We start from the raw sequence: 144179 nt of genomic DNA, 5'->3' as shown, positions 1-144179 counted from the left end.
TTTTTAGGTCACTGCCTCAGTCATCATCAGTAATGCAGAAATACAAGCAAAAGTAGAACATATTCTATAGTTAGTCATAATGTATTCATGGATAGGTATGTACACATGCATATATCACACACACAGGAAATAGACAACAATACAAGGTTCTAGTTGATGAAGTGTTGAACAAATGACATACGTGATAGGGGCTATTGTTATACTGAGAAGATGGGGAGTAATCAAAGGGAGTTTTAAAGGTTATTGCATCATACTATAGAAAGATAATTCAGACATGAGATATTATTACATATTTCTGTTATAAAGAAAGCATATACTGTATGGTAAACTTACATTTAAAAGTCTATTCCCAAAAACCAGTGTGCCATGGCTGATGCCAGAAATGAGCTAGATTGTTTAGGAGTAATTTATGTCAGGCAACAGATGCATTCCTGAAAAGTCAGGTTAAAGTGCTATTTGCTGAATTAAAATGATTTCCATAACATCTGCAATGTTAGAATAATAACTCCAGAGCTGTTCTGTTAATCAGATACGAACTTAAGAAAAAAGTCCATCTATTTTCATCTTTAGAAAAGAATGAAAATAAAGAACCACATAAACTTGCCCATTTCGTCTTCATCTTCATTGCTGAAGATTATGAAGGAACTGTCCCTGATCTTTAGCTAAAACCAACCGCCCAACTTGTTCAGTAGATAGTTTCCTCTCTCAAACCAGGCAATTTTCCTCACAATTTTCCTCTTTCTCCTACATTGTCACATTTTTTGCTCCAGTGGGTTTTTCCCATCAGCACTCAAATATGTGACTATTTCTCTCATCTCAGAAGAAACAAAACAAACAAAAAACCCATCTCTAGAGACCACTTCCCTATTGCTATCACCCCAATTCTCTCTTTTTCTTTTTAATAGAAACAAATTGGGATTTTACCATACATGTTCTCTGCAATTTTCCTCCACCCATTCTCTGCTACATTCTCTCCATCAGGCTTTTGCTGACACCACTAGAACTTCCATGATCACTTCATAGGTTGACCTGAATGTTGCAAATGGTCAATTCTCTTTCGTCTTCTGACTGGAACTACAAACGGCATTAGACCCACTGGTCCCCAGGATCTTCCTTGGTATACTCCGTGACTTGACTTCCAAGATCCGCATGTTCCTGGTTTTCCTCCTTCCTCACTAGCCAGTCCTTGGACTCTTGCTGGTTTTTCTTGAGGTACCCATTCAAAACAGTACTCCCACGCTTAGTGTTTGGACCATCCTCTTCTATCTATCCACTTTGCCTGTGTCATCTCATTCAGTTTGATAACTTTAAATACCATCTACTCACTGGTATTTGCTGACTTAAGCCTTCCGCTATAACTTCAGACCCTGAGCTTCAGACTCTCTGTCTATTTAGCTTTCTGCTCAGATGCCTGCTCCTACATACCTCAAACCAAACAAGTGAAAGGCTGAGCTTCTAATATTTCCCTTTAAACCTGTTTTTCCCACAGTCTTAGCATCTAAGCCAATGGAACTGGTTTCCTTCTAGTTGCTCGTCTTTGATTCCTCTCCTTGTCTCTTATCCTACATTTTATCTGTGAGAAAATCCTATAGCCCTACTTTCACCATTTATCCTGGATGTAACTCGTTGTCATCAGTTCTACTATGATGCTCCAAGTCACCATGATCGCTTCTCTATCCAAGAAGCAACAGCTTCCTAAGTGATGTTCTTTATTCCTCTTCCCCTTTCTCCGACTATCTTTAGTACAGCAGCCAAAGGAATCCACTTTGAACAGCTCAAGTCATGTTGCCTCTCTCTTCAGACTCCAAAATCTGGCCAGTCTCGTTGGCTTACACCTGTAATCCTAGTGCTTTGGGAGGTTGAGGCAGGAGGGCCACTTGAGGCCAGGAGTTTGAGACCAGCTTGGGCAACATAGTAAGACTCCACTCACACTCCCAGTCACTTGGGAGGCTGAGACAGAAGGAGCGCTTGAACCTATGAGTTCAGCGTTTTAGTGAAGTATGATCATGCTACTGCACTCCAGCCTGGGCAACAGAGTCTTCTGTTCATTCAAAGTAAAACAGTTTTCACTGAGATAGGGTTTTGCTCTGCCCCCCATGCTGGAGTACAGTGATGTGATCCTAGCTCACTGCAGCCTCTCCCCTGGGCTCAAAGATCCTCCCACCTCAGTATCTGGAGCAGCTAGGACTACAAGTGCATGCTACCACACCTGTAATTTTTTTTTTTTTTTTTTTTTTTTGAGACAGGGTCTCACTGTGTTGCCGGGCTGGAGTACAGTGGCGTGATCTCGGTTCAACGATTCTCCTGCCTCAGTCTCCCGAGTAGCTGGGATAACAGGCACGCGCCACCACGCCCAGCTAATTTTTGTATTTTTAGCAGAGATGGGGTTTGACCATGTTGGCCAGGATGGTCTTGATCTCCTGACCTTGTGATCCACACACCTTGGCCTCCCAAAGTGCTGGGATTACACTCATAGGCCACCGTGCCTGGCCGAAAATTTTGAAATTATTTTGTAGAGTCAAGATCTTGCTATGTTGTGCAGGATGGTCTTGAACTCTTGGCCTCAAGCAAGAAGTTTCTTTTCAGTCAAAGTAAAAGGCAATCCTTTGAAAGGCCCTGTAGGTCCTGGGCCTCCTCCCCTTTCCTTCTCTGACTGCATCTCCTGCTGTGCTCCCTCCATCTCAGCCACACCAGTTTCTTCCTGTTTCTTCAACACATGAATCAGACTCTCCCATCAGAGCCTTTGCACCTGTTTCCCCTGCATCTGGTGTTCCCCCTCCATCTGGAATGTTCTTCCTCCAGATATCAAAGCGGTTCACTCCCTCACATTCCTGTCTGTACTCAACTGTCGCATCTTCAGTGAGGCCTTCTTTGGCCGTTCTCACTAAATTGCAAATTTCAGTCCAAGGTTTTTTTTTTTTTTTTAGTCCCTTTTATACTTATCTTTTTCATGATAGGAAAACTTACTTAATAGCAGGGAACAGTGGCTTGACCTAGCAGAATCGCATGTGATTGGCATAATATTAGCCTTTGGAAATGGCAGATAGCAAGAGAGACAGATTTTTGGTCACAGTCCTTTAAGAAATCTTAAGTCATAGACTACTAGGAATCGTGGCCTAGTTATGTCGCATAGATGTAAGCTAAACTCTTCTCAGCTCCCTTCTTCAAATGAAGCCAAAAGGAACAGGGAGAATATGGTGGACAGGTGGTTGGATGAATGGATGGAGCTTCAACTCTCAAAGGCATATACATTTGAGATACATTAATTCTAGTCTTTACTCTGAAATGAGAATGTGGGATTGAGGCTGAAACTTCAACAGAATTCATGGTCTTCTGAGTTCTTGAGGGTCTCTGCTCTCCTCCCCTAACTCTAAAACATGCTATTGAAAACTTCACAACTCATGAAGGATTTTTAAAATGTCTTTATTTTTCTTTAAAGTACCTATTACTCAACAGTATTCTCTGTAAAGGCAGAGATTTTAGGCTTCTTGTTTCTAACACTAAATCATTTATTCATTTACATTTTTAAAAAAATCCTTCAATGAGCTGAAATCCTTCAATGGATTCCCAAGACAAATAAGACATAATCCCTATCTGCAAAAACTTTGTCTACTCTGAAAGATAAACAAACACAGAGAAACACAATCTCAATCCCCACACTTTTGTTAGTTTTAGGTCTTTACCACACATACATTTTTGAAAATATAGATTATTATTATTTTTTTTTTTGAGACAGGGCCTTGCTCTGTTACCCAGGCTGGCATGCAATGATGCAATCTTGGCTCACTGCAACCTCCGCCTCCTGGGTTCAAGCGATTTTGCTGCCTCAGTCTCCCTAGTAGCTGGAATTACAGGTGTGTACCATGATTCCTGGCTAATTTTTGTATTTTTCTTTTTAGTAGAGATGGGGCTTTGCCATGTTGGCCAGGCTGGTCTCAAACTTCGGACCCCAAGTGATCTGCCCACCTCAGCCTCCCAAAGTGCTGGGATTACAGGTGAACCTCTGTACCTGGCCTGATTAATATGTTTTATGAATAAAATGACATATGATTTTTATTTGAATCTTTTTGGGAGAAATTCTTTTGTAAAGTATAATCAGGGCCAGATGCAGTGGCTCACGCCTGTAATCCCATCACTTTGAGAGGTTGAAGCAAGAAGATTGCTTGAGGCCAGGAGTTTGAGACCAGCCTGGGCAACATAGCAAGATCTTGTCTCTGGAAAAAATAAATAAATAAATAAATAAAAATAAAAATTAGCCAGGTGTGGTGGCATGCACCTATAGTCATAGCTGCTCTGTAGGCTGGGGTGGGAGGCCCTTTAAGTCCAAGAGAAAGGCTATAGTGAGCTACGATCACACCACTGTACTCCAGCGTGGGGGACAGAGCAAGACCCTATCTCAAACAAATAAATACATGCATAAGTAAATGAATAAAATATAATCATTCTCTAGTTCAGTCATAGACTACTATACCTGGATGAGCCCTTAGATCTTGTCTCATCTAGTTATCTTACAGAGCTGAAGAATTTAAAGCCCAGATATCATGTCTTAATAGCAATAATGATATCTATTATTTATTGGCTGTTGGTTGTCTAGCAGATGCTGTGCTAAGCACTTTGCATGCATTATTGCATGTAATATTTACAACTTCATGGTTTGGGTACTATTATTATCCCACTTTCCTAGACGAAGAAAACTGAGGCGCGTGGATTTCTTTGCTCAAGTCACCCATTGATGTAAGTGATGGAGCTCTGTCTTACTTATAAAGCCCAGGCTCTCAGGGAAGGGACATGCTGCACTTACCCATAGTGTTCCATAAGTAAGTGACAGATTGGGATCTCAAATCCATTTTCTGATTCCCAGTCCAGTGCTTTTTTTTTTTTTTTTTTTTTTTTTAACCATAACAAAATACTATTTTTGTTTCCAAAGTGTTTTCAATGGTGGTGGTGTTTTTGGTCTATTGACATGCCTGCATGATGACAGCTACTCTGGTAGTTCCCCTGTGGCCATCCTTTCTCATTCATTTTTCAATGATTTAGGAATAACAGGAAAAATTGTGATGGAGTCACATCTTTATAACAATGTCAATACCCTCTTTCGTTTATGTGCCATAAAACTAACATTCTGCAGGCGAGCAAGACATCTTAAAATGGTTCAATTACACCAGAGCAGTGAAGTAGTTCTACCACGATGTATATTACACACAACTGTTTACACATAAACACATACTGTAATCAAAGAACAGCTTACCATAGGCAGAGAGAATGATCATAAAACTTTTTCCTTTCCTTGCATCACTCGAAAAATCATTTACTCTTCTTAATGACAGAACAATCTGTGTATTTTTGCAATCGCAGTAAGTAGCTGTAGAAAGCATTGTGATAACATCAATAGAAGCACAGTATGGTAATGTAAAATTAATGAGCGAGATGGCAATCTTTTTTTTTAGGCAAATCATGCTTTGTGATACAGCACGCCCTCTCAATTAGTCTGTTTTCAGAGGCCAGAGAATGTGGGTATTGTGGCAAAGTGCACATTTTGAAGATGTGGGAGTCACTAAGGAAGATGGTTGCAATTGACAGACAATGTACAATGGCTGCACATGGGATAAAAAAAAGAGCCACATGCTGACAAAATATACATTCACTCTTTTTGCATTTATTTGTTGGTTCTCTCATAATGATCAACAACATGGTTGAAACTTAACTGACTTGTATTTAACAAAATAAATTACATATCAATGATAACTGTCATGAATGCCCCCTAAGTGTTGCTCTTTTCCAAAGTGGTGTATATTCAATGACTAGTAAGGCCAGCAAAATGCATAAAATCTAGACTGGCTTCCCATAGTAATTATCACTTTCATCAACAAGGCTGAGATTCAGATTTTCCTGCCTTGTGTAGGGGTGCAAATCTCCTAATAAATACTGAACTGGAGTCTTAAGGAGAAGGGGTATAGAGTGCTTCAGACCCACTGCTCCACTGCAGTTGAATTGCAGGACATCAAAGGAGATTGGGAAGAATCTTTGCAAAGCAAACTTTTGAGAAACTGTGTGATATGCTTTGTCTGTGTCCCTACCCAAAATTCATCTTGAATTGTAGCTCCCATAATTCCCACGTGTCATGGGAGGGACCTGGTGGGAGGTAATTGAATCATGGGGGTGGGTCTTTCCCATGCTCTTCTCGTGATTGATAGTAAATAACCCTCACCAGATCTGATGGTTTTATAAAGGGGAGTTCCCTTGCACATGTTCCCTTGCTTGCACCATGTAAGTCATCTCTTTGTTCTTCCTTCATCTTCTGCCATGATTGTGAGGCCTCCCCAGCCATATGGAACTGTGAGTCCATTAAACCTCTTTTCTTTATAAATTACCCAGTCTTGGGTATGTCTTTATTAGCAGCATGAGAACAGACTAATACACGGTACAAGTTGTGTTGCCTTAAAATAATTTAGGAGGTATGATCTAATCGGAGCACGTAAAGAAGGTGATGTGAGATTCCGTTCAGGTTTGGTTCAAAGAAAACACTGTTCTGTAGGGGAGTCTTAACGGCCACTTAATTTTCTTCTCTATACTATGGTTTCTTCTAATGCATTTGTGGACCAACAGAGAACGATGTTGAACATTGTTGGCAAATGTTGTCAATAGCTGTAGGATGTTTATTTTTTGAAAAATAGTTTTATATACCAATTGTAGGAAATGGAAACAAAAGTGTGTATGTATAAATACAATTAACAATTATTTGGAATCTTACTGCCCAGAGGAAAGCACTCCTGCTATTTTGGTATATAAATCTCCTCCCAGTTTCACAAGGCATTTAAATTCATCACAATGAAGGGTTTCTTTCTTTCTTTTACATATTCAGTCCTTGCTAGCACTGATGAAAATGCTGACCCAAACAAGTGACACGTTACAGAACAAAAAGAGGTGTTTGGTAAGGCAGAGGAAAATAAAGTAGTGACTCCTTTAGTATAGTAGAGTTATGCTAAAAGATAATCATCTTTTAGCAGATCCACTTTGTAACAGAAGTCTTTTTTTTTCTTGTAAATGTCTCACCCCACGACTTGATTAGGAAAGAGAAAACCCAAGTGGAAAACGGAATCTGGGGAATAGTGAAGAGGTGAGTGATCTAGGGAGTAATGGGGCATATGAGAGAAGAGGAGGAGGCCTGGCTTGTGTTCATATTCTTTGCCTCTAGGAATTCTCCACAAAAACTTGGAGGTGGTGATTCTCTGGCATTCTTTGATCTCTACTATGTGCCTGAAAAACGAATAATCAGGCTTTTCTTTTAATGGGCTAGACCTTCAGTTTATCCAAATATTAAGGGCTTAGCAAAGAGTAAGTATGTATTGTTTACAAAGTTAATTTATTCATCAAAAGGCACTTATCTAGTGCTTACTCTGTGTGAGTCACTGTGTTCATCACCAGCACACAGACAAGATCTCTGCACAGGTAGAAGTTGCTGTCAAGTGGTTTGATATACAGGGAGAGGAGGAAGAGATAACAAAGGCAACAGGAGGCATCACAGGCTAATTGAGATCATGCTGTATACACAGTCATGAACTGATTTTTTTTCTTAATTTAACATGATATCATGAAAATCTTCTATCGTTTCAACAAGCTCTTCATAAGCACTACTTCAGATGACTGCATCAAAATGCTTTATTTTAGGGATGTTTCATAATTTACACAACCATAACCAAAATGTCAGGCCATACGGTTGCTTCCAATTGTTTTTAGATTGCTTTGTTATGATAATGAATTCATTAATAATATTTCTGTTGCCTTCTTTGGCCACATTTTGAATCATTTTGGATCTAGAAGTTGGATTATTGGGCCAAAGGAAATAAATCTTTTTTTTTTTTAAAGTTTCTGATACTCGTTGCCAGATTTCTTTCCTGGAAGGATTTGCTTCCATCTTTTACATATTCAGTCTTTGGGAGCACTGAATGGATTGGACCACTGAATTGATTGGACTTGGTATATTGAACCAAAGTACGTTCTTTGCAGCAGTATTCAGAGTGACTAACGCCACAGTCATTGTTTCTTCCCAGTCTCAAGCGCAGCCAGGGTTCTCCATGCAAAGTCAGCATCGGCCCCTAACATCCCCACTGTCAGTGATCTTTCAGCTAACTCATACACAATGTCTCTTCTCTGGGGCACAAGGACATCTTTCCACCAATCTTAGCCCTTCTCTAAATCTGAGTAAGCAGGGGTCATTCTGGTGACCTGCCAGGTCAAAGAAGATCCGCTTCATTGGTGAATTGATGTCTTCATAGAAAACTGCCAGCACTTTCTGGTTCAAAAAATAAAGCAGTGAAAAATGTACCCCCCCTTTTTTTTCTGGGAATACTGCTCCTTATAATATTTAAAAATTCTAAATAATTAAAATGCAACACATTCAACGTTACAATTACATTAAGCATTATTTAATCTTGGGTGATTTAGAAGGTACATATTAAAACATCCTCTTGTTCTCTCAGGCCTTAGATGTGTCAGTCACTCTACCTGTAACAGCCTTCCTTTCATTTGAAAAAAATCCTATTTGCTTTCCGAGACCCAGCTCTGTGCTCTCTCCAGGGGAACCAATCTCTACCTCTTCTCCCTTCTCCCCTCTCCCTCTCTCCCTGTTTCCTTATTTATGGGACCTTAACCAAAGCTCCTCAGTCCAACTTCACTTCCAGTGTTCAGATCCTCTTTACCTCACCTTGCCAAGGGAATATTTAGCCCAAGCTTAGATAAAACTCATGGTGAAAAGAGGCAATACAGATGATTGGAAATGCAGGATTTCATGTCGGTAGAGAGTTGGAGACAGGGGTTTGGAGCCGAGGTGATGAGTTGACATTGTGACAAGTAGCTATGATAAATAGCTGATGTAGTGAGAAAGAAGGAATGAGGAGAGAACCACAATCGCCTTTGGAGGGCAGAGGAAAGGAAAAGGAACCTCAAAGAAGAAAGAGACTAAGAGAGGAAAAGATTAATCACTGTTCAGGAAGTCAAGAAAAGAGTTGCAAAAGAAGTCAAATAATGGCAATTGTTGCAGAGAATGAGCAGAAAGAACAAGATTAGGAAATTCTTCTGGATCAGATCTGCATAGTGTGACTTATTTATCCCGTTAGAAGTCATTTCTTAGAATATCACACATAACCGTGTACACACTCAAAGGTCAGATCAAATTCTAAAGCCAGATATAAATGGAGTATTCTTTTCTGTGTGTTTGAAACTTGTGCATGTACCAGGCTTGATAACAATATGACTTTTCATCAAATACAAATATTTGAATATTAAAATCAGGGAACCTTGAGAGATAAAAGTCTATTATCTCTAGTAAGAGCAATATTGACATGATGAGTATCCTTCTTTTTTTTTTCCTTTTTTGAGACAGAATCTCATTCTTATGCCCAGGCTGGAGTGCAGTGGCATGATCTCAGCTCACTGCAACCTCTGCCTCCTGGGTTCAAGTGATTCTTGTGCCTCAGCCTCCCAAGTAGCTGAGATTAAAGGCGTGGGCCACCACACCCAGCTAATTTTTGTAATTTTAGTAGAGACCGGGTTTTGCCATATTGCCCAGGCTAGTCTCAAACTCCTGATCTCAAGAAATTCTCCTGCCTCGGCCTCCCAAAGTGGTGGGATTACAGGCATGAGCCATCATGCCCAGCCAAGGCAATGAGTATTCTCAGTCCGCTTTTATACAAATGCTTCACCACATATTTTCACATTGTTTTAGTGGACTCCATAGTGTAGTGGTTTGACGTATGAATGTGCTTTTGGGAGAGTGGGTCCAAGTCTGTCACAGGTCATCAATGTAAGGTTATTGATGATTTCATTTTAATCCATCCTGGACATCTCTCCATATCGCAGAATCATTGACCATGAAATTTGGCAGAAGTGACAATTTTGTTCACTGCAGGGCTGGCACTAACAGGATACAGGATATTACAGATCAGAAGGAAAGGATTTTATTGCTGCTCCCTAGGAAAGCTCTGTGTTACCCGAAGTTATTTCCTGCAACCTCACCTATAAATCTGATCATCGTGATTAAATCACTTATTTTGTTTTATATGGATAAAAACATCGCTGACACAAGAGGCCTAAGGTAACCAGAAGGTGTAATTTGAGGGATACGGAAAAGCATCCCTTAGAGGAAAAAAGAAGGCTCACTTCATTGGTCTCCCTATAAAGCCTTAAAAGTCACACATTATTCACATTTTGGGGTCGAGTTAAGGCGTTGACTCATGACCATGTTAATCTGATCAGTTAACGCTGGTGAAAGCCTTCCCTTTGTCAACCTAAAATAATCAAAAGGCCCAGGATCCACTTAAAAGGGTATATTCATGCTCAAAATGTGAGGGCAGCTGTCCCAGACACATGGACATTAAAGAATGGACTAGTGCTACTCATGTGGGGAAAATGAAGATTGTTTATATAGACAAAAATTGAGGTGCTGACAGAATTACAACGTTTTCCATACAAAGGCTAACATATAGATACAGGATGTGATTGGCTACAATTGATTACACTCTAAGGGAGTTGCTTAACCTTCTGTTATAGAGAGGTACCAGTCACAAGGGTCTCTATCGCCAACATCATTGAGGCTAGGTTTGAATGAGGAACAGAGAGCCTGGTTCATCTGTAACAAGTTTGTTCAAGCCCAGGACGACTTTCAGTGCAGCCCAAAACAAATTTGTAAACTTTCTTAAAACATTGCGAGATTTTATTTTGCTTTTTTTTTTTCCAGCTCATCAACTATTGTTAGTATTAGTGTATTTTATGTGTGGCCCAAGACAATTCTTCTTCTTCCAATGTGGTCCAGGGAAGCCAAAAGATTGGACACCCCTGCTGTATAACATCTCACTCAACACAAAGGTCAGGAAGCCACAGTCATACCCCAAAGAAGAAAAACAACTATATTATGTGACTCAGTTTCCAGGGCTTAACTTTTCCCCTTGGCATAATAAATCTAGAAAGTCCTAAAGTTTTACTCTCTTTTTACTTTCTTTTTACTCTTTCCATGAAAGGGACAGAAGATAGGAACATTTTGATGGGAGGAAAGTTTGGGAAAGGCCCAGGGTTTGGCTGGGAAAGCTGTGAGCGATCAGGCAAAGGGTGTGGTGCAATTGGAGGGAGCAGGCACCAGGTTAGAGGAGCACAGTGATGCTGTTTGAAGAACATCCTTATCGCCTCATTGGTTTTCCTCTTTCACTGTATGTAATAGGCTTGTCCCATGGCAAAGAAGAATTGCTAAGAATAACCTTTTCCTTGGGCACAGAAAAAAAATACCACATTCCCTTTTATATATGGGAGCTAAGAAAGTTGATCTCATGGAGGTAGGGAGTGGAATGAAAGATACCAGAGGCTGGGAAGGGGATGTAGGGAGGGGGATGATGGCAGGTAGGTTAATGGTTACAAATGTACAGTTAGATAAAGGAATAAGTTTGTCTTTTTTGAAAAATAGAGATAGGATCTCACTCTGTCACCCAGACTGGAGTGCAGTGACATGATCAGAGCTCACTCACTGCAGCATCAGACTCCTGGGCTCAAACGATCCTCCCATCCTGGCCTCTGGAATAGCTGAGACTACAGGTGCTCACCACCAAACTCAGCTAATTTTTAAAATTTTTGTAGAGATGGGATCTTGCTGTGTTGCCCAGACTGGTCTCAAACTCCTGGCCTCAAGTGATCCTCTTGCCTTGGTATCCCAAAGTGCTGGGATTATAGGCATGAGCCACCCTTCTGGGCCTAAGGAATAAGTTCTACTATTCAATTACAGAGTAGAGTGATCATAGTTAACAATAATACATTGTATATTTCAAAACAGCTAGAAGAGAGGACATGAAATATTTCCAACACAGAGAAATGATAGATACTCAAGGTGATGAATGTTCCAAATGCCCCCACTTCATCATTCACAGTCCATGCATGCAACAAAATATCACATCTACCCGTAAGCACCTACAGATATTTGTATCAATAAAATTTTAGAAAAATTAAAAATGGATAAACTTTCCTGCATTTACAGACAATGGGGCAAGCTTTGACAGAAGCCTGGCCAAATATTCAAATATTCAAATACAACCTCTCTCACTGGAAAATTGTAAAATTTGGGAACGTTCATTGCTAACATTCTTTGAGTTTCTTTCATTTGTTAAATTGGCATATCTTCCTCAGAATGTTGTTCTAGGGTTCAAATGCAATCCTAGGTATTAAATACGACCATCTGTGTAATGACTGACACTGATCAATGCTCTTTTTCTTTCCTTTTCACCCCAAGCTGCCTCTCCTAGTAACAAAGAAGAGAACACATGGAGGTTGAGGGAAAATACCAATGATGTCACTTTTCTCTGTCCTGCTCCTGCTGAACATCCTCTCCTTGGCTGTTTTGTTTGTGTGCTTCTGGAGGGTCCAGCCCCATTCGGGAGGGGCTCCCTCTGCCAGAGGCATGGCATATGACACCTGTGCAGGTTTCCAGGACACAAGACCTGTGCTTCAAAGAGTCTGGGCTTGGTTGAATCCTCTCCTATTGTCACCTAAATACACCTAAATATTCTTAGTAAGTTTTGAAATAGGGGCCTGGCATTTTCATTTTGGTTTGGATTAAAAAATTATGTAACTGGTCCAGACCAGAGGGCATTCATTCAGTGGCATATTCCTGTTCTATATACAAGTGCAGGCATGTTTTCCCCCTGCTTTTCAAAGAGATGAACCACTCGAAGGTGATGGCTAGGCCAGCTGCCTGCTGTGGGGAGGATGAGGGGGTAAAATGGAAGAGACTCTTGGGAAATCCTTTTTCTGGTGTGAAAGAATAAAAAAACAATGAAAGAAACATCCTTTCACTAAGGTTTACTTGGTCAATGAAAGCATTGTGGGAAGTCGGCATGACTATTTAACTATATTCCTCCTCTACTTTACATTACATGTTTGGAGCCTTAAAATATACATATTCACATATCCTGAAACACAAACCAAATAATACAGCTGCCAAAGGATTTGGATATTTTAGGACACATTTGTTTCTCTTACATTTTGTTGATGTCTAAACACAGACCTTTGAAGTGAAAATTCCCTCGCCTAACTTAATTTATTCACATCTTTACATTGACTATCTGGTTGGTTTTTATGACGACTTATGCTGAAGCTTTGTTTCCAACCTCCAAAAGCAAAGATCAAGACCCCTGTCGAGGATTTTCACTGAAGAGAAAAGATGTGGGTGATTTTAATCAACTTGGTGATTTATTTTGTTTTACCAGGAAATTGCTTCCTGACAGGAATTTGCAAAGAATAGAAATCACTGTGCTTGCCACGTTGGCGACATCTAATGTGAGTCCATGATTTGAGTCAACATGGAAGCCAATGTTCAGTGAGGAAGGCCAGCGTCAAAACTAACCCTCGTGAATCAATTTGACACAGCTGATGTGTTCGTGTAGTGACCTTGAAAGCAATCGTGTTCTGAAATATAAGGAAATGCTTTGTCAGAGACTCTTCATCTTCTGTTTGGAGAAGTTTTCAAAGACCTTGAATAGCAAGAAAATGGCATCAAGATAACTGTAAACACAGGAGCCTCTGCGGATACACAGCTCTCCTTGTGTCTCAGTGACACTGTCAGTCAAAGACCCACAGGGGTTGGTGCTGCAGGAAGAGATGGAAATGGGACTTGGCACTGTTTAACCTCCGCCCCTACCACCACCATGGCTTATCACCTATACAGAGGAGTTCAGCATTGAAGAAAAGAAAAAGAAGCAGATGAAAAGATTTGATTTTGATATTCTCCTAGATTTCTGACGAGACTCGGGTTGAAATGCCAAATTACCATGTGAAAACCCAGTGGCAGGGTACTGTCTTCTAATTTAAAGCAAAACAAGAAAAAGTGCCACCCTTTACCACGGTTCAGAAAACCTTGGAAAATGGTATCATAAACCAAAGAAGTTTGGATAAGCATCTAAAATTTTAATTAAATGAATAAGCAGACATGAAAGGATGGTACAAAGGATAAACTGCCATTTAATTGCCTGGTGTTATTATTATTAATTAAAATCAATTAAACTTCCATGTGAGGCTTGTGTCCTTTTCTGAGAAATATGCAAATCGTTCTTAGATATAGTACTTAATTGGAAGATAGAAGTAGTTTTTATCAGGGAAGGAAGATAAACCGGGATTGACTGGGAACCAGGGAAACAGGATTACTGTGAAATGCAGAAAAACGTGATGATGGCTAAAGTCAATTCCCTGAAAACTAAAACAAACCCAAAAGCAAAAAACAAAATTTCATTTCTAATTTAAAAGGGGGAAAAGTTTTGCATTGGAATGCTGACAAACCAACAGGAGGCTATCAACTGGTTTGGAAAATGGAAGGCAAAGTTAGTACCATGTTGCTAGGCAACAGATTTCTAAGCCCTGTTCTCCTCATTTCTTAAAGGACTGGTGCAATGTTTTGGTTTTGCAAATACTATCTGTTTATTGACTTATTCATTGTGAATTAGAATGACTGGTCTCAGAATAAGACTGGCTAAGCCAGAAAAAGCACAGATGCAGTCAATTAGAATATGATTAGGAAGTCAAAAGTTGGGCACGTCATAAGGCATTTACTCTGCGGGATGAAATGATGGTTCCCCAGTGCTACTCAGACAAAAGGGGACTGGGTGTGACCAAGATGATTCCTAACTAGAGAGCTTCAGTTCTTTTTTTTTTTTTTTTTTTTTTTTTTTTGAGATGGAGTCTCGCTCTGTCGCCCAGGCTGGAGTGCAGTGGCCGGATCTCAGCTCACTGCAAGCTCCGCCTCCCGGGTTTACGCCATTCTCCTGCCTCAGCCTCCCGAGTAGCTGGGACTACAGGCGCGCGCCATCTCGCCCGGCTAGTTTTTTGTATTTTTTTAGTAGAGACGGGGTTTCACCGTGTTAGCCAGGATGGTCTCGATCTCCTGACCTCGTGATCCGCCCGTCTCAGCCTCCCAAAGTGCTGGGATTACAGGCTTGAGCCACCACGCCCGGCCGAGAGCTTCAGTTCTAATGGAATTATAGATGATCAACAAAAATTTACTGTGAAAAGAAAAATGAATGACCCGAGATGAAAGGCAGAGAGGCTGACAGGGAAGAAAGGAAAGAGTTGTTCTTTGGAAGAGGATCTGGGATGTGCGCTCCAGGGTCATGGCCCACAGGAGGCTGTCCTTGTAGGTCGGCACTTCACAAACACGCAAGATTGGTCAGTGCCAGTTCTCAGGTGCTGCCTTCAAACCCCACGACAAAGGGGGCTGCGAGGGGTCAGATAAGATGTGGCCTGATGGTTTAGCAAACAGGTCTGACGGAACGAGATGGAATCTGTGGCCTTTGAGATGAAAGCTCCTCTGGGTCTCTCTCATAACAGAGCTGCTTCATCAACTTTCCTAATGTGGAATCAGACTCACAGCTAGAGGGAGGGAAAGAAAACACTTTGGGAGCTTGAGAAAAAGGGGAGGATTTGATTAATGTATAGCTAGGGAGTGAACCAGTTCTCAGGGAAAAGAATCTTTGATCAATGGTATGGAGAAGCAGCTTTCAAATCTCCCAGACTCCAGCCACTTTAAAAGGAACAAAAAGAAGCAAATTCAGAGCACAGCTGTTGTTATTTAAAAACAAAATCAAGAAGAAAGAAGAGAAGGGGAAAAAAAATCACAGCGAAATATCATCTCAAATGGATTTCCTGGAATAGCAACAAATGAATAATGTGCATCAAAATTCACCTCAAAACTGGAGGAGTGCTGTGGAGGCCACTGTGCTGGAATATATTCAGGTCTTCTGAGAGAGAATTTGTGCATATTTACTATTGGCCATCTTTTCCTATAGCAGTGCCGGTGTCTGTGCTAAAAAAAAAAAAAAAAAAAAAAAAAAAAAAGCAACTTGACCTATCAAACATTAAGAAGAAAACTAGATCTTATCGGGGCCTACTGTGTGCAAGACACTCTCACTTGGGTTATCTGATTCAACAGTAATTATTTTTTCTGGGAAATCAAGCTGTATGAAGTTGCTGAGTGAAAAGTAGGGCTTTTCTGTTCTTCCATTAGCAACTGATGGGCAGACGCGTTAGAGAGCGGTGAACAATCATTTCATCTCACAGGCTCGAAGGGCACGTTTATCCCGATAACCTGTGGAAATCAAATGTCAGCTTTCATGTCAGCTCTTTCTTGAAACACGTTTTCCCTCTTTACTTATTTATTTTTTTCAGTTTAACAGCCAGGCATTAATTTAAACATGTTTGACTGTTTGACTTTTCTCTTCCAATCCTCTCTATGAAGTAGTGCGCATATTGGCAGAATTGTTTTTTTTTTTTTTTGACTATTGGTGGTTTCACTTCAGATGAGGTGGAGAGTTCAGGAATCCAGGTTCCTGTCACTCCTCTCACTGTGTGAGCCATCCATGGCTAGCTGCTAAAATGTCTGTGGTGGCTGCTTTTCTCTAACTTTTTACTACCGCTTGCTGTGTGTCTGGTTGAATTACCATCGCTACTCTCAAAACTGAGAGAGAGTATCGCTCTGTTGCCTGGGCTGGAGTGCAGTGGCACAATCTCAACTCACTGCAACCTCCGCCTCCTGGGTTCAAGGTATTCTCCTGCCTCCGCCTCCCAAGTAGCTGGGATTACAGGGGCCCACCACCATTTCCAGCTAACTTTTTGTATATTTTCAGTAGAGATGGGATTTAACTATGTTGGCCAGGCTGGTCTCAAACTCCTGACCTTGTGATCTGCCTGCCTCGGCCTCCCAAAATGCTGGGATTATAGGCGTGAGCCACTGCACCCAGCCCTCAAAACTTTTAATGTGCTTCAAAGTTCTCCAGCAAAATTGCATAATATTTGGCAGGTCATTCAGAAAAAAGAACGCTGTCTATATTGCTACATACCTGTCTAGTGAAATAAATCCGAATCTTAATCAGGAGAGCTGTCACATTGGAGAGCTGTCTGTGATAAGAACTTAGCCATCACCAATTCTCTATCACCACTTGCGTTTCTAGACGTCTGATCTGTAGGCTATGTTAGGCTAAGTGCAAATACTAGGGAGAATGTAGTTGTAGTAACTAGTCCAATCACAGCCGCTAGTCACAGCCAGCCACAGAGTGTGACGGCAGAGGTGTGGTGATAGCACTCTACTCAATTAGAACTTCCACGACCCTCTCCTTGAAGCAGGTTCCCCAGTCTGAGTCCAGGAGAGTCCCTGTGTTCATAGAACCTCTTTGGTGCAGAATTTGTAGACAGAGTCCAGATTTCACATTAAGTACCCTGTGCTACACCAGATCTCAGTTCTGTTGACTTTTAGATGTGATCTCTGGTCCATGCCGGTCAGCGTCTCCCTAAGGACTTTCATATGGTTTTCTTCTCTGTTTCCTGGGGCCTGGCTTGTCAGTGCACTGCTGAGAGGGCATCAATCATTGACAGCTCCCAGTCTTTTATCACCAGTGAGGATCTTTGACTGTGTGAAGGGGCTGTGGTTCATAACCAAATGTATTGATCAGAGCCTGCTGGAGTCTGGGCTTATTGTGTATGCCGAAATGGAGTTTACCATTAAGTGTGGAGCTAAATAGTTCATTTTCTTCTGTGGGATAGAATAAAATTGCTCAAAGAAGCACTTGGGATTGAAGATCACAATAGCTGAAAAGCTAAGGAAGAAAAAAAATTAGGTTTTTCAGAATTGATTACAATATTTCTAAAGATATTCTTTATCTTTTGACAAAATCAAACTTTCCATTTGGACTTGGCAGTGTTAGCTTTTAGTGCAACCTATTTTTATGGTTCTTTCTGATTAATGGAAAGGAGTCATTTTCTTTTTCTTCACTGTAATAAAAATCAAGCTGTCTTACGGTCCCCCTTTGAAACAGAAATTAAGGGATGATTTGAACAGAATATTAATACTGCTCTTTTCAACTCTGGGGTTTTACCTTGTCTTAATAAACCAAATTTTAAACTGATCTTCTCTCTAGAACACAATCTTCATTTTGTGTCTATGTGAGTGTTTATGACAGAACTCGATCACAATCTTTCCTACGTCCCTTCCTAAGTACAGAGAGCAGAGAGAAGAAAGGCCGCAGCTCATTATTTTGTGCAGTGTGTGTGCTTGAACGGGCCAGACAGAATGTGAGATGAGATGAATCTGAGCATCTCAATCATTTTATAGTAGCTATTGTCACAGTTTAGAATTCCTGGGGCATAATTTTTAATTCAAGAATACAGAATAGATTTCTCTCTCTAACAAATGATTTCTCAGGTTCCAATAAGGCTTTTTAGAATCAAACCATGATCTAAGAACACAAGGTAGTATCCTTTACTATACATTGATTTAATGTAATCCCATCCTACAGGAAATCTTAACACTTCTGCCAATCATGATGTCTTCCAACAGCTCTGAGGCCCCTCTGAATCCTTAGAGGGCATCAGAACTATTTTAATGGCTAGAGCTTAAAATCTGATCATTCTGATCATTCTAGGATTTTTCTACCACCATATTTGCACCAGTGTATTCCACTAAAATGTTATTTCTCAATCTTTTTTTCATTATTAATCCCCCACCCCATTGGTACCTTTTAAAATTACTTTTTTACCCCAACTGTTCCCCTTTCCACGAAATTTTAATACCACAGACACACTGTGTATCTGTTTGTGTGATGTGGTCCTCCATGTAGCCACAAATCATAATAGCCAAGATTTTTTTTTTTTGCCTCCCAGGAACCATTTTTCATTCCCCTGGGGTGATAGTGCACCCCAACTTTAAATGCATGCACTAAAATATGCATATGAAACACTCTACTACCAAGTAAATATTACATTTTATTTCCTTAATACACTACATGTGACTGAAGCCTTTTGAAATAATTGGCTACTGATTGCAATGTACTTTTTTAAAAAACACTTATTTCTATAGGTCTTTGGGGAACAAACCATATTTGGTTACTGAGTAAGTTCTTTAGTTCAATGAGTTGTGAGATTTTGGTGCACCCATCACCAGAGTAGTATACACCGAACCTAATTTGTAGTCTTTTATTTGTCACCCCACTCCCACCCTTTCCCCCATGTCCCCAAAGTCCATTATATCATTCTTAAGCCTTTGTGTCCTCATAGTTCAACTCCCACTTATTAGTGAGAACATACGATATTTGGTTTTCCATTCCTGAGTTACTTCACTTAGAATAATAGTGTCCAGTTCCAACCAGGTTGCTGTGAATGCCATTAATTTGTTCCTTTTTATGGCTGAGTGGTCCACTGTGTGTGTGTGTGTGTGTGTGTGTGTGTGTGTATCTCACAGTTTCTTTATCCACTTGTTGATTGATGGGCATTTGGGCTGGTTCCATATTTTTGCAATTGTGAATTGTGCTGCTATAAACATGCGTGTGCAAGTATCTTTTCCATATAATGACTTCTTTTCCTCTGGGTAGATACCCAGTAGTACGATTGCCAGATAAAGTGGTTGTTCTACTTTTAGTTCTTTAAGGAACCTCTACACTGTTTTCCAGAGTGGTTGTACTAGTTTACATTCCCACCAGCAGTGTAAAAGTGTTCCCTTTTCAGCATATCCACAGCAACATCGATTTTTTAAAAATTTTTTGATGATGACCATTTTTGCAAGAGTAAGGGGGTATCTCATTGTGGTTTACAAATGGCCAACAAACATGAAAAAATGCTCAACATCACTAATGATCAGGGAAATGCAAATCAAAACCACAATGTGATTGCAATATACTTTCAATGTTTTGCATGAAAATAAGTTGCAATTAAGGTTCACATGTTGTATGTGCATCTCCTGCTGGTAATGTCAACCCTGCAGCTGCTGGGCTGATGAGGGAGTGAGGATATAGTTGGACCCAAGCTGGACATCAGTTCTTGGCCTACAGTGAATCATCAGAATTTAACTGTATCCACTGTGGAAGTGAAAGTGACTTCAGCTAAGTGTAATGTGCACACTGTACTCTATTTTGTAGGGTTTTCACCATGGCTTCAAGGTAAAAAGATTTTTCTCCTTCTCTACCCTCCACCTAAACTTTTCAGCTTGATCCCGACACCTTCAACTATAAAGATGCAGTTTCTCTTTTTCCACTTCACTTCTGCAACATTGAGTTTTGGTATCAAAGAGGGCAAATAAAAAAAAAAGGAATAAAAAAGGTGATAGAGAAAGTGAGGAAAAAGAGAAGAAAAAATAGGAGGAGACACTAGGAAAGGCATCATGAAGTGTCTGATGAGAGGTGGGTGGATGGGAAGAGGAAGAAGAGTTTCACTGTGGTCTGGGGATTGTTCTATGATTCACAACATCTTTCCCCAAAACCTTTGCTGATCAACATCCTCCTTTTACAATGGGGGACAGAGATAATGAAGAAGGTGTTACAGGAAAGGCACCCAAATTCAGACCCCAAGAGAGGGTTCTTGGATCTCATGCAAGAAAGAATTCAGGGTGAGTCCATACAGTAAGTGAAAGCAAGTTTATTAAGAAAGTAAAAGAATAAAAGAATGGCTACCCCATAGACAGAGCAGCCCTGAGGGCTGCTGGTTGCCCATTTTTATGGTTACTTCTTGATGATATGCTAAACAAGGGGTGTATTATTCATGCCTCCCCTTTTTAAACCATTTGGGTAACTTCCTGATGTTGCCATGGCATCTATAAACTGTCATCGCACTGATGGGAGTGTAGCAGTGAGGATGACCAGAGGTCACTCTCGTGACCATCTTGGTTTTGGTGGGTTTTGGCTGGCTTCTTTACTGCGGCCTATTTTATCAGCAAGGTCTTTGTGACCTCTATCTTGTTCTGACCTCCTATCTCATCCTGTGACTTAGAATGCCTTAACCATCTGGGGATGCAGCCCAGTGGGTCTCAGCCTCATTTTACCCAGCCCCTACTCCAGATGGAGTTGCTCTGGTTCACACGCCTCTGACAAAGGTACTTAGAGGAAGCTTCGGTGACTTGCTCATGTTTACATAGCTACTAACCAACGGAACCAGGATTCAAACCCAGGAATCCAGGGAGCCTGTGTTCATCACCATGTGCCTCTGCCTTTACACCAAGAACCTAACAAAGCCCCAACCTCTCCAAATTCCCCAGTACTGAGTGCTATTGCCTGAAGCAGTGTTTATCAAATTGTTCCTTAGCACGGCTCTTGAATACAGTTTCAAAGAATACCCCAAGGATTTCATTTAAAATGCAGATTCCCATGCTCAATGCTAGAGAGAAGTAGATACAGAGCCTGGAAACCTGTCATTTTAATGAGCACTCCCAGTGGTCTTCAGTGTCTTCAGGTGGCCTTTGTACCCACTTCTCAGTTCCACTTCACTCAGAGCTGCTCCATTTTGTGTGTTGCATTGTTAGGTTTCTGCCCAAGATTCCCTTTAAGGAGAAGCCTATTCAGCCTCCATGAGTCAGAAATCCACTGGTCTGGCTGGGCACGGTGGCTCATGCCTGTAACCCCAGCACTTTGGGAGGCCGAAGCGGGTGAATCACTTGAGGTCAGGAGTCTGAGACCAGCCTGACCAACACGGTGAAACTCTGTCTTTACTGAAAATATAGAAAATTAGCACATGCCTGTGCTAATGGTGGCACACGCCTGTAATCCCAGCAACTTGGGAGTCTGAGGCAGGAGAGTCGCTTGAACCTAGGAGGCAGAGGTGTAGTGAGCTGAGATCGTGCCACTGCACTCCAGCCTGGGCAACAACAGTGAAACTCTGTCAGAAAGAAAGAAAGGACAAAAGGAAGAAAGAAGGAAAGAAAGAAGAAAAGAAAGAAAGAAAGAAAGAAAAAAGAAAGAAAGAAAGAAAAAATCAATCCACTGGTCTTACTCTTTCCACACCTGGGAGTCACCATGCTCTTTTTGGGAACACTACGGCAAATCACCTTTCATTAAAAAATTGCCAACAGTCTTAAGTACAGAAACATGAGCATAATGTATATATCTTACTTGTATTATTTTATTTGTATCCTACCTTATTAAGCTAATTACTGAAATTCATGCAATACAATAATATTTAAAAAGTGAAGAATGCACTATAAAAGAAAAAATTAGGCTGGAAAACTAAGTTAAAGGTGGGCTATATTTACACAGAACACATGCAATTCCATATGCTTGCTAGACCTGAGTAAATTGGCCTGTGAACTTTCTAGCAGGTGAAAAGAGGGAGAGTGATCAGTGTTCTGATTCTTTTCGATAAGCCATTTTCCCAGGAGGACAACCATTCCTGTGATCACGACCCGAGAGAAATCGTCCACCCTGAAACACATCGTATAATGCTCTGGTGGCATCTTCACAGTAAACCCAATCATGAGGTTCATTTGCTGCTTCATATACCTCCCTTTGTGCGATTTGATGGTACTATGGCAAAGCCAATTCAGCAACTGTAACTTGGTGAAGGGCCAAAATGAGAAAGTCCAGGTGCTCAGTTCTCCAAAAGTCATGTTATGGTTTGAATGTTTGTCCCCTCCCAAACTCATGTTGAAATTTAGTCCCCAGTATGGCAGTAGAGAGGTGGAGACTTTAACAGGTGATTGGGTCATGAAGGTTCTGATTAATTGATTAATGGATTAATGGGTTAATAGATTCATGGGTTTTCAAGGGAGGGGAACTGGTGGCTTCATAAGAAGAAGGAAGAGGAACCTGAGCCAACACCCTCACCTGTGCTGCCTGGAGACTCTGCCGAGAGTCTGCATCAGCAAGAAGGCCCCCACCAGACTCAGCCCCTTAACACCAGACTTCTCAATCTTCATAACTATAAGAAATAAATTCCTTTTTAAAATAAGTTACCAGTTTCAGATATTCTCTTATAAGCAACAGAAAACTGAGACACCAAGGATGCATTTTAAAGCATCTAGAATTTAGGACAGGGGTTGGCAAACTATGGCCTGTGAGTTAAATACCATTTTTTAAAAAAATAAGTGGTGTAAAAAAAGAATATTTCATAATGTATGAGAATTATATAAAATTCAAATTTCTGTTGTCTGTAAGTAAAGTTTTGTTGGCATACATCACATTCTTTTATTTTAATGTCTACGCCTGCATTTTTGCTACAACAGCAGAGTTGAACAGGTGAGGCAGAAACCACGTGGCCCACAAAGGCTAAAGTTTTTACTATCTGGTCTTTACAGATAAAATTTACTCCTGCTTTAGATGACTGAGAAGGGGATAAACTACATATTGTTCAGCCTTGTTTTTCTCAACTGACCTTCACTTACTACTGAGAGGCAATGAGTTAAAAGCCACAGTCCCTGAACAGTGTTTAGAATACGCATGTGCTATTTTTCCTCTCTTGAGGTAGACACATATTTTTAAAGAGTCAGCTGAGCTGTGTGCGAGACACCCCTCCTCTTCTAAAAATTGCAAAGCTTAATGGGAGCATGCTATATATTTATGATATAAAACCACAGCCATGAACACACATATACATGAGAAAAGAAACAGGCTGTTGAACCAGCGGGATCCTCAGTTATCTGATCATTTGCTATTTGTTCTTCTATTTTGTCATCTTCCAGTGGTATTCTAACAGACACGTGGGAGCAAACACCAAGGGTGTAAGAAAAATATATGTTGGAAAACCAGCTTGACGGTCATTAACTCAATATTCTTCCTAGGACTTGTTTGTGTCTGACATCCTTGGATTTTATTTGCAGGATATTTTGACACGGCTTATGGAGCACTATTGTTTTATGGGAACAGTTTGAGAATAACAAGTTTAAAACAGAAATGGACTCTAACTCCTTTATTGCAAGACAGGGCTCTGATATTTTATGGGGACAGGAGAATCTACTCAATTACTAACCAACAACTTTATAATCTTATCACAATAATGAATTTTACACAATCTAGTTGCCTGCAGATATCTGTTCCTAAAAGCATAAAATGTAAACATCACTAACAAGCCTGTTTTGGTTTCATTAAAGTAAGCATATACCAGTCACCTGAGCAATATGGACTGGTGTGACAATAAAATTCTTAGGAAGTTCTCTTTTTAATATAGTAGATTAGAAAACTTGGGTAGGGTATTTGCTCCCTAATAATGCTTCAAAGGTATAGAGAAAGCTGTCCTGGATTCAGCCGTCAATCTGTGCTTAGAAATGTCACCAATAATTTGTAGCCTGGAAGTGCTTGACTTGTGGACCCCTGGTGCTAATTGGATCCACTGATTTCTGTAAAATCCCTGCCTGTCATCAGCTCAGTAGTAGGTATGGTATTGAAACTCTAATGAACCCAGGACTAACTTTAAATAGCCACTGATTTTTTAAAAAATGTTATTACCGGGCCACAAGGTTGGATTTTTAGGGAGGGAACCTTATTCTTTTATAGCCTCTATATAATCTTTGATTAGGATCTAAGCTGTTTAAGAAGGAGGTCAAGTTTTATCCTGGAGGACACCCTATTCTTGTAGAAAAGGTTGTTGAAATTTCGGAACTCCATCAGGTAGAGCTTGCTTAGAAACTGCAGAGAAAATGAATCCTGAATTCTTGTTAGCTAGGCACTGACTTGCTTCACAGCAGCAATAGGAAAATTCATTTCAGGAATGAGGAATCCATTTCAGGAGTCCAATGAAGTGGATTGACCTGAGTGGGTGACCTGAAACCGCATTGCTGCCTGCATAGTTTAACTTTGGTCGCTATTTTCTTTGGTGCTGCAGTTTTGGAGCAGAAATCGCTTGCAAATCTGTTTTACATCACAATGGGAGGTCTTCTCCTCTAAAAGAAGTGACTATCCTGGGTGACAGGGTACTGTCCTCTGGGGGAAACAGGAATACATTTGGAGGGGCTCCAGTAAGCATCGTTGTTCTTTGGTACCTACCAGTGTCCTCTTCTCAGCAGGACACTCCCAGGAGCTGTTTGCCATGAAGGGGACCAGGCTGCTCCAACTGCAGTCTGTCACCCCCTCCAGTCGGACTGGAGAGGCCTGTGGAAGCAGCTGGGGTCTTGGTTGGAATATGCTCCTCATGCTAGCTAGGTCAGAACATTTCTGTTACATTCTTCTGTTTAGCTTGATGGATGGAATACAAAATGCCCCCTTCCCCACACCTGCCTCTTCACACACCTGAAAATCCCACGAGGAGCCCTACATTATGAAATGTGTGCTTACTGCAAAGTGGCGTTTGCTTTCACGGCAATGAAAACCTTGGGTGTCCACGTGGAAAACGCACTGTATCCCACTACACTGTTTGCCAAAATTAGCAATTTATGATGCTATTCCCGTAAACTGATGTCCAACTGCTATCAACTGGAGTAATTTCACCGATGTGATTCCTGTTCTTGGAGTCCTAGGGCCGTAGCTGCTGCGGCTTCCACCCACGCACCAAAATAGACTAGGGAGGAAGGATGTGTTAAGTCATGCGGCCGGGCCCAGTCATCTGACCCTGGCGGGTGTTCCCTCTGGAATGGCTTTCTGATGCCCCAACTCGTCGGATTTGAATGATGCCAGCACAGGACTGTGGCTTCTTCCTGTGAGAGTTGATAAAATAGTCTCTTCCTGGTTTCAGCATTTTTTTTACCCCCATTTCTTGATTTATTCAATCCTTCCTGAGAATGGCCAAGCCAGCCCTCTGCTTATGGGACCCTAACTTCTGCTTTCCATATTTTCCAAGATTATTCATCAGCTAGATGTGGGGCATCTTAAATCTCTCTTAAGTCATCCTTTTGGTAAGCTCTGCTTAGGATTCCTTTGTGAAGTCAGTTGTCCTTCGTCTTCCTTATTTTGTTGCTACATATTCATAAATTCTCTTTACTTTTTCTCTGCCTCGTCATTCTTTTAATTTTTAGTTTATTATAAGTACACAGTAGGTGTATCTATTTATGGGGTACATGAGATATTTTGATACAGGCACCCAATGCATAATAATCACATCGGGGTAAATGGGCTATCCATCACCTCAAGCATTTATCATTTCTCTGTGTTACAAACATTCCACTTATACTCTTTTACTTGTTTTAAAGTGTACAATAAATTATTGTTGGCTTCAGTCATCCTGTTTGTGCTATAAAATACTGGACCTTATTCATTCTCTCAACTATATTTTAGTACCTATTAACTATCCCCACTCCCCTTGCACCCCTTATCTTTCTCAGCCTCTGGTAATCATCATTCTATTCTCTATCTCCATGAGTTCAATTGTTTTAATGTTTAGATTTCATGAGTGAGTGAGAACATGTGAAGTTAGTGCTTCTGTGCCTTTAGCCTTTTCATTCTTCATGCTATGGGTATGTCAACATGAGAGAGAGGGAAATGGGAAGAAAGAGGAGGTGCGGACTATGGGGAGCCCCTCACTAGGGCACTAGGAGCAAATGTTTGGTCTCAGGGCTGACTTGGAGTCAGAGGATGCCAAAATAGAGAAGAGACTGTCTAGAGATGTTGGTTTTCCAAGACTTGAGATGAGAACTATGAAACCAAAAGGCAGGCACTGGAAATCCTGCCACCTGCCATTTTTTTAGATCCCACTGCTGGCCTGAATTTTTAGCTTGAACCAGTTTCCTTTCAGGCAACTCATTTTTTTTTCTCTATTCTCACCATGGCTGCATTTCTCTCCCATAACCACAGACCATCAGATTAGGGCTGGAGGGTACCCCAGAGACCATCTCCTGCAACCCTCTAAAATTAGATGGGAAGAATCTGGTCCCAGAGGGGTGATGACTTCTTCAAGGTCACACAGCAGGCTGGTGGAGAAGCTGAGACTAGACGCCCATCTACTGGATTCCAGGCCAAAGCTGTCTTGTCTAATGGGTAGCTGGTTCAATCTGTGGAATTCGGGAAAAGGTAACTTCTGCTGTAGCAGCTGCCTCCACGTGTGCTCCGAGAGTAATGGTGTGCATCAATTTGCCAGAGAAAAATGGCAAGGGATAGAATTCACAGCACTGAGAGAAGAAATGTCAGATAAACCTTCAATTAGACTTACTCTTCTGTAGGAAAACTGAAATTAACATAGCACATAACACCAAATTAAGTGATTTGACTTGGAAGCTACAGTCATCTACGTCTTTTGGGTTTTCTCCCTTCATAAATTAAGGTGCTTTTCTTTCTTTTTTTAAATAATAAAGAGTAAAATTTTGAGACAGGTTTTCTAGGCATTATTTCATCATTCAAAGTTTTTTAAAATCTATAATCCCTGAACCAGGCAATAAATAATTTGTAATTATAATTTGGAATTTGCAATAAAGTATTTTAAGCAGATCCTATGGCAGGCAATGGGTATGACTAGTAATAAGGTGATAGCCTCTGGTTGTAAATTCCTGTGCTTCTGTTACTGTTTACAATCTGCCCTTGAGCTGTCCTGTGGTATGTTATTGACTCATTTTTTTTTTTTCATTGACATGTGCATGTGTGAATAGAGTGCTAAAAAAATTTGGTGTTCTGGGCTGGGTGCAATGGTTCATGCCTGTAATCCCAGCACTCTGGGAAGCCAAGATGGGCGGATCACCTGAGGTCAGGAGTTCAAGGCCAGCCTGGGCAACATGGTGAAACCCCATCTCTACTAAAAAATACAAAAATTAGCCGGGTGTGGTGGTGGTACCTGTAATCCCAACTACTAAGGGGGCTGAGGCAGGAGAATTGCTTGAACACAGGAGGTGGAGGCTGCAGTGAGCTGAGATTGCACCACTGTACTCCAGCCTGGGTGACAGAGCAAGACTCCATCTAAAAAAATTTAGTGTTCCGGATATGGAGACTCCTCTCAAACATAAATGAGCTTTTCTCATGATTAATGATGTAATTTACCAATTATTAACCCTAAAGTGCTATCCACTAATGTCAGTGAGTCCAAATAAAGGTGGGGAAAGGCACGTATCTTCTATTTTGGTCCTGAGCACTTGAAACTAAGAACTGAATCTGTTTCTCATGTCGTACAATGTAAAAAGAAAGAATGGAAAGCAACTAAAAATGTCCCCAAAGATCTATATGGCTTTATATTCCAGCTTTACTTGCTGTGACATTAAAATACAACTTCTAAAGTGATTGTAAGGCTGAGTGTGATGGCTCACATCTGTAATCCCAACACTTTAGGAGACTGAGGTGGGAGGATGGCTTGAGGCTAGGAGTTCAAGACCAGCCTGGGCAATATAGCAACACTCCATCTCTGAAAATAAATAAATAAATAAATAAATAAATAAACAAATAGCTGGACATGATGCTGCACACCTGTAGTCTCAGCTACTGGGGGGTGATGGTGAGGGGCAGGGCTGAGGTGGGAGGATCACTTGAGCCCAGGAGTTTGAGACTGCAGTAAGCTACTATCACACCACTGCACTCTTGCCTGGGCAACACAGTGAAACCCTGTCTCTAAAATACAATACAATACAATACAATAAAAATAAAAATAAAAATAAAAAAGTGATTGTATATTGTCAGTGTCCTCTGCCTAGGAAATCAGAAATCTAGAAAGCAGATTGGAGCAAGCATCCACACAAGAAGTGTCCCACAATTATAGTGGAATGATGACCAAGGGATAGGACAGCATGGTGAGTTCACCTGAGAGGGGGAAGTTCTTTCTAGATACTTCACATGATTGGAACTGAATTGATATGTGTGTGTCATTTTTTACCTTTGTGTGTCTCAATGCTTAACAGGTGTGTGCATACTCAAGTAAGCTTTGTTTTAGTTGCACTCTTCCTTGAGAAGCCAAATCTTTAGTTTGAACAATATCCTTGTGAAGCAGGACATTTTCCCTGACCCCTTCTTGGGCAGGAACTGCAGTGTAGGTGCTGTATAGCTAGCCAGCCACTTTGGCACCTTCAGGGGCAAACTTCATTCCCTCGAACCCACTGTGCTCAACCCTCCTAGGAGGGAGCACACAAGTGAGTGGGTGCAGGAGCCAGGGCAAGTGCTTTTGGGTAATGGCAGAAATGGACTTCATACCAGCCCTGCAACAGCATCTAAGGGGGTTCCCACAATACCTGAAGTCCCAGAGGGCATGTATTACAGAGCTCTTTTAGCTCTTCCATCCGCAGATGGTTTAAGTATTAACAGCTCGGTGTGACAGCCTTTTGCACCCGCACCTGTGGTACCTGAGCTGTTGTTCAGTGTCCAGGAAAAATCAAGTCACATGAATCAATTGAAGGGTGGTGAATGTGGAGGCTTTTTTTGCTGATAATAGTGGCTCTCAGTGGGAAGAAGAGCTGGAAAGGGGATGGAGCGGGAAGGTATTCTACCCCCGGAGCTACACCGTCAAGCTGTCCTTCTGAAGTCAAGCCGTTTCTCCTGGACTGTAGTCTCTGACATCCAGCTGCTTCTCCTCTTCGCTTTTCTGCTGCCAGAGCTTTGGGTTTTTATGGACACAGGATGCAGGGTGGGGTGGGCCATGGGTGGTTTTGAAAAAGGCAACATTGGAGTAGGAAAACAGGAATGTATGTTCTCACTTTAAGTCATGGTTCCAGGCTTGAGGCTTGGGCCCTCACTGGAGACCTGCCCTCTTTGCCTAGAATTTCCCAGCCTCCTGTCCCTATCACTTATTGCTGAGTGTAGCCTCTCGAAACACTTCGAGGTATATGGGCAGCATTTGTCATCCCCTCTACCCCACATACCTGTATATCCCCCTAAAAAAATGTAGGAGTACTGAATTTTATAAAACCAAGACATTTGTAATGACAAGTCTGTAGATTGGGCATGGAGAGAAGGGACCTTGGCCCTTGAAGGACTCCGTGGATAGACGCCCAGCACTTCAGGACATCACCCTTCCCCCATCCTGACACATCTGACCCTATCCCACTCTTCGTTGGTGCCCCCGAGCTCCTGTTACAATGCCCCACTTTACCTTCCCAGTGTCAAGCACCAAGCTGTTCCTTTCCTATTTTAACACCAATCCCATTTTCTGATAACAATTCTAATTCCCATCCTAGGTGATTCTATGGACAATCCTTCGAGGAACGCCATCTGTCTCACAGTGGTAGAAACACCCTTATCTGTGAACTGTCCTGATGAGAAGCCCAGTCTCAGGCAGGCCCCACTTACAGGTAGACCTGAACAGCTGAGTCATGCTCTGGTCTCCACACATCCTTACTGTGAGATATCTAGGTACTCAATTACTTTTTTGAATTTAGACTCTAACAACATTCATTAAAAAAAATGTGTTTGTGGGTACATAGTAGATGTATATGTTTTTGGAGTACATGAGATGTTTTGATACAGGCATGCAATGTGAGATAGTCACGTTATGGGTGTCCCTCCCCTCAAGCATTTATCCTTTGTGTTAAAAACAATCCAATTATACTTTCAGTTATTTTAAAATGTATAATTAAATTATGGTTGACTATAGCCAATATCAAATACTAGGTTTTAGTTATTTTTTTCTAACTAATTTTTTGGTACTCATTAACTATCCCCACCTCCGCTTCACCACTGTGCCCCTCCCCCACTACGCGTCCTAACCTCTAGTAACCATTTTTCTACTGTCTATCTCCATGAGTTCAATTGTTTTAACTTAGATCCCAGAGATAAGTGAGAACATGCAATGTCTGTCTCTCTGTGCCTGGCTTATTTCACTAGACATAATGATCTCCAGTTTCATCCATGTTGCTGCAGATGACAGGGTCTCAGGCTGAATAGTACTCCATCGTGTATATGTACCACGTGTTCTTTATCCATTCTGTATTAGTCCATTTTCATGCTGCCGATAAAGACATACCTGAGACTGGGTAATTTATAAAGAAAAAGAGGTTTAATGGACTCGCAGTTTCACATGGCTGGGGAGGCCTCACAGTCATGGCAGAAGCAAGTACATGGTGGCAGGCAAGAGAGAATGAGAGCCAAGTAAAAGGGGTTTCCCCTTATAAAACCACCAGTTCTCATGAGACTTATTCTCTACCACGAGCACAGTATGGGGGAAACCTCCCCCATGATTCAATTATCTCCCACCAGGTCCCTCCCACAACGCATGGGAATTATGGGAGTTACAATTCAAGCTAAGATTTAGGGGGAGACACAGCCAAACCATATCACATTCATCTGTTTATGGACACATAGGTTGCTTCCAAATTTTGGATATTGTAGACAGTGCTGCAACAAACATGGGAGTGCAGCTATCTCTTTGATAGACTGATTTCTCGTCTTCTGGGTATATACCCAGAAGTGGGATTGCTGGATCACATGGTAGCTCTATTTTTAGTTTTTTGAGGAACCTAACAATGTTCATTCTTAACTGAGGGGAAGATGAGGCAGAACCTTCCCTGCTCTTTTCCTACCTGCTCTTGGCTCTCACCTCTTCATTCCAAGAATCTCTACCCATTTTACTTCCCCAGAGCTCTCGACATGACAATGTGGCTTGCATTCTTGTGTGGCAAACCCAGGGATATTTCCAGGACTATCTTGGCTACCCAAGAAAGGAGACGTTATTTAGAGTATGAAATGTGTTTAAATTGATAGGGCCATAAACATATGCTTGCGAGGCTTGATTAGTAATTTGGTATTTGAGAAGTTTCCTAACAATGAATGGACTCTAAAGTCAATCAGATCTGCATTAAAAATCCAGTTTTGCCATGTGAGTGACTTTAGTTTTAACTTTTCTGTATCTCATTTACAACATCCACAAAATGCTGATACTAATAAATAGTACCTACCTCATGGAGTTGTAAAGATTAAATGGATGTTTCATGTAAAGCTCTAGCACAGTGCTGGGAATAGTAAGAGCTTGATGCAGCCTCAGTCTCTAATGTAGCTTGTCATTGAGGAGAGGAGGATGCTAGGTACATAAAGAAATGCATAACAAAATTCCAAAATACTAAGATTAATTTAATTGAAGCTATCCTCACAGGGTTAATGAGAATTCTGGATGGAAATATAGTTAGAATTAAGCATAAATCAGGTTGCACTTCCTTTTAACACGAAGTCGTGCAGCACTGGATACATTCACATCCCCATTGTTTGTTTTTTTGTTTGTTTTTTCTGTTATGTTTTGAGACGGAGTTTTACTCTTGTTGCCCAGGCTGGAATGCAATAGCACGATGTCAGATCACTGCAATCTCTGCCTCCCAGGTTCGAGTGATTCTCCTGCCTCAGCCTCCTGAGTAGCTGGGATTACAGGTGTGTGCCACCATACCTGGCTAATTTTTTTGTATTTTTAGTAGAAAAAGGGCTTCACCATGTTGGCCAGGCTGGTCTCGAACTCCTGATGTCAAGTGATCCACCTGCCTCAGCCTCCCAAAGTGCTGGGATTACAGGCATGAGTCACTGTACCCAACCCCCATTGTTCTTATAGATAGGATTTCTGGCCTTAGAATCACAAGGCGTTTGTTTAAGAATTGGTTATGATGTTTTTCAGATCCTGAATTCCAGTGGAACAGCTGACACCAACCAGTTTGAAGATTCTCCCCAGAGAAAGCAAATCAACATAAGAGTACAGCTTGTTTATCTCCCTGTCCCATGACTTCACCCTGCACTCTTTGGTCAATCAATAATGTCCACACTTTGGCTCACTCCAAAACCCTTAAAAACCTTAGCCCCAAACTCTGTGAGTAGAACAGATTGGAGGTTTTTTCCCATCTCCTTATTTGGTGACACTACGATTAAATCTCTTTCTCTGCTGCAACCCAGTGTCTCTGTGTATTGACTTGCCATATGTTTTGGGCAACAAACCTATTACAGTTATAAAATTATTTTCTTTCTTTTTTTTTTTTTTTTGAGACGGAGTCTCACTGTATCACCCAGGCTGGAGTGCAGTGGCGCGATCTCGGCTCACTGCAAGCTCCGCTTCCCGGGTTCACGCCATTCTCCTGCCTCAATCTCCGAGTAGCTGGGACTACAGGCGCCCGCCACCTCGCCCGGCTAGTTTTTTGTATTTTTAGTAGAGATGGGTTTTCACCGTGTTAGCCAGGATGGTCTCAATCTCCTGACCCCGTGATCCACCCACCTCGGCCTCCCAAAGTGCTGGGATTATAGGCTTGAGCCACCGCGCCCGGCCATAAAATTATTTTCATGTTCCCCTTCCCCGGATGTGAAATATGTGCCTTCTATCAGAAAGACGGTCAGTCATACTTCTGTGAATCTTGCAGGGTGTATGCAGGGTGCAAGGCCCAGGTGGCTCTTTATCTAGGCCAGTTCTCAGGGTTGTGTTTGAAGCCAGCAATCTTTAGACCTCAGGTCACATCTCTCACCACACAATGAACAGGCTTGCCTATTGTGTAAAAGGAGTGGGTTCTCCAAGCATAGTGTTCCTCAGCTGTGAGGAACCTCCTCTCCTCAATCCCACTGTGTGCACAGTCTCCACTTGGGCCCACATTGCTTCATACCCATAGGAATTAAGTGTGGGTGTGGTAATGAACAGACACACTGTGCTGTGAGTAACAAAGTCCTTTGTCTCTGACCCAGGAATCTTGTGTTTTCTATCAGCATCCTTTATGCTAATGTCTCAAGAGAGATTCAGAGCAAGACATGATACTGTCTCCTAGCTCCGTTGCACCAGATGCCCCAAAACGTGAAGCTATGTTTACTGAGAATGAAAGCCTGCAAACCTGAATGGCCTGGGAAACATTTTCATGTAACATGAAATGGACTAGACTAATGATTAATGACTGAATGGGATTCTAGAATGTGCCAGTGTCTGTTGACTTTTATGATCCTTTTGCTGTAAGGGATCCTGTTCTAAGACCAGAGGTCAACTGTGTTATTGGGATTTATAATAAGAAATAATACATTTGGTCTTAATCCCTGTTTCCTCCCACATAGCTCCTAAAACACTTGGCCTCTCCAAGGTGACAAGTGCTGTTTTGTATGCTAATAAGATGACTGATGGCTGGGGGATCCCGGGTAGCCTCAGGATAGGCAGCTGGTTGCCTGGAAACCAACCTTGTGATGAGAGGGCTGGAGTATTCAGTTCCCTCCCCTGTATCTCTGGGAATAGAAAGAGGCTGAAGGCTGAGTTGATCACCAATGGCCAATGACTTAATCCATCATGCCTATGTAATAAAGCCTCCATAATACCCCAAAGGACTGGGCTGGGAGAGTTTCCAGGTTGCTGAACACAAGGAGGTGATGGAAGGGCATTGCACCATAGAGCACATGGAAGCACTGGATGCCTTCTCCTATAACTTGTCCTATGCATCTCTTCATTTAGCTCTTCATTTGCCTCCTTTTTAGTATCCTTTCTAATAAATCAGCAATAGTGAAAGAAAAAAAAAAGGCATAGAATCAACAAATGATTAAGTCACTAAGGCCCCACTCTGAATTTTGGTGACCTGATCCACAGATTCATATTACCCAAGGGCTGACACAGTTTTGAGAGAATATTTCTAACACTCCATGTCGCAGACAAACCAGTTCCTCATTGAATGCTAGGAAGCAATACAAATACTTGATGTCCAGTGCAAAAAATCTTGTGAACAGAAATAATAATAACCACAGCTGGAGGAAATAGTTCAGTTCAACAATCAGTCTAATATCTAGTTATTAAATAGATGGTGATATGGGCAGGAGGCAGGGAGATACTGGGTAGAAGAGGGAAGGGTCCCTGGCAGAGCCTCACCCTCAAGCCTGGACCAGTGGCCCAAAGCAAGAACATGCATTCCTGTTTTCCTGCTCGAATGTTGTCTTTTCCAAAATGATCCTGGCCCACCCCACTCCCCATCCTGTACCCATGGAAATCCCAGGCTCCACTGGAAGCAGAGCAGCAGAGAAGGAGAGAAGAGAAGCAGCAGCTTAACATCATTGAGAAGTGGCTTGACTTCAGAGGGACAGCTTGACGGCGGAACCTCGGAGAGAGTTCAACTGGGGACAGCCAGACTCCAGGGGAAGACCACCTTCCCACTCCATTCCCTTTCCAGCTCTCCATCCCACTAAGAGCCACTTTCATCAGCAATAAAATCTCCTGAATTTACCATCTTCATCTCATTTGTGTGACCCGATTCTTCCTGGACCCCGAACAAGAGCTCGGGATACAGAGGGTTGTCACACTGAGCTACTAAACACTTAAGCTGTCCACGGATGGCAAAGCTAAAAGAGCACACTGTAACATACACCCTCTGGGGGTCCAGGGGTCAAGGGTATCCCCCAGATACTGCTGCAGGGCCGCACAGAGTTCTGCTCTTGCAGGCACCCAGAGGCACTCATCCTGGCCCCTGCACCCAGGCACCTGCGTGGTCCCCTTCCCGTGAGGGGTTGAGAGCTGCGGGATAAGTAAACAAGCCACCCACTTCACAAGTCCCACAAAGCGGTCAGGGTAAATGCCCTGTTTCAGTAGGAAGTTTGTGTGAAGGTGGAAGACGTTGAAGTCTGGTATGCCTTGTTAGGCTCAAGCTTCAAAGTCAAGAGGTATAAAACATTTAATCAATTGTGACCTTGATGATAAACCATCCTTGACTCATCTTCTGTCTTACAGCCTATGGAGGCATTCAATAAATGACTACAAGGTGGATGAAAAAATTGTTCAAGATAGGGTCAAATGCCAGAGATGCAGTCAAATGGAGAGATAAGTGATAGGAACCAGTTTTTATTAGGTCAATGGAGGTGTGACTTAGGGTCTGCTGTAGATAGAGGAGCTGTCCTGGTTGGGGGAGTGAGACAGGAAGACAGGAAAGGAGTTTGTGCCTCTACAGGAAATGAGCTCCTTTTATCCTCTGATGTATCCCGTCTTTTTATTGTCTTTTGGTTTTCCTTTTCTTCTCTCTTTTTGTCTCTCCCATAAAAATTGCTGTCTGTATTTGGCATCGGTTCAGTTCTTTAAAATGCGACCACCTGTGAGTGTGAGAGAGCATATGCTTTTAATCTTCTCATAAGTTGTATGTAGAGTCAGTACAGTTCTGCAAGAGTGGAATCTGCCCAAGGAAACATCGAACAACTTGTGGAATATGATTAAACTTTGATGAACCCAATCATTCACCTAAAAAGTGACTTTTCTCACAGACAATTCATAACCAGGCTAATTTGATATTTGAAGTATATCCTCAACCTGGTGATTTGCTTCTTTAACTGAAGGCTACTGTCTTCATGAGTGCCCTTTAACCTACCAGCTTATTGTTGTTAAAACAATTTTTCTTTTTTTTTTTTTTTTTTGAGACAGGGTCTTGCTTTGTTGCTCAGGCTGGAGTGCAGTGGCACTGTCACGGCTCACTGCAGCCTTGACCTCCTGGGCTCAAGTGATTCTCCTGCCTTAGCTTCCTGAGTAGCTGGTACCACAGGTACCCTGGGTAATTTTTAAATTCTTTGTACAGATATAATTCTCACTATGTTGCCCAGGCTGGTCTCAAACCCCTGGCTTTGAGCTATTTCCCCAACTTCAGCCACCCAAAGGGCTGGGATGTTAAAACATTTTTAAGCCAGAAAGGGAAAACAAAGCATGAGTTCTTTGTGTCTAATAAAAAAAGAAATTCTGCCTGTATACATGAAGAGTTTGAACCAGGACCATTAAAAAGTACTTCTTAGGATAGAAAATGAAGTGTTAACAAAGTTGCTGACATTTATAGATGCAAAACAGTGGCTATAATTTTAGATTTTATATCTTCAAACACAATTTACGAAGAGATATTCACTATGACCTAGATGTTCTTTCCCTGGGCTACAAAGCATTGCAGGGAGGCTCAGGTGGTGACTACCTATGATCTATGTTATTGTATGCACTTGTTTATGCTCTATGTTCTTCTATAAACTTGCAAGGAATGTACAATGAAGGTCATTCTTGATAGATATTTACAATTCATTATATTAAAGTTTGCCAAAATATTTTTGTTCCAGAATGTTAAAAGGAAGTGTTTTTAGATGCAAATCCCCATAAACATGCTCCTTTGTTCATGTACAATTTCATTTTAAAAGGTTTCTTTTCCCATTTTCCTGATTCTTCCTCCCCCGTTGGCCAGACCAACCTGTTTATTTATAAAAGCCTAATAAGTGCTGGGTAACTGCAGCTTCTGAACAACCAAAGAGAAAGAGGAGGGACTGCTAGGAACTAAGTGACTTTTCAGGCTTGTGTTCTGTTCAGGAAAGCTGTCATTATTTTTCTCTTAGAATGTGAAATAATGTGCCAAGCAAGGAAAGCATCCTAATGCCTTTATTTCTATATTTCTGACTTCTTTCTGATGATCATTAGTTTTATCAGAAGCTTCTAATTTCCTTTAAATATGGAATTTTAACAAGGTTTGGTACATTCTTAAGTACCTCTATTCTGTCTTCTAGTCAAATATTTTTTCTTGAAGCGATGTCAAAATTTATAATGGAGTTTGATATAATTTTAATATTTGATGAATTTTTAATTTTTAATCTTTGAATAGATTATATATTACATAGTAAAATATTCAAAGGAAATAAAGGATATATATGAAAAGTAAACCTTTCCCCCATCCTTTACCCCTTGGTTTTCCATTTCTAATTCTCCTTTCCAGAGATGCCCATGATTATGAATTTTTTTTTTTTGACACGGGGTGTCAGCGTGTCACCCAGGCTGGAGTGCAGTGGCATGATCATAGATCATTGCAGCCTTCAGCTCCCAGGCTCAAGCGATCCTCCTGCCTTAGCCTCCTGAATAGCTGGGACTACTGGTGCGTGCTACCATGCCTGGGTTTTTTTTTTTCTTTTTTTTCTTTTTAGACAGGGTCTTGCTACGTTGCCCAGGCTGGCCTCAAACTCCTGGCCTCTAGTGATTCTCCCACCTTGGCCTCCCAAAGTGTTGAGATGATAGGCATGAGTCACTGCAACCATCCGATTATGCATTTATTTTATACCCTTTCAGAGAAAAACATATACATATAGCATCTACACTCGTCCTTCATCTTTTACATAAATAGTAAAATAATAAACAATGTTCTGTGTTTTGTTTTCTTCCTATATCTACACATCTCAGAAAATATTCCACATCAGTATATGTAGAAGTGATGTTTTCTTATTTTCATAGCTGTACCTTATTCAATTGTATGGGGATATCAAAATTTATTCAACCAGTTCCCTATTGATAAATATTTAAGTCATTTTCAATATTTTACTCTGATCCTCCATTCTGTGATGACTATCTCTGTCCATATGTTTTTGTGCACACATGTAAGACTTTCTGTAGGATAAAATATTAGACTCAATTTCTGGGTTCAAGGAAATATACATTTCCGTTTTAATAGGTATTGCCAAATTGTCCTCCAAAGACGTTCCCCCGATTAACACTCTCAACAACATACTTTGGAAATATAGATTTATTTTTAAAATGTGCACTATCTTTAAAGAGAGGCAAACCTGCTCCATATTTGCCACTATGCCTTGCAATCAGTGACTAAATGAATCTACCAGACTCCAAATATAAATAAGAGCGCATTAGAGTTACTAGTGAAATTAGTTAGTGTAATGCACCTTCTCACCTTCCGTGGCTGATTAAATGTATACTTGATGCCCATGCCTCAACTTGCAATCTTGAGAGTGTTTAGTAGCCGTGCACAGAGCATCTGACAGCTATGCTTATTGACAGGAGAGAGCCTTCTGTGTGTTTTAGACAAATAAAGGTCAATGTCATAAACCTGATGCTCTTTTGTTAGACAAATATTTAATCTGTGATCTTATATCTCAAAATTCAGCACAGGATTAAACATGACGGTGAGTTCAGCAGGTGTCTGCCATTCCTGCTTAACACTGTCTACACTTTTGATGTTGGCTCATAATCAGATCATTTAGACTCAGCCTGAAACAATTTCGTCTGCTTTTAACATGTCAATAGAAAATAAAAATGGTTTCAACTGCTGTATTTAGAATTAGGAATTTCAAAGTTATTATTATGATTACTAATGGAATAAATATTTTATAATAACTTTCTTGCACATAGTTATTTTTCATATTTAAAAATTCTCAGTTTATGCCATGAGGCTTTTATTTTCTCTTTGATTGTGTTATGTCCAAGCTCACCATCTTCTCTGAATGCTGAAGTAAATTCTTTATTTTTTTATTTTTATTTTTTGAGATGGAGTCTTGCTCTGTTGCCCAGGCTGGAGTGCAGTGGCATGATCTAGGCTCACTGCAACCTCTGCCTCCCTGGGTCAAGCTATTCTTCTGGCTCAGCCTCTTGAGTAGCAGGATTACAGGTGGCCACCACCATACCCAGCTAATTTTTGTATTTTTCAGTAGAGATGGGATTTCACCATGTTGGCCAGGCTGGTCTGAAACTCCTGACCTCAAGTGATCCACCTGCCCCAGCCTCCCAAAGTGCTGGGATTACAGGCGTGAGCCACCATGCTCAGCCCCAAAAGTGAATTCTTATACCTTGCTTTGTTAATCTGGCTGAATGCTTTGACTTCTCTGAATATACTTCAGGGGTCCCCAGCCCTCAGCCATGGATTGGTAGCTGTCCGTGGCCTGTTAGGAACTGGGTAGCACAACAGGAGGTGAGTAGCCTGTGAGGAAGTGAAACTCCATCTGTAGTTACAGCCACTCCCTGTCACTAGTATTACCATCTGAGCTCCACCTCCTGTCAGACCAGCAGAGGCATTAGATTCTCATCAGAGTGCAAACCTTATTGTGAACTGTGCATGCGAGGGAGCTAGGTTCCCTGCTCCTTATGAGAATCTAACGCCTGAGGATCTGTCATTGTCTTCCATCACCCCCAGACGGGACAGTCTAGTTGCAGGGAAACAAGCTCAAGGCTTCCACTGGTTCTACATTATGATGAGTTGTATAATTGATTCATGATATATTACAATATAATAATAACAGAAATAAAGTGCACAATAAATGTAATAAGCTTGAATCGTCCTGATACCAACACCCCACCCCAATCCACGGCAAAACCATCTTCTAGTAAAGCAGTCCCTGATGCCAAAAAGGCTGAAGACCACTGATATAGTTCAGCCATCTACATTAGCAGTAGTGTCTTCTTGATAAGATGTGACAGCTTGTGACATAAGAGCCTGACGGTGCAAATCAAGAATTTTTAAATGCGTAAAGATGGTGACTCATAGGATATTCATTATGAAACATTTACTCCAGTAATAAAAATCTTGAACATTCCTAATTCTAAGTCAGATGTTGAGGCCATTTTAATTTTTTATTGACATATCAAAAGCAGTCAGTAGTGTTCAGTGAAACATTCACGTTTCTAAGTGTCAAATAAAATAAATACCTCTAACAAAAGAGAGCAGCAATGATCCCTAACTACCATAAAAAAGCGTGATCACAGCTTTTTTCTTTTTCTATTCTTTACAGCCTATGTTTTTTCTTACTATTTCATCTTCAAGATTACCTTTTAATAAGTCTCTGTCACTTCATAAACACTTGACCCATCAAAATCAAGGTGGACATATCCCAACTTGATCTCATCTCACCGCACAGCAGCTTCCCTTTCAGAGTTTGCTATGTCAGGGAGTAATGTCACCATGCACCCAGCAAAACATTTTTTCTCCCTCCCTTGCCCCTTCTCCTGCACAATCCACTGGTCACTAACTACTATTGATCCTACCTCCCAAATACCTATTAAATGTATCCACTTCTCTCCATCTCTACTGCTCCTTCCTCCTCTTACTGGGATGCAAATGCAAAGCCCAACTGGATCCTCCATGTTTACACCTGTCCTTCCAGGTCACTTTTCTATAAAAGGGATATAAGAGTCAAATTTCCATTTCAGGCCAAAAGAAATTAACAGGTACTAGATACATCCTCTCACCTGTAAAACTGAAAGACTAGAAAAAAATATATAAAACAAGAGTTCTCTTCTGCCAAAAGGCTCCTGGAACTGATAAACAACATCAGTAAAGTTTCAGGATACAAAAATCAATGCAGAAGAATCAGTAGCATTTCTCTACACCAATAGGATTCAAGCTGAGAGCCAAATCAAGAATGCAATCCCATTTACAATAGCTACCAAAAAATCTCCCACAAGAACCTAGGAACACATCTAGCCACAGAGGTGAAAGATCTCTACAACTACAAACCACAGAGGTGAAAGATCTCTGCAACTACAAACCACTGCTGAAAGAATCATAGATGGCACAAACAAACGGGAAAACATTCTATGCTCAAGGATTGGAAGAAACAATATCATTAAAATGATCATACTGCCCAAAGCAACATACAGATTTAATACTATTCCTATCAAACTACCAATGTCATTTTTTGCAGAACTAGAAAAAATGCATTCCTAAATTCATATGGAATCAAAAAGATTCCTAATGGTCAAAGCAATTCTAACCAAAAAGAACAGTTGGAGGCATCACATTCCCTGACTTCATATTATACTATAAGGCTACAGTAACTAAAACAGCATGGTACTAGTACAAAAACAGACACATAGACCAATGGAACAGAATAGAGAACCCAGAAATAAAAATCACACACCTACACCCATCTGATCTTTGACAAAGTCATCAAAAATAAGCAATGGGAAAAGGACTTCCTATTCAATATATGGTGCTGGGATAGCTGACTGGCCATGTGCAGAAGAATGAAATTGGACCTCTAACTTTCACTATATACAAAAATTAATTTAAGATGGATTAAAGATTTAAATGTAAGACTTCAAACTATACAAATCCTAAAAGAAACCTAGGAAACATCATTCCAGACATTGGCCTTGGGAAAGAGTTTATGACTATGTCCTCAAAAGCAATTGCAACAAAAACAAAAACTGTCAAGTGGGACATAATTAAACTAAAGGGCTTTTGCACAGCAAAAGAAACTATCAATGGGGTAAACAGATAACCTACAGAAGGGGGGAATATATTCACAAACTAGGTATCTGACAAAGGTCTAATATTCATAATCTTTGAGAAACTTAAACAATGAGGTTTGCTATGTCAGGGAGTAGTGTCAGCATGATCCGGCAGCACATGTCAACCCCTCTTTCCCCCTCCTCTGCCCCTCCTCCTGCACAATCCTTCAGTCACCAATTGCTGTTGATCCTACCTCCCAAATATCTCTAAAATCTATCCAGTTCTGTCCATCTCTATTGCTCCTTCTTAGTCTTACCTGGATGAAAATGCATTAATTACAAAAGGGAGTATTTGTCTTTTGCTTGTTCAATTGTTTAAGTTTCTTAAAGATTCTGGATATTAGACCTCTGTCGGCTGCAGAGTTTGTGAATTTTTTCTCCCATTCTGTAGGTTATCTCTTTACTCTGTTAATAGTTTCTCAATGATAGACTAGATAAAGAAATTGTGGTGATACAGATACACCATGGAATACTATGAAGCCATAAAAAGGAATGAGATCATATCATTTGCAGGGACATGGATGGAGCTGGAAGCCATTATCCTCAGCAAACTAATGCAGGAACAGAAAACCAAACACCACATGTTCTCACTTATAAGTGGGAGCTGAACAATGAGAACACATGGACACAGGGAGGGGAACAACACACACTAGGGCCTTTTGGTGGGTCAGGGAAAGGAGAGCATTATAAAAAATAGCGAATGCATGCTGGGCTTAATACCTAGGCGATAGGTTGAAAGGTGCAGCAAACCACCATGGCACATGTTTACCTATGTAACAAAACTGCACATCCTGCACACGGACCTAGAACTTAAAATAAAAATAAAATTAAATAAAACAAAAAACAACAACAACATACAGGTAAAAGACATGAACAGACACTTCTCAAAAGAAGACATGCAAGCAGCCAACACACGTATGAAAAAATGCTCACCACCAGTAATTGTCAGAGAAATGATCATCAAAACCACAATGAGATATCATCTCACACTAGTCAGGATGACTATAAGTCAAAACAATGGACGCTGGTGAGAAAAGGGAATGCTTATACACCACTGACGGGAATGTAAATTAGTTCAGCAACTGTGGAAAGCAGTTTGAAGATTCCTCAAAGAACTTAAAACAGAAGGCCTGGTGTGGTGGTTCAAGCCTGTAATCCCAGCACTTTGAGAGGCTGAGGTGGGCAGATCATCATGAGGTCAGGAGTTTGAGACCAGCCTGGCCAACATGGTGGAAACCCTGTCTCTACTAAAAACACAAAAAATTAACCGAGTGTGGTGGTGTGTGCCTGTAATCCCAGCTACTCGAGAGGCTGAGGCAGGAGACTTGCTTGAACCCAGGAGGCAGAGGTTGCTGTGAGCGGATCACACCTTTGCACTCCAGGCTAGGTGATAGAGCAAGACCCTGTCTCAAAAAAAAAAAAAAAAAAAAAAAAAAAAAGAACTTAAAACAGAACTACTGGTTTACCCAGCAATCCCATTACTGGGTATGTATCTAAAATAAAATAAAATAAATCTTTCTATCAAAAAGAAAACTGGACTCACATATTCATTATAGCACTATTCATAATAGCAAAGACATGGCACCAATCTACGTGCTCATCAATGGTAGATTGGATAAAGAAAATGTGGAATATGTACACCAGGAAATGCTATGCAGCCATGAAAAGGAATAGAAAGGAATGAAATCATGTTTTTGTTTTCTTTTTTGAGACAGAGTTTCACTCGAGAGTGCAGTTTGTGATCTCTGCTCACTGTAACCACTGCCTCCTGGGTTCAAGCAAATCTCCTGCCTCAGCCTCCTGAGTAGCTGGGATTACAGGCACCCGCCACCACACCCGGCTAACTTTTGTATTTTTAGTAGAGACAGGATTTCACTGTGTTGGCAAGGCTGGTTTTGAACTCCTGACCTCAAGTGATCTGTTCTCCTAGGCCTCCCAAAGTGCTAGGATTACAGGTGTCAATCACTGAGCCCAGCCTGAAATCATGTTCTTTGCAGCAACATGGATGCAGCTGGAGATTATTATCCTAAGCAAAGTAACACAGAAACAGAAAACCACATGTTCTCACTTATAAGTGTGAGCTAAACATTGAGTACTCGTGGACATAAAGATGGCAGCAATAGACACTGGGAACTACCAGAGGGGAGGGGGCAAGGGTTGAAAATGACCTATTGGGTGTATTTTCAGTACCTGGGTGATGAGACCATTTGTATTCCAAATCTCAGCATCATGCAATGTACGCATGAACCTGCACATGTACTCACTGAATCTAAAATAAATGGGAAAAAAAGTTCACAAGATATTGGATATCAGGCCACTGGGTCATGAAGAGCAAGGATAACTGAGACAAGGAAACAAACCAAGTGAGTCCTATGATTGACTATCATGTGGACAGTTTCCAGGCCATGATGCAGGGAGAAGAAGCCGCATGGAGTCTAGGAGTCTCTTTGAATTAAGGAAAGGGGAGCAGGGAGATCAAAGTAGTTAGATTTCATATGGTGAAATACCTGAAAGGAGAGAGCTGCAAAGAGAGAAAACTCGGGAAATCTGCTAGGTGCCCTCTGCAAGTATTTGGCTGAATACTGGCTAATGAATGTCAGTGAGGAGACTACTCATGCTTTAGAATTAACCACTCAAAGGAATTAGTGGGAAATAAACCCAAAGCTCAATCAGGATCTACAATAATGCCCATTTTCTCAGCAGTCAGAGTGGGAAACCTCACAATTTATGGTTTATCAAGTAGGATACTCAGAAGGGTTTTGCCTCAGTAGGGAAGAAAATTTTCCCTGAATTTAATGCTCCACTGGTCCTGTCTAACAATGCTTAAGAGCAAGATCAAAGAGAATAGAAGTATTTTGAAGTAATTTGATCATATACCAGAAAACAAAACAAAAAACGAAGTGGACAGAAATACAAAAATATTCAGCAGTCAGCAATGTAAGAATCACAATGTCTAGTTCATAAAAAAAAAAAAGGCAGAAAAGTACAATACAAAATAAGGATAAACATCAATTAATCAAAACTGACTCAGAATTGACACAGTTGAAAAAATTAATAGATAAGGACATTAAGATAGTTATTATAACTGTTTTTGTAGATCAAAAAGCTAGAGGAAAGATAAAATGGCCTAAATAGAGACATAGAAAATATAAAAAAAGAAAGTCAAATTTCGAGAGATGAAGCCTACGATATCTAAGATGAAAAATCTCTGTGATTAATAGCAGATTAGACGTTGCAGAAGAAAAGATTAGTGAGCTTGAAGACATAGCAATAGAAACTATCCAAAATGAAACAGAAAGAAAACAGACCAAAAAAAGAGAAGAGCATCTGTAAGCTATGAAGCAACTTTTAAGAGGCCTACTATATACATAATTAGGGTAGGATAGAAAAATGGTTTGAAGAAATAATGGCTGAAATATTTCCAAAATTTATGAAATCTGAAACCAACAGATCTAAAAAGCTTAAACAAATCCAAGAGAAGTATCACGAAGAAAACTGCATCAAGACACATCATAATCAAATTGTTTAAAACCAGCAATACAGAGAATATTGAAAACAGTCAGAGGCAAAGGACACATGTGTCAAAGGACACAGTGGAACAAAAGTAAAGTAGCTTTCTCCTCAGAATTAAGGCAAGTGAGAAAGTTCTCAAACACAAAAGCTGTCAACTTGGATTTATCAGGAAAAACATCACCTTTCAAAGACGAAGACAAAATAAAGTCTTAGACAAACAAAACTGAAAAAAATTTATAGATAACACATCTGCACTATAAGAAACGTTAAAAAAAAGTCCTTCAGGCAGAAGAAAATCATTCCAGATGGAAAAGTATATCTACACAGAGTGACAAGGAGCCTAGGAAATGATAACTATGTGGATAATTTAAGAGTTTTTTCTTATTTAAATCCCTTGAAAAGATAATTAACTGCTTAAAGCAATAACAATGCATTGTAGAGTATATATTATTTGTACTATATATGAAATAAAATATATGGCAAAAATAGCAGAAGGCTGGGAGGGGAAATGGAAGTATACCGTTGTAAGGTCCTTGTACTATATATGAAATATAATAACATTTGGCCAGGCGCAGTGGCTCACGCCTGTAATCCCAGCATTTTGGGGGGCCGAGGCGGGTGGATCGCCTGAGGTTGGGATTTCAAGACCAGCCTGACCAACATGGAGAAACCCTGTCTCTACTAAAAAAACCACAAAATTAACTGAGCATAGTGGCATATGCCTGTAATCCCAGCTACTTGGGAGGCTGAGGCAGCAGAATCGCTTGAACCCAGTAGGCGGAGGTTGTGGTGAGCCAAGATTGCGCCATTGCAATCCAGCCTAGGCGACGAGCAGAAGTCTGCCTCAAGAAGGAAAAAAAAGAAAAAAAAAAAAAAATATATATATATATATAAAATAATATTTGAAAGTAGTTTCTAATAAGGTAAAGATGTACAATATAAACCCTAAAACAATTATTGAAACAATGTCACACAGAGTTATCGCTAATAAGAAAACACAGTGGTCAATGAAATCATTAAAAATACACTCAATCCAGGGATTTCTGATCCAGATGAAATGGGGTATAAGTCCATTTCCAGTTAGATTGCACTTAACTCTCTGTTAAGTACAACTATAAACCCTGGAAATAATGTGAGAGGCAATCGAAGGAGAACTATACATGATGGAAAGAGGAAGGGAGACTCGGGGGGTGTCTCTGGAGTAGAGAAAAACAGCAGCATTGTGTCTTACATTCCCCCCATCCAACACAAGAACGGGACTGAGGCCTGGCATTTTCTGATTCTGGGCCTATCCACTAAAGGGGGCTCAGATCAGCTCATTTCTTCCTTGGAGTGAACAACAACCCTGCCATTAACTCGTGCAGCAGCAATGGAGACAAACAAACAAACAAACAAACAAACTCTACCAGCAAGGACAAGCAAGTTCGGCAGCTCCCGCAAGACAGACTGATTGAGGGCCCTGCTAAGAGTAAGCGTCTAGGTTAAGTGCTCTCCTTCCCCACTAGGGCTAAGACGCTCATCCCCAACCCAAGCACCAACAGGCACTGGGAAGGGAGACCCACTGCAGTAAGCCCCTAGCCCAGAAAGCACTATGATTTCTTGCCAGGCTTGAGACTCCCATCCTCCACCCAGAGACACCGCGTGGCCAGGCAGCACTAAGTAGGGGGATCCCCCAACTGTAAGGACCTGGTCCAGGAAGCCTATTTGTCCTCTTGGGTCAGCGATTTCCTTTCTCCTTCTAGGAAGCACGACACAGCCTGGCTTAGGGAAACTATCCTCCACCACCGCAAGCAGTACTAGCAGGGGCTAGTGGGAGCCCCGGTGGCACCAGAGAAAGCAAGCAGTCAAAACAGCTCTGAAAATGGCTCTGAAAATGAAGTTGTCACTAGAACCACAGCCCACAACATTAGGTCAGAACCGCTGTGCTAAATCTAAATAGGCTGACTGTCTGCTGTCATCATAGATCTAAATAGGGCCCAAGATCTCCTAATATCAAAGCCAAAACGTCCAGGACATCACTTGCACATCAAGAACCAAGATTTTAAAGCAGCCATCATAAAAATGACTCAACAAGGTATTACTAATTCTCATGAAAGGAATGAAAAGAATAGTAAATCTTAACAAAGACATAGGTAATCAAAAAGAACCAAATAGAAATTACAGAAATAGAAAAGGCAGTAAGAAACAAAAAATTTGCCAGGTGAGTCCCTCAACTGAACTTCTTACTTGAGTTTTGTCCATTCTTCTCCTTGAGCGCCTTACTCCAGTGTTACTGGCCCCCTTATTAATCTCTTCAACTAGAATTTAAATCTTACAAGGCAGGTATCTTATCTGTTTTACCCACTGTTGTATTTCCAGTGTCTACCACCATGCCTGACAAATACTTTTTAAATAACTGAATGAATTTTTAAAATACCCAACCCCAAAAAGGCAAAGAAAATGGAAAAAGGGAATAGGAAATATAATTTAATCATTTATGTAATTACATTAAATCACAATGGCCGAACACCCAAATTCAAAGGCAGAAGTTGTCAGAAGAAAATAAAATCAAGAGCCACTCTCTGTTGCCTGCAAGAAATACAATTTAACTGTAAAGACACAATTAGGTTAAAAGTATGGAAAATGATACATCACGCTAACACTAATCATAAGTAAGCTACAGTGGTTATATTAATATCATACAAAGCAGTTTTCAGAGCAAAGGATATTAGCAGTGATAAAGAAGGTCATTTCGTAATGATAAAAGGGTCAATTCATTATAGAAAACAACCACTGTAAATGTTAATATACCTAAATAACAGAGTCCAAAATACAGGCAGCAGAAACCGGTAGAATTTCAAGGATAAATAGACAAACCTAGAATACAGTGTCCGTAAATGGATTCACACACATATGTAAGTGAATTTTTGACAAAGTTGCAAAGGCAGTTTTGTGGGAAAAGAGTAGTTTTTTCAATAAATTGTACTGGAACAATTGGATAACTACAGATGCAAAAATGAACCCCGACCCCCACCTTGCACCACATACAAATATGAACTCACAGTAAATCATAGACTTAAATAGAAAACATAAAACTGTACAACTTGTCGAAGAAAACATAGGAGCAAATCTTTGCAATGTTTGATTGGGCTAAGATTTTTTACATAAGCACCAAAAGCATGATCGATCCATAGAAGAAAAAAGTCTGACAAATTAGATTTCATTATGATGAAGAACCGTGCTCTTTGAAAGACACTGTAAAGAGAATGAAAAGACAGCCACCGACAGGGAGAAAATGTTTACAAATCACATATCAGCTAAGGAACTTGTATTCAGAATATATAAAGATATTTCCAAGGCTCACTTATAAGAAGACAAACAGCCAAAACCAAAATGGGCCAAAGACTTGAATATACATTTCTCTGAAGGATATATATGCATGGCAGATAAGCACATGAAAAAATGCTGAACATCATTAACCATTAAGGAAATGCAAATTGAACCCACAATGACTAACACAATTTGACTGTGTGTCCCGCCAAATCTCATACTGAATTCTAGCTCCCATAATTCCCATGTGTTGTGGGAGCAACCTGGTGGGAAATAACTGAATCATAGGGACAGTTTCCCCCATACTCTTCTTGTGGTAGTGAATAAGTCTCATGAGATCTGATGGTTTTATAAGGGGAATTCCGTTTTGCTTGATTCTCATTCTCTCTTGTTTGTCACCATGTAAGATGTTCCTTTCGCTTTCCACCATGATTGTGAGACCTCTTCAGTCACGTGGAACTGTGAGTCCATTAAACCTCTTTTTCTTTATAAATTACCCAGTCTGGGGAAGGTCTTTGTCAGCAGTGTGAAAACAGACAAATACAATGACATATCACTATACATTGGTTACAACATCTAAACAAACAAACACACATAAACTTGTGATACCAATGTTGGCAAGGATGTAAAGCAACTGGAACTCTCATACCCTGCTGGAGGTAATGTACAAGGGCTGCAACTTCTTTGGAGAAGAGTCTGTCGGGTTCTCAATGTAAAGATATACCTACAGTATGACCCAGTTTCTATACTCCTAGAACACAAACCTATGTCTCCACAAAGATTTATACACAAACATTTGTAGCAGCTTTATTTGTAACAACGCCCAACTGGAAACCATCTTGATGTCCATCAACAGGTGACTGGATAAAAATCTCTGGGATCTTCATAAAAGGGAATACCATTCAACAATCAAAAGGAATAAGTGATCAATATTCACAATAGCGTGGATGAATCTCAAAGTAACTATACTGGGTGAATGGAGCCAGACAAAAAAATTTTATATATATGCTTCTGTTTATATAACATTCTAGGAAATACAAATAATCTATGGCAAAACAAAACATATCAGTGGTTTCCTGGGGAGTGGGATTTGGGGAGGGGAGAGGCAAGAAAGAAGGACTACTGAGGGACATGAGGAATTTATCTGGGTGATGGAAATGTTCATTATCTTGATTATGGTGATGAGCATTTACATAAATCAAACTTACCAAATTACACATTTTATGTGTTGCTTATTGTATGTCACATTTTAAAAAAGAAAAGAGGACTACAACTATTTCAAATGCTGTCATTTAACCCACAAAATATCAAGAATTTTTCAGGATGTGTGTCTTTGAATGCAATGCAATGATATATTCCTGAAAGTATAGGTGGATAAAATTTGTCATGTGATGAAATATACAATCAAAGAGATCTTAGGGATTCTATAATTTTTTTAGGTGAAGAAAATGGACTGGATGGGGGTAAACTGATGTGCCCCAAACCATATAGGAATGCCGTGTGTCTAAACTAGCTCATGAAAATGAAAGCTTTGGTTTTCTGCCACCCATAAAGCTAAGTCACAGTGACATTTTAATAAATGGTCAATAATGTCGAGTCCCTGTAGTCTCAAAGTTTACTGCCTGACAGTAAATTCATTGGTTGAAAAATTCCAACAGGCTTTCTAATTGTTGTTGAGTGTGGCACAAAATAATCCACATTTTCTATCTGACTATAAATGCTAGTGAGAATGTTTTGGTATACTCTATAGTCCATACTGATGGCTTTAAATGAAATGCATTTAATTTATTTAATAAAAAATGGCACAAATTGCTCAGGATACTTTACTTTCCAAGCTCAGAAAAATGTCATAATATGATGTTTTTGGTTTGTTTAAGATAAAACCACTTTAATTCTATCTGCTGCAGAATGGTCTTAATAAATACACAAATCTATGATTTCATCAATGCAAATAGCACCCTATGGAGTTTTGCAGTGCTAAAGATCTTAGACGTACATTTATTAGAAAAAAAACTGTGCCATCAATTTATTAGAAGTATAATTGCTATAAATGATTTCAAATGAGACACTGAAGTATCTTTAACTTTGAAACTTTAATCTTCTTCAACTGGTAAACAGAAGTGTATTCTCATACCAATGTACGTAACTAAGTTTGTGTTTTTCCTTTTAAAACTTTTTTTATTTTTAATTTTTGTGGGTAAATAGTAGGTGTATATACTTGTGGAGGACATGAGACATTTTGATACAGGCGTGCAATGTGAAATAGTCACATCATGGAGAATGGGGTATCTATCTGTCCCCTCAAACATTTATCCTTTGTGTAACAAACAATCCAATTACATTCTTTTAGTTGTTTTAAAATGTACAATTAAATTATTATTGACTATAGTTACCCTGTTGTGCTATCAAGTAGTAGGTGTTATTCATTCTTTCTAATTATTTTTGTACCCATTAACCATCACCCACCCACCCTGCCCTCATCCCCACTACCCTTCCCAGCCTTTGATAACCAGCCTTCTATTCTCTATGTCCATGAGTTCAATTGTTTGATTTTTAGACCGCACTAATAAGTGAGAACATAGAATGTTTGTCTTTCTGTGTCTGGCTTATTTCACTTCACATAATGATCTCCAGTTCCATCCCTGTTGTTGCAAATGACAGGATCTCGTTCTTTTTTATGGCTGAATAGTACTCCATTGTGTATATGTACCACATTTTCTTTATCCATTCATAATAGCTGAGATTTGGAAGCAACGTAAGAGTCCATCCACACTTTAAATTCAAACCGCCTTTCTAATTGTTGTTTCTAAATGTCCATAAACAATTAGGTTGCTTCCAAATCTTGGCTGTTGTGAACAGTGCTGCAACAAATGTGGGAGTGCAGGTATCTCTTTGATAGACTAATTTCCTTTCTTTTGGGTATATACCCAGCAATGGGATTGCTGGATCACACGGTAGCTCTATTTTTAGTTTCTTGAGGATTTTTTTTTCTTTTAAATTTCAGAGACAGGATCTGGCTATCTTGCCCGGGGAGCAGCTATCACAGTCACCATCATAGGACATTATAGTGTCAAACTACTGGGCTCAAGAGATCCTCCTGTCTCAGCCTCCTGAGTAGCTGGTATTACAGGCACACACCACCATGCCTGGCTCTAGGGATAACTTCTGAAGTAATTTTGTTTATGTTGAAGTTTTTTGTACGTTTGAGAATTAAAGATGAGGTTTTTCTTGGTCTTTAGGGAGAAATGCCTTAAACCTTGTCTTTTAAGAGTGGAATGTATGTAAATAAACAACCACAATTATATTTCAGAAAAAATAATTTGCAGTAATATTCTTCCCAGTTTAAGATGACTAAGAATGAGGTAATAGTGACCCAGCAACATGTTTTAGTTAAGACTGCACTCAAGAGAATTTGGTTTGCCTCCCAGCTCTACAGTTGGGCCAAGAAAAGTAATTACGGTGATTAATAATAATATTTGATTTTCTAGTCCCTGAGCCCACTTCTCAGGGCTGGTATTATCTGGGGGCAGAGAAACAAATTGCAGGAAGGAAATGAGAAGTATGTCCTACCATTCGAATTCTTAAGCATGACACCACCTCAAAGCTGCCATGGCAGACCCCGCATGTGCCACCCACGAATTTTTACACGGGGAATTTCCAGGATCTTGTGTTCCTGAGGTGATGTTTTCAGTCTTTAGGGACACATTTTAATTAATACTCCTTAAAGTGCACCTCCTCATGTTCATACACGCTGTTAAGGAGGTTTTAAGTGGTGATGGAGAGGACAGATTTAAATGAATCAGGGCCTCTGCTTTGAAAACCGTAAAAAACAAAAACAAAACAAAAGCAACACATCTTTTGTCCTTAAAAAATTCTCATGTTCTCATCTCTGGAATGATTCTGATGGTCAATGCAAGGAGAGTTTAAGATACCCAAGGTTTAATATAAACAAATAAGTGAAAAGAGAGAGAAAAGAAAAAAAAAAAAAAACCCGCTCAGGGCAGGGCCGGGCTTCAAGACCACAGTAGCCTTCAGCTCTGCCACTACCAGGAGGAGTTGCCATGGGAACCATTGCAAAAGATTAAATATATCAAGAGTACATGATTGTGAGAAATGGGTGGGAAAGGGAATTACATTAAGTGAAATGATGGTTCTTCTATTTGTGGTTTTTCACATCTTTTTTCCTAAATCACATACAAAAACTCCTTTTAATTCATAAACATATAATTCATTAACAAATTACTTTTTGCTGTATGCTAAATATAGAGAAAAAATGTTCATTTTTCACAGCAAAAATTAAAGGGTTATTATTATTATTTTTTTTTGCAGTGCTTTTTGTTTCTGACCCCAGTATCGATTCTGGGGTAAACTCTGCCATTTCCCCTCAAATGGTAAAATAACCTTCTAGGTTGGCCAACGGGTCTGGAGCAGGTCCAAATGACCTTCTTTTTGTCCTCTCATCCTGCCACACATCACACACACCATATTTATGTTGGCTCTAGGATCTGGAAAATGTTTTGTTTTTTAATCCTGTTGTCTTCTGTTGCAATTCTTCTTAGAAAAAATTTAGCAGAAGGGCCAAAGCTAAAAACATGAGTCTCTTAAGAAAGTTCCTTAAAGTAGTACAAACGTTGTAATTTGAACTATATATTCACAAAGTTCAGAAACTTTCTTTTGGTTGTTATTGGAGAATTTTTCTCAATGTATGGGACATCAGCTTTTGGAATCTCAGCTTGCAGGTAAGGAAAGCTGGATCATAAAACTTTAAGAGCTGACTCATGGAGTCCTGAGACTTGGCATGGCCAGTTCAATGTAGTTTTGTTTGTAATCACGTCGTCCCTTTGCCCTGTTGGACGAATGTATGTACTTGGAAAGGTAAAATTAAAATGAGAAAAGCTCATTGTTTCTTAGTTTTAAGTTCAAATGAGGGAGGTTTCTGAAGAAGGGTGGGAAATTATTGCCCTCCTTTGCAATGACGATGGGTCATGTTTCAAAGCAAAGCTCTGTAAAGAACATATTGCACTTTTTTATTTACTTTGCCTTTTCCCACAGCACAGAACTGCACCCTTTATTATTACTGTCATAGTTGGCTGAAGAAGAGCTGTCTGTCCAATTAGAGGATGCTCTCCAAAGATTTGTTCCATACAGCATTCCGCTCTAGCAAAATCGTCCAACAAGAAGAAGTTTATATTTAAACAATGTCATCTCTACCACATATACATGTATCTTGCTTGAAGTTTTTAAAATTAAGACATTGACTGTGCTAATGCTTTTTAAAATATGGCCCCATATTATTTCAATTCTATAAGTTTCTCACTTTGAAAGTGATTAACCCCTAAGAGAAGGGAGAAAGGGCATTGCAGCCAGGAGGAAGCAGTGGAAACTTCCTCTCTCCCATGCCAGGTCCTCAAGGTAAGGGCCCCAGAATAGATTTGACCTCTGCTGCATTTCCAAGGCCTTAGAAGCTTCTTCCTTAGCTCAAAGCTTCCCTTTGGTTGTTTTGAGAATGTGATGAGGGCGGGGAAGGAGATCAAAGACTGAGGGATGAAAGGTTGGAGGTGGACCTCTGGGTAGGAGAAGAGGGGTAGTACCGTTGGAGGATGTGAATGGAAGGCATGAATAGAGATTTTTTTGTTGAATAAAATAAGTGATCACCAAGTTTTCTTCTGTTAAACAATACATAAACCATAACAAGCAATGCCAAATCTGACATGGAGCGAAAGTGGTACTGACACACCAGGAGTTTGGTCTAGGTCTTGCTGCTGGCTGCACAGGAAGCCAATCACTGAGACAATGAGGACTGCCAGGGAAGAAGGCTTTAATCAGCTGCTGCAGCTGAGGAGCTGGGAGCTCAGTCTCAAGTCCATCACCTTGACCAACTACAAGTAGGAGTTTATATAGCAGGGATGAAATGTAACTATATACAGGTAAACAGGAATTACAGAGGGGTAAGAAAATCGTGAGGGACCCGGTGCAGTCCCAGCACTTTGGAAAGCCGAGGTGGGCAGATAACTTGAGGTCAGGAGTTGGAGACCAGCTTGGCCAACATGGCAAAAACCCGTCTCTACTAAAAATACAAAAATTAGCCAGGCGTGGTGGCAGGCACACATAAGATGAGTGCAAGTTTCAAGCTTTAAGACCAGGAGGGTCAATTTCTATGTTCATTTAATAAGACTGAAACATCAGTTCTGTGGGACAATTGGGCTGGTTTCAGAAGGCTACCACTTGCTTTTCCAACACAAGCATGTTGACCCTGTTCTTAAAAGCAACTTGATAAAGCAGACTTCCCTGTGCATGGAAACCTTCCTATTTACAGATGGCCTGGCTCACTAGCTAAGAGGCATTCTAAACAATTGTCTTCACCTTACCTACAGTTTTAGGAGGTAGCAAGAAGCAAATTAACATCAGAGCACTCAGAACTCCTTTATTTAATAGTTAAAAACCTTGGAGGGCTTTGACCAGGGACAGTGATACTCTCCAAGTCAAGTGTCACCAGCTGATCCCACTCTCCATGCCTAGCCCCCTTTCATGAAGCACTTTTGGTCTTTCCAGCACTAGAAACATGCCCATACTTATTTCAAGAGTTTGACAGTTTGGTAATTAAATTAATCTTACCACCACCCTTTGCTGTAGGGCTTCGGCAAGAGCACATTATATGTATACACCTTGTTCCTTTTATAGATTGGTTCTGAATAATCTCACAGTGGAAGGAAATAAAATGTAAAGTTGCATTTTAATGCATTTAAAACTAGAAGTTTACATTCAACATGCTTCTGTTTCATTTGTGTGTCTTTTTCCTCCTGAAGTGCTGTCAATTGCCACTTGGTTTGATTCTTTTCAAATGCAGCCTTGCAGTAATGCTGACCACATCAATTTCATATTCTCTTTTGTCTGACTCAAGGATATCAGACACTGTTTCATCTTAATGAGGGCTAGTTCTACTCCTATTACCAGGTGATTTTTCTCTGATAAATCACAGTGTCCCATGGTGTCATTGCACCCATAATAGCAGGCAGGTGAAGAGCAAGGCATGCTCCCAAGTCCTGGTGCTTCTTTCCTAACTGAGCTATTGCTCTTGTGCAGCCCATGATCCTGAGCAAATTCCTATGCTGTGCATCATTTCCCCGTGTCATGCCTCAGCTTGCCCCTCACAGAGACTCTGATTCATGGTGTGAAGCAAGGTCTCCTTAAGAGGACACGACATGGGGCTCACTTGAAAGGTTTTCTGCTTCCTGAGAAGGGTTGCTTTTTCTCTTTGGTGATAAAGAAGTGCCAAATCAGGCCAAAAAGACTTCCCTGACCCCGCCAAAAAAGACTGAGTCAAATACATGAGAACTAACGGAAAAAAAAAAAAAAAAAAAAAAAGTCTTACTTCTCTGGAGGTTGCAGCCAAGAGAAAATTCTGAAATAAATATTCATTCATCTTTTCACTCATTCATTCAACACTAATTGAATTCCAACTTTGGAAATGACATTATTTTAATTAGTGTATGGAATACACATTTGACTGGCCCTGAAGAATAGGTGGGATTTGGACTTCATTTTGTGGGGGAGCAGAGAGATACTTCCACGGGCGGAGACAATATGCACACTGGCAAAGAGATGGGAAAGTTCAGAAACTGTAGGGGGCAAGGATGTTTGTGAAGCCATAGAGAGCTCCAAAGGTATAGCACTTATTCTGATGAGTAAAAGAAAAGAAGAATTTTAAGGTTAGAGGTGTGCCTCAGGAATCTAGAACTTAATTCTATCCAAACTATTCCAACTCTTTTCAATTTGTCTAGACCAAAAGGATATTACAGAGTCCAATAATTCCAGGTGACATGCTGATGACCCAACATAGGCCAGTAGCCGAGAGAAGGCAATGAAGACCAAGATATGAAATTGATTTTAGAAATGCCATTAGGCGGCCGGGCGTGGTGGCTCAAGCCTGTAATCCCAGCACTTTGGGAGGCCAAGGCAGGCAGATCACGAGGTCAGGAGATTGAGACTTTCCTGGCTAACACGGTGAAACCCCATCTCTACTAAAAATACAAAAAAAATTAGCCGGGCGTGGTGGCAGCCACCTGTAGTCCCAGTTACTCGGGAGGCTGAGGCAGGAGAATGGCATGAACCCGGGAGGCGGCGTGTAATTCCAGCTACTTGGGAGGCTGAGGCGAGAGAATCACTTGAACCCGGGAGGCAGAGGTTGCAGTGAGCCATGATTGTGCCACTGCACTCCAGCCTGGGTGACAGTGAGACTCCCCCTCAAAAAAAAAAAAAAAAAAGAAAGAAAGAAGAGAAAAGAAATACCTGAGACTGGGTAATTGATAGAGAAAAGAGGTTTCATTGGCTCTCATGGTTCTGCAGGCTGTATAGGAAGCGTGGCTCCAGCAACTGCTTGGCTTCTGGTAGGAAATTTACAATCATGGTGGAAAGCAAAGGTGGAACAGGATTGTCCCACAGCCAGAGCAGGAGAAAGGGAGAAGGTGCCACACAATTTTAAGCAAGTAGATCTGGTGAGAAACCATTCACTATCACAGAAACAGCACCAAGGGGACGGCGCTAAACCATTCATGATAAATCTGCCCAAGTGATCCAATCACCTCCCACCAGGCTCTACCTCCAACACTGGGAATCACATTTCAACAGGAGATTTGGGCGAGGACAAACATCCAAACTATATCAATTGTATATACCTGTTTATGTCACTGAGTGTGAAAATGAAGAGAAAATCTAAGAAAATGTCACAACTATTTAGGGCATAAGAATAAGGGGCAGAATCTGAGAAGTACCTTTGAGAAAAGTAAAGAAACAAGCCAAGAGGGGTCAGAGTCACAGAAGGCAGGGGAGGAAGCACATAAATGATAAACTAACAGGTCAAATGCTTAACAACGATGGTAACCAACTCTACCTGCCCAAAGGGACTTTACAGATACTAGGATGTTCACTCAGAAATTCTGATATGTTAGACCTGGGGTGATGCATTTTTAAACAGGTCCCCAAGCGATATGCAGGAGGAGGACTGTGGGACATTGTTCAACATTTTTCAAAGGCTTGGTTTCAAAATAATAATATGTATGAAGGATTGCCTGAAGGACATGCAGTCTATCTATTTTGCTACATACACAAAATTTTCTTCTTGGGTTAGATCAACTTAGGGTACAGCTGATTTCCTGGAATGCACCATTCTGCCCCTTCATTGCAATGTTCGACAGAGCTCTTTTTGGGGGTTGAGACACTGGACTTTGTTGAGAGGTGTATAGAACTCAGTCTTTTAAAATTCATTATTGACCAGGGATGCTGGATGGCTCATGCCTGTAATCTCAGCATCTTGGGAGGTTGAGGTTGGAGGATTGAGAATGCAAAAAATCATTCACCATCATGAGGACAGCACCAAGGGGATGGCGCTAAACCAGTCATGATAAATCTGCCCCTGTGATCCAGTCAAGACCAGCCTCGGCAACATGGTGAAATATGTATATATAGTATATATTTTAGAAACCCCATCTCTAATATATATATGTGTGTGTGTATATATATCATATATATAAAATATCTCTAGATATATATCTCTAATAAATCTGCTCCTGTGATCCAATCAAGACTAGCCTGGGCAACATGGTGAAATACGTGTGTGTATATATATGTATAGCATATATTTTAGAAACCCCATCTTTAATATATATAGTATATCTCTAGATATAGATATCTTTTATATATGAAATATATCTCTAATATATATTTTTATATATACAAAATATATCTCTAGATATATATCTCTAATAAGTCTACCCCTGTGATCCAATCAAGACCAGCCTGGGCAATACGGTGAAATATGTATACATATATATCTCTAGTAGAGATGGGTTTCTAAAATATATATATCTTAGAGATACATATACATATATATGTAATATATATCTGTATGTATATGTAACACTATGTATGTGATAGATATCTATTATCTATTTATATATAATATATATCTATATGTAACAGATATCTATTATATATTACAGATGTATATCTAATATAGATCTATATCTAATATAGCTCTATATTATATATAAAATATAGATCTATATAGGCAATAATCTATATATAATATAATTATATATAATATAATTATATATGACATATATTATATATAATATATAAATCTATATATAACATATAATATAACTATATATAGATTATCTATTATATATAGATCTATATTTTATATATTATATGTAATATATAATATTTTATATGTTGTATATAATATAGATTTATATATGTAATAGATATCTATTACATATATATTAGAGGTTCTAAAATATATATCTATATCTCTAAAATATATGTTGATAAATAGAAATTAAGACTCATTATTATACTATGTAAGAAAGTTGTTGAGAATATTGTAGAGTAAGTTGACCCGTGTAAAAAATTTTACTTAGGTGTTAGTCCCAGGACTAGTCTTACTTCTCTTGAACGATTGATTTTCTTCATTTCTAATAGTTTCAAAAAGAGTGTTTTCTTTTCTGGGTTGGCTGTAAGAAAATTCAGGTCCCAAAATGCAGCCAACCTGTAGTGAAATATACATATGGCAATTATTTTTTCTTTTCCCCCATTTTTTGGCTTGCTTTTTAAAGTATTGTATGCACTTTTGTAAATCACATCAAGTCATTTCAGGAGTAAAAAGTGACATAAATAATAACTGAAATATGAACTACAGAAAATGCTTGATATTTCAAAATATTCCAGGCAAAACCCTGAACTTTCTCCCTTCTTTTCCCAAGGGTTGAAGCTCTGAGTCACGGAAAGTTTCATTTACTGGACTCCAAGGCAGGAAAACAATATTTGAGAAAACTTCTAGACTTGCAGAGGGCCAAATATGTTCTCAGTTCACATTGTCTTATGTGACCAGTTTCCAAATAGTTATTTAAAGAAAGTTCTCAGGCATAAATTTGAACCAGGAAAGAAAGGATTTGTTAAATTTGGAACTCATGAATTCCAAACAAAAATGAGGATAGAACATTAAGTTTTAAAATCTTCTCATGCAGAAATTCTGATATCAAGAGCTGTATAATACAATACACATTTAGGGAAAGAGAAAAGTTTCTCTTTTCTCATATGCACCCAAACAGACAAATGTACGACGCACAGGGGAATGGTTCCACATTATATAGACTTAAACTAATTTTCCTCTCTCAGGCAAATTTGGTCAAAACTTTGCATACAAAATTTCTCCTGGAAAATATACGTGTTAATTCCAGAGTCAGAAACATCTGTAAATAGTTGAAAATCAAACAGTTCATGGCACTTACACTGCCAAAGTGACACCCCATTTAAATTTTTCATAAATGTTTTCCAGATTTGAAAATCCTCTTTGATGTTTCAAATTTAATGAACAAGTGCTGAAATGGTTTTGCAGTGGAAGCGAGGCTTTTCAACCAATGGTTAAAGTGGTTGCCTTGCTCAGATCGCCTGGGGACACAACTTTAAGGTGGCTGAACACCATAAACCTGCCTGAGAGTCACTGAGTTTTTCAGTTAAAAGCATTGTGTATATCCTTGCAATTTCCCTTTGGGAGCACCCGAGCCTATCATCACCAAATCAAGTTCAACACCAAAAAAAGCCACTGTGTCTGACAATCTCAGTTTTCCTTCCAGACTGGTGTGATTCTCAGTTCTCTGAACAGGTGTTCAAAAGTCTGTAAGGACTTTTAATAAGCCTGGAGATAAACCACTGCTTGTGAAGAAGAGGAGGAGTAAAGTCCTCGTATAATATGCAGGAGTGATATGGTTTGGCTGTGTCCTCACCCAAATCTCATCCTGAATTGTAGCTTCCACAATTTCCATGTGTCGTGGGAGGGACCAAGTAGGAGGTCACTGAATCATGGGTTCAGGTCTTTCCCGTGCTTTTCTCATGACAGTGAATAAGTCTCAGAAGACCTGATGGTTTTATAAGGAGGAGTTTCCCTGCACAAGCTCTCTCTCTTTGCCTGCCATCATCCATGTAAGATGTGACTTGTTCCTCCTTGCCTTCTACCATGATTGTGAGGCCTCCCCCGCCATGTGGAACTGTGAATCCATTACACCTCTTTCCTTTATTAATCACCCAGTCTCAGATATGTCTTTATTAGCAGTGTGATAACAGACTAATAAGGGGTATCTGGAGTTGTGTCTTACGGACTGAGAATATGAAAAAGTGGAATAACAGAATAACAAGCATTTTTCTTACTGTAGAGAAGGGTTCAAAGAGCTATATATATATATATATATATATGTAGCATGTCCCCAAATTTTCCTAATGTGCCCCTTGGCAGAGATGATTCTGTCACAAAGAACCAACACTCAGCAAATAGGTCTCCTCTCCTGATTCTTGAGAACATAGGCCCCATGGGACAGTCACATTCTCCTCACCTGCAAGGGGGCCAGCACCATCTTCTACTAAGAGGCCTGACAGATGATGCAATTGTACTGCCAGTGAAGGAAAATGGAGACTAAATTCCCCGTAAAAGTCCAGTCTCTTGAATATTAACCAGGGGCTCTTGGAGAAATGTGAAATGTGTCACCCACAGTACCAGTAGCAGGAGCAATATGGTTTGGCTGTGTCCCCACCGAAATCTCATCTTGAATTGAAGCTCCCACAATTTCCACTTGTCGTGTGAGGGACCCAGTGGGAGGTCATTGATTCATGGGGGTGGGTCCTTCCCATGCTGTTCGCTGATAGTGAATAAGTCCCTTCAGCCCCAACCGGATCTACCGAATCAGTCTCTGGAGTGTGAGGCCTGGCCCCTGACCCCCGTGCATGGTAACGACGATCGGGATGGGTGTGAAGCAGTGACCTGAGGCTTTCTTCTGCCCCCTGGGCTCTTCAGGGGTTTGTTGTTGGCCTCTGCCAGGTGCCTTGCTCTCAGCTGTCCTTGGTTATTGTCCCTGGAGATGCAGTCAGCTGTTTCCCTTCAGCTGCTGCATTTTCCTTAACCCATCAACAGTACAACGCATCTTCCGTTGTTTCTTCCTAACGTCAGGGCCATTTTATGTTTCCTTTCTTCCTGTTGAAGGGGGAGAAGAACTGGTGATTGTTGCTGGAAGTGGAGACTAAAGTCCTCCTTCAAAAAAGGAAAAAAACACCTTTTATAATCTTTTCATTTCTCAACAGCCGATACCATGAACTTCCTTGGCTATTTCTCACTCATTTTATTCTTAGTCTCAAAACTTGAATAACTCACCTTCCCAGAGGTGAAGATGGATCTATTATCTAATCTAAAACCTGCATGAAACAAAAATCAAGCAATCTTCAATATTCAACATGGTTGGTCTAGTAACTATTTTATTATTTTAGAGATGGGATCTCACTCTGTTACCCACGCTTGCCTTTTTTTTTTTTTTTTTCTTGAGACAGGGTCTTACTCTATCACCCAGGCTGGAGTACACTGGTGTCATCATGGCTCACTGCAGCCTTGACATACTGGGCCCAAATGATCCTCCCACCTCGGCCTCACAAGTTGCTAGGAGCACAGGCACATGCCACCAGACCTGGCTAATTTTCAAATTTTTTTGGTAGAAAGTGGGGTCTCACTATATTCCCCAGGCTGGTCTCGAACTTCTGGGCTTAAATGATCCTCCCTCTCACCTCAGCCTCCCAAAGTGCTTGGATTACAAGCATGAGTCACTGCGCCTGGCCTTGTCTAACTACAGACAAAGGCCAGATGGTAGTCTGGGGTTCTCCTGGAGTGACAGCCGTTGGGGGGCAACTGGCTGAATGCATGTCTCTGTTTTCTGTTCTGAGATCCTAAGTAACTGGTCTGTTTTCAACCTCTGCTCACTGTAGTGTTACTAGCTGTTCTGCTTCTGCCAAAATTCCTGGTGGAGATTTTGTGTGTGTGTGTGTGTGTGTGTGTGTGTGTGTGCCTGTGAGTATAAAAGTTGGGTAATGGCCAGGCGCAGTGGCTCACGCCTATAATCCCAGCACTTTGGGAGGCCGAGGCAGGTGGATTGCCTGAGGTCGGGAGTTTGAGACCAGCCTGGCTAACATGGCAAAACCCCATATCTACTAAAAATACAAAACTGAGCCAGGTGTGGTGGTGCACACCTGTAGTCCCAGCTACTCAGGAGGCTGAGACAGGAGAATCGCTTGAACCCGGGAGATGGAGGTTGTGGTGAGCTGAGATCATGCCACTGCACTCCAGCCTGAGCAACAGAGCGAGACTCTGTCTCCAAAAAAAAAAAAAAAAAAAAAAAAAATAAGAACATGGAGAAAGAAATAGAAAAACACATCATCCTTAATAAAACTCCCCGAATGAAGGACATGCGGAAGCGAGTGGTTGAGTGTTAAAAGCAAGCTTTGAGGATTGTGTGAGATGTGGTTGAGCATTTGGAAGTGAAGGTTGTTTCCTGGTTCTTTCATTAGGACCTCAAATTTCTCATGGTTAAATTGAATGCTTCCAAATATTTATTGATTTTTTTTTCTTCTGAGGATCTTAAGGAATTTACGTTCCAAAAGAAAATTTGGAGTAAGGTCAAAGGGCTAACTGCATTCCCCCTCTCAAATACACAAATTAAAGAATGCGTTTTCCAAGAGCTGGCTTTAATTATTAGTCATATGGAATATTTGGGATCCTCACTCAGGGATCAGGATATTACGTCGTCTTTCTATCGGACTGTTTTGAGCCTTAACAGACTGATCCAATTAATTGCTCTTTCCTACTTATTGCTGCCTTTTGCGAGCTATTATTCTACCTCTTTTGAACTCCACTTCCTGCTCACCACTCAACCTTCCCAGTTCCACAGAGATACTTTTTTCTCTCCCCTTTATCTTGAACTCGTTTGGTTTAAATATCTTTCCAAACCCTTGAAGAAGCACTTGAATTGCATAAGGATGTCACCTGTGTGCTGCATTTCCCAGAAAAAATGTGTCCCTCATTGCAACCCCAGTGTTAACTTTCCCTGACTGTAATTAGCTCGTCCAGTGAGTGCAATTAAAACTGTCATCCTGGTGGAGTCACAGGGCAGCTCAGTAGCTGAGCCTACCTACTTTTCCTTGCAAGCTTTGAAACATGCTCCGTCCTGTTTATCTCTTTCAATGCACTGTTACCATCTAGCCCAGAAGGCGAGGGAGTGCTTGCTTGTTAACTCCCAGCCTTTTGACTTTGCCCTGACACCTCTCCCAAAGAGCATGAGAACACCACTGTCACCGAGGATGCGTTTTTATATTCAAGAGGAGAGTAAGAGAAAGAGGAAGATTTATTGTTTTAGGATTGCATGTTAACATGTGAATATCAGGTCAGCTGTGGTGGCTCATGCCTGTAATCTCAGTGCTTTGGGAGGCTGAGGTGGGAGGACTGCTTAAGGCCAGGAGTTCTTGTTCTTTTTCTTCTTCTTTTTTTTTTTTTTCCTGAGACAGGTTCTTGTTCTGTTACCCAGGTTGGAGTGCAGTGGTGTGATCGTGGCACACTGAAGCCTTGACCAACCTCCTGGGCACAAGTGATCCTCCTGCCTCAGTCTCCTGAGTAGCTGGGACTAGAGCACACACACCCAGCTAATTAAATTTTTTTTGGTCGGGGGGAGGAGTACTGGGAGCAGTGGCTCACAGCTGTAATCCCAGCACTTTGGGAGGCCGAGGTGGGTGGATCACCTGAGGTCGGGAGTTCGAAACCAGCCTGATCAACATGGAGAAATCCCGTCTCTACTAATAAATACAAAATTAGCCAGGCATGGTTGCACATGCCTGTAATCCCAGCTACTCTGGAGGCTGAGGCAGGAGAATCGTTTGAACCTGGGAGGCAGAGGTTGCAGTGAGCCAGGGTCGCGCCATTGCACTCCAGCCTGGGCAACAAGAGCAAAACTCCGTCTCAAAAAAAAAAAAAAAAAAATATATATATATATATACACACACACACATACACACACACACACACACACATATATATGTATGTATGTATTTTTGTAGAGACAGGATCACACTATTTTGCCCAGGCTGCTCTTGAGCTCTTGGAATCAAGTGATCCTCCCACCTTGGTCTCCTAAAATTCTGTGAATACAGGTGTGAGCCACCATGCCTGGCAAGGCCAGGTATTTGCAACCAGCCTGGGCAACATAGCAAGACGTTTCTCTATAAAGAAAAAAAATATTTTTTTTTAATGTGAATTTCAGAGAATTAACAGATATTCCAAGTGTTACTCTTTTGGTAGAAACACGCATAATTGTTTAGGGAAAAAAAAAATGAACAAAACTAGGCGTTAGACAAAGGAAGGAAAAAGTGCTTCTAGTTAATCCCCCAAAGCTTCCTGATGGTGAAATGAAGGCTGGAGCCCATGGCTGTGCTTCCAGGTCCTTCCTTCTCTCCTCTTCATTTTTCTGATACTGTTGGAGGTTCACACTCAAGTACGGCCGCCATGTGCTTCTGCAGCCCCACCCACTCCCCTACATTCCCCATTCCCCAGCGGTTCGCAGGCTTTAGTTAGTTGTCAAGTTGGCTTGGGCTTTCTGTGACTCTGTGTCACTCTCCAGTCTCAGCTATTTGCATGTCAACAGAGGAGAATGCTTCCATCTGGAAACTCCATGAAGGCAAGGCGCTCAGATCCATAGTGGGTACCGCTAAGTATGTGTCGATTGATCGATAGGATTTTGAATGGCTGCTCTTCAGGTCTCAGGCCACCAGGAGAGCCAGCACGATGTGGGAATGCAGGTGGTGCAGAACAGGGATCTTCGAGATGTATGTTGGCTCATATTCAGAAGTGAGAAGCTGATTCTGTGAGTCTGTGTGTGGTAAGCTGCCCTCCGGGTAAGCCACCCTGGGGATGGGGAATTCGCTTTTCACAATCGGGTGAAGACCGAATTTCGTGCAGGTGGAAGGAGGCAGGGAAGACCTGCAGACCTCAAGCTCTCTGTCCCCCTTTATGTCCTTCTGTATTTTGTCATTCTATTAAGTGATGGGGGCGTGGGGGGGAGTAGAGACCCAGAGACCCAGTCTGACCTTGTTGTGAAGGGACTCGAGGATGGAAACCTGTTTCTTCCCTGAAGTTCAGCCACCAAAATGGCCATTCTTAACATCTTACCAGCATGCAGTTCACAGCTCTGTCTGGCTGTGTCACCTTCACTGCTCTACTGTCCCACACTGATGAAGCCACTAGCACGCTGCAGACCAGGCCCACAGAGTGGCAGCAATGGGCCAAGAGAGAGCCAGGTCTGGAAAAGCCAATACTCCTGCTGCCATCAAGGGAAAGAACACTGCTGGGTGTGGTGGCTCGTGCCTATAATCTCAGTGCTTTGGGGTGCCAAGGCAGGAGGATAACTTGAGCCCAGGAGTTCGAGAACAGCTTGGGCAACATACTAGAGACCCACCCCCTTGCCCCCTGCAAAAAAAAAAAAAATAGCTGGGTGTAGTGGCACGTGTCTGTAGTCCCAGCTACTTGGGAGGCTGAGGTGGGAGGATCACTGGAGCCTGGGAAGTCTTTGTTGTGCTCTTTCGTTGGTATATAATAAAAAATGTTGTCTCTGATCGTATTATGTTGCAAGACAATAAATTGTTTTGCACAGCTAACTATAGCTTTCATTTTTTTCAATTGTGCCTGATTTTTTATATAAATGGTTAAATTGCTGTTGTATGATCTTCCCATCTAAAAGTGATCCTCAGCTATGGTTTGAATATCGGTTTGGAGCAGCACTGTCCAAGAGACATTTCTGCGAAGATGGAGATAAACATTCCATAAGCTGTGCAAGAAAAATCTACCTCCTTACTTTAGTAACTGTCTGTTGTTCAAGATGCTTTGCTGTGTTCTAATCACAAGAGAAAATATACACCAGTTCCTTTGCAGTAACAGACTTCAGACCCTTTCCTGAGAGAGTGAGGAAGATGTGAACCAAATGATGTTTCTGAGATGGGCCAGGGAGGGAGGACAGGAAGCAGCATCGTGGAGAAAAGAGAAGTGGACGGATAGAACCAGAGGGAGCCACGACAAATTAAATAATTCATAGTTTTGCCCTGCCACTTCCTCTAGGCTAAAAGAGGACATATTAGAAGGGTTTGCAAATAGCCCAAGGAGGCTGGGTGCAAAGGTTTGCTGGCCCAGCCCCCGCCAACAGTGGCACCAAGGGGGAGTTTCCTAGCTCCTCCCTTGATAAGTGATTTTGAGACCAGGAGCTGGGTTTTATTTATTTTGGGATCCTTCACAAGGCTAGCTCCCAGCAGCCCCTCCACGAATATTTGAGGGCTAATGGAAGGGCAGCCGAGCCATGTTTTTCCATTTTTGCTGACTCTGTTTTCATAATCAGAATGGATACGATCTCTGCTCCTAGCTGCCTGAGGGGAAATCACTGGTGGGGCTGGAAGGCAGAATTGTTAGTTCACCATCTCTGCCTTTCTTTGAGGGTTTGTGGCAGTGAGAAAAGGACAGTGGCTGAGAGGTATTTTAAATGCCTTACCTGCCAATTCATTTGAGGACCACACAAAAGAATGCTAAAGTGTAAAGGTGCCCAGGTGCTTACAAATGATTTATGAATTCCATTAGCTAGAACTCATTTTACCTTATCCTTGGCAGCTGGCTTGAAAGAAGGTGAGAAGTAACTTGGAAATTTCTGGACTCCGTTGACAGAGTTGGAATATCCTTTTAATCATTTACTTATTTATTGGTAGTTAAAAGGTGCACGTTGCATAGGAAGGTTTCCCTACACAGCTCTCTTCTCCACTTTTCCAGCTCTCTCTTTTCTTTCTACCTCCATCCTGCACCATTACTTAGGTGGTAACATTATTTCCTTTGAAAATTGAAGGCCCATGATTCTTCAAATTATTAGTCCTGCTTAGCTCTGCAGCTAAGGGAATTTTAGTGAAAACCATTTCGGATGATATATTCACTATGGAGATTTAGAAAGAACTGGCCATTCATGAAAAGAGGACTCGGATTTAAGAGTTGACATCTTAATAATACTCTTTATTGGTGGAGTACAGAAAGTTTTATTGACCAAGCTAAAAAATCTATAATATGAATACCATCATATTTTCCACGTACACTGATGTAATGAAATACTTCTAAAACCATTCTAAGCTCTTTCAAGTGAGGATGCTATATAAATACAGATTGGTAATATTATTACAGTACCGCATTTCTTTCCCACCACTGACAGTTTCTTGGACAAGTATTCACATTTATCTTCCACTAGCACCCAAACTCCCAAAAAATGAGAGAGAAAAAAATCAGGTGCTTGGAGACGTGACCATTGTCTATAACTTTACTGTTATTATATGCTGCTAATTTCAGGAGGGTAAACAAAGTAGAATAAAACAAAACTGTTTACAACAGTTGATGAATGGAATGCACTCAGATTCAAGATGCTTGACATCCCATGTAATGAGCCACTTCTGGCAGTATAGTGCCTGAATTCTTGGATTCAGAAATTCCATTACTTTAGAAGGATGCCATAGATTCATTTTGATTACATAATTTACTGAGCAAAGCAGTACTCTTGATACTTTAAAAATATTATTGGATTTTGTGAGTGGTTGTTATACTTCATTAATGCAAGTTATGTGCTGTGCCATAATTACATCATGCTATGCCTATTTTATTAAGTCAATTCTAGATGGCAGGAATGGTTTCAATTTAACTAAGCTTTTTAGAGCACCTGCTTCATCAGGTCTTTTATACTTTCCAGCCTTTATTTGTATCTGAATTTCATTGCATTCAATCTTTGTTGTAAGCGGGTCTAATGAATGTGTATATATGCATATTTTCCTCCCCCTTTTCACTCTTATTCATTTAATTAGTTCAGACGGTCCCTGACTTATGATGGTTTGACTAAACAATTTTTCAGTTTTACAATGGGCTTATTAGGACATAACCCCATCATAAGTTGAAGATCATCTGGACTTACAATGGTTCAACTTACAATTTTTTGGCTTTGTGCTGGGTTTATTGGGGTATTAAATGTGTCTTCAACTTATGCTATTTTCAACTTAGGATGGGTTGAAATTGGGACATGACCCCATTGCAAGTTGAGAAGCACCTGTGTTTATTGAAAAGGTATTAAGTAAGCAGCACTGTGCGAGCTGCCTTGGGGTCTTTTACGGTTTGGATATGTTCCCCATAAAGCATGTGTTGGAAATTTAATCCCCCATGCAACAGTGTTGAGAGATGGCACTTTTAAAAGGTGGTTAGGTCATGAGGGCTTAGTCCTCACGCACGCATTAATGCCATTATCTTGCAAGTGGGTTAGTTACTGCAGGAGAAGGTTAGTTATTGTGGGAATGGGTTCCTGATGAAAGGAGAATAACAATGGCTTCCTCCCTTTCTTGCATACACATGCTCTTTTACCCTTCCACCTTCTGCCATGGGATGATGCAGCAAGAAGGCCCTCACCAGATGTGGGCCCCTCGACCTTGGACTTCCCAGCTTCCTGAACTGTAAGAAATAAATTTCTATTCTTTATAAATTACCCAGTCCCAGTTATTCCATTATGGCTGCACAAAATTAACTAAGCAGGGTCCTACTTTGTGCAGACCCTTCCGCACCACCAATCTGCATTTCTGGCTGTTAGCTCTTTTTGGTTCTGCTGTCCTCGAACTTTATGGGTAGACTTGGATACACATCTAAGATTGATTCCCTTTGCCAATCCTTGGTAACTTAGAGGCCATTGTCACTTTGGTTTGGAAACTAATGGTAGCCTTGTAGTTCCCTTTTCCATCTCCCTTCAGGTCCAATTCACATGCAAGTCATTGATCCCTCCTTTCTTACATGTCTCCCTTCTGTCTCTGACTTCCTGTATCACTGTGACCTGTGACCCAGACCCTCATTTCACTTGAGAATCACTCAATGGCCTCCTAGTTGATGTCTGCTTCTTGTCCTTCCTGTCTCCAATCCAATCCACTGGTACAGTCAAATTCATCCTTCTAAATATCTGCTCTGATTATGATACTCTCCTTCTCAGGAAACTTCAATGGCTCCCCTTTGTCCAGAGAATAATCTACATCCCTTGTGATATGGTTTGCATGTATCCCCACCCAAATCTCATTTTCAATTGTAATTCCCATAATCCCCACATGTCATGAGAGGGACCCAGTGGGAGGTAATTGAACCATGGGAGTGATGGTTTTATAAGGGGCTTTTCCCCCTTTGCTTGGCTCCCATTCTCTCTCCTGCCACCCTGTGAAGAGGTGCCTTCTGCCATGATTGTACGTTTCCTGACACCTGCCCAGCCATGCTGTATGAGTAAATTAAACCTCTTTCTTTTACAAATTACCCAGTCTTGGTTATGTCTTTATTAGCAGCGTGAGAACAGACTAATACATCTTGGCATAGAAGTCAGAGTTCACTGGAGTAGGACCCTCAAACTGCTTTTTCAGCTTCTCTCCTACCTCTCCTCCTGTTGCCAACTCCCATTTGTGCCCCACCAGCTCTGCTTCCATTGCACACTCCCTCTCCCCACTCCTCCACATGACGGATCCACTTTCTGCTTCCTCTGCACAGTCTCGCTCAAGTGCTATCTTCTTCATAATTGCTGTCTTCTGAAGTTTCTAATCAGGAGTGAGTGTTTCCCTCTGGGTTCCTATAACACAAATGCTATGGTTTGAATATTGTCACCTCTAAAACTCATGTTGAAATGTAATTCTCAGTGTGAACCCTGAATATCTGAGACAGGGTAAATTTAGAAAGCTTATTTTGCCAAGGTTAAGGATGCACACCCATGACACAGCCTCAGGAGGTCCTGATGACAGGTGCCCAAGGTGGTTGGGGCACAGCTTGGTTTTATACATTGTAGGAAGACATGAGACATCAATCAATAGTGTAAGATGAATAATGATTCGGTCGGGACAACTGGAAGCAAATATGAGACAACTCGAAGCTGGGAAGGGGCTTCCAGGTCATAGGTAGATAAGAGACAAATGGTTGCATTCTGATTAGCCTCTCCAAAGGAGGCAATCAGATATGCATTTATCTCAGTGAGCAGAGGGATAACTTTGACTAGAATGGGAGGCAGGTTTGCCCTAAGCGGGTCCCAGCTCGACCTTCTCTTTAGCTTAGTGATTTTGGGGGTGCCAAGATTTATTTTCCTTTCACACCAGTGTTAGAAGTGGAGCCTTGTGGGAGAGCGATTGGATGGGGGGGCAGATTCCTCATGAATGGTTTAGTGTCATCCCCTTGGTGCTGACCTCAGGATAGTGAATTATTTCTCAAGAGATCTGGTAGTTTAACACGGTGTGGCAGCTTCCCCCTTCTTTCTCTTGCTCCCACTGTAGCCATGGGACAAGCTTGCTCCTTTTTCACCTTCCGCCATGACTGTAGGCTTCCTGAGGCCCTCACCAGAAGCCGAACAGACGCTGGGGCCATGCTCCCTGGACAGCCTGAAGAACTGTGAGCCAATGAAACCTCTTTTCTTTATTAATTACATGGTCTTAGATATTTCATTATAGCAATGCAAGAATGGCCTAATACACCATGAAATTAAATAAGCTGAATTTATTTCCATTGAAACCTGAGTATTTGGTCAAGACCTAAAGACCCTGCATTGTATCTCAAACTAGCGCTGCCTAGCTTTGTCCAACACCAAAACTCACTTCACATTTACCTGCAAGGTCCACTGTAGGTGAAGTTTGACAAGAATACGAGTCATTCCTCGGTTCCCCATGCCGTGTTGCAGAGACGATGCTCACTTTGGGGTGAGTATACACTACCGATGGCCATGCCTTTTCATTATCATCACGATGTAGTGATGAGGTGGCCATTCTCAGGCATACTGCCAGGTAAGCCTTGGTCTTGTGTAGAGCAGGCCTTGGGTCTGGGTCTGGGGTCCTGGGAGATCAGAGGCAGCAGAGGAGACTGACAGGGAAGGAAGCCATGCTTTCAACTGTTAAGCAGAAATTAAAAGGGCAGCTAGACAAGGACCATGCAACTCAGGTGCCACAGAGGGGGCTTTTCCTAGGGCAGATGAGCTCTGTGCCAAGTTTACTGAAACAAATTCCCCCTCTTAACAGGATGACTCAGATATTCCTTCTTGATTCTTTCATTTATGGATAGTATTTAAGTTAATTTACCAAAGAAAGTCACAGGGGTGGGAGGGGGTGTTGGCTCACGCCTGTAATCTCAGCACTTTGGGAGGCCAATGTGGGAGGATCACTTAAGGCTCGGAGTTCAAGACCAACTTGGGCAACATAGTGAGATCCCCATCTCTACAAAAAAAAAAAAAAAAAGAAAGAAAAGAAAGGAAGGAAGGAAGGAAAGAAAGAAAGAAAGAGGAAGAAGCAAAGAAAGAAAAAGAAAGAGAAAGAAGAAAGAAAGAAAGAAGAAAGAAAGAAAGAGTGAAAGAAAGAAAGAAAGAAAGAAAGAAAGAAAGAGCCAAAGGTGTGCTTCTGAAAAAGCCACCATGAATTGCTTATGGATTATTGATTTCCATAAAGCCACTATTTACATTTCTACCAGCCCTCCTCAAATTCAACAGACTTGAGTAACTTCTACAGACATGACTATTGTGTATTTCAGCTGTATTCCAAGTTTGAAACAAGCTCTTCCCTGGCCTCTTCGAATCCCATGTGCAACTAACTTTGTTGCAGAAATTTCTTGACACATTTAAATTTGGGCTTTAAAGTAAACTTTTCAAAAGAGGGAAGATTTGGGGTGAGAAAACCAGGCACTTAATCGTCTACTTTTATGAGTGGAATAGGGCTAAGTTCTCTTAAAAAAAAAAAAAAAAAAAGGAGTAAGCGCTTGGGCACTTCAAACTTCATCAACCACATTTGATCCTAGATATTATCTAGGCTTATCTTGAATAGGAAAATGCCAAGAGCTCAAGTGCTGTAAGACTCTGAGAGCATTTTCACTCATCAGGAGGCTGATTAAGCTTATTATTTGCTGTCCAAAAAGCTTCAGGTGCTTATTGACCTGAACTAAACTTGAAAACAGTAAAGGGAGAAAAGGAATGTGCTCCTAATTGAAAGCCCCAAGAAAACCAGGTCAACAAAGCTGAGGTGGACACGTCTCCTTAGTACAAATAGGGAAGCTGAGTTTTTCTGCCAAGATTCTACGGCTTGGGAAGGATCGTTTCCAACCTTCCCGTGAGACCAGTGATACCCAACACATTCACAGAAGCTCCGTCATGTTTTCACACCTGGTCTCATGTCCATATTTCCTTGCATCCAAACAAGAAGTGAGTTTTCGACATCTTTTCACTCAAATATTTGAACTCTCCGGAGAACCATTCAGCAGTCTGGTTCTAGAGTTGCTGAGTTTCAAAGCTCAGGTTTCTTCAGTACCCATGGAGGGTCCTTAAATGTGCCAAAGAAAACAGCACAGCAGCTGCATCTTTGGGAGTGAGGTGCAAGGTTTCAAATATTATGATACTGATTTAAAATCACCACTTACGGAAAGATAGAGAACATTATGCCATCTTAGTATTTTTCAGTAGGGCTAGTTGGTTAAATACCACCCTCACCCCTGTCACTTTTTTGCTCTGTTGGCCATGGTTTTCCCTAATTTAATAAACCTCTCACATTTTCTTTTCCATAAACTACTTTAATTTTCCTACAGAAGAGACTGTATTTATCAAAAAGAATCTGGACGAAATGATTATTTAAAAGCCACTTCTATGATAAGATACTCTGTTTTTTAAATTACTTGATTTAAAGCTGGAGAATGAAGGTGGGTATTATAATTAAATCGGTGTTGTGATTGGACAGAGAGGCTGCTTTCGTTTGAAAAAGGTCTCAGACCACTCTCATGGGGAAGGTTGATAATAAGGAAAGTTATGCATATGGAGTTGGGAAGTATATGGGAAATCTTTATACCTTCTGCACAATTTTGCTGTGAACCTAAAGCTGCTAAAAAATTGTCTTTTTAAAAAATGTAAAATTAATTTAAAAAAATAGGTCACGTCCTGAATGGTCTGAGGCTAGTGTAAATTATCATTGTTCAGTCTTGCTAATATCCATTCCTGGGAAAGTAAAAGTGGGGAAAATAATGGATGGTGGAGGGATATTTAAAGAATAGGTATGCCTTCATTTATTCTATGAACTATCTGATAAATCAAAATGTATTTCCTTTGTTTTATTCCAAAGGGCAAGTTTTCTTATCTCTTCTGTGAATTCGGTATCGTTCAACCCATGAGAAGGTAGGAGATGACATGTGGAATTTGAACAGCCAAGATAAACAATCTTCTATTAAACCAAAACATTGTATGCCACTGGCACGACTCCTCAACTTGCTGGGAGGTTTGCTAAGGGATGGTGGGAATGGAGAGCTAAATACACCAAGGATTTCTCACTTGAGATTTTGCCAATGTTTCTTTTCTATCCACCAATTACAACGCAGGAGTTTTCAGCCCAGGACAGCATCTTCACCTAAAATTAATTGGAGAATCCCAAAGTCAAGGGAAACTTCCAGAAAAACAGAGATTTCAGTTGCAACCAGAATCTCAATTCTCTCTGCACAATGATTACGCAGTACTCAGAAAGGCGGGAAGAGACAGGAATGGAAACTCAAGTTTGCTTCACAAATTTGAGTCCTTGTATCTAAAGGCCTGAGGGAAGATGGCCAATAATTCACATTCTAGGCAAACAAAGCCTCTTGCCTCATTCCATCGCGCAACTCCAAGTGAAGAAGGGGAGAAAGGTCATCTTTACTTCTCTCCACGTGCACAATCCAGAGCAGATGTGAGGTCTCTGCTGATCGCCAGTCAGCCCTGCTGCCAACTTTTCTACAATCCCAGGTCATAGAACACAATGGAGTCCCACTCCTCTCTTTCTGATATACTGATTTTCCCTTCACTATCTGCTTGTGAAATTGTTGGAAACATTCTGGGATGCAATCGTTTGGTCTTATTTCCCTTATTATTTCACCCCCACACAAAATCTTTTTCTCTGAGGAGCTCGGGACCCCATGCCGCAATTAAAGGACTTAATCTGACACTCAATTATGCCTTGCTGGGTCAGTGATCTGTGAGCCGAATTAATGAGACCTGCTGGTGACCTGACAAGGAGAAAGCCAACCAGGGGCAACTGGAAATAGGGAAGTGAAGGAAATGCTAAGATGGGTTTGGAAGAGACTGACTTGCAGGGAACCGAGGGTCTCTGGGAGGTCAAGGGGTAGTCAGGGGGGCCTATTAAAATGTTACAGGAGGAGAGAAAACCAGAAAGTTTCAGCAAAGCCACTATTGGGGTGTCATTTAGTTGAGAGGGAGGAGAAAGGATTTTCCACTGCTAACTATTCAGAGCCAGGCTGAGATACACAGAACCTGCCCAGGCTCCGAGTCTTCACCAACTCTTCCTTGTTTGAATTTTTTTTTTTTTTAGACGGAATCTTACTGTGTCTCCAAGGCTGGAATGCAGTGGCGCGATCTCAACTCACTGCAACCTCTGCCTCCTGGGTTCAAATGATTCTCCTGCCTCAGCCTCCCAAGTAGCTGGGACTACAGGTGTGCGCCACCAGGACTGGCTAATTTTTTTTGTTTTTAGTAGAGAGGGGGTTTTGCCTTGTTAGCCAGGCTGGTCTCAAACTCCTGACCTCAGGTAATCTGCCCGCCTCGGCCTCCCAAAGTGCTGGGATTACAGGCTTGAGCCACCGTGCCCAGCCCCTTGTTTGAACTTTTTAGATTCATAGTGAACAGACATGCTCAGTGATAATTATGATAGTGATATCAGCTGATACTGTTATTGTGTGTTAATAACAAGAATAATAAAATATTTAACATTATTATGACAACATATAACAAAATACATTATTTATTTAATTAACATAAAGTATTTAGCAATATGAACATTATTATATTAAATAGTACAATATTTAACATAATTAAACACTGTGGTGCGCTGAACATACACCATCGGCCTTGCACCATCCCAGTTGCTTCAAAGCTGATGATAAATGATTTCAAAAGGTTGAAGATCAAAGGACAAGAGAGAACACATGGTGAACGAGAAGTTTCAGAAGATGTAAGACGGGGGGACTAGACATTGGAAATCTATGTGCCTTCAGCAAGAAGTGACGATGAAAAGGCCTTTTAGTATTTCACAGACTCTGGACCTGGGGTAGGCTCAAGAACTGGCCAAAAAGCTATCTCTAAAGGCTGGAAATTCCATTTATGGAGCGGTTAGAGTCCCTCTCTGCCTTCCTCCCACTCAGTATTATTTTACTTTTTAAATTATGTACAAGTATTGATTTGATAAAACAGACCATCTAGCACCATACCATGCATTAGGCACTCTTTTTAATAACTTTACATATATTATTGCTTTTAATTCTCACGTAATTATTGTATGAGGTATGTGTCTTGTTTTCCTCACTAAAGAAATGCTGATTGTTTGAGATGATGGATATGCTAATTACCCTGATCTGATCACTATGCATATATGCGTCAAAATATCCCTATGTATCTCATAAAGATGTTTGATTTCTATGTGTGAATTTTTAAAAAATTAAGTATAAAAAAAGAATGGAGAAGAAAAAAAGTTAAAAGGTAGATACCTTATAAAACCTCAGATACTTACAAGTTGAGAAACTTGCTCAAGGTTACGTAGCTAATAGGTGTCATTAAAGCTAGGGATACAAAGCTAGGCAGTTGACTCCAAGGGCTACGTTGTTAATAAACACAGTATTCTACTTCACATGTCATGTTTATGCAATGGTTAGATGGCTTGAAATTATATGCTTTAGTATATCAGTATTTCATAAAAGCATTTTTATAGTAGATGCAATAAAAATATTTAATAACAAAAGTTAAAGAACTTAGGAACAGAACTTGGGAATATAGTTTGTTGTTGTTGTTGTTGTTTTTTGAGAGACAGAGTCTTGCACTTGTTGCCCAGGCTGGAGTGTAATGGCCAGATCTTGGCTCACTGCAACCTCCTCCGCCTCCTGGGTTCAAGCAATTCTCCTGCCTCAGCCTCCTGGTAGCTGGGATTACAGGTGCCTGCCATCACGCCCAGCTAATTTTTGTAGTTTTAGTAGAGACGGAGTTTTGCTATGTTGGCCAGGCTGGTCTCGAACTCATGACCTCAGGTGATCTGCCTGCCTCACCCTCCAAAAGTGCTAGTATTACAGGCGTGAGCCACTGCGCCCAGTCGGGAATACAGTTTTAAAGGTGCTAGATATAAGTCAAGTCAAAAATGTAGATCACTGCAAATTGGCCCAATACCATTGGACCCAGGGGTAGTAGCTTGGGCCTCTACTTAGGTCTCATATCTCAAAATGAAGTTCTGTGTCACTAAACCACCCATCTGGAGACTAGGCATGACCTGCCAAGCAGAGCACTGAAAATAAGCAGTCTTGTGACTTTGGGATCTGTGCTACTGCGCCCACCTAGGAAAATAATGTGACTTCTTTGAAGTCAGGACCATGAAATTGCCGTAAAAATCATCCTGTGCCTTTCTGAATGATTTTAAATAATTAAGAATAAAATAAATGTAAAGTATTATACAGATTCTAAGCGCATCTTAAATGCAGATTCAGAAATAATACCTTGTTCATTTATATAAACATAAATATTATTTTGGGGATGATCACTAGTAAAGTTGAAACGTTTGATTTCGGCCACATTTACTTAATTTGCTTTTAGAGCTGAAACAGAAAAATGGAAGATTCTTGACTTGATGTCGCAGTGCCCAGGTTCTCTCTTCAGGATCAAACCTGATTTCATTATTGCATTTTTCATGCTTAAAGGCTAAGGAATTGCTCAGTATAAACTTTTTAATCCCTGGACCCCAAGCAGGCCTAGACTCGCCCCCTGCCTTTGGTGCCTTCCATTCAGCTTCCTCAGCATGATGGAAATTTAACCAACCAGAATCATGTTGTAGAAATCAGATTATGAAAGTTTATATCCTGTCGGTGTCTTTGACTCTATAAAGATTGGCTTTCAAGCCCGGTTTGGATTTGGCATTGGACTAGGAGGCACTGAACTCTAGATCCAGAGAAATCCTCCTGACTTCTCAACCACATATTCACATCAACTGAAATCTTAGAAGTGGCCACAAACGGTCCGGTTTTGATACCTGCCAAGATTTTCTTCAAGCAAGCCCTTAACCATGTTCATAACTCCCTTTCAAAACTACCCAGTCCTTGTAAATAACGTCAGCTGCTGGCTTCAAGTCATTTCTCTGATGGTTGTATTAATATTTCTGTGTTCTCACCTCCTTTCCCGGGAGACATCAACTCGCATGACTGGAGCTATTAGTTCCACCCAAGATTTTAGTCTAAGGCAAGCTATAGTCAGATGATGTGGAAGACAGATGTTTCTGAATCCATATTCACAAGCTTCAGACTATATCAAACACCAAAGGAAAGACTTATTATTCTACCTCACTTATACATTCAGAATTTGGGTTCAGTTGAAGAGCGAGACACAGACAAGCTACCTGCCCATGGATAACAGAATATTCTAGCTTCCTTATCTCCCCTGCATTTCTCTGCTTCTGCTTATTGCTCCATTTTTCTTTCCGTCTCCTGGGAAGAATAGCTCAAGACTGTGATACTCTTACTGTGTTAGGTTGTCTCTGTTTTAGCAGAGCTCAGTTATGAGCTCAGCTCTTAGGTTTTTATTTTAAATTACTTTACCTTTGATCTGAATCTTGGCTTTATTCAACAAATTTAAACTACAACATTAGAATAATAACTCGATTCATATGGAAGGATTTTTTTCCCCTAAAACAAGAATCCAATGGAAAGACACTGCTATACACTCCCCAGTATGATTTGTTGTATGAAAGCTCTCTATCACCAAAATTAATGTCTGCATTTCAAAATGACCCTTATTAGGTGTTTTCAAGCTGTGAGTCCTCTTTCCAACCTATTAGCCTAGCTTTAAGAGAAAATACTTTTGAGTAGGGGAAACCAAAATCCCTAGACTCTCCGTCTTTTGATTTGGGGTTCAAATAGTTAGGATTGAATCCAAAGTAGAAAACAAAGTTTTAGCTTAGCCGTTCTTTCTTCTTTCTTTCTTTCTTTCTTTCTTTCTTTCTTTCTTTTTTTTTTTTTTTTTCTTTGAAATGGAGTTTTGCCTTTATTGCCCAGGCTGGAGTGCAGTGGTGTGATCTCAGCTCACTGCAACCTCCGTCTCCCGGGTTCAAGCTATTCTTCTGCCTCAGCCTCCCAGAGTAGCTGGGATTGTAGGTGCCCACCACCATGCCTGGCTGATGTTTTGTATTTTTTAGTAGAGACAGAGTTTGACCACGTTGGCCTGGCTGGTCTCAAATTCCTGACCTCAGATGATCCACCTGTCTCGGCCTCCCAAAATGCTGGGATTACAGGTGTGAGCCACCACACCCGGCCAAGCTTAGCCATTCTTTAGTTACTTTCCCCCTCATCCTTAGAAACCCCAGAAATAAAGCTACAAGAAGCTGTGTAAGGATTGGAGTGACCTGTTGGCCAATATCTGTAGTTACATTTAACTTGACATTCTCCAGGCTGGGTGATTCTTTCAATAACAGTCCCTGTTTGAAAACCTGGTGGACGAAGGGGATGTCTTTAATTTGTCCCCCAGCACAGTTTATTTTATATGTGGTTACTGGTAAAGGTATTAACTGTTGTTATCAAGGAGTTGGTTTTCTCTTGCTTATCTACTTCCTCTGCTTCAGGAAACCTCACTTCTTATTAGTGCAAGTGTATTCACTTAAACAGAGGCTTGGGGAGAAATTTGTGGTTTTCAAAGATCTATCTCTTGCCCTTACTGCTAAATGTTTTTACTAAATCTTCCCACTGACATAGCTTCCTGATTTCCAGTTTCACAAGTCAAGCTAGCATCAGTGCACCTTAGCAGGAGAGGTGGGGCTGCCTGGATCACTAAGATGAAAGATTACCTTTCCTCTGTTACGTACCCATTCTTTATTGTTGTACCCAGTCCACTCCGATTCTTACATTACAACATTAGGACTCCCTAATGAAGCCAGGAAGGAGATTTGTAATCTGAGGATACGGTCATATGACAGGGTGGACAGTGTGCATACCATCCTACCATGTGTCTCAGGGGCATGGGTCCAGCCCCATCATCAGAGGGAGAGGGCGCAAACAAACCATGATAGTGGCTGACAAACAAAATCAGCTAAAATGAGCATCAAAAGCAGTGTTGGTAGAGGAAGAAGTGATACAAGGCAGCCTGCCAGAGGGGTGGTGGAAAGGGCTTAGGGCTGCATCCTTTCTCCTTTCATGAAGTTGTGTACATATCTGCTAATTCAAGTGAAAGAGCAAGGGTATACCAGCTGGTTGTAAACAACATGTATATTTCCACCTCATCAACATGTATATTTCCACCTCATCTGCTTTCCCCATGGGAAGGCATATAGATAAAAGGGAAGGGGGCAGGGCGGTAAATAATAGAACAAGGGCAAAGGAACTGATTCTTGGTTGTTTATTTATTTATTTATTTATTTATTTATTTATTTAATTTTATTTTATTTTTTGAGACAGGGTCTCCCTCCCAGGCTGGAGTGCAGCTGTGTGATCATGGCTGCACTCCAGCCTCCACCTCCTCCACCTCCTGGGCTCAAGCGATCCTCCCACCTCTGCCTTCCAAAGTGCTGGGATTATAGGCATGAGCCACCATGCCTGGCCCCTGGCTGTTTAAAACCCCTGGAGAAGGACTTGGTTCTGGTGTGGCTCCCCTGTATTCTCACGCAGCCCCCATGATAGCAGTTCCTTCCGGCTGCCATCTCCCATTCACCCAACAACATTGTCCTTAGAGGAAGGCCAAGTGCCTCTCCACTGTGCGCAGGCCCTCATGACGTGGCTACCCTTCTCTCCACGGCTGACTGTCCCCACACTGCTCTCTCAGGCACAGTCACATCCAACTGTCTTCCAGTTCTTCCTCCGACGCGCTGGTCCTCACCTGCAGGCTCCTAAGAATCCTTGATATTTCTTCTCCTCCCATAGCCCGGATCAGACCACTACTTTTGTTCTACCTGGGGAAACTCATAATTGTGCAGTCCTCTCTTAGAGATTCCGATTTCAAAAGATCCAGAGAGAGATCCTGGAATATGTAGTTTCAAAGGCTTCCCTGGAAATTCTGAAAAGCAGTTAAGCTTGGGAACCGTGTGTAGATATCCCTTCTCTGGGAACCTTCCTTGGTCTGCCCCTCCCTCAAAGTCTTAGTTAAGTTCGCCTCCAAACTGCACTACACACGTCTTTAATTGCAGGTCTCCCGGGTAGATATCCACTCCTGGAGAACAGAGACTCTGTCTGGCTTAGAAGTGGTTCAGGAAATATTCATTGAGTTATACTGAATTGAAACTAGTGAATGTTTCCTATCTTTTTCTCCCTCTCCTGCTCTAAAACAACACCACATTTTCTTTTGGCTAGTTCTTGTTTGCTTTTAGAAGAACAGGATTTAAAACAAATAAGACACTAGAAAAATGACAAAGCTGTTCCTCCAGAATTCTTACAGAAATGGGTCATTTGGTTGGTGCTCAAATGTGAATGATACCAGGACCACACTTGCTTAAACTTTTGTGGGTTTTTCTGTAAATATTTACTGCAGTGAAATCTCTGCTTCTCATTTTAACCATCTTTTATATCAAGATGTGGAAGGCATTATGTTTTCTCAGTAAGAAGACTCACACGCTTAGTTTGTTTCTCTGTCTTCCCCCAATGATTTTTTTTTTTTTCTTTTCTCTCTGTCTCTTATGCACAAACACAATTTTCGGATAGATTCTGTTAGGACTAAGAAACAATAGCTGATCCTTGTGGGGTCCTCAAACCTGTGAGATGATATAATCTTCCTTTGCTCCTACCTGTCCTGTACTTGGCACAGCCTTGCTTCTAGAAGTTTCCTCTAGTAAATTCATTGCATGGATGCTGAGAGAACCATTGCCTATTATTGACTCTTGCTTCTCAGTAAGTATAAAAGAAACAATTTTATGCTATTAGCTGTTATTTTTGTTGATGCAGATGCTATTATCTGATTTAAACATCGAAGGGATGATTTTATTTTGTTTGTGCCCTGGAGGCTAAAAAAAAAAAAAAAAAAAAAAGAAAGAAAGAACCCACAATAAGCCAGCATCATTTTGAAAAGGAAAGCATCCAATAATTAAATATACTTTCCCAGAGATGAGGAGCAGATGTTCTGTCTCTTTCATGGAGTGGGAGGGTGTGGAGACTTGAGGGAGCTGTACCCGGAGCACGTTTCATAATCTTGAAAAGTGAGGGGGTTTCAGGAAAGTCCCTTAACATGGGAGGTCTGGTTGGGATAAACTAATACTTGTGCAGCAACCCAAAAGGGAATTTACCACATTTTTGGCAATTGTATCACTTTAAATTTTTTCTCCAAACTCCCAAGATGTAAAAGATTGTTATCACCACAAATTAATAGTTTTTGAAATTGGAGGACAAAAATCTTTTTTTCTTGGCTAAGACAATTTTACTAAGCAAATTGTTACAGCAATTTCTGAAACGGCCTACGATGCATAAGTAAAGTCAGGCCGGATGAAAAGCAAAACCAACTTCGGAGGAAAAATCATTCACAATGGTAGATAGAAAGAAGGAAAATTCTTTTTTATTCTATTTCATGTGAAGTGATTCTAAGACTATTAGAATTGCCTGAGAAGTCTTTTCAAACTCTCCTCCTAGTCATCCCTCTCCATCTTTTCCCCTCCTTCCCATACTGTACCAAAAGATCTGAGCTTCCAAGAGTGGGCGGATGTTATCTGAAAAGACTCCTAGTTGGTTCCAATATGCTCTCTCCACCCCACCCAGGCACTCCCTTTCTCAATTTTAGAACTAGTGCTATAAACTATAAACTGTTTTTTATTTTTATTTATTTATTTTTTAAGAGACAAGGTCCTGCTCTGTTACCCAGGCTGGAGTGCAGTGGTGCAGTCATAGCTCACTGCAGCCTCAAACTCCTGAGCTCAAGCGATCCTCCTGCCTCAGCCTCCTGAGTAGCTGGGACTACAGGGTGAATGCCACTACACCCAGCTAATTTTTAAATTGTGTATACATAGGGGTCTCACTATGTTGTACAGTCTAGTCTCAAACTCCTGGGCTCAAGTTATCCTCCTCCCTTGGTTTCCTTGGGATTACAGGCATGAGCAACAATGCCCACCCAAATATAAGCTTTTGAAGGAAGTACAGCTTCTTATGGGTCTTTTAGGGAAGAAGACTTGATTTGCCAGATACACGGTCCTAGAACCACCCTCTGAACTTGCTCCATAACCTTCCGTCAGCCTCTGAAAGTGAAGACAACTGCTCTTTGTCTTCTAAGACATTTGCTTGGGAAGATCAGCTGCTTGTTTTGCATGCTGTGTTCATTATTAAATTCCTTCTCTATCTTTTATAAAGTTCTACTTTTCTGATCTCTCTTTCAATGAACTTGAAATATCTGTGTATCTGAAATCTTCTGGGACTGAAATAAAACTTCAAAGTTATACAATTTTTAGAGCTGGAAGGAACATGGGAGATTATCTCCCTCAATTTTGTAGGAATTCATTTTATGGTATCCTAGTTAGTTGCTGCTTGTATATTTTCAAAAATCAGGCACCAGTTACCATGCATGAAAGTATTTTATTTTTGGAGAGTGCACTATTGAGCCAAATGAAAGGCATTTCTCTTTTTAAGGTCTCCCAGTTATACAATCTTGGAGCTAGATACCATGCCTTCCCTCGGGATCTTCTCATGAGCTCCAAATCACACTGTCAATTTGCTTAGGAATGGAATGCATTCATATTTAGCAATCACTGACTTAATGCCCTCTGCTGAGTTTGATTTTTCAGGAAACCTACCGTTCTCCTAGTACAGGAGCAGTTTTCACGGCACTGTTCGTATGACCCTCCTATGACAGTCATGGCAGGAAAGGAAAGCAGAAAGCTTCTGCAGTCCTCAGCTGGGTCAAAGTAGGACTTCAAAGACCAGCTGTACTGGAGAAGATGGCCCTGTTCACCCTGTGGAATAGCCTGGAGGTCATGGCTACAGCCCTACCTTCTCATAGCAGCGACATGACACTAGGCCAGACAGCTAGTTCTGCGGGAAATAAAAATGACAGTTGGACATTTGGTATCCTATAGAACGAGTATCTGTTTACTGAATTTTTATGCTATCATCTGGTGGTTTTGGCATTACTGGGATGCAATTTTAGTTTTTTTGTGTGCAGAGAATAGCCACTTGTTGTTTGGGTTTCTGGGGTCAATTCTCACATTTCTGCTCCAGAAATGCGTGCATTCAGTAAATATATTTTTACTGCAAAGTCTAAATTTGCTTGCTTTCTTAATGTGGACCCATATCTTTTCTAAAATCCTAGTTTTCTCAAAAATGCTGGTGAGCTTCTGCCTTCTTACTAATGTTGACAACATCTTATCATCAAATACTTACTTTGTATTCTGTCCAGCCCTGTCCCTGGCATATAATAAATATTTTAGAGGTTCTTTCTACTGCAGTTTCTTCCAAAATTCCATGTGTTTGAGGTTGATGAGCTTCCTTCTTCTTTTTGTTTTTTGCTGTTTTTTGTAGAGACAGGGTCTCACTCTGTCACCCAGGCTGGAGTGTGGTGGTGTGATGATAGTTCACTGTAGCCTCAAACTCCTGGGCACAAGCGACCCTCCAGCCTCAGCTTCCCAAGTAGCTGGGACTACAGGTGCACCACCACACCCAGCTAATCTTCAAAGCTTTTTTTTTAGAGATGGAGTCTTGCTATGTTGCCCGGGCTAGTCTTGAACTCCTGGCCTCAGGTGATTCTCTCACCTTGGCCTCCTGAGTAGCTGGGATTACAGATGAGAGCCACTACTCCTGTGCCTGTGTCCCAGGAGCCACTGCGTGGCCTGGCTTCAAGATCAGTCTGGAAAAATTGGTTTATTCTTACAGCAGCTCGCATATTCTCCGTGGGACCAACTCAGTCAGCTCTTGTGGGTTGAATCATCTTGCCCAAAAGACACATTGAAGTTTTAACCTCAGTGTCTGTGAACATGACCTTCCTTGGAAGTAGAGTCTTTGCAGATGTAATGTAGCTAGCATGAGGTTATGCTGGGGAGGACACCCGAATAACTGGGTGTCCTTACAGGAAGAGGAAAAGAGAAACACAGACACTCATGGAGAGAAGGCCAAGTGAAGGCAGAGGCAGAATGAGAGTCATGAATACAAGCTAAGGGCACCTAGGATTTCTGGACACTGCCAGAAGCTGGCAGGGGAAAGGAAGGATTCTCGCCTAGAGCATTCAGATGGAGCACAGCATGGTGGTCACTTTCATTTGGACTTCTGGCCTCCAGAACTGTGAGTACATTTCTGTTGTTTTAAGTCACCAAGTTGTGGTACTTCGTTATGGCGGTCCTAGAAAAGTAGCACAGGGTTCACAAAGGGCTACTGGTTCTCTTGGACTAAAGAGGAAGGGATTTGAACCTCCTCTTTGCCTACATCCTTGTGTTAGAGACAGACCCTGGGAAGAACTGTCAAAATATCCCGGTCTTGTGGCTCTGAGCTAGTCACTCACCCTGTGAGCCCCAAGTGTGTTGACTCACAAAACAGGTGTCCATTGAGTATGCCTGAGTGCTCAGACTGAGTCCCAGCCCCTACTGGGTTTTATAGTAGGAGACACAGACAATACACAAGGAAAAGAAAGGAAGGAAGGAAAGAGAAAAGAGAAGGAAGGAAAGAAAGGAAGGAAGAAAGAGAGAGTCATTGCAGATAGTGTTCTGTATCAGGGAGAAAATAAAGTGAACAGGGGATGAAAAATAACAAAGTGTTGCCAGGTGTGGTGGCTCACGCCTGTAATCTCAGCACTTTGGGAGGCCGAGGCAGGCGGATTGGGAGGCCGATGTGGGTGGTTAGGAGTTGAAGACCAGCCTGGTCAACATGGTGAAACCCTGTCTCTACTAAAAATATAAAAATTAACCAGGCGTAGTGGTGCACACCTATAATCCCAGCTACTCAGGAGGCTGAGGCAGGAGGTTGCAGTGAGCTGAGATCACACCACTGCACTCCAGCCTGGGTCACAGAGCAAGATTCTGTCTCAAAAAAAAAAAAAAAAAAAAAACAAAGAAACAAACTAAAAGCACACAAACAAATGAACAAAAAACAAAGTGGGAAAAGATCAGGTGATTTGGAAAGGACTGTCTGAGAAAGCACTAAAAATTTGGTGAAGGAGTGAGCCGTGCAAAGTTCTAGTGGGAAAGCATGCTAGGGTAGAGGTGACATCACGTTGTAAAGGCCTTGGGTTGGGAAGTTACTTGGTGTGAGCCAAGAGTAGAAAGAAGGCTGGCTGTAACGAAATGAGAAGATGGGAGGAGTTCAGAGAGATGGGCCCTAAGGCTCAGATTACCAAGGCCTTGTTGGTTAAACTGAAGAGTTCAGGTCTTTAAAAGTCTGATGGGAAGGCTTCGGTAAGTGGTGTGTGTGTGTGTGTGAGAGAGAGAATTTAAGATTCAAATCTGTCAAATGCGGAATCAATTGTTTACATATTTTTATAAAGAGTTCAAACCTTCTTTTGTGGGAGGATAAATACATTTCAATTTTTTTTTTCTTTTTTATGAATATACTGGAGAATCATGCAACGCTGCCAGCATTGGACACCAACCCGGGCCACACATCTGCACACTTCTTTGCAACTGGTCCTGTCATGGCAGAACCTTTCCCCTTGCCTTTATTTTTTTAACTATGATCCTGCATTGTCTTCCAATTTTTTTAAATGTTATGTTTTCTCCGGTGTGACTTTTGTTGTCAAATGACCAGTGCCGCACATACCTTCTTTCTGATCTCTGCTTTGCCTTTCTTGGCTGTGACCATCACCACGTCACTCACACTAGCAGCGGGAAGTCTGTCCAGCTGCGAGCCCCTTCATGGCAATGATCTACAGACTTTTGACTCCTGTGTGGTCAGCACAGGTGATCACAGCTCCTATCAGAAGACCTAGGGCAATCCAGAATTTTGCACTGGAGGAGTCACCGTGTCTTCGCTTTGATGTCTTGAGTGCTGGAAAGAGAAAGAAAAGGAGTTCAGGCCAGGTGCGGTAGCTCACACTGGTAAATCCCAGCACTTTGGGAGGCCGACGTGGGGGCAGATCACTTGAGGCCAGGAGTTTGAGACCAGCCTGGCCAATATGGTGAAACCTCATTGCCACTAAAAATACAGAAATTAGCCAGGCATTGTGGTGTGCACCTGTAACCCCAGCTACTCAGGAGGCTGAGGCAGGGGTTGCAGTGAGCCGAGGTGGCACCACTGCACTCCAGCCTGGGCGACAGAGTAAGACTCGGTCTTGGAGAAAAAAAAAAAAAAAGAGAAAGGAGTTCAATGTTTGAAGACAAAGGCGTGAAAATCTAAAATATAATTCCAGACTTTTAGGATGATGAGCAGATAGGCCATCCCTTGACTTTTCCCTAAAGGAGAGAACCCCGAGCAATGGGACTGACTTCCCCTCTTTGGGATGAGTTCCTTCCTGTAAGGAGAGCTCGGGTAGCAAGACTCCAGGCCTCTCCCTACTCCTGTCTTGGCTATGAGAAGAGTCTGAGATACTCAAAAGTGGCATCATGAAAAAGCCTTAAGTATTCAATATTTATTGAGTATCTGCTCTGTGCCAGACATGATGCTTGCTGCCAAGAGTGCAATGGTTAAAATCAGACATAGTCCCTGCCCTCAAGGAATGCACAGTGTCAGACAAGTCCCCATGAGGTGTGAACAGTAGACAAGAGACAGACATAGTTTCAGTGAATGTTTTGGGAAGCTTGAAAAATGGGCACCTCGCCAGCAGGGAGGCATCGCTTTTCCTAAACAGAAGTGTCTTCAGAACAACGTGGCATCTTCCAATCCACTCTACAGATTGTCTCCAAAGAGAGGCCTATGACATGGACTGAAAAGCTCCCTCATTTAGGTCGGAAAGAGAGACCAGTTATCTAGGGTATATTCTAGTGTCCTTTGATGCCTTTGTTTTGGAAATGAGCAGAAGATTTCCCTCAATCTTTTGAACTTCTGGGTTTAATCGAAATATGATTTGCTTTTGCTGTGCAAATGATTGCACTGCTCTATAATCATGGCGGGTAGAATGGTGAGAAAAGTACTCTATTCCCCATTATCATGTAAATCCTGTATTTGAATATTTCAATGTCACTAGTTCCCCCCATCCCCACACTTTAAATATCTTTTCTTTCAGGCCTCCGGGAGACAGTAGGTTCTGATATCACCAACTGAACCTTTTTCGGAAACTTTAGGTTAATAAATTGAAAGTTTGCAGAAAGCTGCCTTTTGAGATTTGATTCTTATTATGTGTGTGTGCTGATGGAAGGCGAGAAACCTAAGCCAGCAGCTGCTGCTGCTGACAGGGCGGCCCCAGCCGAGGGACACGTGGGAGAAACCAAGGCAGCAACACTGGTGATCAGAGACAGCCCACTTCCCTGAGTCGGTTTGTATTTCAAATTGCCTGTTATGAATTCAGAGATGGTTCCGCCAAGGCAGATTGGGGGACGGAGAATGAATAACTGCTGTTCTCAACAGAAATCATTCCTGGAAGTGGGGGCAGATGAATGGCTAGGTGGAGAAATGGATGACTAAGTGTGTGTTTCCTAAGTGGACAGGCTGCCCTACATCTCTATTAATGTCTGATGGGCTGGTTATCTTGTTTGGATTTATGAGAGAGTAAGTTCAGGTAGGGAGCGGATAAAGAACGAGAGCTGGTTTCAAAAACAAAAGGCATAGACTTTTAAAGTGACCTTCTTTTTTTTTTTCTTTGCAGAGGTGCACAACCCAGATCTGATGTCAAAGCATTGGGTAGCTTTTGCAAAGCATTTTGCTGATATGGAACCCAGCAGGAGTCCACGCTGGCTCCAGCATGACCGATAGCTCCATCAGTGTTATTTGATGAGCAGGACGTAGGTAATATGTTGGCCTATGCAGCTGTATTATGTGTTATGGGGCTGTGGTAGTCTGCGGAAACCTAAGAATTTCGTAAAAGTCCGTTAGATATTCAAGGTTAGCCTATCGGCCATAAGGCTAGGTTAAACAATAGTGGTGAGCAGCTCCTGCCTGTCAGTTTTAAAAAAACAAGGCGTATTTCCTGTCCATGCCCTTGATAATTTTCTTTTCTGCATTTTCCTCTCTCCAGGACCCAGTATAAAAGCACAACCACCAGCTAAAAAAAATAAATAAATAAAAATAAAAATAAAAAATTGCCAGTTATTGAGGCAAAGGAAAGGAGAGAGGGTGACAAGTTTCACCCTGACTCTTGCCACTTCCGCCTGAAAGGGGTACATCAGCACACCCCTTCCTTCACTGGCCAGAGCCATACCCCACTTTAGGAGGGCAAGCAATTGCAATCCTACAGTCCTTAGAAGAAAAATCCAGATAGCACTAATGACTTTCACAGGTATAAATAATGCAGATCGGCAACTCTGGACAGTCAGCGGAGGTGATGGCAAAACTCCAGACAGCCTTTTCTAATTTCTCCTAAGTGAGTGAGTGAGTGGTGCCTGTGTGCACGCACCAGTAAAGAGCTAAGGTTGAAACAGGTAACGCCAAGGACAGCAAAAAAGCAATGCCCTTCTCCGTCCCCACCCCTCCAATAAACCTCTTATGTATCCAGGCACTTAACCACAATAGAACTGTTTAATTTATGTTCTAAGAACCCCACTGTCGGCCTGAAAATGAGCTGTGGACAGCTTCTAGACATCACTGCAGAGCTTTCTAAGCTAGAGAGATGGCGAGCAGAATTGAACTGTCTTACTCCAGGAGGCTTGAAGGCAGCTGTCCGCTTAGGACACCAGCAGGAAGCATGGTGGCGTGGTGAGAAACAGAAGGGTTTTCTGGTAGGAAAGCAATTCCCACCCTCTGGGACTCTAATATTATGTAATGATTTTATCTGTCGTGGAAGGACTTCAGGGAAATGAGTGTATTTCTTCGCTCTTCACCCAGAGGGTAATCCTTAAGAAGAGAGTGATCATTTTTAATACATCTTCCCACATCTACCCATCTTTTGCATGATGATTGCTTTATTGAGATTGCAAACTGTTCTTGCATCAGGGCAGACACGTCAGCCGCTGCCTCCCATGCAGCCAGGAAGAAATTGACAGTCTGCACTTCCTCGGGTTAGCTTCCTATTAATTAAGGCTTCACACAGAACAGCCCTCTTCCTTTGGTTATTCACATGGATTTTTGTGAATCATGCTGTTTACAAATAAGGCTAAATCTAAATGCCATGCTTACATCTGACTGTCCAAATCCAGGCCTATTTTTAATTGCTGGCTGCAGTGAAAGAGAATTCGTGGGCAGAGACGGCAAGAGTAATGAAATGGAAGACGTCTACAATTCAGTTTCCTATAAAATAACTTCAAAAGCTATATCAACTTACCTTTGCTAACTGAAGGCTCTGGAAGTTAAATGTCTGAAATGGATTAACTCTGAATTTGCCTGTGTTCCTAGCCATTTCCTCAAATTCAAGCTTTTACTTTCAGAATGTCAACAAGAGCAGCTTATCTTGTGCAAAATCTGAGATTCCTTACTTAAGTTGATGAAGATGGGGAAAAATAAACAGCATAAAACTAAAAATTCATTTTGAAATATCAGAATCTTTTTTTTTTAATCTGTCAGTCAAATGTTTCTATGACCCATGAACAGAAACTAGTTGAGTGCACGTATCATTTACCCACACAATTCTTTGGTTAAAAAGGGAACATTGGCTGGGTGCGGTGGTTCACACCTGTAATCCTAGCACTTTGGGAGGGAGGTCAAGGTGGGCAGATCACGAGGTCAAGAGATCGAGACCATCCTGGCCAACATGGTGAAACCCTGTCTCTACTAAAAGTACAAAAGTTAGTTGGGCGTGGTGGCACACGCCGGTAGTCCCAGCTACTTGGGAGGCTGAAGCAGGGGAATTGCTCGAACCCGGGAGGCAGAGGCTGCAGTGAGTCGGGATTGTGTCACTGGACTCCAGCCTGGGTGACAGAGCGAGACTCCATCTAAAAAAAAAAAAAGGAACATATTTGCAAAGACTGCTTATATCAAATTTTAATGGTTGCTCATTCAACATGTTTCAATGTGATGAATGTCAGTTTCAAATATACAAGAATCAACCCCAACTGATGTCCTGCTAATGTGAAAAATGTTTGAATAACCTAAGCTGTTCACACTAATGAAAAGTTCAAGACAATTTTATATGATTACATTCACAAATTTGTCAGCAAATTTGAAATCACAGTTATGTGGCATTTGTTCTGCATGGTGAACCCATGTAAATATCCAAATATAGAAAGGATTGCAGCTCTATTTTCATCATTGCATCCCTGCTACCTAGTGGTGTATGCAACCTCCACTAAGTATACTTGAACCAGGTATGCTCCATCTGGTTCAAGTGGTTGTTCAACAAACATTTGTTGACTCACTGGCTGGCAGATTGGAAAGGGTGACTTTCCAACCATCAGGAAGACATTCGGGATGCTCTTGGGTAGGTCAACAGAGCAGCTGCTTAGGAATAAACTACCCAGTAACTGGTGACTCTAGGATGGAAGGAAGAAGGGAAAAAAATGAGAGAGCTGGATAAAAGGGGGAAAAAATCAAGGAAAGGAAAGAATGAAATATCTTAGAGAGTAGCAGAGTGTGTATCTGTACAGCCTCAGATGGCCCTGGGCGTCACCCTGCCAAGTGCTGCCCACCAGCCTAGCGTTGGAGTTAGAGCCCTGGCCCCTCCAACGCTCGGGGCCCTGGACTGGTGCATCAGAGTTCTCCACACTCTGCTTTCCCATTTCTCATTAACTTGCCACAGCTAAGGCAGATTTCGACATCAGCATCACTAACAGTGTGTTTGTGAAATTCATCAGCTAAATGGGGTCATTTTTGAGAGTGTAAACTCATGGAGGACATCAGGTACAAACTAGGATTTCCCAGGAATACTGGAAAATAGAGAATCCTATGAATAGCCCATTCTGTGAGCAGGTAACTTGGCTTGAAATACACATAATGCCAACATCTGCATGCATAGGGCCATTAGATGTGTGGCATTATATACTATTAAAAATTTTGGATGGTTAAATTTTTAATTTTTTACTTCTTTACTTGAGATCCTGTATATGTACTGTAGAAAGATTTCTTTTTAACACCCCAGAGTTTGAAACACTGTCTCCCTTTTTTGTTCTCTTTCCTTCTTTCCCCTTCACTTTGCATTAGATATATTATGTATCCATTTTTCCCCTCCACTAGATTTTATATATTGTTTGAGGGCAAAACTCACATCTTTTAAACAAATCTTTAAATCTGTTAGCAGTACTAATGAGAATATGATTTTAATAAACATGCAACACAAAAAGACAAATCTAAGAAAACAGTGATTTGGAAAGAAAAAATCTTATTTACATTGACCTTAAGGGAGAAGAAAGTCATTTTGAAATGATTTCTTTTTTGATGAACATTTGAAAGCCAATTTTTGTTAAATGAGTTTACATCTAAATTTTAGTTCTGTTGACAGTTAACTCAAGGGTCTTTTATCTATGCTTAATGTCACTGGCTATATCCTGCCATCGATCTCAAGCAAAAACTCCCTTTGGCAGTCAATGGGGAGTTCTATGTAAAAATCAATGGCAGGATATGGCCTATAAGAATAGTGGTTACTGTAAGCTTTCAGCTGTGAGGCCACCATAATGTGACTTCAGGGCAACCCTTTAGACCATGTTCAAAAACAACAATAAAAAAAAATCCCCATTCTTTAGAAGGGGGAGAAAATGGGAGGAAGGAAATAGCATATGTTTATATGGGATAATCTATCATGTTCCCACAGTTTAGCAACAGCCTTGCATTGTCTTTTCAGGAGTCTCAAATAAAAATTCGCGGAAAAAACAAATGCCTGGAAAAAAGTCCCTGAATGCAAAATAAGTGTGTATTATCATACAGAATAACATAAATCAGCTCATTTAAGTGGAACCAACTGTTCCTTACTCATTTATACAGTAGCCTGTGGCTCACATTTATATATTCTGGTTGCAAGGGTGAAACTGGCATATCAAGAAGGCAAAATGCCAAGAGGCCAATCACTCTTAATATTAAAGACCCTGGGTTTTCTAGGGAGTAAAAATATCTGAAAAACGTATTCTAAAATAATTCTAAATTCTGGAATAATTCTAAATTGTAGAATAATTCTAAATTCCAGAATACTTTGAGGAACAACATGAGCTGTGTAGAGCAGGGGTGTTCAATCTTTTGGCTTCCCTGGGCCACATCAGAGAAAGAAGAATTGTATTGGGTCAGACATAAGATACACTAATACTAACGATAGCTCATGAGCTAAAAAACAGTCGCAAAGGGCTGGACGGAGTGGCTCATGCCTGTAATCCCAGCACTTTGGGAGGCTGAGGTGAGTGGACTACCTGAGGTCAGGAGTTCAAGACAAGCCTGAGCAACATGGCGAAACCCCTTCTCTACTAAAAATGCAAAAACTAGCTGGGTGTGGTGGCATACACCTGTAGAGCTATTCGGGAGGCTGAGGCAGAAGAGTCACCTGAACCTGGGAGGTGGAGGTTGCGATGAGTCAAGATCGTACCACTGCACACCAGCCTGGGTGACAGAGCAAGACTCCCTTTCAAAAACAAACAAACAATAAACAAAAAATATCACAAAGAAATCTCATAACGTTTTAAGAAAGTTTATTAATTCATGTTGGGCTGCATTCAAAGCCATCTTAAGGCTGTGGGTTGGACAAGCTTGGTATAGAATGAGATATTGCAAACTTTCCATTTCTGTTTGGCTATTTTGATAAAAACTGTCTCCCTAAATGCATACACTCTTGTACAGGGTGTGACAGTTATTACTGGCCACAGTGAGATGTTTCAGCTTGACCCACATAGGAGCCACTCAGGACATGCTCTCATAGTACTTCTGGACATAAAGATGTGGGTGTCATCAGGCAATAGTTTCACAGTGTCCTGTCACTCTCAGGGGCGGGCAGTCAGCATGGCCATTGCATTGCCAGCCCCACAAGTGCCAGGAAGAACAGGTCCCGATAACACCAGGTCTTAACGGACTTGGAGAGACGGAGCCTCTGCCCTCGCATGCTTGGATTCAATTCTCCAGGCCAGGCAGCTATCCCCTGCACCCACCCTCCACCCCTGGTGTGTTATAAACAATGGCCTCAATTATCTTTTCATGCTTCATATATAATTACATTCTACTGTGTCCAGGTAAAAGAGACCTTCTGGTTCTCTTTAGGTAACATTGTCATTCCTATGGTTCAAGGCCTAAATTTGAGGCCCAATATGATGTGTATGTTGACATCTCAGAAAACCAGAGGGGTCTCAAATGGCTCTGGCCAAATAAATTTCCTTGTCAGGGGGCCATGTACCGTTCCTGTTTATCCCTGAGTAATGGGTTTCAGTTCTCTGCTAACCTGAGAAATTAGCCAAACAAGCCAATCCCATCCTCTCATGGGGAACAGCGCTCACCCCACCCTCTTGCTACCACAAAGCCTGCCTCTCACAGACCCCTGCTTCTTCACGGGTCCCCAGGGCAACCTCCCTGTGCTGCCGTTGGCATGCTGCATCCTTCTAGCCAGGCTGTGCTTATACGTGACTAAGAAACTTGTGTCAGTCCCACCTCTTCTATGTCAGGTGGCATGTGTTTGGCCGTGACTGTACTGTAGTGCAGGAAAACCCCTTCATCAATGGGGTGAAGAGGAGGTGATGAAAACAACTCCCTAAAAGGTAGGTTGAAATGAGAAGTGGTACCGTATTCCTTGAGACATCATTATCTTAATTACAATGTAAATAGTAGAGCATGAACATTTTTAAAGAAGAAGCTAATATTACTCTGAGTTGTGTTTAAAAAGGAGACATGAGGCCAGGTGCAGTGGTTCATGCCTGAAATCCCAGTACTTTGGAAGACTGAGGTGGGCGGTGATCACTTGAGGTCAGGGATTCGAGACCAGCCTGGCCAACATGGTGAAACTCTATCTCTACTAAAAATACAAAAATTAACTGGGCATGGTGACGCACACCTGTAATCCCAGCTACTGGATCCTCAGCTAATCTAGCTGAGTCAGGAGAATCACTTGAACCCGGGAGGTGGAGGTTGCAGTGAGCTGAGATCATACCATTGCACTCCAGCCTGGGCAGCAGAGAGAGACTCTGTCTCAAAAATGAACAAATACATAAATACATACATACATACACACACAAAAAGGAGACGTGTGTTTGGAAGATCTCAAATGGAAAATGCAGAGGAGTATGTCTTGAGTTACAGGGCCTGTGAGAAAAATGGTAGAAAGATGTTGGAATTTAAGGAATCACAAAATGAAAGCCGGGTAAGGTTAAGGCAGGAGGTGATAAAAATCTCAAAAGGAGAGCAGAATAAATAAAAGTTGGAGTAACCGTGTTTGCAGGGTGGAGGAAACATTGGGTGGAGAATTCTACCTGAATGGAGAGATTTCGTCAGGAGCCAGATAAAATCTCCAGGACTTAGAGGACATTAGACAAGTGGCATTGGGTGGTAAAAATGGCTTAGTTATTTTTCCACTATCACACCGAATCCATTAAACTGTGTTAAATATCTGTCAATCACATATAGTTTGCCTTCTGCCCCCCAACTCATATCTTTGAGGTAAGGAGTATTGCAATGGTTGGATGGGCCACAAAAAACTGTTATAGAAGCCAAAAGAAGATTGGGTGGAACCCAAGGCAAATATAAACCCTTTATACCTCTTAAGTGAGAACAGAAGATAAGAACTCAAATGTGAGTCAGTAGTGGAAAATAAGAAGGACAAAATCTTCCCCATTTTCTTCCATTGTTTCTCCTGAATTCTACCTTGCTCACCTGCTCTGCAACAATTTGAATATTTATTATGTTCCAGACATCATAGTAGGCACTGAAATTGCACAGAAGAAAGGCCACCCCCACCATGAAGTCTGACAAGGTTGCAAGAAGACCATGCTGAAAATATCCCTTGTGAAATAAAGGGAGCACCAAGGGGAGGCACCCAAGTCAGCTTTTATAAGAGAGGGTACCAGGGAAGAGTTCCAGGAGAGGAGATGTTTAAAGAGAAATTTTGCAGGTGAAAAGAATTTACACTGGTAGAGAAATGCCATATCTTTTGGTAGGGGGGTGAATTCTTTTCAGTTTTCATTAAAAGATATATATATATCTTTTAATATATATATAAAAGATATATATATAAAAGATATATATAATATATATATAAGATATATATATAATATATATAAGATATATATATAATATATATATAAAAGATATATATATATCTTTGACAAATACAAGATGAATATATTCATGACATACAATATGATGTGCAGATATATGGATACATTATAAATGATAGAATCAATTTAACCAATATTTATTTATTTTTATCATTTTATCTCACATATTTACCATTTTTTAATGTGGTGAGAGCATTTAAGATCTTCCTTCTTAGCAATTTTGAAAGATATAATTAACTTTAGTCACCATATTGTACAATACATCTCCAGAACTCATTCATCCTGTCTAACTGAAACTCTGTACCTATTGACGAACATCTCCCGACTCCCTTCCCTACCCTAGCTCCTGGAAACTGCTGTTCTCTGTTTCTCTTCATTTTTTTTTTTTTGAAATAATGTTTAGAAGATTGGTATTAATTTAAAAAATGTTTGGTAGAATTCCTGGGCTTTCTTTGATGGGAGATTTTTTAAATTATGGATTCAATCTCCTTGCTTGCTAATGGTTTGTTCAGATTTTCTGTTTCTTCATGGTTCAGTCTTGGTAAGTTGTATGTTGCTAGGAATTTATCCATTTCTTCTAGGCTATCCAATTTGTTGGTATGTAATTGTTCATAGGAGACTCTTATCATCCTTTGTATTACTCTGGTATCAGTTGTAGTGTCTTTTCTTTCACTTATAATTTTATTTATTTGAGTATTCTCTCTTTCTTAGTCTAGCTTAAGGGTGTCAATTTTGTTTACTTTTTCGAAAAACAGATTCTTAGTTTTCTTGACACTTCATTTTGTTTTTTCTAGCCTCTATTTTATTTATGTCTGCTCTTTGTTATTTCCTTTCTTCATTGGGCTTAGTTTGTTCTTTTTCAAGTTCCTTGAGGTGTAATTTTAGGTTGTTTATTTGAGGTCTTTTTTCTTTTTTAATGTTGGCATTTATTGCTATAAACTTTTCTCTTAGAAGAGCTTTTGCTCCATCCCATAAATGTTGGCGTATTGTGTTTCCATATGGGTATATCTCAATATATTTTTTAAAATTTCCCTTTATATTTATTCTTTTTCCTACTGGTTGTTCAGGAACATATTTTTTAATTTTCATGAAGTTGTGACTGTTCCAGTTTTCTCCCTGTTATTGATTTCTAGTTTCATATTAATGTGGTCAGAAAAGATACTTAATATGATTTTAATCTTCTGAAATTTATCAAGACTTGTTTTGCAGCTGTCTGGGTTCATTTTGTGCTGCTGTGATAGAATACCTGAGACAGAGTAATTTATAATGGAAAGAAATTTGTTGGCTCATGATACTGGAGGCTGGGAAGTCCAAGACAGAGGTACTGGCATCTGGTGAAGGCCTTTTTTCTATCCTGTGGTGGAAGGCAGAAGGGCAAGAGAGGGTGAGAGAGAGAGTAAATGGGGACCAAAGGCTCCCTTTTATAAAGAACCCACTCCTGTGATAAGGACATTAATCCATCTACTCTGTTCTCATGGCCTAATTACTTTCATTAGGCTCTGCCTCCCAACACTATTGCATTGGGGGTTAAGTTTCCAATGCATGCTTTCTAGGGGACACATTCAAACAATTGCAGTGGCCTAACATATGATCTGTTTTGGAGAATGTTTCATGTGCACTTAAGAAGAATTTGCATTCTGCTGCTGTTGGGCAAGAAGCGTCATAGGGAAGAGCCATTTAAGAGATCAGATAAGTAGAATTTGGTGCCCAGGAGTATATGAGAGTAAAGAAGAGGGAGGAGTTTGCATAAATTAAGAAGGTAAATTTTTAATAAAGCCTTGAGGATGTAAATAAGCATGGTGTATCTAAGTAGGTATGACTGGTTTTGAGGTTTGGGGAACTTTGTTTTTGAAAAAGGAAGTGACAAGAGAGAAGGCCATGTAGGTAGGCAGGAGTCAAATGATGAAAAACCTTGAATGCCAATCTACAAAAGCAATGGAGAGTCACTGGAATATGCTAAGGATAAGTCACACCATCTGATTTCTGTTACTTATGCTATTGTTCTTTTGGAGATGAAGGGACAGTTCCAAAGGGTAGTCAAGATAAGTCGTTGGAAGAGATTAGTTAAATTAAATATTATAATTGATTCAATGGGAGGATGTAAAAGCAAGGATTTTGAAAGACTGATTTCTGGCTTGGGTAACTGGGAGGGAGGATTATTAATACAGCCAGTGCCCTGAGGAGGCAGGAGAGAATGTTATCACAAAGCTCACTGGAGGAATTAGCTTGTGAAAGGAAGACTCTAAAGAAGGAAGTAAGAAGAATGCATATGGTGACAGATACATTTTCAGGATATAAGAAATTTAAGTATTTGTGTGCGGTGGCCTCTTTTTTCTGTCATTGGGAAGGTCGAACCAATGGTTGGGAGTGCCATTGGTAAAGCTGTGGACAGATGGCAGTGGAGATGCTCTAAGTGTGGAGAGGCACCAATCCCCTTGGCTTTACTAACAGATCATGGGATGGGGAGGGGAGGAAGAAAATGGTTAAGCTGATCCAGAGTGGGGCTGGTGGAGAAGGAGTACACTGACTTTCTCAGGAAGGCACGCCTTTCTTTCCCCCATGACAACTGGTCCCTTGTGATTGATATTCTAATCTCTTCCTCTAATAGATGGCATAATCCCTGAAGGTGGGCCCAGTAATATTTTACCTCCACATCTGTCCCTCTGCTGCTTTGCCCAGTGTTAACTAATCCTTAAAGTTTCATCGAATGATTGACTACATTATGATGGGAGAACTTAGAGAAATAATAGGAAGATTAGGAGGTGGATTAGCGCTAAAGCAGTTCTGTGTGATTACTAAAAAAGATGGGGTTTGATCATGACAATGGACTTTAGAGTAGAGGTTAAATTTGGATAACCACAATGTGGCTTGTGTCTGTTGTTCTCCTCTCACCATCTCATGAGGCACTAAACAGACTTGGGATGGAGAGGCAGAATGGGAAGCAGATTCCCTCCGTTTTCGGTATAATCAAGTTAGAGTCAGTTCAGCTCACATTTATTGAACATTTATTATCTAATAATATACACTTACTATATCAAAGCACAAGGCTGTGCTGCGCATTTTACCATCTGCCAGGAGAATTACAATGTAAGACATGGTTCTTGTTGTCGGTGTTAACTTACAATCTCTTTGAGAAGCCAAACGTGCCGTTCCTATGAGTAAAACGGAGATTTATGCTCTCAGTGACATGGTTTGGTTGTGTCCCCACCCAAATCTTATCTTGAATTATAACTCCCAGAATTCCCATGTATTGTGGGAGGAACCCAGTGGGAGGTGATTGAATTAGAGGGGGTGAGTCTTTCCTGTGCTGTCCTCATGATAGCGAATGAGTCTCACAAGATCTGATGGTTTTAGAAACGGGAGTTTCCATGAACAAGCTCTCTCTTTGCCTGCCACCATCCACATAAGATATGACTTGCTCCTCCTTGCCTTCCACCATAATTGTGAGGCCTCCCCAGCCACATGGAACTGTAAGTTCATTAAACCCCCTTTTCTTCCCAGTCTCAGGTAGGTCTTTATCAGCAGTGTGAAAATGGACTAATACAGTAAATTGGTACCAGTAGAGTGAGGCGTCGCTGAAAAGATACCCAAAAATGTGGAAGTGATTTTGGAACTGGGTAAGAGGCAGAGGATGGAACAGTTTGGAGGGCTCAGAAGAGGACAGGAAAATGTGGGAAAGTTTGGAACTTCCTAGAGACTTGTTGAATGGCTTTAACCAAAATGCTGATAATGATATGCACAATAAAATCCAGGCTGTGGTGGTCTCAGATGGAGATGAGGAAATTGTTGGTAACTGGAGCAAAGGTGACTCTTGTTACGTTTTAGCAAAGAGACTAGCAGCATTTTGCCCCTGCCTAGAGATTTGTGGAACTTTGAACTTGAGGGAGATGATTTAGCGTATCTGGTGGAAGAAATTTCTAAGCAGCAAAGCATTCAAGAAGTGACTTGGGTGCTGTTAAAGACATTCAGTTTTAAAAGGGAAGCAGAGCATAAAAGTTTAGAAAATTTGCAGGCTGACAATGCAATAGAAAAGAAAATCATATTTTTTCTGAGGAGAAATTCAAGATGGCTGCAGAAACTTGCATTAAGTACTGAGGAGCCAAATGTTAATCCCCAAGACAATGGGGAAAATGTCTCCAGGGCATGTCAGAGACCTTTGTGGCAGTCTCTCCCATCACAGGCCCAGAGGTTTAGGAGGAAAAATTGGTTTCATGGGCCAGACCCAGGGTCCCTGTGCTGTGTGTAGCCCAGGGAATTGGTGCCCTGTGTCCAAGCCACTCCAGTCATAGCTAAAAGGGGCCAAAGCACAGCTCAGGCAGTGGTTTCAGAGGGCAAAAGCCCCAAGCCTTGGCAACTTCCATGTGGTGTTGAGCTTTCTGGTGCACAGAAGTCAAGAACTGAGGTTTGGGAACCTTTACCTAGATTTCAGAGGCTATATGGAAATGCCTGGATGTCCAGGTAGAAGTTTGCTGCAGGGGCAAGGCTCTCATGGACAACCTCTGCTAGGGCTGTGTGGAGGGAAATGTGGGGTTGGAGCCCCCACACAGAGTCTCTAGTGGGGCACCATCTAGTGGAACTGTAAGAAGAGGGCCACTGTCCTCCAGACCCCAGAATGGTAGATCCACCAACAGCTTGCACCATGAGCCTGGAAAAGCCATAGACACTCAATGCCAGCCCATGAAGGTAGTCAGGAGGAAAGCTGTACCCTGCAAAGCCACAGGGGCAGAGCTGCCCAAGACCATGGGAACCCACCTCTCATAACAGTGTGACCAGAATGTGAGACATGGAGTCAAAGGAGATCATTTTGGAACTTCAAGATTTGACTGCTCTGCTTGATTTTGGACTTGCATGGGGCCTGTAGCCTTTTGTTTTGGCCAATTTCTTTCATTTGGAGTGGCCGTATTTATCCAATGCCTGTACCCACATTGTATCTAGGAAATAACTAACTTGCTTTTGATTTTACAGGCTTATAGGTGGAAGGGACCTACCTTGTCTCAGATGAAACATTGAACTGTGGACTTTTGAGTTAATGCTGAAATGAGTTAAGACTTTGGAGGACTATTGGAAAGGCATGATTGGTTTTGAAATGCAAGGACATAAGATTTGGGAGGGGCCAATGGTGGGAATATATGGTTCAGCTCTGTCCCCACCCAAATCTCATCTTAAATTGTAATGCCCATGATTCCCATATGCTGTGGGAGGAACTTGGTGGGAGGTGATTGAATTACGGGGGCAAGTCTTTCCTGTGCTCTTCCCATGATAGTGAATGAGTCTCATGAGATCTGATAGTTTTAGAAATGGGAGTTTTCCTGCACAAGCTCTCTCTTTGCCTCTGCCATCCATGTAAGACGTGGCTTGCTCCTCCTTGCCTTCTGCCACGATTGTGAGGCCTCCCCAACCACGTGGAACTGTCAGTCTATTAAACCTCCTTTTCTTCCCAGTCTCAGATATGGGTTTATCAGCAGCATGAAAACCAACTAATACGTTCAGCATCTAAAGCCAGCATGGCAGCCATCAGACCGTTTTCCCCAGTTGCTTGGGTACTGACCGGATCAGCCTCCTTCAGATGTGGTCACACTTCCAGGAAGGAGTGTGTACCAGAGAATTTGAACTGCAGACCTAGGATGTTGGTGTTTTAATCTTATTTACAAGACAAATAATGAAGATAAACCCTGTCAGTGAGCTTTATTTAATTGTGCACTCTTAGTATCAGGAACGAAAAGCCACATGGAGAAATAACACAAATTAAAGGTGAGATAAAATGTTAAGAAAACTTGGGAGAATGTGGTGATAACAGGCATGATAATCTTTGTTGCCAAGCAGATAGGACTCAGAGTCTCCTACTTATGGTCTGTGCCTTCCAAGCCTCAGTTTCTCCAACTGTGGCAAACATACTAATGCTGTCTTCCCAGGCTTGTGGTAAGGACCAAAAGGGGTCAGCTTGTGTCTGGAGTGTAGTGAAAAGTATTCAACAAAGGCAGCTACAAATACATGAGACTGGATAGTGTCTGGTGGAATTGCACTTAGTTTGTCCCTGTGTACAAATACATACTCAGAATATATAGATAGATAGATAGATAGATAGATAGATAGATGTAGTTTTTGTTTGTTTGTTTGTTTTTTAAAGACAGAATCTTGCTGTGTTGCCCATGCTGGAGTGCAGTGGTGAAATCTTGGCTCACTGCAATCTCTGCCTCCCAGGTTCAAGTGATTCTTGTGCCTCAGCCTCTCGAGTAGCTGAGACTACAGGCGTGCGCCACCATGCCCAGCTAAGTTTTGTATTTTTAGTAGAGACAGAGTTTCACCATGTTGGTAAGGCTGGTCTTGAACTCCTGACTTCAACCAATCTGCCTGCCTTGGCCTCCCAAAGTGCTGGGATTACAGGCGTGAGCCACCATGCCCAGCCCATACTTTCATATTTTAACTTGAGAAAACACAGGCTTTGCAAAGTCCTGCTTAGATTACAAACTGAATGTTAATGCTTGTATAATTGGTAAATTCACCTTACCACTTAGTTTTTATTGTTAATAAAATATAATGATGACAATAAAGATCTAATGATGGTACACACCCAACCCAAACTAGGGGGCAGGCCCTCATTCCATACCGTTCTATTTCTTGTGTTTAAAGCATGCAGCATATAGGAATTGCTCAAGGGATTGTAGCTGTTACAGTTGTAGCTGCTATTTAGAATTTGATGATTTCCTTTTATGACTATATTATATGAATGATGTGAAGAAATGAAACTTTAGTCTTGTTATGACATAAAATGTGTTTTTTCTTTTCTCACTTAAAGACTAAGTGATTTTTTGTTCTGGGCGAATTTGACCAGAGTGCTATAGTAATAACTTCAGTCCTTTAGGAAGCTTGCTTCTGAAATTGTGTTGGTGTCAAGCACATAGACAAATGCAAATGGATTTTGCAGATTAATTTTGTTATAATAAAGAGTGCTCTCATCTAGTTAAAATGATTATGTTTTCACACTGGTACTTTAAGATACAATTGCTGATTCAATTTTATGCCTAGTATATTGTTTGTTATTTTAGTTTACTACTTAAATTAATGGTGCTGTGTTTACTTAAGCCCATAACTCCTCCCCTTCAAACACTGTTTTTGTAAGGCATTATGCTAGAGGTTTTCTAGAGCAAATTATAACCTAAGGCTGTCTTTATGATGTTGCCATCTCAAATCCTTTGGGGAAGTAGGGGGGCATACATAAATAAATAAATACATGCTGTTAAATATCCAAATAAAAGTAAAATGTTCAGTTTTAAAATGGGTATTTTCTGCATGTTCTCCCTTATAAGTGGGAGCTAAAAGTTGTGTACACAGACACAAAGATGGGAACAATTGATACTGGGGATTGCAAAAGGGAGGGAGGAGAGGGCAAGGGTTGAAAAACTACCTATTGGGTTCCACGTTCCCTACTTGGGAGACAGGATCATTAGAAACCCAAATCTCAGCATCACACAACATACCCAAGAAACAAACCTGTGCTCCCTGAATCTAAATAAAATAATATTTTGGCATGGTGGCTCACACCAATAATCCCAGCAGTTTAGGAGACTGAGGTGGGAGGATCTCTTGAGACCATGAATTCAAGACGAGCCTCAGCAACATGGTAAAACCCTATCTCTACCCAAAATGCAAAAATTAGCCAGGTGTGGTGGTTCACACCTGTGATCCTAGCTACTTGAGAGGCTGAGGTAAGAAGGTGGCTTGAGGCCAGCCATGGCAGCTTGCTCCTGTAATCCCAGCACTTTACGAGGCCAAGGTGGGTGGGTCACCTGAGGTCAGGAGTTCAAGACCATCCAGGCCAACACGGCAAAACCCCATCTCTACTAAAAATACAAAAATTAGCTGGACTTGGTGGTAGGTGCCTGTAATTGTCCTAGCTACTTGGGAGGCTGAGGCAGGAGAATCACTTGAAACCAGGAGGCAGAGGTTGCAGTGAGCCGAGATCATACCATTGCACTCCAGCCTGGGCGACAAGAGCAAAACTCCTCAAAAAAAAAAAAAAAAAAATACACACACACACACACACACACACACACACACACACACACACACAAAATATATATATATATATATATGTCCAGGAGTTCAAGACTAGCCTGGGCAACAAAGTGAGACTCTGTCTCTATAAAAAATAAAAATAAAAAAGTAATCAGGCATGGTGGTGCATACCTATAGTCCCAGCAACTCAGGAGGTTGAGGCAGGAAGATCACTTGAGCCCAGCAAATTGAGGCTGCAGTGAACTGTGATCCTGCCACTGCACTCTAGCCTGGGCAACAGAGCAAAACCCTGTCTCAAAAAATAAATTACATTACATTGTAAAAAATAAAAATAGGCCAGGCGTGATGGCTCATGCCTGTAATCTCAGCACTTTGGGAGATTGAGGCAGGTGGATCACTTGAAGCCAGGAGTTCAAGACCAATCTGGCCAACACAGTGAAACCCCATCTCTACCAAAAAATACAAAAATTAGCCAGGTGACATGATGTGTGCCTGTAGTTCCAGCTACTTGGGAGGCTGAGACAGGAAAATTACTTGAACCTGGGAGGCAGAGGTTGCAGTGAACGGAGATCTCACCACTGCACTACAGCCTGGGCAACAGAGCGAGACCCTGTCTCAAAAAATAAAATAATAAAATAAAATAAATAAAAATAAATGAGTATTTTATCTATATGATGCTGATATGGTTTGGCTGTGTCCCCACCCAACTCTCACCTTGAATTGTAATAATCCCCATGTGTCAAGGGTGGGGGCAGGTAGAGATAATCAAATCATGGGGGCAGTTTCCCCCATACTGTTCTTGTGGTAGTAAATAAGTGTTATGAGATCTCATGGTTTTATAAAGGAGAGTTCCCTTGCACAAGCTCTCTTGACAGCCGCCATGTAAGATGTGACTTTGCTCCACATTTGCCTTTCACCATGATATGATGGAAGGCATGATTCCCCAGCCACATGGACCTGCAAGTCCATTAAACCTCTTTCCTTTATAAATTACCCAGTCTCAGGTATATCTTTATTAGCAGCATGAGAACAGACTAATACAGATGTCAAAACACCCAGATTTTTGTCTGTCTTTGAATATGGGGGGTGTTTAGAGTCACACAGATGGAGCCAGAGCTGACTGAGTAACTGAGTATTTTCCTTATCTGAATTTGGAAAATGAGCCAAACCTATGTTCTGCAAGCAACAGCCTTGAATATGAACATATCTGTGCCCTGTTGGTTTTTCTGCCCAGTGATTGTTCTCTGTTATTACAGAGTTCTCCATAATTTGTCTTTCAGGGAAATTGACTCTCTTGCTTTCCAGAGACTGTGAGGACTTCCTGGAGGCACAGGAATTCCCATTTGTCTCTTGTGGCCAGTTTGGTGGTAGGCAAAACCACTGGAGACTTTTCTCTCACAATGGATGTAGGCAAATGTCACCTGCATTTCAAACCAAAATACTTAAAACACACACACACACCCCCCCCCCCCCACACACACACACACATACACACACAGATTCAGAATCTCTGATTTCTTTAAGAATGGGGGAGAGGCCAGGTGTGGTGGCTCAAGCCTGTAGTCCCAGCACTTTGGGAGGCGGATCATGAGGTCAGGAGATCGAGACCATCCTGGTTAACACAGTGAAACCCCGTCTCTACTAAAAAATACAAAAAACTAGCTGGGCGAGGTGGCAGGCGCCTGTAGTCCCAGCTACTCGGGAGGCTGAGGCAGGAGAATGGCGTAAACCTGGGAGGCAGAGCTTGCAGTGAGCTGAGATACTGCCACTGCACTCCAGCCTGGGCAACCAAGCGAGACTCTGTCTCAAAAAAAAAAAAAAAAAGGGAGAGAAATTTTGGGTAACTGATGAAATCAAAAGATGGTTCTAAATATTCAGGATGGTTATTAACAATAATAGCTACCATCTATTGAGTGCTTTCTGGGACTAGTTTTTCGTATGCGAAACGACAACAAATGAATCACATTTCAGAAATGATAAAACTGAGACTCAAAGAGATTAAATAATTTGTCTAGGATTACACAGCAAAAGAATGGCAGAGTCAAAGATATACACTAGGATCTGTCAGATTACAAGTCCACTTGAGTTACTATTATTTACTACTGTGTTCTAATGGAATCCTGACACATTCGCAAATATGAACTGTAGTCCTCCCGGAGGTGAATTTACATAGGGTAGTTTAGAGTGCTTCCTTTGTAACCATCTTCGCTTTGCTAACAAAAAGCAGGGGAAGTTGCCCCCTTCTCCTGTGGGGGTTTCCAACACATTCACTGAAGGAATGTATCCCACCTGCCTGAGAATCATTTCCATCAGAAGGTCTTGTTGACCTTTGTTCTCTTCCAATTACCAAAAAACAATTGTTCCAAAATATCAAATTATTTTATAGCCCTTTGAAATTACATGTAACACCCCATCCTACCTAGAATTCTGATAAAGCTCTCCTGAATTAAGGGATCTTATCCCTACAAACCCACAATTTATATTGCTCAAGATACATTGGTTTAAATTAACATGATAAATGTCATGATTTCTTAACAAAAATTTTTTTTCAGAGACAGGGTCTTGCTCTGTTACCCAGGCTAGAGTGTAGTAGCATTATCTTGGCTCACTGCTGCCTCCAACTCCTGGGCTCAAGTGATCCTCCCATCTCAGCCTCCTAAGTAGCTGGGACTATTGCCATGTACCACCACATCCTGCTATTTGTTGTTGTTGTTGTTTTGTTAGTGGGGATGGTGGTTTCACTGTGTCACCCAGGCTGGTCTTGAACTTCTGGTCTCAAGTGATCCGCCCACCTCGGCCTCTCAAAGTTCTGAAATTATAGGCATGAACCACTGCACTGGACCCATTACTGGTAAAAAGTTTTCTTCTCCCTCACACTAGCATTGCTTACAGAGGATTTCAAATCTGAACCTTGAAAGCCAGCCAAGGATTTCGAATCTGAACCTTGAAAGCCAGTCAGCTAAATTTTAAAGTGATAAAGAAAACGGAGATTCATGAGTTTGCATCTAGCATCATTACCAGAAAAGCAAAGCATGTGTTCTCTTTACAGTGAATTTAAGGCTGACCCTACTTGGAGGTATCTGTACTCTGCAGCTTGAGGGACCACCCAGAGGTGGCAGGGGACAGAGTTGCTGTACAGCTCTAGGGGGCAACACACTCATTTATGTTCCCTTGACTCCTTTGCAGGACTTGTGACAGGGGTGTGGTTCACTCAATCAGCTGCCACCACACTCAAACCCCTTGTGGGAGGCAGAACATACAGATGATCAAGTGCCATGGCTGGGCCAGTGCTTTGGGGCTCCAGCCCCACAGCAGAGTCTACAGGTGTGTCACAATCAATGCTTTTGTAGCAGTTGCTGTCCATGGATGTCTAAGTGTCAACCAGCTCAGTGGAGAGTCAGGGTGACAGCCTTTTACACTCTGCCCTCTTGGTACCTGGGTTCTTGTTCGGCATCCAGGAAAAATCAGGCCACACAAATGCTTTGAAAGGTGATGAATGTGGAAAATTTTATTAAGCAGTGGAAGTGGCTCTCAGCAGAAGGGGAGCTGGAAAGGGGATAGTGTGGGAAGAAGGTGATCTTTCCCTGAAGCCTGGACATCTCCAGTGGGCTCCTCTCTGAAGTTTTGCTGGCTGAAGTTCAGCCTTGTCAAGCTATAGTCTCCAGTGTTCAGTTGCTTCTTCTCCTCTTGGTGTTCAACTGCTTGTGTCTCAGCCAACTGAGGTCTGGGGTTTATATGGGCATAGGAGGAGGGGGCGGAGCAGACCAAAAAAGTAACATTTGGGTTGGAAAACAGGGATGACTGTTCTCATTTAGGACTTTGATGTCCAGGCTTGAGGGTGAGGCCTTTCCCAGGGAACCACCCTCTTCTACCCAGTATTTCCCTGCCTCCTGTCCATATCAGAAGGAGGACGAAGAACATATTTACTTGCCAGAATAAAACTTTCTTCCTTCAGAATTTGGCTGGGCTCCCTGTGAGTCAGCCACGCCCTGCTTGTTCTCCTCAGCTCCATCTAAAGGACTGCATTACATTAGAGCTCTTTCGATGGCATGCTGATATGGAGAGGTGAGAAGTTCCAAAAACAGGAAAGAGAAAAGCTCCTGGGCTTTAAACGTCTATGAAGTGGAAATTATTAAAATCTTTCTGGGGTACCTACTATGAGACATGTTGGGGAGACATAACTAAAAATGACAGAGTGTTAGTATCTTTGGGAGACCTTTACAGGTCCTTGACAGCTTCCATCAATGCCAGCACAGTCCATTCTTTTTTATTTTGAGATGGAGTTTCACTCTTGTTGCCCAGGCTGGAGTGCAATGGCATGATCTTGGCTCACCACAACCTCCGCCTCCTGGGTTCAAGCAATTCTTCTGCCTCAGCCTTCTAAATAGCTGGGATTACAGGCATGCACCACCACACTCGGCTAATTTTGTATTTTTTAGTACAGACAGGGTTTCTCCATGTTGGCCAGTCTGGTCTCAATCTCCTGACCTCAGGTGATCCGTCTGCCTTAGCCTCCCAAAGTTCTGGGATTACAGGTGTAAGCCACCACGTCCAGCCCAGTCCATTCTCTTAATCATTACCATGCATAAGTATCAGGGATGAGCTTAGGGTTCCTTCTCTGTAACTCACACTGAGGCAGCCAGGCACCTTTATGCACTCCTGTGGGGTATGGCCTCTCCTGAGTGGAACTGTTCTGGGGTTCACCAGAGACTGTGATTGCAAACAATTGGCTGGTCCACAAGAAACCCAGGGTGAGGGCAGACACAGGCCTGTCTCTGTGCTGAGGCTCCTGGCTGGTGTATACTATATTAGGGGAGCCGATTCTTTATCTGGATTATTTTAACTCCTCTGGCATTTTATATGGCCTGGAATGTTTGCCTTTTTTTCTTTTTTTCTTTTTTTTTTTTTTTGAGAAGAAATTACTGATTGTAACGTTCTGGCTAAAGGCAGACAGATGTAAAGGATATATAAACCAAACAAAGAGCAGGAGTTCAGTGTGCTGACTGGTGAGAACAAAGACCACCTACCCCCATGCAGTCTGTGGTCCACATTAGCTTGAGTTTAATATTCTTTCCATTGTTTTCAGTAGCATAACTTTACTATTTCAAGAGACTCTTGTCCCGGCGAGCGACTTGTTTGTTCACTATGGGAACGATGGACAGGAGTTATCAGCTCTTCAGTAGAAGCATAAACAGTTTTTACATTGAGACTATTTAACCCCTTTGCCTAAAATTCCTCCTCTTTTTTTTCATCATTCCTAAACTACTGCATCATGATCATTACTCAATTCTAACTCAGCCTCTCCTGCTACTATCCCTCATTGAAAGACCCACCTTAAGCCCAAATGGATGCAGAATATACCACTGTGTGAAGTCTTTTTTCCTGAACTTCCTTTTTCTCTGTGAAAGTAAAACTTCCCTCCCCAAAAGACTTCAACTGCCATAAATCCCCTCCCTGGGAGTTTCACAACCAGAAGACAGTGACACCTGTCAGTGGAGACTAGAAGTTAGCACTGGGATAAGACATTGTCACAAAACGATCGTATCTTTTCTCCTAAGGGCCCGTGTATCTTTCCTAAAACTCAATTGTTTTCCCATACGTGCCCCTCCTTCCCTTCCCCTTCCCCTGTTAAGATTGTATATAAGGCCAGGCGCGGTGGCTCATGCCTGTAATCCCAGCACTTTGGGAGGCCAAGACAGGTGGATCACGAGGTCAGGAGATCAAGACCATCCTGGCTGACACAGTGAAACTCCATCTCTACTAAAAATACAAAAAATTAGCTGGGTGTGGTGACGGGTGCCTGTAGTCCCAGCTACTTGGGAGGCTGAGGCAGGAGAATGGTGTGATTCCAGGAGGCAGAGCTTGCAGTGAGCCAAGATCACACCACTGCACTCTAGCCTGGGTGACAGAGTGAGACTCTGTCTCAAAAAAAAAAAAAAAAAAAAAAGATTGTATATAAACCCCCAATGCTAACCACATTTTTGAGTCAGTGTGAACTCTTGCATATGTAGATTAATAAAAATCTTTTTCTCTTGCTATTCCGATTTTTGTTAGTTTATTTATTTTTTATTTTATTTCTTTATGTATTTTTTTTTTTGAGATAGAGTTTTGCTCTTGTTGCCCAGGCTGGAGTGCAATGGTGCCATCTCAGCTCACCACAACCTCCGCCTCCAGGGTCCAAGCAATTCTCCTGCCTCAGTCTCCCAAGTAGCTGGGATTACAGGCATGTGCCACCATGACCGGCTAATTTTGTATTTTTAGTAGAGATGGGGTTTCTCCATGTTGATCAGTCTGGTCTCAAACTCCCGACCTCAGGGAATCTGCCCGCCTTGGCCTCCCGGAGTGCATTTATTTATCTTTTTTTTTTTTTTTTTAAGATTAGTCTCCCTCTGTTGCCCAGGCTGGGGTGCAGTGGTGCAATCTTGGCTGACTGCAACCTCTGCATCCCGGGTTCAAGTGATTCTCATGCCTCACCCTCCTGAGTAGCTGGGACTACAGGCATGCACCATCATGCCTGGTTAATTTTTGTACTTTTAGTAGAGATGGGGTTTCACCATGTCGGCCAGGCTGGTCTTGAACTCCTGACCTCAAACAATCTGCCCGCCTCAGCCTCCCAAAGTGCTGGGATGACAGGTGTGAGCCACTGTGCCCAGCCTGGCTTTTGTTAGTTTAATTTGCAGTTCCACAATCATCAACCTAAGAGAATGGAGGAAAAGTTTTTCCTTCCTAAAATCCAAATGTGCCTTTCCCAATCCAAGACGCCACCAAAAGTCTGTGAAGATAGTGTCCCCACTTCACTGTGGGAGCATTAAAAATATCTTAGCAACATGGTGCCGGTGATATTTGGAGAGCCAGCACCTGACACTGCATTTCAAAAAGTGATAGGAAACCTCTTCTTATATAATAAAAGGCTTCCACTCAGTTGGAATAGCACTGTCCTACTGGAAATCACAGAAAAACTCCCTGTGGTCAAGAGACAATTCTGGAAAATACTTGAAACAGATTTCTTCCTGAAGTAAAGGAGGTTAATTTGTGATAACTGAAAACTATTGGAGGTTGAGTGTATTGATGGAAAGCCATAGAACTCCTCATTAGATCCCAAATAGAGATGGAGTTACTGTGCTTTGATTTGTAAAGCACGAAATGCTCTGTAAGATATTAATTCTACTATTAAACAATTAGTTTGAAGACTGAATATAGCTCATCCCTCACAAACTCGGATCACAACAGATTGGCTGAATTGCATTCATGAAACACTTGTGGGTTTAGCAGAGTTCATTAAATAATTTGCCACAGCTCCACTGGCTGCTCCATCTGCTCCTCTGAATTCTAATCGTGTGGCAGATAATGAAGGGAAGACCTGTGCATAATGACAGGACTCTGCCCCTGTCCTCTTCCCAGGGACTCACCAGTGCCCAGCAATAGTGGAAGAGCAAACCTTGAGGAAGAGATGGGCATCCTGGCTTCCTGGAAACTAGCGACAGGCTAGGACAATCTTCAATTCGGCGACAATCATTTGTAGAACATTTTTCTGCCTTTTACATTGAGTTAAAATGATAGCCTGGACTCTGTTACTCCCCATAATAGTAAGGCTGTTATTTCAATGTGCGGCCAAGAAGGTCAGCCTAGTTTCAGAGCTGCTGATTGGCGCTTCCACCAGAGGCACAGTACAATTTAAATAATTATTATTTTGCCATTATAATGAAAACTGGTTACCTAGAAGAAAACAAAGACTGATTTTTCAACTCGGGAAGATATTACATGGGATTAGAACAGAAAACATGTGAAGAACACAGTTGTCAACAGTCCTAGATTTGGCAGGATGATATAAAGCAATTAATAAAATTGATCATAAGTATTAAGCTGATAAGAAAAATATAAAGAAATTGATATTATGCTTGGAATGGCATGATTAGAGTATGTTATTTGGAAGAGTCAAGCCCACTCCACTAAAATTATTTTACCCAAATGATTTTTAAATCTTCCAGGTATTTTAAATGGCTAAAGTTTTAGTAACTTCATTCACAAATATAATAAAGACAATACAAACAATGTTAAGGGCAGTTACATGGCAAGAAATGATATAACACAGATAAAGAAAATGAAATTATGGCCTTGTAAGATTCGATCTCAGGTACCTTAGAGAATTGGCAGTAGGACTGGTTATCAGGCCTGAGAAAGGATGAAATTGCTCTTAAGGGGTTGTACTGCACAGAAACCAAAATGACCTCAAGCTTCAATAATTCAATTATAGGGAAGGCTGAGTATGATGAGTTTGTTTCCAATAGAGCACAAGAGAATTCTGGTTGGTGTCTTAATTGCTGTTTTAAGATAATGAAGAGAATTTTAAAAAATTCAAACAGCCTCTTCATATTTGTCCAAAAAACACAAAGTAAGAGGAGATGACATGGCAAAAATCCAACATATTTGACAGTTGACACAAAGGATGCTTTGTTTGAGAAAACATCAGAAGGGAGGCTTTTAAGAGCTGGAATAATACCAAGGGAACTAACACGAAGAAAGAAAAAGAAAAAGAAAGAGAAAGCATGAGAAACAAATAGGCAGAAATAAACAGAGACTAGATAGTGCCAAGGTGTGTGCGCCTGACACAATAGTTCTTTTCTTTTCCTAGGACGTTTGAGATTCTAATGAAGAGAACGACTCCATCCTGCTCATACTACAGCCAAGTCAAAAATGTGACTTTCAGGAAGGATGGACAATGACAGAAGTCTCTTGTGAATGAGTCTAACGGGCAGTCAATTTCACTCCTGCTGAAATTCCCAAGATCCATAGTAAGGGCTGTTTCTGAGCAGGAAAACCTAAGCCTCCTGTGTGCCACGCTAATGTTAATGAATTCCCCCACCCTACCCTTCTACTGTTTCAGAAAACTGAAGGCAGAAAAGCAAGTCTTGAAGGCATGTTTCCCAAAAGCCATATTGGTAGAAGGCTTAGGCATTGTCTCCCAATTAAATACATCTGGACTGACTTGATTTTAGATTGAATTTGACTAAATTGTTTAAATGTCAAGCAGATACAGCTCTACTGTGTCCTTGGAAACACAGCATCTTCTAAGCTGCCGCTCCACCCTCTGCCTGCAAGAAAGGGGGATTGGTGGGGGTGAGAGGAGCCCATTCTAATCCACAGCTACTGCTTGAGCTCAAGCCATGCATTTGGTTCCATGGCACAGAACATTATAAAGGCGTGATGCCTATTTTCAAGAAGTTTGTAACAGTGTGGAAACATTTATTCTCCTTCACGTGTTAGATTAAGAACTCCTTAATGGCAAATGGCCGTGCTGGGCTCATCTTCGGGCAGTCCACTTCCAGACTGAGCACTAAAATGTTTGAGAAAGGAACAATGGAAGAGTATTCATTATAAGAAGTGAAATAATGAGGAAGCCAGAAGACAAAACTCAGGACAAACTAGAGTGATAAGGAAATGATTTTTGAACTTGAATGAATGAAGAGGCATAGTTTGGGGGGTTTAAACCCCTTGTGGGCGGGATAAGTGTGTAACTGTTTTCTTAGAGTTTATAAATTGATTCCAAACAAAATACGCCCAGACCTCCAAATGTTACCTATTAGATTTTAGGAGTGACAGCAGCATGCAGTATAATTCTGTAGCCTGCAAATGCTTGTTCCCCCACAATCACCAATACAGTCTGTTGAAAAGACAAAGCTGTGTTTTGTGTTTATCACAGTAAGGAAGGACACCCATAAGGGAGCTCTGGTCATGCCCTGGAGCAGGAAAGGCAAAGTTGGATCTTATTGAGGTTTCAGGTATAAGGTAGGTCTTTCAAAGCAGGGGCTAGATTAGAATTGAGTAAGGATCAGGATACAATAGTCTAGAATTGGTGGAAACAGCCAGCAGAGGTTTTGAAGTGAAGAATCTGAATGTCGCCCAGTATAATGCCTATGTGACATAGCTGAATGTCTACCTCTCCCTAACTCTGCTTGTCTTTAAGGAACAGGAAGGCACGTGGACAGAAGTTCCTCCTCAGAGAAAGAACCAGCTAAAGCCATTTAGAACCAAGGTGACTGACTGAACAACCTCAAATAGACCTCACACTTCATTATAATCTAATTTCCATGCTAAATGACATTCCCACCAGTGCCATGACAGTTGACAATCACCATGACAGCAATAGGAAGAAACCTTAAAGGGACAAAAAGAATGCGGTACTCTGGTTCTGAGAAGTTCACGGCCCATTCCCAGAAAGGACACAAATATTTCTCCTCTGACTTTTAATGCTCAACCCCTTCATTAGTGAAAACTATACATATTTTCTTTTTCTTTTCTTTTTTTTTTTTTTTTTTTTTTAGCATTTCTTTATTTTATTTTATTTTACTTTAAGTTCTGGATACATGTGCTGAATGTGCAGGTTTGTAAACATAGGTATGCACGTGCCACGGTGGTTTGCTGCACCTATCAACCTGTCATCTAGGTTTCAAGCCCGCATGCATTAAGCATTTGTCCTAATGCTTTCCTTCCCCTTTCCCCCGACTCCCTGACAGGCCTCAGTGTGTGATGTTCCCCTCCCTGTATCCATGTGTTCTCATTGTTCAATTTCCACTCATGAGTGAGAACATGCGGTGTTTGTTTTTCTGTTCCTGTGTTAGTTTGCCAAGAATGATGGTTTCCAGCTTCATCCATGTTCTTGCAAAGGACATGAACTCATTCTTTTTTATGGCTGCATAGTATTCCATGGTGTATATGTACCACATTTTCTTTATCCAGTCTATCACTGATAGGCATTTGAGTTGGTTCCAAGTCTTTGCTATTGTAAATAGTGCTGCAATAAACATATGTGTGCATGTGTCTTTATAATAGAATGATTTATAGTCCTTTGTGTATATATCCAGTAATTGGATTGCTGGGTCAAATGGTATTTCTGGAAAACTGTATATTTTAACCCCTTGTCTCTCACAGAACGGGAAGTTGACGTGAGCCGAGCTCCTGCTTCTCCATTCCTTGGCCATTGAGTGAAGTCTCCACTGCCTGATGCTCACTTTTGGTTCTGTGGATCGACTCTGTGGCACCAGACAGGAAAGAATTCCATCTTTTGGGAAAAGCCAACACAGCTGGTAGCATAGAGTCTTAGGGTACAAAAGGCAGGTTGCTGCTTCCTATTGAAGGGTTGCTGATGTTTCAGAAAGTCCAGCTAATGAACAATCACATTATTTGCCTGAGCAAGAGTTTCTAGGAATAGTAAAGTAATGCTCATGAAGACAGTGGAATTGCAAGGTCATGTTTACATAGACAGTAACCTGGGTGGGTGGGCAGGTAGTTTTGGTCATCAGTGCCCAAACTGGGTAAAGAAACATGGTTTGGGGTCTCAGGTTGCCTCCGGGAATAGCACTAAAGGAGATGCCAGGAATTCCGGTGAATATCCTCTCAGGACTGCGGAATGATCTGATCTGCTAGCTCACACATACACAGTCTCTCCATCACCTCATTTCCCCGACACTATTTTTACACTACTTCACCCTGAAATGCACTATTAAAATAATCATAGTTGTGGCCGGGCGCCGTGTCTCACGCCTGTAATTCTAGCACTTTGGGAGGCCGAGGCAGGCAGATCACGGGGTCAGGAGATTGAGACCATCCTGGCTAACAGGGTGAAACCCCGTCTCTACTAAAAATACAAAAAATTAGCCGGGCGTGGTGGCGGGCGCCTGTAGTCCCAGCTACTCCAGAGGGTGAGGCAGGAGAAAGGCCTGAACCCAGGAGGCAGAGCTTGCAGTGCGCCAAGATTGCACCACTGCACTCCAGTCTGGGCGACAGAGCGAGACTCCGTCTCAAAAAAAAAAAAAAAAAAATCATATTTGCTACTTGTTATGCACCCATGATGTGCTAGCCTCTTGATTTATTGATTCCTTTAGTTCTTCCAAGAACATGGCATAGTTGAGGAAACAGGCTCACTGTGGCCTTTGCTACCACACTCAGCTCAGATGCTGAGAACTGGAAGCCACACCTTCCTGTCTGCATTAGTATGACTTTGCTATTCCACTGTCTTTATTAGCATACTCGACTTTTCCAGAGTCTCTTGCAAGGCAGATGGTTAGTTTGTTCATTACAGGAATTTATCAAAAGACCCATCAACTCTTCAGTGAAAAAGTATCGACAGTTTGTGAAACCGTCGCCACAGGGTTGACAAGAATTGCCTTCTGAGTTCTGGACAGAAACATAGTTATAATTAAGCATTCATCAGGCTGTGCTACAGCCCACTTCCTTGTTGCTAAAAGTCAGGTAGCACCAGATCCTGACTATTTGTATCCCCCTTGTTCCTATAGACAGGATCTCTGACTTTAGAATCATAAAGCTTTTGCTTAAGGATTGCATAAGATGTTTTTCAGACCCTGAATTCCAGCTACCAGTTTGAACACCCCCACAGAGGAATGGGATCAGCCTGAGAACACAGCTTCTTCACATTAACATTCAAACTCTTCACTTCAAACCCTCTGCTAGCTGTTTCCACCAATTCTAGACTGTTACATCTTATCCCCCATGACTTCTTCGCCCTGCACTCTCCAACTTATCAACAATCTCCACACCTCAGCCCACTCCAAAACCCTTTAAAAACTATAGCCCCAAGCTCCTTGGTGAGATGGATTTGAGTTTTCCTCCCATCTCCTCATTTGGCGATTAAATTTCTTTCTTTGCTGCAACCTGGTGTCTTGGCATATTGATTTGCTGTGAGCATGAGGCAAAGGGCCTGTTACAGTTACATTTGTGTTCTAAAATTCTTGGAATCCTTGGTCTTAAAATTCTCATCTCTCTCTTTCCACAATCCCTAGACTGTTGTATTATGATCCTTATGCAATCTAAATCAACTTTGAAAAACCTGCCTGAAGTCAAACTTAAAATTCTCAATAAGAACCAGTTTTGCCTCTTTCCTCTAAGACCCCATCTGAACTCTGTGGCAGTAGTCCTCTTCACTGTGGTAACCAATAAACTCGGCTTTGTCTCACCGAGAGGTCAGGTTATACAACACAAGAGATATCCACAAATACATGATAGGTAAGTGTCGGAGCTGGGATTCAACACCAGCTTTGCTTGATTCTAGCACCTTCTTTTTCTAATTTTATTTTAAGTTCAGGGATACATGTGGAGAATGAGCAGGTTCATTACATAGGTAAATGTGTGCCATGGTGGTTTGCTGCACCTATCAACCCATCACCTAGGTATTAAGCCACAGATGCATTAGCTATTAGTCCTGATGCTCTCCATCCCCCCCGCCACCAACAGGCCCCAGTGTGTGTTGTTCCCCTCCCTGTGTCCATGTGTTCTCATCGTTCATCTCCCACTTACCAGTGAGAACATGTGGTGCTTGGTTTTCTGTCCCTGTGTTATTTTGTTGAGGATGATGGCTTCCAGTTTCATCCATGTCCCTGCAAAGGACATGATCTCATTCCTTTTTATGGCTGCCTAGTATTCCATGGCGTATATGTGCCACATTTTCTTTATCTAGTCTATCATTGATGGGCATTTGGGTTCGTTCCCAAATTGGTAATTATAATCTGCACAAAAATTCAGATTATACATATCTTGAAATATCAGTTTGGAAAGACATGATTATAATAAAACTGTGGCTGACCTCAGAATCATGATATTAGTTTTAGAGCTAGAAGTGATTGCAGAAGCATATAATCTAGTTTTGTCATCTTCAAAGTCTACTTCTAGGTGCTCTACACAATGGAAGTCTTTGCTATTGTGAATAGTGCTGCAATAAACATATAAGTGCATGTATCTTTACAATAGAATGATTTATATTCCTTTGGGTGTATACCCAGAAATGGGGTTGCTGGGTCAAATGGTATTTCTGGTTCTAGATCCTTTAGGAATCTCCATGCTGTCTTCCATGGTGGTTGAACTAATTTACATTCCCATCAAGAGTGTAAAAGCATTCCTGTTTCTCCGCAGCCTTCTAGCACCTTCTTTCTTAAAACTACCTACAGTGTTTCTCCTAGGAGGTATTGGGACTAAGAATTCTCAGAGAGATGTGAACAAAAATAAAACTTTGTGACCAAAAAGCAAACATGAAATCCCCAGAGTCAAACCAACACCTGAAAGTTATTCTCCCCAGGCAATTTTCTGTTGCATTAGATACAAGTCTATGTGATTATGTAACAGAAAATTGACTCTGCAAAATAACTATAATTGTACCATCTGACAAGTAAACTACATGAGAGAATAGTGAATTCCTTTTAAATGAATACCTTGTAAAGGCAAAGAGGGAAGAACTAGATATGTATAGGTCCTACTTCAATTTTTTGCTGACAAATACCCTTTGTCAATATTCTCTTACCAGCTATTCATTTTAGAAGGCGTCAATGTTCCTTTTGTTTGTATCCTGTTTGCTGTCTGGTACAATTACAGAGTAAATTAAGTTGGGTACCACAATATTATTATGTTATCCACTCTAGTGTAAGCCGTACTTAGGCTTGTAAGACATTTCTATTGTAACCCCAAGTTTCACTCAATTAGAACTTTCCAAAACATTATTCTCTGGAGTTAAACTTTTCTTTACTTCTTCTGAGGCCATACTTTTTTTCTTTTTGGAACATAAGAAAAAGATTGCCTGCAGCTGCCTCTGAGTTATTGGTGAATTAACTCAAAAAGGCTATTACCATTGTAAAATACTTTATTTTATAATCTCTGTAAAACTCAATGAATAAAAGTTATCCAAACAGAAATCCTCATAACACTGAGTTATATAAAAGGCAAATTTATGACTACATTCTGACAGTTTTGGTTTCTAGGTGAAGAAAACAAAACAACCCTATTTCATTAATAAAGCAAATGACAAATTCAGTCAACTCAAATGCTTAGCCTTTTTTTTTTTTTAAAAAAAAGGGGGGGCAACGTTCTTTAGTTATTGGCGAATATTTACTAAATGCCTACTTTATGCCAAACACTATGTTTCTACTTCATTTAACCTGTGCAATACCCCCAGTGGGATAGGTATTGTTTTGCAGATGAAGCATAAATAACACCAATTAGAAAAGCTAGATGAAATGAACAGTTTTAGTAAATTAATATAAATTAACTTTATACATTCAATGAACATTTGTTGAGCACCTACTATGTCCCATTAGGACTTCAAAGATGAGGAAGACACACATGCTTCCTGCCCTTGTACACATTGTAAGGATTTCAACTGAAGGGTGCCAAGTATCTCTAAAGTGAAGAATGCATGTTGTGCCTAATTCTATGCTTGGTTTTGTGAAAGATTCAATCTTACTGGGGAAGGTCAGGGGATAGGACCTCTTACACAATTTAGTGACAACTAACATTGCCGAGGGAATGGTAATTATAATCTGCACAAAAATTCAGATTATACATATCTTGAAATATCAGTATTGGAAAGGCATGATTATAATAAAACTGTGACTGACCTCAGAATCATGATGTTGGTTTTAGAGCTAGAAGCGATTGCAGAAGCAAATAATCTGTTTTGTCATCTTCAAAGTCTACTTCTAGGTGCTCTACACGACGGGAAGGAACTTAGATGGGGAAAAGAGAGCAGGAACAAAATGGAAAAAACCTCTGTCTTCTGTCTCAGTAAGAACAATCCTGTTATGTTTTATATATCACTTTATAACATTATTGGAAGAAAGGATTTTGCTGTGAAAAGGGGAGATGACATTTCAAAATCACTTACCTAGTCTAAATCCTTACTATCCAAACTTTTGTATCCACTATATCATTTCTCTCTGTATTTGGTGGAATAAAAAAAAAATGAGAATAATTAGATTAAGGAACAGTCAAGACAAGAATTTCAGATGTGATCAGAATTAATGCAGATTGTCATCTTACAGATCTTACCCAAGAATTAATTTCGATGTTGAAGAAGCCAAAAGGATCATACAGTTCAAGAGGCATGGGTTTATTCAATTCATTAACAAGGGATTTCAAATCAGAGATGGAGCTAGATGATAAAACATCCCTTAGGGGAAGACCATGGAAGAAAGAAACTATTTACTACAAAAGAGGGCCTCCCACACATGTAAGTCAGTGGACCCTGGATAATCATTTATCTTGTTCAAAAGCATCAAAGGAAACCAACCAGATCACCTTTCTTCATTTTCCAGAGACAATCGTCCACCATGTGAATGGAAGCCATTCTGGGTCAGAAGACCCCCTACTGTCAGATAAAAAGATGTTATCAAATCCATGGAAAGAATATCCTGGACCAAAGGGCAATTTGTCAAGATTAGGAAAGTTCTTTAATCATCTAAGCACAGATGTCGAGGAGAAACCGCATTCTTCATGAGACAGTGTGCCTTCTGAATAGCCAGGCCACAATTACTTCCTATAGCAGTTTGCAGGTTTGGAAATAACCGTCAACCTTTTATCAATGTACACAGCATCTAAACCCACATCCATGCCTATGACAAGTGGGAACTGATCATGCTGGGTTGTAGGTCATATGCTCTGTAGCAGAACTGGACCATCCAACGGTCAGGAATAGGAGACAATATGCCTCAGGGCAGGACCAGGTCATCTTCATCATTCTCTTCATCCCTGGTGCCTAAAATTATGCCTAGTACTGCTACCCTAATTTAGTGGTGATTTGCAAAGTTGGTTTTATCTAAGAATATGATCTAGGTTGCATATGGTTTGATATATTGTACTTGGGTTTGATAAAACAATGCTAAAACAGATTCAGCAACACGTAAGATATTTGGCCTTAGAGTAAGCCACTTATGTGATTGGATTAGAAATGTACTAAGAGGACCCCTTTATTAAAAATGTGTCTTCCATCTTCTGTGGTATCATCTGAAAGCTCATTAAGCAGAGTGGTGAGGTGGAATAAGCATTGGATTTGGCCTCCAATTTACTTAATCCCAAATCCCAGATTAGCCAGGAACTTGTGTGACCTTGAGCAAATTCCTTACCTCTCTGAACCTTAATTCAAATATCTGAAGACAATTTCTATTTAGTAGAGTTATTACGAAGTTTAAGCAAGATGGTATGTGAAGGGTCTGACTGGTGATAGCAACTCAACACATATTGTTACTGCTGTTGTTAATGTATTCATTGTACTATGATTACAATTGGGTCCACAGAGACCTCTATTAAAGGGTCTGAGAGAGGCCAATGTTTGAGCCTCAGTTAACACCTTCGCCAGCTGGAAGATGTCAGCATCATGGAACCAAGAGTCGGGAGCAAGAGCCAAGCAAGACATTTCTGTTTGCTGATTCTGGATTTCTCCTATTTCTCTTCCACTTTGCAGGAACCAGCCCCTTCTCTAAATGCATTTACTTCCTTCCAGGCAGCAAGGAATTGCATGGACTACAGAAGCTGCTGCCTGTGGCTATCAAAGTGCACTTCTATAACCATAACAGATCCCTTGCCCAGATCACACACGCACAGCAAGTCAATATGCCTGAGACACCAGGTTGCAGCAAAGAAAGAGGTTTCAAATTAGGGCTGCTGGAGGAGATGGGAGAGACCTCAAATCCATTTCCCCCAGGAATTTGGGGCTATGGCTTTTAAGGATTTTGGAGTGGGCCAAAGTGTGGAGATTGTTGATTAGTCAAAGAGTGCAGGGTGAAGTCATGGGACAGGGAAATGAAGAAACTGTGTTCTTGGCCGGGCGCGATGGCTCGCACCTGTAATCCTAACACTTTTGGAGGCTGAGGCGGGCAGATCACCTGAGGCCGGGAGTTCGAGACCAGCCTGGCCAACATGGTGAAACCCCGTCTCTACTAAAAATACAAAAATTGGCCGGGTGTGGTGATGCATGCTAGTTATCCCAGCTACTCGGGAGGTTGAGACAGGAAAATCACTTGAACCTGGGAGGCGGAGGTTGTAGTGAGCTGAGATTGTGTCACTGCACTCCAGCCTGGGCAACAAAGCAAGACTGTCTCAAAAACAAACAAACAAACAAACAAACAAAACAACAACAACAAAAAACTGTGTTCTCATGCTGATCCCATTCTTTTGTGGTAGTCTTCAAACTGGTTGGTGTCAGCTGTTTCACTGGAATTCCTGATCTGAAAAACATCTTAAGCAGTTCTTGAACAAAGGTCTTACGATTCTAACCTCAGAAACTCCATCTATAAGAACAATGGACATGTGAGTGGTCAGTATCTAGTGCTATGTGACTTTTGGTTAGTAGGTCAAAACCCACTAACCCACTTGGTTTTGGAAGTGGGTCAAAGTGCAGTCTGATTAATGCTTAATTGTAACTACATTTCTGTCCAGAATTCTTGTTAACCCTGTGAAGACAGCATGGCTTCTGCTAACATGTACCTGTGAAAATGTGACACTGGTTCAGCTTGAGTCTCTGGGGTTGCACTTCTAGTTTATGGGGATATTTTAAAATGTGAGTGGACTCCCTAGGCCAGACATTCCTCTTTAATTTCAGTATTTATAAAACCTCTGGAAAGTTTGATCAATCTCATGGTTTTTCTAGGGGGAACGAAAGTATATGAAGTCTTTGTTAATAAAATGAAATAAATAAAAATAAGGTTGTCAGATGTTTTCATGGCACTAATCACAGGAATGGTCTGTTTTTCTCTTTATTTCTCTAATATAAAAATATTATCAAAACTTCCTGTTTTGTAAGATTGGGATATGAACTCTTTAAACCACCTTAGGACCTTAGGAGTCATGCCAGCTTTTTAAGAGTGTAAACATGTCCCAAGAGCACATTTTCCAATAATGTTTCTTTGCAGAAAGACCGTAGTTGATAGGACTCCTAAACATGGAGATCAGAATGCTTCCATAGTTTTCGTGTGATGTAGATGGATTATCTAATCATCAGATGCCAGCTCAGGAATCTTTTACTAATAATTAAAATCAGAAGAGAGAATCAAATGTCACAAAACAGTGGTTTTACTTTCATGTTTTGTCTCAGAAAAAAATTTCTGTAACAAAATAGGTACCAATTTTCATGTACGGACTCTGCGTAAAGAATTTTGATGCTATTTTGAGAAATCTTTAAGTGTGGTCTAATCATTAAACTTAAGGAGAAGGGGAAATTTTACCTTATTCTACGATGCTAGATATAATGATAGCCTTCTGTTATGCAAAAAAAAAAAAAAAAAAAAAGAAAGAAAGGGTAATCTTAAAGTGAAAATGTTTTGATTAGCTATTAGAGAACGAGATTTGAGGAACTGTGTCTAATTAACATCTCAGATAAGCCATATCTTATCTGAATTTTTGAATTTATAAGTGACATTGATAACATTCCACAGACATGACATACAAAAAATAGCCTCTCATTGTAAATGAAGATTATTTGAATAAGGTAAAACTCTAGAAAATTTTCAGTTGCTGGTTTGATTTCTGTAGGTGCAGTTTAATAATGTATTGTGTACCCTGTGAAAATATGAATACATTTATTGATATCTTTATAAGGAATATCTTCATTTTAACGGTTTGTGTATCTGCTTATTTTCAAATGAAATTGATGAGAATGATTGCGATTGAGACTGGAAGTTAAAAATGACCATGTAGTTCTCTATATTCAGTTTCATCATTATATTGTGTAAATATTTATTATTTCATTATGAGCAGACCAGGGATAATGGAGTGTCATTTTATGGAGTGGTTTTTAACTTATATTTAATTTCAAATATAATCTTTTCTGCAAAGCTATTCTTTGAGCAGGTGTTCATTTAAGTGGGCTTTATTGTGTGTGTGTATGTGTGTGTGTGTGTGTGTGTATGTGTGTGTGTGTTTGCATAAAATTAAACGGCCAAAGCAATACAAAGCAACAGACACTAAAAATGTTTGGCCTTAACATCTTAACTATTTTAATTATACCTTTTAAATAGGTTTAAATGCAGTTAACTCACATTTAACCAAAACACAACTTTCAAGAATAAACACAAACCCAGACTCCAAAAGTCCCAACACCAACTGCTACTAGAAATTAAAATCCTCCCAAAGCACAAATGAAATATATGCATATGAATAAAGAAACATTCTCATTATTTAAGGTGAAGATGGTGGTTTGGGGGTTGACTATTTCTTTTAACAGTAATGCCTAACTATTGTCTTCTGGTTGGTTTACTGACATTGATTATTTTCCTATGCTTACACTTTTAAGGAGATTGCATGTTTTTGTCTTTAAGTCAAAACTATGTATTTACACAGGCTAACTGCCATGCATACTGAACCAGGTCACAATGCTGTCCTTACAACATTCACAGTAAAGTAAGAATTCAGGATGTTTGATTCATCCTCGTGGGCTTTTGTAACCCGTTTTCTCTCTTGCATCGGCTCCCAGGGCCTGAAAATCTTTTGACTAATTCATTCACTAGGTTGCCTTAAATAGGAAACTTGGGTCTCAGTGAGGTCTCATTATCCTAGAAGGTAATTGGGCATTTGCCTCTTGACCTGAAATAAACTTGCTTTTTCCAGTGTGTGACCTTATAGCTCTTCCATCTTGGCTGGAGGCCTCCTAGGAATTCACTTGGTCTGTTTTTGAGAAATGATCCTACTTAAGGGTTGATCTCTATCTAGAACTGGTCAGAGAATCAGGGGGTCTCTTTCAATATCATTTGTTACATCATGCTGATTTGCTTGAATCTCTATGATGAACTGGAAGAGCAAGCCGGCAGCTGCAAGCCATTTGGAGCCCCGCGCCAGGCCCTGTGAAGCCTCTCTGAAGGCATGTTCTGCAGCTGGGCGCCGTGGCTTATACCTGTAATCCTAGCACTTTGGGAGGCCAAGGCAGGTGGATCATGAGGTCAGGAGTTCGAGACCAGCCTGGACAACATGGTGAAACTGCATCTCTACTAAAAATACAAAAAAAAAAAAAAAAAAATTAGCTGGGTGTGGTGGTGGGCACCTGTAATCCCAGCTACTCGGGTGACGGAGGCAGGAGAATCATTTGAACCCAGGAGGTGGAGGTTGCAGTGAATTGCACTCCAGCTAGGGGAGACAGGGTGAGACTCCATTTCAAAAAAAAAAAAAAAAAAAAAGAATTAGAACTAGGCCCTTATAGAAGTCACAATGTCAGCCGGGCGAGGTAGCTCATGCCTGTAATCCTAGCACTTTGGGAGGCCGAGGTGGGCAGATCACGAGGTCAGGAGATCCAGACCAGCCTGGCTAACACAGTGAAACTCGGTCTCTACTAAAAATACAAAAAATTAGCCACGCGTGGTGGTGGGTGCCTGTAGTCCCAGCTACTAGGGAGGCTGAGGCAGGAGAACGGCGTGAACCTGGGAAGCAGAGTTTGGAGTGAGCTGAGATCGCACCACTGCACTCCAGCCTAGGTGACAGTGCAAGACTCTGTCTCAAAAAAACAAACAAAAAAGAAAGCAATCATAATGTCACCAAAGTCGCAAAAGTGGGCACATCTCATATGTACTGAGAAGAAATTACTAGGATCCACCTCATATGGGTTCAGTCTAAGAATGTGTACTTTGTGTGAAATAAAAAGAACCTAGAGGAGGCTCTTGTGAGTTTTAGGAAGGAAGTTGCAGGAGTATCTAGGTGGTTGCTGCTGATTTTGGTTCTCATTGTTTTCAGGCAGGTGCTTGGCCCCTTCTTGCCAGGCAGCCTGCCGTTTTGTCTTATTTTTTATTGGGAAACACATTTTAACATCTGCAAGTCATTTGTAACCAAGCGATCAGCATCAGGTTTTCATGTATCTTCTGCCATTCTTTAGCCCATGACAAACACATTGACTTACCATGACAAACTTCCAAAAACTTTCTCCCTTTGGCAGTGACGTGCAGCACGTCTCATGAATAAAAATGCATTCTTGATGTTCTCAGCCTGAGTGAGAGAAAGAAAGTTATTTTCCATTTTGCTGTTCCTTCTCCCAAAGAGTTATTTTAACAGGAAAAGCTACACGAATTTGCCTAATTTAAGAAGTCATATTTTTACCCTTCTTTTGTTTAAGGTTATAGTCATATTTATATTTTTCACAACTTTGTAGTTAAGAAAAACCAAAAAAACCCATAAAAAAGGTTTCTTAAAAGATTTAAAAAAAAAAAAGCACACACACTTAAAATGTATTTTCTTTCTTTGAGGCAGGATCTTGCTGTATCCCCCAGGCTGGAGTGTAGTGGCACACTCACTGTAGACTCGAACCTCCTGGGCTCAAGGGATTCTCCTCACTCAGCCTCCTGAGTAGCTAGGACTACAGGTGTGCACCACCATGCCTGGATAATTTATTTTTATTTTTTGTGGTAACAAGATCTTGCTATGTTGCCCAGGCTAGTCTTGAACTCCTGGCCTCAAGCAATCCTCTCGTCTCAACATCTCAAAGTGCTGGGATTATAGGTGTGAGCCACCATGCTTGGCTTTTGCTTCCCTCTAATAATTTATAAAGTCGCTCCTTTCCTCTGTTGTGTGTCTAGCCTACTGTGTGGTTTGCACTGACAATAAGCTAACCACATCAGGTAAAAAATGGTAGAAACGAGTTGCCTCTTTCAAGCCTGCCCATTGGGAAACATAAATGAAAGCTGAAGATCTCACAACACAGTGAGACAGTTTTCTTTTATGCAATACTTTTTATACAACACATTTGTTTCCCAAATGTGTCATGGTTTTTATTGTAGTTATATATAGTTCAATGTAGTTGCAGAATTAAAGGTCACAGCAGAGGAGAAAAAAAGGAAATGGAAAATAGATATCAGAGAAGGACAACACTGACATAAATAATTACAGCGGAAGCAGAGTGGAAAAGACAAGAAAAGAAAATTGAGACTTGTGGGGAGTAGCCTAAAAAGGTTCATGTATTAGAGGTGATACGTCTTTTTATACAGGGTCTTGGGAAGGTCAAGCATTAAGAGGTGAAAATACAAAAAGAGAAATAGAGAGAACGCTTAAATCAGAGGGAAAGATAGCCCAAATAAATCAACTGATAATGCCTGGAATAATGAGAAATACTCATCAGACTGAGTGTGATGGGAAGAGGGGCCTCAGTGCTGGGGGGATGGTGAGACATCCTTAGGGAGATACATGAACCATGTAGTTCAAGGCCAGCGGGAACAGGGAATTGATGGTGACATGGGTGTTCCTTAAGCAAGGACAGAAGCCCAGGAGTACAAGTTCTTAGCTCAATTTATATATTTAGAGGGCTCCCCCAGTTTGCCCAAATACACTTAATTTTTTGCTTCATTTCTTTCACTGTCTGCAGGGCCTCTACTCTGGTTCATGTGCTTAGCTTTCTTTATCTCCCTTTTCAATTTGGCTTTAGATGGAGAAAGAAAGGGGAAGTAAAGACAGCACAAAGGGTGTTCACAAACCAGTGAAGAGTACAGGTAATTAATACCGTTGGAAGCCCTCCACAAAATAGAACATACTTAGCCTTAACAGCTAGCTGGCTTAATCTCATGAATGTCTGACCACGCCATAACTGAATTTGCCTTGCCTTGAAAGCAACGCGATTAATATCTCCCCTCAATTTTCCTGGTCATCTTAACTACAAATAAACACAGTCATACCGCTGATACTAACTTTAGAGGTCTTTCTCTGGTGGTTATAATCATACAATTTACAAGTGTCCTGAACTAAATGGGACCTTTTCAAATATTTATGATGAGAAATTGTTGTTTTTAATTACTCAAAGCATATGATAAGACAATATATAATAATGCACATGTAAAGGCCAAAATGCATGAGGTAAATTACAAAAATATTCTCTCTCTCTTTTTCTGTGTGTATACATCTATACAAAACATTCATACACACACACACACACACACACATATGTATACATAAAATGAAACCAAATTGGTTTCTTTTTCTCCTTTGGACCAGACCAATAGCATTATAAGGAATTCTGGCCAAGAAAGAGTTGGTCACAGCATTTTTGTTAATAATGCCAAATGTTCCTGCCCAAGGGAGAGAAGAATGATTTCCAGACATAAACCCTTCTACAGTATGTATGGTGAGGCTATAATGGTTCCTTTTGTGTCTTGTTACCAAAAGCAAGAAGGAGCCTCATTTCGTCCATGTTGACAAAATAGAGGTGTTGCCTCTTTCATGTTTTTGAAGTAATCAATTTCAGGTGGTCAGTGGTAGTTCAATGGGTGTAGAAAAATCGTATACAGGAGCCATGCTTTCTAATAGTCACACCTACTATTGAAAAATATAGGGGCTCTTAAGTTTTTAGAATTGGACGATGTCTAACAGACATTTATTGCTTATCTATAGTTTCTAAAAGAGAGGAAGGGTGAGGATTAGGATCTATGAGCTACAAATTAGAAGGAATTCATTTGGAGTCTTCTATCTAAACTTGGTATAATTAGTGCAACATTTTTCTATGGATCAGATTTTGGTAGCATTAACTTATACATCAAGAATTATTTTGACCGTCTCTAATGTCTCAGTTCATTTCCAGTGTCTCTGTTTTGTGATACAGGAAAGAGAGCAGGTGGTGGTATTCCACTTTCAGTGTGTGAAAATTTCTGCAACCAAACCAGTCAAGTATTGCCTTCTGTCAATTACGTCAAAAGACTATTGACAACACTTCATTCTTACCTGCACCAGGATTTCCTCATCTTTGCTTATGATTCTGGTGAAACCAAAACCTGGATTGGGTTGCCTAGGTATATCAGAGGCCCAACTTAAATTCTAATTCCTGCCTACTGAATATTGATTGAATCATTAGGCATGAATTTACCCTTGCCAAGGCACAGGGGACAGTGAAACTTCTTTCCAACTTCAGGTTGCCAGCATCTGATTCTGAAATAAAGACTGAGGAAAATGATGTGGAACACTCCTTTGTAGTAAAGGGTAATGATAAGGTGTGTTAAGGCTGTCTCAGGCACCCCTTGCCTGTGGGACAGGGAAGAACAGATACCTTTGAGGCAGAAGAACAGGGCCTAGAGGCAGGGAACCTAAGGCCGATTGACTTTCTAGAACTAAATCAAAAGGAAAACCCCAACTTTCCACACCTAAGTAAAAAAAGACCAAAGGCTACTCCCTTTGCAAACCCCCACCCCTTTTTCTGCAAGGCAGATGGAAAATTGAAAGTGTCTCTGATTGGTTGCTTTCCATAGCCAATCAGATTGCATAGGGTAACTTTACTTCAGCCTCTGATTGGTTGCTTCCTGCAACCAATCAGATTGATTGTGGGCCACTACTTCCTCTGCATAGGGTGTACACCGAGTGGCCAATGGGAAACCTCTGTAGGGTATTTAAACCCCAGAAAATACTGGAACTGGGTGCTTGAACCCCTATGGTCGGCTGTCTTCCAAGTTGTAGAGTGTACTTTAGTATTCAATAAATCTCTGCTTTTGTGACTTCATTGTTTGCTTTGTGCTTGTCCAATTCTTTGTTCAAAATGCCAAGATGCTGGACACCTTCCACCAGTAACACTTTCGGATGGCTTTCTACTTTCTTCTCCCCTTGCCAATTCCTCTCATTTCAAAATTCAGTAGGACCTCAGACGTATGTGCTTTCATAGCACCTTGTGTCACTTTTAGGTTTTCTGTTTTCATCACATGTAAAAAGTTAAATATGAGAAGAGAGCCTATCTGCCCCACAAAGCTAGAAGCTCATGGAGTAGGAAATGTGCTTTGGTCAGTGCTGTTTTCTGTATGCACAGCAGAGGACCCTGTACATGCTAAGTGCAAAAAAATAAAAAGTTCCTCCATTCATTGAGAATGAGGAAGGGCCGGGCGCGGTGGCTCAAGCCTGTAATCCCAGCACTTTGGGAGGCCGAGACGGGCGGATCACAAGGTCAGGAGATCGAGACCATCCTGGCTAACATGGTGAAACCCCGTCTCTACTAAAAATACAAAAAACTAGCCGGGCGAGGTGGCGGGCGCCTGTAGTCCCAGCTACTCCGGAGGCTGAGGCAGGAGAATGGCGTAAACCCGGGAGGTGGAGCTTGCAGTGAGCTGAGACCCGGCCACTGCACTCCAGCCTGGGCGACAGAGCGAGACTCTGTCTCAAAAAAAAAAAAAAAAAAAAAAAAGAGAATGAGGAAGACAGATATTAAGAATGAAAATAATATATGAGAGCACTTTTATCAAGGTGTCGAAAGTTAGAACAAGGAGCAGACGATCAAAATCACAGCACTTCTGTCTGTGTTTCTTCTAGACCAGTTATAGATTTTCCTTGCAACATTACACATTTTATCTGCTTGTATGACTTTGTTTTTAGATTTTTATTTGATATAATTTTTTTTTTTTTGAGATGGGATCTCCCTTTGTCACCCAGACTGGAGTACAGTGTCATGATCTCGGCTCACTACAGCCTTGACCTCTGGGGTTCATGCAATCCCCCTGTCTCAGCCTCCTGAGTAGCTGGGACTACAGGTATGCACCACCATGCCTAGCTAATTTTTTTATTTTAATTTTGTTCAGACATGGTCTCACTATGTCGCCCAGGCTGGGCTTAAAAACTCCTGACCTTAAGTGATCCTCCTGCTTCAGCCTTCCAAAGTGCTGGGATTACAGGCATTGAACCACCATGCCTGGCCTATTTAATGTAATTTTAAACATAATGAAAAGTTGTAAATATGGTTCCAATAAGTTTTGTATACAGTTTTCCAAGAACATTACTTATTGCCTACATTTTAACCCAATCTGTTTTATCATTTACCACTATTCCCCTTCTATCTCTTCTAAGGGGTATTATTTGAGAGTGACATATAGTCACATTATGGTGACCCTAAATACATAAGGGTGTTTTTAAAAAAAAATAAGGAAATTCTCTTACGTTTGTACATCTCTGTACACAAAACAATGATCAAAACCAGAAAACTTGCTTGATGACTTGTGACATAGAAAATAAAATAAAAATAAAATTAAAAAACCCAGGGAACAAAACATTGGCGTAATAATATCATTTGATCCACAGTCCATATACAAATTACATCAATTTGCCCAGTAATATCCTTTATAGGACTTTTTTTTTCCTAGCCCAGATCCAGCGTAGGGTGATGAGATTCATTTAGTTGTCCTGTCCCTTTAGTTGTTGTCATCCAGACCCCTTCCTTAATCTGTATTTGTTTTTTGTGACTTTGCCATTTTTGAAGTGTGTGGGCCAGTTGCTTTGTAAAACATCCCTGGATGTATGTTTATCTGATGTTTCCTTGTGAGGAGGTTCAAGTTGTAAATTTTTAGTGATAAAACTGCTAATGCTGTATCCTTCTCAGTGCATTGTGTAATGGAGCAGGTGATGTCTCTTGTTCCATTTTTGATGATGTTAACTCGAATTACTTGGTTAAGGTGATAGCTGCCAGGTTTCTCCTTGCATGCAGTTTTTCAGGGGTCTTAATTAGATAATACACATTTTGAAGATATAGCTGAGGGAATCAATGATTATGAAGGACTGCTTGGAAGATAAGTAGGCCATTTCATCCTTTTAACTCTAAAATTGACTCTTGTTTTAAGCCAGACCATAAGATAATCCATGGACCTGGACCAAGATAGGTGGGCCATGTGTAGAATTGCTTTACCTGACTGCATTTGGTTTTCTGCCATTGGCTCTATTGCATAATAAAGAATTTTACTGGTCTTTGTCTAGGGTTCCTGGCATGGAGCTTGTGAAACCCTTGGAATTTACAAAGTAATAGGGAGTATTGTTGTTATTTGAATGCCTGAGTTTTTGCTAATGAGATGGCCCAGAAACTGAGTTGGTTACCAGAAAGACCAATCTTGTGATCAGAGGTTTGGGGCTTTGAGACAGCCTGACCTCCAGGGAGGAAGGAAGGCTGGAGATTGAGTTATCAACCATACCTGTGTAATGAAATGCCAGAAAAAACTCTGGACACCACTGGCAAAATTCAGTAGAGCTTCCTGGTCAGTGAATACATGGATATGCCAAGAGAGTGACAAGCTCTAATTCCACAGGGAGTGATATGGTTTGGCTGTGTCACCCAAATCTCATCTTGAATTGTAGCTCCTATAATTCCCATGTGTTGTGGGAGGGACCCAGTGGGAGGTAATTGAATCATGGGGCAGGTTTTTCCCATGCTGTTCTCATGATAGTGAATAAGTCTCACAAGATCTGATAGTTTCATAGATGGGAGTTCCGCTGCACAAGCTCTCTTGCCTACCACCATGTAAGACGTGGCTTTGCTCCTCCTTTGCCTTCCACCATGATTGTAAGGCCTCCCCAGCCATGTGGAACTGTGAGTCCATCAAACTTCTTTCCTTTATAAATTACCCAGTCTCAGGTATCTCTTATTAGCAGCATGAGAACAGGCTAACATAGGGAAAGAACATGGAAGTTCTGTATTCAAGACCCTTTTAGGCTTTGTCTGATGTGTCTCTTTCATGTGGCTCATTCTGATTTGTACTTTTTTGCAATAAAACTGACCATAAAACTAGCACTTTCCTGAATTCTGTGAGTTGTTCCAGTGAATTATTAAACTCGAGGGGTCATGAGAACTCCCTGGATTTGTTGCCAGTTAAACAAAAATTTGGGTGACCTGGGGACACTGTTTGTGGCTGGCATCTGAAGTAAGGGCAGTCTGCGTACCATGCTCTTTAACATTTGGATCTGCACTTAACTCCAAGTAGTTAGTGCCAGAATTAAATTTCAATAACAGCAATTGGTGTCAGAACAGGCTCTTACAGAGGAACATTACAAATAGTTTATAGGCTGGGTGGGGTGGCTCATGCCTGTAATCCCAGCACTTTGGGAGGCTGAAGCACTTGAATCCAGGAGGCAGAGGATGCAGTGAGCCAAGATCGTGCCACTGCACTCCAGCCTGGGCAACACAGCCACACTCTATGTCAAAACAAAAACAAAACAAACAAAAAAAAATAGTTTATAATAATATTTGAACTTGATAAAGTTTTGATTTCAAATAATGTGCACATATATATGTATATACAGCATTTACATATGTAAATGTGTAAATATGACTGAGCGCAGTGGCTCACACCTGTAATCCCAGCACTTTGGGAGGCAGAGGTGGGCAGATCACTTGAGGCCAGGAGTTCGAGACCAGTCTGGCCAACATAGCAAAACCCTGTCTCTGCTAAACATATAAAAAAATCAGTCAGGCACGGTGGCACATGCCTGTAATCCCAGCTACTCAGGAGGCTGAGACACGAGAATCACTTGAAACCAGGAGGCAGAGGTTGCAGTGAGCCGAGATTGCACCACTGCACTCCAGCCTGGCAACAGAGCAAGACTCCATCTCAAAAAATAAAAAAAATTAAAAATTAAAAAATGTGTAAGTATGAATTATACATACAATCTGTCAATGAAACTTTAACTGAAAAAATATCATTACATAATAGTTTCACAATACTTTCATTCTCTTTAATTCTTTAGCCCAAATACTGATCCAAAGCTACATTAGAAAATTTGGATCTTCCATTTTTACTTTGTAATGAGCTGCCAAATATTTTCTTAAATAAAACTCACGTTTGGCTTCGCCATTTTATTTGAGGAAAATGATGAGTGGTTGGTAGGAATTGATCTAAGTATGATTGGTATGTTCTAAGTATGATTGGTAGGAATTGTTCTATGTTCGATATGGAAAGTTTATTCAACCGTGGTTTCCTTTCGTCAGAGTCTATGTTAGATAATACTTTGTGTCCTACCAAATGAGGAAGCTTCTCACTGGAAGCATAAAGTAGACCCTTCCACACATGTATCATTTTTCTTTTAGATCAATATGTGAGCATTTAAAAAAGTTGTTCACTGGGTGCAGTGGCTCATGCACATAATCCTAGCACTGTGGGAGACTGAGGCTGGTGGATCACTTGAGGTCAGTAGTTCAAGACCAGGCTGGCCAACATGGTGAAACCATGTCTACTAAAAGTACAAAATTTAGCTGGGCATGGTGGCAGGTGCCTGTAATCCCAGCTACTCAGGAGGCTGACGCAGAAGAATCTCTTGAATCCGGGAGGCGGAGGTTGCAGTGAGCCGAGATGGCGCCACTGCACTCCAGCCTGGGCGACAGAGGGAGACTCTGTCTCAAAATAATAACAACAATAATAATAATAAGAAGAAGAAGAAGAAGAAGAAGAAGAAGAAATAAAAAAGTTATTCAAAGATTTATAGGGATGGAAAGAACTCCAGAAGTCTGAAGTTTGTTGCCATGTCTTTGGGAAAAGTTAGACTCAAATGAAGATGCTGTTTTACACTTAAAATAAAAAGCACAGTGAAATCTGGAATGATCCAATATCTCTCTTTTGCTCGCCTTTCATTGCTGACATCATAAACCAGAACTGGACTTCTGCTTCAGACTCTTTTCTGAAACATGAGGCAGTGAAGGCCACCAAGGACAGTCAAGGTCAGGGGCACTAAGCTGGGGTTAGCTTTGGCCACTCGCTATTCAGGAGGGAGACTTCTTTTGAAGATATCCTTTCTATAGGGAGGTTATTACTAAGACCATTCACAGGGGTTGGGGGTGGGGTTCTTGAGCGAAGGCAATGTGGAGCAATATTTGATTTTGTAATCTGAGTTCTGACTCTACTCCTGAACATTTTGGGCCTGGCTGGCTGACCTGGGTGTTTTGGGTGAACTGGTGGCATAATGAATTGGGAGCATTCTTGATCTGCTACCTGTGAGCACTTATTGGAAGCCTGGAATAGAGAGTGATTTCTCCAGCTGTTTTGTGGATGGAAAGGGAGGAGAAAGTATTGAATAACTACTCTGTGCCAGAAACAGTTACCTCATTTAATTCTTAAATGAAGTAGATTTCTTCAATTTCTTTGTTAAACAAATATCTTGTGAGGCCCTACTGTGTGCCAAGCATGGGTCAAAGTGCTGGGAACTCAGAGGTCCTTGCCTTTTTGGACTTTATAGTCTTGTGCATTTCATCATTGTTATTACTTTAATCAAATTTTCATTAATTTGGAGCCTTATGATATTTCTGCCGTAAAATTAATATACAGGAAGATATAGCCGGGTACAGTGGCTCACACCTATAATTCCAGCACTTGGGAGGCTAAGGCGGGCGGATCACTTGGGGTCAGGAGTTTGGGACCAGCCTGGCCAACATAATGAAACCCCGTCTCTACTAAAAATACAAAAATTAGCCGGGCATGATGGCACCTTCCTGTAATCCCAGCTACTCGGGAGGCTGAGGCATGAGAATCACTTGAACTGGGAGGCGGAGGTTGCAGTGAGCTGAGATCATGCCACTGCACTCCAGCTCGGGTGACAGAGTGAAACTGTGTCTCAAAAAAAATTAATATACAGGGAGGTAATAAATAAAATAAGTAAGGGGTAAGGTGGAAAGATAAGGAGAACATCATCTGTTTTCTCACATTTTCACATGAAGCAAGAGAAGGTGGAAAAAAAGAGCTAAAACCAACTTCTCTGGTGTTTTAATGGTCCATAGTGGGCCTTTCCACTACCTCTGTTACCTGATAACAGTTGGCTTCTGAAAATAGTTGTTCATCGTACTCCAGTGAACTTTATTTCAAGATCAGCCTGTCTATTTCACAGGACTGATCTCCTTCCGGACTTCAGATGGGAAATGTCAGCCCTCTTGTCAACATCGCTAGCACTGAAATTCTTGGGATAGCGCAGATGCTCTAAGCAAACTGGAATTGACTGTGTGTCTGCACCACTGTCCCCAAGGCCACTGGGAAGAGGCAAAGGGAGCTCTTCTCAACCACTTATTATGGTAAAGTAGGCCAGTAAAATGATGATAGAAATCAGGAATCATTTCTTTGCTAAAGGATTCAGTGGGCATATTTAATTTTTTTACTTTTTGAGACAGTCTTGCTTTGTTATCCAGGCTAGAGTGCAGTGGTGCAATCACAGCTCACTGCAACCTCCACCTTCTGAGCTCCCACCTCAGCCTCCCAAGTAGCTGGGACCACAGGCGTACACCACCACGCCTGGCTAATTTTTTTTTTTTTTTTTTTTTTTTTTTTTTTGGAGAAGGAGTTTTGCTGTGTATGCCCAGGGTGGCCTCAAAATCCTAAACTCAAGCAATCCACCAGCCTCAGCCTCTCAAAATGCTGGGATTACAGGCATGAGCCATCACGCCCGGTTAGTGGGCATAGTTAAGATAGAAAAGAGCAGCTGGCCTTGGTAACTCATGCTTGTAACACCAAAGCTTTGGGAGGCCAAGGTGGGAAGATCACTCGAGGCCAGGAACACAAGACCAGCCTGGGCATCATAGTAAGACCCAGTCTCTACAAAAGTTTTTAAATCCTGAATCAAAGACCAGAGGGGAAAATTCAAAAAATAAAAAATTACCTGGGTGTGGTTTTGTGCATCTGTAGTCTCATCTGCTCGAGAGACTGAGGTGGGAAAATCGCTTCAGCCCAGGAATTCCAAGATGCAGTGAACTATGATGGCACCACTGCACTCTATCCTGGATGACAAAGTAAGACTACTTCTAAAAAAAAAATTAAAATTAATAAATAAATGAATGAAATAAAAAGCAGCAAGAGTTATAATATTTATGGAGAAATTCAATGATCTATTTTTCAATCTGAAAGCTTGAGAATGAAATTTCTGTAATCATAGGCATCAGGACTGACTTCTGGGCTTTGGAGATGCTGGTTATCAAACTGACATCAAATTGGCTAATACAACAAAGGCCACCTTTCCCCAATGGGTGTGCATTAGGATGTCCTAAATATGACACTCCCCAAGGAGATTTTACAGCTCTCCCTCATGCCACTATGTGGGTGTCCTTCCCAGATACTTGACTCTGCCTGAATATATTCCTGCAGAATCCTGTCCTTCGGCCTGGCCCAATGTGGCAGCCAGAGAATGAGCATCACTTTCATGTTAAATGATCCTGCCTGAAAGTCATTATATCTGAATGTGTGGACGTGTCCTACGATTTTGCATGCCTGAATGCTCCTTAGCTGACTCATAAGAAATGTTCGAGGTTGTTTTCTATGTCCCACAAGTCTGGCTAGCATGTAGGGATGAACGCTTTGATCTGATGAGCAAGACCTACCTGTAATTTGCCGGGTGCTAAAATTAAGCTTGGCAATAGCTTACGGGGGCAGAAGAATTTGTCCTGGTGACCTGGGGCTTCCAGAGACACACAGATAGGCAGGAAACAGGTGAAGCAGAACCGGGGAGGAGATGCCGTTTCAGAACTGATATGAAAAATGTCCAGGATGAGCTTGTGAAGGAATTGAAAGCGGGGATGGTGGTGATCTTAGCGTGCAATGTTATGAAAAGGCTGAAGGAGAGGGAGGGAGTTGTTTTCTCACGAGACTGAGACCTGAAGAGACTGCTGGAGAGACACTGTATTGTCACAGCAAGAATAATCAGTATGTTGGCGTTTGGACTCTGGTGACAGGGATGAAAATGAGATTCTGTGAAAGGCACATCAGAGTCAATAGGCAGGAGCGTGGCTGTGGCAGGAAGGACGAAACAACCACATTGAGACAATTTGCTGAAGAAAGTGAAATTGCCAATAATTGCCTCAAACTGAGTGTGTAGGGTAGGGGGGCATGTGGGGTGCTTAGCAGAAAGAAGGGGGAGCTCAGTCTCCATTGTGTTAACTTTGAGCAGCTGCTGAGGCCTCCTGGTGGGAACACCAGGGAGACAGTTGGATAGATTACTGCCCAGAGGGAGACAATGCCTTTTGGATTTGTATGGCCGTCGGATCCAGCACACCGACTCTCTCTCTCTCTTTTATAACTTATCATGGCTCCATGTGACCTTCTACCTCTGCATGCGTACTTCATGCGATCAAGACTGAGCCACGGGTGAGAAAGTTTATAAGAGATCTGCACTCAGTGACACATTCCAGCAGAGCTCTATTCACTAAAAATAGGGGTGAGATCCATGCCTTGCTTAGGCCAGTTTGTATGTGGCTTCCGGATTTCTATTTATCAACAGGCTGTGACTTGGTGCAGCTGCAACAAATTGCATGCACTATTATGTGCGTGGCAGCCAGAGAATGCCCAGCGCACACAGGGCCACTGGGTGAGTGTCAAGTCGTGACAATACCAATAATTCTTATATTTCTAAGGCAAGTGCTCTACAGGGAGGACTCTAAAAGCATCATATAATTGCCCGCAGGATGCTCTAATGAGGTAGGAAGGGAGAAGGAGCTGCTTCCCTGTATTATCTATGGAAAGTGGAGACATGGGTTAAGTGAATTGCCCAAGATCAAACAAGAATGACAACTGGACTCCTTCTCACCTCTCTCAAAAAGTGGATTTTCTCAACCCTGATCTTATTTCCTGTGAATAATGTGCATTGAAACCTGTATTCGGAGACCACCTGCTCAATCCAATCTCAGGGAGCTTCTAACAGGCATTAAATGGGAATAGAACCTCTTTCAAGGGCCAGAAAGATCACTTCTTAGAGGAAAATTAATCCTTAATAGGAAACATATCCTGAGGCTGCTGGGGGCCTGGGGAATACAAGGTCTCTGGGTGATGCTTGAATCAGTTTTCACACACAAACGCACATGTGCACACACACACGCACACACACACACACACCCTGCCTCAGATTGTTTAAAAGCTTATAGAGCTATAAGAGTTAGGAGTCACACATAGAGCCCCAGGATCTCATTTCATGTGCTACCTTAAAAGTCAGTGGGGAGTGAAATAGAAAAACTTTGCCATAGGACAGACACAGCCGTGTAGAGCCATGGGAAGGAAATGGAAAAGACCATCGCCAGACAGACATGTGAATGTGGAGTCTGAAGAGAGACAAAATGGCAAAGGGCCAACACTTCAGAGAACAAATAATGCCTTTTAGGCCACAGAGCCTGGGGAAGCATTAATGGTTTGTGGAAACGCCACTATGCCAGTAATGGATATAGTCAAAACTGGATTTGATTTAGTGGTAGCACAGTTACTAAATGCTATGGTCATTTTTAGCATAAACTTTAATATAGATAGATAGATAGATAGATAGATAGATAGATAGATAGATAGAGATATATATATAGATATAGATATATACATAGATATAGAGATATACATAGATAGATATAGATAGACATAGATATATAGATGGATATAGATATATATAGATAGATATGGATATATATTGATAGATATAAATATATACATAGAGATAACACATAGGTGGATATAGATAGATATAGAGATAGACAGATAATAGATAGATAGATAGATTCAAAGGCAAGGTCATTATCCCAACACCTCTTTAGAAAACATTACCACATGATTGAAAAGGGAGATAGTATTTTTATTATTTAAAATTCATTTTCAGATACTATTTAGGCCTGTGTCTTCAAATAGCTTCTTTTTATCTTCCCACACTCATATCCTATCATTATTCTATATGAATGTGTTTTGAGATCCATATTGAGAGGCTACCTACGTGATCCAACTCCAAAAACCTCTCATAGACATTAAGGGATCAAAATACTACTTCTCTAAGGTGACGGTAAGCTCATTTTTATAGGAAAATAGAAGCTTACGAAATCTCCTGAAATAGCTGGTATTTTCAGTCCTCATTTAGTTTCTAAGGAGAAGGTGATCTCTTGTTGACTATTACAAAACTATGCCAGAGATAACAGAAATCTTGTGTCTATTGAAATTTAGTTCCCAGAGAAGGGTCTTAAAACTAGTCATTAGTTTTTGTCTTTATATTTTTTGTTGCTTTTTCTTATTTATTTAGGCTGTTTAGGAAAAAATAGAGCTTCCATCTATTAAGCCCAGCATTTAAGAGCTCTTTACTGTAAAATACCAAATAAGTGGGCAATCTTCCAGAAATTTTCAACACCTTTGTTGAAGAGTGGGCATGTAATCACACAGGCGTGGGAGTGTTGGCATTGTCTTCTCATTTAATACCTCTGTGGAATAGTAGGATTGTGAAGTACCTAAGAGAGATGATGGCACCCAGGTGTGTGATACTTGTTCTGATGCTAAGGCAGGAAGGACTTGGAGCTAGCTGCCTGGGTTTAACTCTAAGCTCCACCTCTGCCTCCATGTGCAACCAGAGATAACCAAGTTAGTCTTTCTGCACTTGAGATTCTTAATTCATGAGATGAGGATGGGCTGGGCACGGTGGCTTACGCCTGTAATCCCAGCACTTTGGGAGGCCGAGGCAGGCAGATCACCTGAGGTCAGGACTTCAAGACCAGCCTGGCCAACGTGACAAAACCCCATCTTTACTAAAAATACAAAAATTAGCTAGGTGCGGTGGCAGGCACCTGTAATCCCAGCTACTTGGGAGGCTGAAGGAGGAGCATCACTTGAACCTGGGAGGCGGAGGCTGCAGTGAGCTGAGATCGCGTCGCTGCAGTGAGCTGAGATCGCGTCACTGCACTCCAGCCAGGGCAGCAGAGCAAGACTTGGTCTAAATAAATAAATAAATAAATAAGATGAGGATGATATTAGTGCCTGTCTCCCTTTGCTGCTGCAAAGATTCAAAAAGCTAATGAGTGCACAGCATAGAACATTTGTGGCTGAGTTTGCTGCTATCACTGTCATCGCTATAATTTTTGTTAGTGTCTCACTTGGCTACCAATTTATATTTATGGCATCTCTTTTGGTAATTTTCTGAAGCTCTGGAGTCCCTCTCTGGCCTATGGCTCTCTTTATTTTCCTTGGGAGTGTGTGTTGTACAGAACATAACTGGTGCTATTGAAATAAAACAGAACTTCAAAGGCTACAAACAGCTGCTTGTTTGTCTAATATATAGCATCGGCAGTTCCAACAAATAATTGGTCAAGGGTCCCTTGTCTGAGCCAAATTTTGCTCTTCAATATTATTAACGAGGATTTCACTGACAAACCGTGGTTAAGTCAAACTTTGATATTTGAATAAACACACTCAGCCGCAATCACACGTGGGAGGCTCCTTTGAGAGCCTCCAAGTAAACCTTCTTGAGCAACTGGATTGCAAGCCAGCAGGAATCACAACCCCACACAGGCGCTGCAGTGATCACATTTCTTTCTTTCTGGGGGAAAGAACAGCTAAAGGTTGGTGCAAAAGTAATTGCAGTTTTTGCCATACTTTTGTTTTTTGAGACAGAGCCTCGCTCTGTCGCCCAGGCTGGAGTGCAATGGCGCTATCTTGGCTCACTACGATCTCCACCTCCTGTGGGATTATAGGCGCGTGCCACCACACCCAGCTAATTTTTGTATTTGTAGTACAGACAGGGTTTCACCATGTTGGCCAGCCTGGTCTGAAGCTCCTGACCTCAGGTGATCTGCCCGCCTCGGCCTCCCAAAGTGTTAGGATTACAGGCATGAACCACCGTGCCCAGCCGCCATAACTTTCAATAGCGAAAACCGCAATTACTTTTGTAGCAACCTAGTATGTAGTATGTAGTATGTAGTATGTAGTATGTGGATTCCAAACACCAAATCCCTCAGTCAGAACGTTGGGGCAGAGCTTCCTCAGAGCCCACTTAGAAGTGGGCAGGTTTGCCCTCCCCTCGCAGGACCCCTGACTCCAGGCTCCCCTCCTCTCATTCTGAGGACCTCCTCAGGAAGCACAAGTGCTCTGCATTTGTTCTGACTTCATTTTCCCATCAAAACCGACTACTTTCCAGCCTGTCCCTCTACACTCTGCTAGGAATAATCTGATAAACTGAATCTAGTTGCTGTAGACTGTGTGTGTGTGTGCATGATGTGTATGTGTAAAACAGCGTAAGTGCAAAAATCATCTTGAAAAACACTAATGGTTGAGTCTGTTAAGTTCCCAGATTTAAGTCACATTTTAACAAATGTCCATGATGCCTTCAAATAAAAGACAGAATAACACAGAGAGACCTCGTTTCAAGATCAGTAGGAGAGACTTGTTGGAGGAAGTCATTTCTACTATCTCTCAAGTCCTGTGACATCTCTATGACAACTTCAAATGTTATGTTGGCCTTGAAAACAGCATTAGAGATCAAATGCTGCATACACCAAGTCCAAAGGTCTTGGGTTGACTGAAGCTTTGTGGCCATGGATTATTTTGAAATGATTTCTTGTTGGAAGAGACTGTAAATATGGCTGGGAGACAGTGTGAAGCAGTGCCAGAGTTTTGAGGCTAAACCAGGGTTTCCAGTCTTGGCTTGTGTGTTAGTATCGTTGAGGAATGTGACATGTTTCTAATAGAAACAGTGACTGTGCTGTCGTGCCCCTCCACAAGCATCCAACCTGGAAGAGTAGTTTGAAGAGATAACAAGCTTCCTTCAATCTCCTCCATCTCTAGTTAGGAATCACCTATCTGTCTGGGCACAGTGGCTCACGCCTGTAATTCCAGCACTCTGGGAGGCCGAGGTGGGCGGATCACTTGAGGTTGGGAGTTGGAGACCAGCCTGGCCAACGTGGTGAAACCCCCTCTCTACTAAAAATAGAAAAATTAGCCGGGTGTGGCGACGAGTGCTTGTAATCCCAGCTACTGGGGAGGCTGAGGCAGGAGAATTGCTTGAACCTGGGAGGCAAAGGTTGCGGTGAGCCGAGATTGTGCCACTGCACTCCAGCCTGGGCAACAGAGTGAGACTCCATCTCAAACACACACACACACACACACACACAGAAGAATCACCTACCTAGACCTACTGGCTCTAAGTCCTAGTTATGCCAATCATCAGCTAAGGGAGTTTGACAGGTTATTAAGCCTCTCTTAGTTTCCTCATCTGTATAAATGGGGACAATAATATATAGCTTGCAGTATGGTTAAGATTGAATGAGATAACATAAGTCAATTGCCTTGTACATTGTAGTCAATCCCAAAATGTTAGTTTCATTACCCGCAGAGTCAATTCCCTCGTGGCCGAAATGAGGCCTCTGGCCATTAACTGAGTTGCTCCAGATCAGCACACATCAGATATTTCTACATATCGGTGGCCAGGATTTTACAAATTATAACTGATTGACAAAGTTAATCTTCAACAAAGCCCATTTACCATTGATGTCCTTTCCAGAAACACAGAGGGCATGATTCACTCTGGGACAAGTGCTTCTCAGGTCTCAGGGTAGATGTGAGCTTTCAGGCCGTCAACTTCTAACAAATTATGTCCAACACAAGTATGGTAATTTTGTGACAATTGTTACTCTGCTGGAAGTCGAGATGAGACGACCAAATATATAATTTTCATGTTTCAACTTTTCTACACCACGTTATTATCTTTAAATAGAAAATGATGTACAAACAGAATGGTTAGGTGCTCTTCCCCCCTTCTTTCCTGTTAGGTCTCTTTGAACCTCAGTCTTCAAGTTGTCTAGAAAGTGCTGTTTTCAAATATGAAGGGCCAAAGTTTCAATTGGCCTGCTTTCTCTGTCCTTCTGTTATTTACAGGTGCTGATTCTCAATGCAAAAATTCCAATTTACTCGTGTAATTACCCAATTTATATACACAAAGGTGGGCTGCCACTCACAAAAATTAATGCAGCCCCAAATACTGCAGGTGAGGCCAGTTCTTATGTGATTCTTACTTAACACATTCAGACCTGGCTGGGAACTTCACTGGCTAAATTATTTAAGTTATGCCACATCTCTTAATTGTATGTTAGTTCCTTCATGTGGCCCTAATCTAATTTGCCCACAGATGAATCTAGATTTGACTTTACAGGCAGCGGTGAGCTCAGTGAGTTCTTCAGAAGGGTGATGTGATGCTGCTGGAATGTTTACACAATGAATGATTGACTGAGACACATGAGGAGGCCATCACCACTGAAGCAATGGGTATTGGCTTGAACATGTCCTGGAGATCTGGAAGGGCAGCACATCTAGTGTGTCGTAGGTGGGTAAGAAAAGGACTTGTTCCTCAAGAAAGTTGGTCATACTCAGGTTGACTGAGATGACTCTAAGAGTCTCAAACTGCCTAAGAAAATATGGGTTGTTTTGACTAGAGGGAGAAGTGATTTAAGTGTTCTTGTGTAAAGACATTAAGCTTGGTAAAGACATGGGCTTTGATGGAGGGGACCACACCTCATTCATTTCTATTATTATTATTATTTTGAGACAGGATCTCTCTCTCTTGCCCAGGCTGGAGTGCAGTGGTGCGATCTCAGTTCACTGCAGCCTTGACTTCCTGGGCTCAGGCAATCCTCCCATCAGAGCCTCCTGAGTAGCTGGGACCACAGGCACATGCCACCAGGCCCAGCTAATTTTTTGTATTTTTAGTAGAGATGAGGTCTTGCCATGTTGCCCAAGCTGGTCTTGAACTCCTGGGCTCAAGTGATCAGCCTGTCTGCCTCCACCTCCAAAAGTGCTGGGATGAGCCACAAAGGCATGAGCCACTGTGCCTAGCATCCTGTAGTTTTTTTATACAGTGTTTTGACCTGAGTGCATAGATGTTCAATCAGATATTTGGTGGATAATTGACTAAGTGACGTGGGAACATCTGAACAATAGGATTAGAAGGCAAAGCAGGTCCAGGATTGGCTGAGTCAGGTTTTGGCATTGAAGTTTTACATGACTGACAATTTTAACTACGTAAGATGGCCAGTGAGTAAAAGATATGTAAAAACAGCATGTTCCAAAGGATGTTCTTCTCTGACAGATTTCTCTCTCTCTGGGTTACTTGATCTGGTTGGTTGTCTCTGGGTGGCTGACTTTTCCTTACCCTACCGTTACGCGAACAGCAAGAGAAAGTGAAGTTTGGTATCTCTAAACCTGGACTGGTATGGCTGTCAGGAGGCAGGAGGAAAATGATTTTACCTGGCATTGAAAATGGTAAAGTCATACTCATGAAACCCCATTAAGGCAGGACTGCCCTTTGTCCTGAATGTGATTCTGCAGCCGGACTGTGCATGCAGGTACCCAGTGATGACAAGGGGACCCTGACAGCTAGGCAAATGACAACCAAGTGGATACCATAAGCCTGAAGTTATGCGATGTTCATATCTGTTCTATTAAAAGCTGCTGCATACCCATAGTATGTTTCTATCTTTGTGCCTGGCAAGATTTTTTTAAGCTCTTAAAATGACTTGCCATTTAGGTAGGCAAGGCTCCAAAGAA

The sequence above is a fragment of the Macaca mulatta genome, chromosome 9 (genome assembly GCF_049350105.2).
Source record: "Macaca mulatta isolate MMU2019108-1 chromosome 9, T2T-MMU8v2.0, whole genome shotgun sequence".
NCBI lineage: Eukaryota > Metazoa > Chordata > Mammalia > Primates > Cercopithecidae > Macaca > Macaca mulatta.
The sequence above is the reverse complement of the archived record's forward strand: the minus strand, read 5'-3'. Positions refer to the sequence as shown.